This window comes from Mytilus galloprovincialis, chromosome 6 (genome assembly GCF_965363235.1).
Source record: "Mytilus galloprovincialis chromosome 6, xbMytGall1.hap1.1, whole genome shotgun sequence".
Taxonomy (NCBI): domain Eukaryota; kingdom Metazoa; phylum Mollusca; class Bivalvia; order Mytilida; family Mytilidae; genus Mytilus; species Mytilus galloprovincialis.
Window position 1 is genome coordinate 37,769,459 of NC_134843.1, and position 144,179 is coordinate 37,913,637.

The window sequence follows — 144,179 nt, forward strand, 5'->3', positions numbered from 1 at the left end:
GCCTACTGCCGGACTGAGTATTGTTTGAACCTGTGTGACCTCAGAATGTGTATTCCAGTTGCATTCCAATGACGATGACAATTGTCGATTTCAAAAACTTGAATGTGTATGATTGTGTTACAAAATCAACCATATCAATTTCAGCATGCATATTAAGTGTATGTCAAGTCTGAAGCGTATGACAGCTCGTACACTTCTGTTTCAAATTTGACAATGCTTTGTTATTTGTTTTTACTGTTGAAATTAGTTGTTATGTAAAAATAAATAATTATTCACCTTGAGCGATGTATTATTGTTGACCATTAGAGTTTTTTTTTTTAGCTCACCTGGCCCAAAGGGCCAAGTGAGCTTTTCCCATCACCTTTCGTCCATCGTCCGTCGTCCGTCGTCTGTCGTCGTTAACTTTTACAAAAATCTTCTCCTCTGAAACTACTGGGCCAAATTAAAGCAAACTTGGCCACAATCAGGTCAAGATCTATCTGCCCTGAAATTTTCAGATGAATCGAACAACCCGTTGTTGGGTTGCTGCCCCTAAATTGGTAATTTAAAGGAAATTTTACTGTTTTTGGTTATTATCTTGAATATTATTATAGATAGAAATAAACTGTGAACAGCAATAATGTTCAGCAAAGTAAGATTTACAAGTAAGTCAAATGACCGAAATGGTCAGTTGACCCCTTTAGGAGTTATTGCCCTTTATAGTCAATTTTTAACCATTTTTCGTAAATCTTAGTAATCTTTTACAAAAATCTTCTCCTCTGAAACTACTGGGCCAAATTAATCCAAACTTGGCCACAATCATCTTTGGGGTATCTTGTTTAAAAAAATGTGTCCGGTGACCCGGCCATTCAACCAAGATGGCCGCCATGGCTAAACATAGAACATAGGGGTAAAATGCAGTTTTTGGCTTATAACTCAAAAACCAAAGCATTTAGAGCAAATCTGACATTGAGTAAAATTGTTTATCAGATGAAGATCTATCTGCCCTGAAATTTTCAGATGAATCAGACAACCCGTTCAACATTGGGTTGCTGCCCCTAAATTGGTAATTTTAAGGAAATTTTACTGTTTTTGGTTATTATCTTGAATATTATTATAGATAGAGATAAACTGTAAACAGCAATAATGTTCAGCAAAGTAAGATTTACAAATGAGTCAACATGACCGAAATAGTCAGTTGACCCCTTTAGGCGTTATTGCCCTTTATAGTCAATTTTTAACCATTGTTCGTAAATCTTAGTAATCTTTTACAAAAATCTTCTCCTCTGAAACTACTGGACCAAATGAATCCAAACTTGGCCACAATCATTTTGGGGTATTTAGTTTAAAAAACGTGTCCGGTGACCTGGCCAACCAACCAAGATGGCCGCCATGGCTAAAAATAGAACATTGGGGTAAAATACAGTTTTTGGCTTATAACTCAAAAACCAAAGCATTTAGAGCAAATCTGACAAGAGTAAAATTGTTTATCAGATCAAGATCTATCTGCCCTGAAATTTTCAGATGAATCAGACAACCCGTTGTTGGGTTGCTGCCCCTAAATTGGTAATTTTAAGGATATTTTACTGTTTTGGGTTATTATCTTGAATATTATTATAGATAGAGATAAACTTTAAACAGCAATAATGTACAGCAAAGTCAGATTTACAAATAAGTCACATGACTGAAATAGTCAAATGACCCCCTAAGGAGTTATTGTCCTTTATAGTCAAGTTTTAACAATTTTCATAAAATTTGTCAATTTTTACTATCATTTTCCACTGAAACTACTGGGCCAAGTTCATTATAGATAGAGCTAACTGTAAGCAGCAAGAATGTTCAGTAAAGTAAGACGTACAAACACATCACCATCACCAAAACACAATTTTGTCATGAATCCATCTGCTTCCTTTGTTTAATATTCACATAGACCAAGGTGAGCGACACAGGCTCTTTAGAGCCTCTAGTTTTGCGAACTCGTCTTCAGCGTAATGTGTGATTTTGATATTACTACACGGGCCTCAAGGGATTACAAATCGGAAATAAATGCTAAATATGTTAGTTTTTGTGTCTTTCAAAACACAAACAATATACAGAATTAATTGCAGGATAAAGACAATAACTGTTTAGTGTCTTTAAATATCAGCTGTATTTGTACTGTGCTCGAAACAGGTGCAGTAGCTCGCATACACCTTGTTTCATAGCCTCGTACAAATACAGCTGATATTTAAAGACACTAAACAGTTATTGTCTATATAATCACAAAAAAACACAATGTGGTCTTGAAATATAGATTTTAGGTACTGACGTTTTTAATCATCTTAACAACGTGTTATAGTATTCTTTCATTTGCGTCTCTGTGAATTATTACTTATGCTGTTTAGTCTATTTTTGGCTATATCATTTGACGTGGCTCGGTACTTATGCATCCTGTCAATATGTTATTGCGCTATGGTAATAATTTTTTGTACTACTAGAACACACCCGTGATATCGCGGGTCCGTGGCTGAATTAAAGTATATAACTATGCGCAAGCCTTATTTTAGTATTAGTATTGTCATCTGATAAAGTCATGCCGATTATAAGATACACAGTTTTCTGTGCTTTCAAATCTTTCTGTTTGAACCCGTCGAACTGGAACTTATCAATTATTGGTAATATTAATTATTTGGAAAACAAAAGGTCCTGGAATGGAGTATTTTTTAATCAACAGCATTGTCCTATATTAGTTATAAATAAAGTTGAATTCTTTAATTCGCTGTTTTACGTCATGCCCGCTAACAAATTGAAAACTGTACCTATACGCCTTATTTTTAGTCCAGATTTTTAGTATACGTATTGTTATCTTAGAAAGTCTTACTGATTAAAATATTACAATAGGTAACAATTTGACAATTTAGTAGTGTCAACCCTGTGATTATGACCCGTGTATATAGCATATTAATCCTGAATATACCGTTTGTTGGTGCGCCTGTCAGATGCGGAACGTACATATAAGGTAATAGGTAACAGGTGAATATACTATTGGTATCGGTATCGGACTCGACCCGGAACTTCTTAGTTATTAACAATATTAATTACGTGGAAAACAAAAGGGCCTGGAGTGGTGTAATTTTTAATATACACCTTTGTACTTTATTAGTTATATCTAAAGTTGAATTCTTTGATTCGTCGTTTTCACGTGATGACGGCTGACAAATTGGACCTCATAATTTTAGTATTATAGATTGTACTGTGTTTTTGCTAATGCGCTTTGTCGATATTCCTTTTCTTTTATCTCTGAAGACATAATTGCCTAGTAATTTTTTTTTTAGTGATTAAGGTGATAACACAATGTTGACTGCTTTACTCCTATTTTTGACATTTTTACCTACTAGTATATTGTCTGTTTGTTTTTACACATCGTTGTAAATGTTATGGAATTTTTAGCGACTTTCATACAAGTGAGAGGTTTAGCTAGCTATAAAACCTGGTTTTATCCACAATTTTCTACATAAGAAAACGCCTGTTCCAAGTCGGGAATATGACAGTTGTTATCCAGTCGTTTAATGTGTTAGAGATTTTAACTAGTATGCCATTTACTGAAGGACTTGCCAATTAGAATTTTCCTCAGAGTTCGGTAGTTTTTGTAATTTTACTTTTCACTGTCATTACGTACCAGATCGACATACATAAAAAACATCTGCTTTACTCTTAGACTTGAGTAATTTATTTTACAAATTCCAATTGATTATTAAAAGCTGCAAAAATTAATATCAACATAGTAATTATAATATTAAAATAGTCTTCTACTTGAATTGTATATCAAAAATACATAACGACCAATCAAAATGAATCTTTTCCCAACTTACACACACTTTTAATACCATAAAGGCACCAATTATATTTCTAATTTTTCTTTACTATTTTGTAATGGATACTTGTACCACCAGTCAGAAAACTCATACAGTTTTTTTTCAAAATAGATTTGAGTTATGCCGCTTTGTCTGGCGAATATATAACTTACACTGACAAAAATGAAAACCACATAACTTTTCATTTGCGTAACCGCTACACCTATAACCACCTCAATATTTGTTAACACAACTTTTGAAGCTATTAGAATAGGGTACACACATTGATTAAAATTGGGCGTTGCTTCTCTTTGCGAGCTGCGTTCGAAAACTCCAATTTTAAAGCAAACACATTTCCACATCGGTTTTTAAAAATATAGTTGATTGCCTATACATACTCCTCTACTTGTCAAATTTTTTTTTTCACGTTGTCGAGGAGAGGAAATTCTTCCTTTCTTTTAAATAAAAAGTGGTTGTTTTTGTCGGCATTCCTTGTTACTACTTGTTAGTTTCGTATAGTCGTACTAATTTGGTGTGTTAGTTTTGCTGTTGCATGTGGTATATGTTATTGAAATTGAACGAAAACGAGAGCAGCTAAGACAGTGTTGGAAATCGTTAACATTATGTTATTTACTATATTAAAATAAACAAACATATCAACAAAGAAAAACAAAAAGGCATATAGACAAAGCACATATAAGCAATACGAAAGACAAGAATACAAACATTTATCATTGCGAAATAACACAACGACGGGATGTATAAGTACCGAGCCACGTTCAATGGATATGAAAAGGGAAAAAAAGACTAAACGGTAAAAGTAATAATTTACAAAAACAAGAAAACTATAACACTTTATTAAGATGGTAAACAACGTCAGTACCTAGCATTTATACTTCATGACCAATTTGTAAAGTTGATACGGAATAAGTATCAACAATGTCTTGGGTTCGCCAACTTTCTGCTTACACACACCTTAGGCGCTATAGTTTTGACGTTGAATTCCAATATACTAATCATAGATACATCAAATATGTTTTTGGGGCCTCGGAGGCCGAGTGGTCTAAGTACTGTGGGTGCACTCGACTCCAATCTTAATCTTGGTTGTCAGCTTCCCTTTCGAAGGTCGGTGGTTTCCTCTGGACACTCCGTCTTCCTCCACCAATAAAAACTGGTGGCCACGAAATAGTCCAAATGTTGAGCTTAAAGTGGAATTTAAACACCAACAATCAATCAAACACCGTACGTTTAAGTTTAAACTAAGTTAGAAGGTATAAATCTGCTGAATCTATAGTGAGCAAGAGTTGTGTCGCGTTGTAAACTGTTATAAGTTATAAGTGCTTATACATCTACATGCATTGATCTTCAAAATGATATTCGACTGTCACACTGCTTTGTAATGAAAACAAAAATGGTAGTCAGTGATACCTCAAAATGGAGTCTCGATGAAACCAGGATTAGATAGAAATAAAGGCAACAGTAGTATACCGCTGTTCAAAACTCATAAATCCATGGACAAACACTCAAATAAAGGAAAGTAGCCGACTGGTATTAACAAATGAGTCTGATCACAGACTACCACAAATTAAATCCTGCAAAAGGTTGTTTATATGTAGAGAATTAAAAACAATCCAGAACCTAAATTATTGTTTATGATAACCTTATGATAACATCGTTCGCGACCGAGAGTTAAAATCATTCCTCAGTAAAGGACCTAAATATCGTCCCCCGTCAACTATTAACTGGAATGAGTGTCGTAATATCATCAACGACTCACTCCGCGCCTACTGTTTGAAATGGGTAAAACGGGAAAAAGCTGACAAAAAATCTTTGGACTCTTTTTTTAATTCAGTAATGAAGATAGTTGATATTCGAATACAACATTTTAAAGAACATTTTACCCTCAACAAAAACTATAAAAACCCTATTTCGCGTATCAAAAATAAACTAACAGAACTAGCCAAGGAATTTGTTTTTGTCCCGGCTGATAAAGCTGCTAATAATATCATTATTGTTTGACGTAAATTTTATATAGAGGTTCTGCAAAAGGAAATCACGAATTCACCAACATTCCAACTGACTTCATTTTCAGAAAACGACATCTGTAACAAACATAAACTTTTAGCTACTTCTTTACAAGCAGAACCAAACACAATGAAAGTCCCAACTATGTACTGGCTTCCGAAGCTGCACAAAAAACCTTACAAATATAGATTTATTTCATCTTCCAGCCATTGTTCAACTACTAAATTGTCTGTTTTACTTACTAGTACACTTGGTACAATAAAAAACCTGATAATAAATTGTTCAAATAAGGCCTTTGAAAATAGTGGAATTAATTACTTTTGGAGTGTCAAAAACTCGTTGGAAGTACTTGATAAATTGCATGCATATATTGGTGATTTTGAATCTGTTCAAAGTTTTGATTTTTCTACCCTATATACCACTTTGCCTCATATTCTTATTAAGAAAAAATTCACATCCCTAATTAACTGGGCATTTAAAAAGTCGGAATGCGAGTACATATGTTCAAACTCTTTTAGATCATTTTTTAGTAGCAATAAACAAAAGAACTATGTCAATTGGACATGCTTTGATACTATTTATGCACTTGAATTTTTACTTGATAACATTTTTGTTCGCTTTGGAGATTCCGTATATCGTCAAGTTATTGGAATTCCAATGGGGACTAACTGTGCACCACTTATTGCGGACCTGTTTTTGTATTGTTATGAGTTACAATTTATGACTAAAATTAGCAAAGACCCATCAAAACAACATTTGATACAAAAATTTAACAATACTTTTAGATATTTGGATGATATATTGGCTCTAAATAATGACGACTTCAGTATGTATACTAAAGAAATTTATCCTGTAGAACTTACTTTAAATAAAGCTAATGATAACAATGACCACTGCCCTTTCCTCGATCTTGATATCTATATCATAAACGGGAAGCTTAATACAAAAATTTATGATAAAAGAGATGATTTTTCATTTCCTATTGTTAATTATCCATTTTTAGATGGTGACGTTCCCTTGTTACCATCTTATGGTGTTTATATATCTCAACTTGTACGATTCGCTCGTGTATGTAACAATGTATTATATTTTAGCGAGAGAAATTTATGTATTACTGAAAAATTATTACACCAGGGTTTTCGATATCACAAACTGATCAAAACATTTACTAAATTTTATCACCGGTATAAGGAAATAATTCGTAAATATACCTCAACATGCAGACATCTTATACGTTCAGGTATTTCACATCCAAAATTTTATGGAAATATTCTTTATAAAGCACAAAAATGTCAGTATTCTCCTCAGAAACTAACAAAACCTTTAAATAGACTTATTAAAAGGGGATATAGTTACGATACTGTTGTCAGGTCATTAAAGATTGCATATTTTGGCTTTAACATTGATTCACTGATAGGGTCTTTGCATCGGAACTTAACACATTTATTTCTAAAGAAACAGTTGTTGGCATGACACGGGTTATGTTCTTCTCATATATTTTATGATAGTATGATACTAAACCCCTAACGGGAGGGATTGTACCTGATATTCATATGATGAAGACATAATCTTTCAATCAGTTTAATTGAGGTCTGGAGCTGGCATGTCAGTTAACTGCTAGTAGTCTGTTGTTATTTATGTATTATTGTCATTTTATTTATTTTCTTTTGTTACATCTTTTGACATCAGACTCGGACTTCTCTTGAACTGAATTTTAATGTGCGTATTGTTATTGTTTTACTTTTCTACATTGGCTAGAGGTATAGGGGGAGGGTTGAGATCTCATAAACATGTTTAACCCCGCCGCAATTTTGCGCCTGTCCCAAGTCAGGAGCCTCTGGCCTTTGTTAGTCTTGTATGATTTTAAATTTTAGTTTCTTGTGTATAATTCGGAGTTTAGTATGACGTCCATTATCACTGTACTATTATGCATATTTTAGGGGCCAGCTGAAGGACACCTACGGGTGCGGGAATTCTCGCTACATTGAAGACCCATTGGTTGCCTTCGGCTGTTTGCTCTATGGTCGGGTGGTTGTCGCTTTGACATATTCACCATTTCCTTTCTCAATTTTATTTAAAAATAATTGTCATCATAGATGCATGTATACATGTAACAGGCTTATAATTGTGAACACCATGCGCGCCTTTTGTTCACATTAGCCTCGCCAGTGGCGCTTGACTCAAAGAGATAAAAGGCAAAATACAGAACTTAAGCTGAACAGCATTATTGACAAACTAAATTGCCAAAATACAGCTAACTCATAATTGTCACCCTCTAACAATGACAAATCGTGTTATGACATGACATTACAATACTTGTCAAAACGCCATTGAATATGCGTGATCAAGATGTAAATGCGAACTTTTGAATATGAACATTATACAATAAAACAGTCGCTTGTTTTGCTTCTTTCAGAACAATCAAACTAAGCACATATTGAGAACAACTGCCAGTGTGATTAAATTTACACAATATAACAATGCAGACATTGTTAAGGTCTGAACGAAATTAAGTGTATACCTATTAATAGAAAACGTCTTTTTCACAATCAAAATTGAAACGGTTCAATGTCTTGGAATTATTAAAATACTTTCTCCATCTTCTTCTTCTACTCCCTCTTCTTCCAGGTAAGGAACCGGAATCAAAACTGAATATTATTGGTTCCTCATTTCTTTTAGAACTTTGGTTGAAATGGTAATATATATCGAAAATTAAAGTGAACAGACAGTGATATCAGCTTCGCCGCTGCCCCTACAAACAAATTTACCAGGTAACAAATACAACCAATGCCCATTACGAGTGGCTGTCTTTGTTTCGTGAATGTCTGGTCTAGTGTAGTAAATATTTATAATAGGCATGTCCAAGTATGTAGTAAGAGGCATGTGCATTCATCATCAAATAATCTTGCTAATATTACAATGGATTTGTCCTGACCACAATCCGTACTTTTATCACACATAATTGTGAAGGGCTGTGATCTACATTTGAATGCTATTCAAAAGACTTGGGTCTGACTGCCTTCTTTACGATTTGAGTAGTTGGTCTGACTGCCTTCTTTACGATTTGAGTAGTTTTTTTTTGTTTTTTTTTTTCTTCCACATGAAAAACCTGTAGCAATTTCCCTGTCAGTTTTGAGTATTCATCACTTATACAAAGTTTTTAAAGTGATCTGTAATTGCAAATAGAAGATTGTGTTCAAATTATGCAAAAAGTATCTGGTCCTTGATGGTTATCTCATTCAAAGTGTTATTTGAACATGTCATGAAGGCAGAAATTGGTTTTGACTGATACAATTTTCAAGTGTGTTTTTGTGTGTCGGACTATGTCACTTTTTGCAGATGATCCAATATAAATATGGGAAATTACATATATAGGGTGACAAAGCATTGTTCGGCCCTCGATCACTTTCTTTGACCCATGTGGACTTGGAATTCAGTTTTTTCTTTAGTAGAAAATCCTGAATATTTCCAACGATTTAAGGGTTAAAAACTTTGTAAATATAATGATTTATTACTTATGTCATGATATTGATCAATATGATTATTGTAAACACAGAAGTGCTGACTACTGGACGACTCGATGATCTGGATAAATGTGCTTCTTACGATAACACGTTTATAAATGATCACAATTAAGGACAGGAGATAAAAACAAGTTGAAGAATTAGATACATGTAGTGTATAAAACGAGGAAATACACAAAGATTAAAGGTCACATTGCATATTAGATTAAAAAAGATTATCTTTGTTTATTGCTGCAAGATAGAATATTTCTTTTCTTCAATTTTATCATACTTCCGCACACAGGGGCGGATCCAGCCATTTTAAAAAGGGGGTGTCCCCAACCCAGAGTAAAGGGGGGGGTTCCAACTATATGCTCCCATTCAAATGCATTGATCGGCCAAAAAAAGGGGGTTCCAATCCCCGGAACCCCCCCCCCCCCCTGGATCCGCCACTGGCACACTATCAAGGGAAATACGTAAAACCGATATTGGTATGCATGAGGTTTTACATAATAGAGAAAAACAGGCCAAATTATACAGAATACAGAATATAAATTGAGGTTTATAATAAATTATAAGGAATAGATAGTAATGGATAAAAAACAGAGAAAACTATCTTAAAGATTGAAAAACACGGAAATAAAGACTCCATCCCATTTTATATCTAACAACATGGGATGTTATTTTTTATCGGTCTTGATGTCAACGTATATGTGGCCCACCTAATAGAAGATCCTCTGGAAAATTTATTATAAACAATACCGGTAGTATCTGTTCCTGTTCGAACAGATAATATATACCCCCTATTCCGTATGATAAGATAAGATAAGATATATTTTATTTCTAAAAGGGGACCCATAACAGGCATAATCATTACAGTGATTTTTTTTTCATCACACAATTGCAATAGACAATAAACAAAAATAAAAATAGAAATACGTTTGACAAAAAACATGAAATATAAATTGAGTTAATACTACATGTATAAATCACATTTCAAAACCTGTATGTTTAGTGATTATTGACCATGCACCAGAGGCAGCATCACATCATGAGTATTTTTCATTTTCTTTTATAAAAGCACACATTTCATACAAGATATCCTTGTTCTCATTACTTATTAACCAAAAAAAACTAGTCTTTAATTGTCAACTTTTAATGATAATTTTAATACTTTAGATGATAATCAAAAGTTAGTGTTTTTATTCTCGGATGTAAATATGATACGTGTGTGTGCCAAAACCTGTCATTTGATTTTAGAAATTTTATATATTGTAAATAGTATTTTATTTCGTATTGTGTATCATATCTATGCATTTTAATAGTCTCTTATAATTCTGTATAGAATGGCTCTCATTTTATTTAGTGTTATTTTACAATGTATAAAGATTGATTGTACTTGTTGAGAGATGAGACTTTAATAAAACATTGAATTGAATATCAAAATTAGTACAATATTTCCTAGCACAAAGTATTAATTTACTTCTCTCATTATTTAATGAGGTACAATTAAGAAGAAAATGTAACTCATCTTCAAACTTCAGAAGTTGAGCAACTGGAACAAGTTCTATCGTGTCGAGGAATACCCTGATACCTTCCCTTTTCAATCTATATGGAAACTGCTGAAACACGCAGCCTTGTCAGATTTTTTTCTAATATCAACATTGTGGATTACAGATAAATATTTTTTCACAGACAACATTATTTTTATAAAGTACATAAGAGCATAGTTTACTACCAACATGTATGTGTAATGACTGCGCCCATTCTTGTAAGAAACAATTATTTATAAACTTAATATTTTCATTTAGTATGTTTTGGTTATTCATTGGGTTAGCATCTACTTAATAATTTTTAATATCACATTGAAACTACCTGAAGGTTTTTTTGCATCAGATAACAATATTGATTCATGAAAAGCACTATCTAGCAGTGGAGATATAAACTGATTTGTTATTAACCTGTTATTGTATTTAACTTAAGCTTTTACAAACAAAAATTGTAATAATTGAGTCTTTCCACTTTTCTGTGGAAAGACTTATTGTTTTTCTTCTGATTATTTTTTTTTTCTTCCGCCAAATTTTGTTCTTGCGATAAATGTTTGTTTCGCAATATGTCGCTTAGATATTTCTCATATGGTATCGTATAGTTTATGCGCTTTTAAATTTTACCCTGCTAAGGCAAACCATTTCCTTTGTAAGAGTTATCTCCTTATTCACTGTTTATCATGTGTGTGCATCTCCTTCGTAACAAAAAAAGATAGCGACAAAATTCCTTTTACAAATTGTTCGTTACATCCTCAGGAATTTTTGGCTAATTTGGATCAAAGCGATTCAATGATATTTTATAGGAGTTATCTACCCCTACACAATAAATTTGTTGGTATGTGTTTTAAACTCATCAACTGTTAACCGTATAAGCCTGGGATATTTTTATTTGAGGCCCCTATGTCCTAACTTAGAAAATGAGGTCAAGGTCAAAGGTCAAAGTCAAGTTCTCAATTGTGACTTTTGCTTGTTTTTGCATTTTCTCAGACACTTTGAAAGATACATATGAAAGAACAAGTGCAAAATGTCTGCTTTATTGTAATGAAGATATGCTACATTTAGTCTTATACAATTTAATGGCATCTTATAGGAGTTAGTGCCCCTGAAATGTCTTGGTATGAGGTTATTTGAATATAACTTCAACTAACTTCATTATAAAGCCATTTGACCTTGTACAAAGGTTAGGTGACATATGACCTTGAAAAATGACTACCGGAAGTGACCTTGAGAAAACCGGAAATAGCCTTTTTTGCAAATTTTTCATATAAAAGTACTCAGAATCCATATATGTTGTCATATAGATACATAAACTGATTACTGAAGACTAAAAATGACTTCCAACAAACCGGAAGTGGCCAATTATCTCCCATTCTACATACAAAAGTATATAGAAACTATATATTTTTGGAATCAGTGTAAAAGAAGCTATCATATGAGACCGGAAGTGACATTCATTTCACCGGAAGTAGCATATTATCTCCCTTTTATCACTCATCAATACAATTAAACCATTATTTATCGCATCAGTATGAAGAAACTATCTTATCAAAATTTCTTTGATGTGGAAAGACTTTCAATCGTTCTCTGAAAAATTGGTTTTTAATTGTACATATTTTTGTGCGCACTTATTTTAAACAGATTTAGTGGAAGCTAAATGATTAATTTTTGATAATTAAGCCAGTCAGATCTTTATCTTTTGACATATATTTAGGATTTTTTCGTGTTTATGTATATAGCAAGAAAACCATGTGTCGTATATAACTTTGATATTGTAACATTAAATAAATTCTGATATACCATATAAAGACCATGGTTGAAAGACTTTTTCAACTGCCATATGACATAAATCCCAATTTATACCCCCTCTTTCCCAGTGCCAGTCTAAATGTCTAGTTCTGCATTCCGGTCTACCCACTAGATAAAACCTACGTACATGTAAGTTGTTTATAACTCGTCCTGAATATGCATAGTATAATTGTCTCTTTTTATACGTTAAACATTCAGTAAAACTTATCATAATTATTATTCTTTTCGCAAAAATAGCCCTTCTTATCCATTTTATAATTGAGAGAAGATATGAAATTTTCACTTTCTTGTGCATGGATATAGGACTGTGTACAATGTATTTATATCAGATCTGTGAAATGTATGTCTCAAATAATAAGTGTCAAATGTTCGGACTCCTTGGTGTTTTTCCATAAGATACAAGGTAAAATATTGTGCCCCATAACACATATTTATATTTTAACATAAGACTTAATAGCTCATAAAAGGTCATTTGACAAAATTTAAGCAGATTCTTGATTTTTTTCTTTTGATTTGAGACCCAAATAATACCAATGTAAATATAAGGTAAAAGTCAGAGTCAACCTTTTCCCGCCATTTTTTATAAATCAAATATCTTGAAAAGGAGCTCCATGACCTAGCTATCATTATTTTTAGATGATTTTCATCCCAACTAATACTCTTCAAGCTAAAAGTATCAATTTTGAATTCTTTGATTTATTTTATTTTACCTTAGATCACCTAAGTACATCCTTAAATTCGGCAAATTCAAATAAAGGCTGTTTGGTTTATACAAGATATCTCTCGTTTTATTTTATTTTCATAGTTAACAACACTATAGATACAGCCTGAAGTTAAAACTAAGAACTTCTATGCAGGAAATTATCCTGGTCGTCCTTCCATACATAGTTATTTCATGTAATAATACATAATATTGATAAAATAAAAATATGAAAGGGAAACAAACTATCAAACATGTCCTGTTTGAAATGTATTTTTATTTACATTATACAATACAAATTATTGATTTTGACTGGGAAGTTCAAAAAGTTGCTTTGTATTATAAACAATTTGTGTTAGATTACAAAACAGCTTCTCTGTTTGCCCAGTATCCAATATTGCTGCAATGAATTCAACGGTAAATAGAATATCACAGTGAATATCCAATAGATATTCTAGACCAATATTAACTAAGTCAACCGTTAAGATTCTAAATAAAACAAAATTAAATATTTGTTTTATTCTTGCAGACAAAAAAGTTTTAAAAGTAAATACAAGAAAGGGTAGATAGTTAAAATATATAATTATACCTACAAAAGGAGAATTATGGGAATTACCAAACTAGTCAAGGTAAACCAGGGGTTCCATATTTTTGAAAAGGCACCCATTTTTCCGAAGAGTATTAAGGAGATTTTGTATTACTGCCAAACAGACAAAAATTCTTCCGAAACCAAATGAAGTAAAAATAAGCAGTTATACTATTACATTTTTTATTGATGCGTTTGTGCTGAGTTTTCTTGCGTTTGTTTGTACTGTATTCCCGTCAAGTAGTGTTGTCTTTTTAGCGATATTTTTTAACATTGCCATGTTCAGGGGGTCGGGATAGCCATAAAACCATGTACAACTCACCAATTTTTCTTTGTATGTCCTTTACCAAGTCAGGAATATGGTAGTCTGTTTCTATGTATGCTGGCGTTTGTTTTTGTTGCACTTCAGTTTTTCTGGTGTTCCGTTGTTTTTCCTTTATAGTTAATGTGTTCCCTCGGATTAATGTTGTAACCTGGATTTGATTTCTTTCAACCGATATAAACAGCGTGAATTCTACTGTTGCCTTTATCTTAACTCACTTAAGTGTCACAGAGGTGATATATTTGTATATAACTAACGTCATTCAACAATAGTCGGCTATAAACAGGCCATGTATGAAATATGTGAAACAATTCAAACGAGAAAAAACGAATGGCCTAATAAATAAAACATTGTACGAAAAACATATATGACAGACATAAACCAACGAGAACCATTGGACTAAGGGTTAATTTTTTAAAGATTAGAGAAAAAAGGGGTGAAAATTATATGTTTACAGAATGACAGAACCCCCACCCCCCCCCCCCCCCCCCCCCATTCCAGACCCTCGTACATGGATGAGAGAATACGAATGGAAGGTGTTTAAATGTAAAACTCTTAATTCAAAATGCTTGAATTAAAATCAAAGTCATTTTAATGATTTCTTTGTTTAACAACTCAGGCAAATGTTACAAAAAGACAACTATACATGTAAAATTTAAACAAATATGTTTGTATATGCAATTGCAATGTGATGTCATTATGGTGCATTTTTTTCCAGATATTATTAAAACATGTTCAAGCGTACGAGGTGCTCGAGTAAAGAAAATTATCAGAATTTTTACATTTTCCCCTAGTTAAATCAATTTTGGCAATGCTTGAAGAAATGTTAAATTTTAAAAAAAATCGTCCGTCATTAACATGAAATATTTCCCACTGGTCGTTAGGCAAAAAAAAAAACTATCAATCAATTTTACAATCTCCTTCAATTAAATATATTAGTGTAATGTATCAGTGTATCTGATCAATTCTTTTACAAAGAAATAAAGATAAATAATTGGACTGATGGATGAATGTTTCCATATAACTGATTCCATAGTCCATTTTGTTTTATTGATTTCAAAGAACTAGCTAAAGTACTAGCCGAACACATGAAGCTATAGATGGGGTTTCATAATAGAGAATGATGGGGAAAATTGCAAAAAAGGACAAAAAAATACAAAGAAAAGTGAAAAATATGTAAAACAAATTAGGTATAGAGAATTAGGGGTGCTAATATATAAAGAATCGTATTCTAATAAGCACAATTTACAAAGAATAGAGACAAAATGCCATAAATAAATAAAGAACCAGAACCTCCACCTTGACCCCTCATGAATGACCTTTTTTCAAAACTCGGTCTATTGTGATTGTGAATTGTAACAATAGACGACATCGTCGATTCGGAACGGGTCTGATCGAGCCAACTACCATTTGTATTTATATATGTTACAGTGAATTTGTATAATCAGGGATTATGTAGAATCCCTGATTTTTCAGGGAATATGTAGAATCACTAAAATCATTAGTAATTATATATAATCCCTGAAAATGACCAGTGATTTTACATAATCACTGAACATTTTAATCATTATTCTACAAATTCCCTAATATAATTTCAGGGATTATGAATAATTTAAGGATCCTTTGTTTGATAAAAAAAAAATATAGACAAATTATCATTTTACTTTCATATTCTTTGCCAGATGAAATAATTTTGCAACAAGAGTTGATTTTTTTTTCGTACTACCGAAAATTTCACTCATTCGTATGTGATCATTTTAACCTTTCTTTAAATTAATTGAAATATTATTATTTTATAAGTTAATTAGTTTTGCAAATTATTGTGAATTTGCTGTTCATTAATCATAATAATGTTAGCAATTATATATATTTTTTTAAAGCACACATTTTTTGTATGTAAATCGTAAAAAAATACACAGTAAACATAAGCACGTTTCACTTTCGTGACAATGTATAATAAATGTATCTCGGGCAATGTGCAATATCAATATGCCCTTCAAATGTGTATTCTTCTACATAAAAGAAGATAACACACGACATCCACATTTATATTTAGGTCTTAATAGGAATCTAAATTCGGTACACATGTTATAAAGAAACAATGGCTAGCGTTAACGATTGTTTTGATCGATAGTGGTCTTCTATTCCAAGGTCATCACACTGTTCAAGCATTGGCTTAAAATCAGCTGTTTACATCTTCCGGTTTTATCTGAATCATAAGAAAGGTAAGACTGTATACTTGTTATTATTTAAGGTTAAAAGGAACCTGTCGATTTCTTTAGTAATACTTTTGGATTATTTACAAATGCATTAAATGGAGATAAGATATACTCAACGCTTAATTTGTATTGCGTTGTGTAGTATTCTTATTATGTGACAATGAAAAAGATATAATTATGTGTTCGGAACTTCCGCGTCCTATTTCCTTTTAGAAACAATTTTCTTATGTATTTTTCGAAATAGTGGTTACAAACTTTTTCGATATTTGAAAAACTGTATATCTTTAAATTAATTGATTTTTTAAATTTAATCATTTTTAAAAAACGTTGTAAACAAACACCACATCAATTCAGTGCTGAAAATAGAATCATTGAAAGGAATTCTTTGGATTACTTAGTTTCTATCTATTCTATTATAATTGATTTTTTTTTCATTTGCAAAGTAACAATAACATCCGTTTACATTTAATAAAAATTGATATATTGTGGGGATATATATGAATATGCGTTAAATGGTACAAGTAGATATGTGTATACACATGTGTGGATACAAACCAAGTGATACAAACAGATGTCCACTTTCATTACAGATTATCCCATTGATCAACATCATTTAATTCATGTTTCATTATCGGGTTTCGGGATCTTGATTGTAGTGTATTTACATACATTTACACTGCGGGCACTGTATTATACATCAAGTTTTTTCATGCCACTATTGTAACTATATGTACATTTACATAAATACCATGTATACGGTGTAAACTAGTATATCCATCGAAATAAATAAACGAAGCTAACTTGGCCACATTAATTTATCAGAAGTAAAGAAAGTTGTAAATTCAGTATTTTTCCCCAGCCAGATAAGATGTGTAAACACAGAGATGCATGTATTATACCCATCACTAGTAATAGAAAATGACATTCTGTACCTAATGCAAGTGCAACGCATATAGGTTAAAATATGATATATTGTAAAGTGCAGACAGTCATTTTTCAGTCAGGTTTTGTACATGATAATGCATTTATACTAATTAATATGAATCCAATGTGCAACGTAAGTTGTCAAATTGTAAAATACACAAATTGCATTGGATTTCCATAAACTTGGTCCCCAAATTAAGTTTTTCTTAATTGCTAGAAATAAGATTTAACTATATATATTTCAGGGGCGGATCCAGCCATTTTAAAAAAGGGGGGTCTCAACCCAGCGTAAAGGGGTGGGTTCCAACTATATGCTCCCATTCAAATGCATTGATCGTCCAAAAAAGGGGGTCCAAACCCTGGACCTCCCCCCCCCCGAAATTAATCCTGGAAATTTGACAAATCAGAGTAAAAATCCAAACAAGATTATAGTATTACTTTTGAAAAAACTTGTGAGATTGTCCATTGTACTTCTGACCGGTGTTGAACTTTGAAAAGGCGGTTAACCTGCATGGGCCATTATCACACTTATAACATATAATTTCACACTTAACCTCACACTTATAACATACAATTTCACACTTAACCTCTTGATTAATGGTATTAAGCCTACTTGTTTGCCTTTCAGTAGGAGACCTATCATAGATTGTCAAAGTGACTTCGTAAGTATTTAATTTTAGCTTATGTCGCATTAAAGCATGCTGATATATTTAATATAATCACAGCTGTCCTACAAGCAAAATCTATTAGATAAAAATCATTATCATTATAGATTTTTCATATATTTCAAACTGTGACAAATGTATTTCTTATTGTATTATTTAGTTTAAAAATTGAAAACATCGCATTGTTGCCTCAAAGACCACATAATTATATCCGTCGAACGACGAAAGGGGTACGTACTCTGCGGTTTAAACCTGAATAATTCTACGTCTGTCTTTTGTAAACAGGACAAGCGTACTTTCAGTATATGAAAAAAGTCAAGGCCATAGAGTGAAAAGAAACTTCGCATGGTTATTATTTACTCTTTGCAGGTACTTAACGGTCTTTGTTAAGATAAGATGTAAACACCTAACAGTTTATAAATTTAAAAGGTAAGTTAAATTTTGATTATTTTCTTTGTTTAATTTTTTTTTTCGAAATGCCGATAATTGTCAATGTGTTCACATTTGATATATATAACATGGTTTGGAGAATGAAATACTAAAGGGTATGAATTATAACACATTTCTGTTTTGTTTTTCCTAAAACTATGTAGTTTAAACCTTCGCGTGATAAAAAGAAAGACTGAATTTTAGTTGCGGATCCGGGGAGTGTGTGTGTGGGGGGGGGGGGGGGGGGTCCTTGTGGTTGTAAACCTCCTTTTTTTTGGAGACCAATGCATTTGAATTGTTGCATAATATATAGTTGGAATCCCCCCTTTATCCTGGGTTGTGAACCCCTTTTAAAAATGTATAAGCATACTTGGTTTGACTAATTTATGAGAACAAGGACATGATGAAAATATACGTCAATAGGACAGCAATTCTCTAAATATCAATCAAACCACAAAAAAAACCATCAAAACGACAAACAACAACAAATATAAGGACGACCTTCCTTATTTAGGACGGGCACCTGAGTACATGCATTTGTCGCGGATAAACTTTAAAATTTGTTTCTTTTTAAATATCACAACGTTTTTAATATATTTATAATACATTATCCTCTTTCAAAGGATTCTTTTTTTCGAATGTGACATACCGAATAAGACTTGCATGTATTACCGGCTTTGAAATAACATGAGCAATACGATGGGTGCCACATGTGGAGCACGATCTGCTTACCCTTTCGGAGCACCTGTGATCATCCAAAGTTTGTAATGGGGTTAGTCTTTATTTTTCCGTATTGTGTTTTGAGTACTATTGTTTGTCTATTGGTCTTGTTCCTTTTTAGCTGCGTTGTCTATTTATTTTCTATATACATATGAGTTTGATTGTCCCTCTAGTATTTTTTGCCCCTCTCCTGAATGTCCCTCTTGTATCTTCTTACCTCCCTCCGACTTTTCCAAACATACGGAACGGTGGATAAAGAGTGCTTAACACACTGCAAAATAAGCATAAAATGAGGAAAAACATGTTAAAAATATATATAGGCAATTTTTCCCAATTGCACTCAACAGTTTTAAATCTTACTGATAAACTTGTATTAAACAGTACAAATTAGTCATACTTTTATTATACTATATATAATAATAGTTTTAGTAGAAGTTATATGATCGAGCTACCTTTTAACCCTTTGTATTCAGTATAATCACAGTACATATATTATAAATCTGTTTAAACTGTGTTAAACTGTTTTTTCAAACTACTATCAGACGCAGATTTTTTTTTTTTTTTTTTAGTTACAGGAGCGACAAGTACATATATTTACAAAAAGTAACACATTAAATCTTAAAGATGTTTGCTAGAGGTTATAATGTATATAGTCTGCTGAATATCTGGTTTAAAATATTTGAATTGTGTAAAATTAATGTATTTACTTAAAAAGAACACATGATCCCAACATTAGGTACAGTCACAAAATATCACAAATTTCCTAGTTTTGAGATCTCTTCCTTAATTTTTAACCGGATTTTTGTGTCAAAAATGTCGGTTATTGATTTGGGGATGTACGGCGGGCGGGCGGGCGGGCGGCAACCAAATGTTGTCCGTGCATTTACTCATGAAGCGTTCAACCAAACCTTTTAAAATTTTAATATGTTGTTACTGACAACAAAATGGAGGTCAAGTTCAATAATGACGATTTTGACTTTTACCGTTCAGGAGTTACGGTTCTTGAAAGTTTAAAAAATGTTGTGTCCGTGCATTTACTCATGAACCGTTCAACCAAACCTTTTAAAATTTTAATATGTTGTTACTGACAACATAACGGAGGTCAAGTTCAATAATGACGATTTTGACTTTTACCGTTCAGGAGTTACGGTTCTTGAAAGTTTAAAAAATGTCGTGTCCGTGCATTTACTCACGAACCGTTCAACCAAACCTTTTAAAATTTTAATATGTTGTTACTGACAACATAACGGAGGTCAAGTTCAATAATGACGATTTTTACTTTTACCGTTCAGGAGTTACGGTTCTTGAAAGTTTAAAAAATGTTGTGTCCGTGCATTTACTCATGAACCGTTCAACCAAACCTTTTAAAATTTTAATATGTTGTTACTGACAACATAACGGAGGTCAAGTTCAATAATGACGATTTTGACTTTTACCGTTCAGGAGTTACGGTTCTTGAAAGTTTAAAAAATGTTGTGTCCGTGCATTTACTCACGAACCGTTCAACCAAACCTTTTAAAATTTTAATATGTTGTTACTGACAACAAAATGGAGGTCAAGTTCAATAATGACGATTTTGACTTTTACCGTTCAGGAGTTACGGTTCTTGAAAGTTTAAAAAATGTTGTGTCCGTGCATTTACTCATGAACCGTTCAACCAAACCTTTTAAAATTTTAATATGTTGTTACTGACAACATAACGGAGGTCAAGTTCAATAATAACGATTTTTACTTTTACCGTTCAGGAGTTACGGTTCTTGAAAGTTTAAAAAATGTCGTGTCCGTGCATTTACTCATGAACCAGTCAACCAAACCTTTTAAAATTTTAATATGTTGTTACTGACAACAAAATGGAGGTCAAGTTCAATAATGACGATTTTGACTTTTACCGTTCAGGAGTTACGGTTCTTGAAAGTTTAAAAAATGTTGTGTCCGTGCATTTACTCACGAACCGTTCAACCAAACCTTTTAAAATTTTAATATGTTGTTACTGACAACAAAATGGAGGTCAAGTTCAACAATGACGATTTTTACTTTTACCGTTCAGGAGTTATGGTTCTTGAAAGTTTAAAAAATGTTGTGTCCGTGCATTTACTCACGAACCGTTCAACCAAACCTTTTAAAATTTTAATATGTTGTTACTGACAACAAAATGGAGGTCAAGTTCAACAATGACGATTTTGACTTTTACCGTTCAGGAGTTACGGTTCTTGAAAGTTTAAATTTTTTTTAGATATTTTCAAAATCCTAGGTAGGTGGACTTAGTAATTTTTTCTTACTGTATGCATTAAGGGCACACAGTTTGTCCTGCTAGAGGGTCATTTTCTATCTAGTTTATATGTTGTTATTGTTGACAACATGGAAGTCAAGTTTGATATTGATAATCATAAATTTTACCTATTAGGAGTTTTGGTCCTTGCAATATTGATAAATGCCAGAACACAAATAAATGTTAAAGAATCCGGTTTACTGTCATTTTGACAGCTCTTGTTAAGAAATGTATTGCAAACAAATATGCTACTGTAAATTTAAATGATTAGATGGTTATTGTAAAACTATCATTTATTTACATCTCCGCTCCTAAAGCTGGATATACTTATTTGTCTCTGTCTGTCCGCTCGTTCTATCAAATATTACACTGTAGTGACCATACTGCTTCCATTTATCTTGTTAATCGCCTTATTCATAATCAATTAACATCGTTGGCTTTCAAATGTTCGGCTTTGAGCGTCCCTAACGAGGGTAAATCCAGAAATGAGCTTCGTTCATTGTTGAAGGTCGTACGGGGATCTATAAAGCTGTTAATTTCTGTGTCATTTTGGTCTCTTTTGGAGAGTTGTCTCATTAATTGGCAATCATCTTCTACTTCCTTTTCATATTCGGACGCATGAAATTTATACAGTATTATTTTCACATTTACGTTATTTGAATATATTCACAATTTCAACTCTTATTCGATAGATATAATTTATTTGAAGAAAAACAGTGACGTAAGTGGGATCAAATTACCGTCACATTTGTTTTATCTTATATGCAAAACAAAAACTAGGTGACTAAATTAAATCAAACTTCATAAATAAATAAATAAAAGTACAGTTACAATTATAATAAATTATAATAAATTTGACTGACAGTGACATTGGAATATAGCTACAGAAATTAAAACAGGAGTTACTTGAAAATACCTGCACAATTAGAGCATATACAATTGTTTATCTTGCTAAAATAATTTTGTAATTATCATTTAATTTGACACGAATCAAATATCGTATGTGTGTCTGACATTTGAGTGACCCTTTCAAAGTATACTACGTATAAGTATATATCAAGGTCCCGTTATCACTTGTCATATATACATTGTACATGTATTAGTGCTACCGCGCATACTGTGACATTAAATGTATATATATTATATACCGACCTGTATTCATGACAAATATCTTCTAAAACTTTGTTGACATTAAATTGGACATTTTGAAATACTTATAATCGAGATTTTAATGCGTGTAGATATATAAATTTACATTTTTGCGAATTTATGATAGTGCAATGACCGATAATAAATACGATATAAATTAAGACCAATTTCAATTTTACCTACATATTTATACTGAAGTAAACGTTGATTTACATGTAAAATTTACTTGAATTCAAACGCGAATCATATCTTTTAAGCTATCCGGACCATAAGAACCAGCTAGCGCTGTGCTAGCTTATGTCACCAACTTGCGCCCATCTTACACTTTTAACAAATCTGTTTTGAAACCAATGGACCAATCAGAAACAACTTTGACCTGCTTCATCCTGATGGAATCTACTCTAGAAATGGCCACCATATAAAGGCTTAAAATTGCATCGATTTGGTCAAATGAAAAGTCATAAAATACCCTATAAAATGTAATAAATAATTAAAATACCTCTTTGAAAAAAGAACTAAAATTAAATGTTTTTATAATCCAACGGCCTTCAAACATGTCACCCGTCGATTCTTTAATAAAAATTGGACCAGAAAAATGTGAATAAATAGCGCGAATGTTCCATTGCTACCAAACATCAAGTGTAATGATAAATTTAGGGTTTAATAATAGGGTGACCGCAAACAAACATGCATGGCTTTCAGTGATCTTGAAATTGATAATTGGACAAAATGAATTCTTATAAAATAATTGTTAGAAATAATACTAAAAATTCATCCCAATAAACCTTGGATTAAATGAAATATGCATGTACTGTCTTTAAGAATGTTAACTAACGTTCAACCTTTTAACATTGTCGCAATCGTTAACTAAAAAAGAAAATTGGATGTACCAAAATTGATTTAAAAAAAAAGATGTGAAAAATGTGATGTGAAAAATGTGATGTTCATGATGCATCAATTGCCTTAAAACTATGATTAAGTTGTACATTTATACTCTTTTTGTTTAAGATATATAGCTTTCAAAACTTGGTTGAATAGAGTTTCTACGATCTTCTGAATGGATCATGTTTCATTTTGAAACAAGAACATGAACCCTATTATAAATAGTCAATAGAATTTCTGGAAAAAATATGGTGGACCAACAGTGACTAAAATAAGTTTTAAGTGATCTTTATATTGATTATTAAGAAATGTGGTTGATAAATCCATTTGCTTTCAAACAAGGCTTCCACAGTTACTAAAAATAAAAATTACACAAAAACTTCAATGACAAAGCTGAGTCAGACGTTAAATTCTATATTATAGTGGCTCTCAATTTTGTACCTTAATGAATCATTTTTTCAGGAGAGCATGAACATGATTTACATATTAATGACATGGATATATACTTATCAGATATATTTCAGCGTATAAATGATTATGTGTTGTATTTGCAGGTCTTGATGAGATATAACACTAGCTTATCATGTGTATTCATTGTACGGTTTTAGAACGTGAATTAGTAGTTCAGTAAAGGTAAGAGTGTACTAAGTACTTAGATAAAAAAAAAAATGAAAACAACACGTTTAATAATTTCATGCGTCCGAAGCGCTTTTTCTGGATTTACCTTCATCATGAACTCTCAAAGCTACTATATATATTAATAGATAAGCTATTATATGAGCAGCGTCGGATAAAAATCTACCTTATGCAACTGCACGAATGCATGTACCAGTCATGTACATGTATAAGCCTTATGCAAGTGCATGTATGCATTTACATGTACATATAATTACATTAGATGTATGTTTCATTATGATACTTTATTCTGATTGGCCAACTGCACAGCACTTTTATTCCGTAAGCAATTGCATTGCTCAATAACACTTTTCATTCATGACAACACGTGGTCCCACAATAAAGTGCACAGGTGAATTAAATAAAACAATAATAAAATTCGTGTTTTCATGATCATAGCAAAAAAAAATGTAATAATAAGTATTGAATGCTTCTTTTTGCAACTTCATAGGGTTGTAAAAGCGTTGACCGTGCGCACATTTTTAGTATGAAGCGGTTCCGCGCTTCATACAAAATGTACTTCGGTCAACGCTTTTACACCCCAATGAAGTTACAAAAAGAAGCATTCAATTCTTAGAATGAAATTCAAAACAGTGTGGCTGTGGCCATTGATTGACACATTAAATTCATCCATTGACTGGGACAATTTAGGTGAACGTTTGTATGTAACGACCACTTCTCACTATGTACTTTTTAAAGACACTTAAACTATGGGGTCACCAAAGGTTCTCAACACCTTAATAAAGTAATTCGAAAAATTAATCAGAAATAACACGATGTTTTGATTTCTATCAATTATATAAATCAAAACATAAAGGTTATTCCTGATTATTTTTTCGAATTATTTTATAATTAAAGGCGTTAAGAAACCTTTGGTGACCCCACAGTTTAAATGTCTATCGTAGGTACGTCGTGAACAGTGGTCGTTACAGACAAACGTTCACGTAAATTGTCCCAGTCAATGGATGAATTTAATGTGTCAATGAATGGCCACAGCCACACTGTTTTGAATTTCATTCTAAATATAAGACTTTGATTGATTTTGGGACATTCAAATACCAAATAAAAAATGAATTTTGGTTTATTTGGATTCTTCTTTAAAAAAAGCCCTCAATGTTCAAATAGTTATAGATTTTCCGTAGAGATTTTTTTAGTCCGAAATATGTTAACAGATGTATTGATATACATTTGCATAACTTAAAGGTTAAATTCTAATATGCGACACAGCTTATACATGTACATGTATATTGGTATGTAAATAATCAAGAGGTACATAAGAACGGGACTGTTCGTATAGATAAGATATCTTCTCTCCATGATGTTATAATCGTACTGGGTTTCTGTTCCAATGGCGAATACCCCACATATGTTATTCATTGTGTGCTCCCAACATAATGGGGTGCTAATTGGATAAACCTTGAATATTGTTTTAATTCTAGCTTTCATTATCATGACCTTTAACATAGCCAAGTTCGGAATAACTGTAGCTTAAAACTATTTGAACACGTACTGTATTGTAACACTGAAGTGATAAATACCGTTTATACCAATTGAGCCAAATTTTTAATGTATATTTTAACATAAAAGAAGGGGTAGCAAACGTCATTTAGTCACTGAACGAAGGAAAACGGCCCCGTATCTGATTAAACAGATTGTGACTTTTTTTTACCTCCATATGTGAATTTCTAATGTTGTAAAACTATATATATAGAGACGTTCAATGGACTTTTAACCGGACGCAAACTGACGTTGTGAACTTATGGATGACCATATGTGACTTTTCTATGCAATAGTTTATTGATTTAGTTAATGTTCAACCTGCGTCTTGTGTTGTGTTTCACTTTCCTTATGCTTATATATACAAATCTACCACTAGTTTCTAATTTTGGCAATTATACATGTTGTTTCTTCTATGACTAAAATTGGATCCAAAATTAACCTGTTTGTTCGTAAAGCCTGTAACACAGTCCATAGCACTAACAAAATGTATACCAAGTTTACAGACATTTTTCGAAAGTATGGTTTCATATAAGAATTTTTCATATTTTACTCTATTATCTGTATTTAAAACAACTGTAACTTTGATACTGGCATGATTTATAACAAACCTTTCTAAAATTGTACATGATAAATGATTATGAAACTTAGGATCCAATTCCCTCAGGCAAAGTTGACTTTAGAGGGATTTGGCTATCAATTTAAGTCTTTGGTCTTATATTATATAGTTCTCAAACTGTCATATACACCATTGACTTCCAGATAGTCGTCTTTGTGATAAAGTGAAATCAAGAAAATTGTTTCTTATGTTAAAAAAAAGCATTGTTTACAACAAAGGTTTCAGAAGAACTCCTGTTATGAGGAACACATATATTCGTGGACAATGTGTCTGTATATTTTAATATATATATATATATATATATGTATGTGTTTGTGCTTCAATGCATCTGTGATTTCATGTCCTTTGATATAGGAAAGATTTATACCTTGAATTCAAATTAAAAGAGCAAGTTTTAATTAATAATCTCTTTTACCTGGACTTAAATTTATTTCTATAACAAAGACTATTCCTTGAATGCCAACACATTTTCAGTTGTTATAAGAGAAAGATATTTAAGTAGATGCAAGAATGTAGGCCTCCAAGGACTAAACTTTTGTATCCTTTGGGGCCGTTTACTTTCTCACAAAACAGATATTCATAATTTTATAGATATTTCTGTATGCAGGTGTAAAATCCGTGAATAGTCGTTTAGTATTGTATAAACTCTTGCGTAATATTTAAAATGTCTATGTTGGTAGATGCAGCTGATTCTTTACATTATTTGTAGTTTCTTAAATGATTTTTATATCAATACATTTGTAGTAATATCATAAAAGTTGTTCCTTTCTTAGGTCAATATGCCTGAGTCGCGGACAGAAGAGGAAGACACAGAATGTGATTCAGACGTACCCCTACCCCCAGATGGTGGATGGGGCTGGGTTGTGACTTTTTCGTCTTTTATGATTAGTTTCCTGGTTGATGGAGTATGTTTTACATTTGGTTTGTTCCTTCCATACTTTTTGGATCATTTTGGTGGCAGCAAAGGAAAAACAGCACTACTTGGATCCGTGATGAACGGAATGTACCTATCATTTGGTGAGATTTTGTTCATTTCCATTATGGATACGTATTTATCTTTCTATTAATAGAATAAATGAATTAGTTGCGGTATTGTAAGTTTTTGATTTCACTGTTAACTTATACTAACAGGACAATCGACATGCTTGCGACCTTAATCCTCCATTGTATATCAAAATATCATGAATCCTATTCCGCTGGTATAAACAACGTACATGTAGCTTGCTTAAAATAGATTGAGAAGAGATGCTAGGTCAACTCGGCATAACCTCTGTCAGTATCTTTGTGGTTCACGTTATTAATAAGACTACGAACATAATTTCTGCACCATTTATCAAAAGATGTGTCAAAATCTGTACAAAGGATATGATGAAGTAGATATTACAAATGTATCAAGGCTATTGTACAAAAGAAAATGAACAAACTGTTTTATTAAATGTATAAAATTTTATTGTTTATAGGAATTATTTTAGAATATAATATGCTATATTTTCATGTTTAAACCTATCGAAATACAAGTGGATCTATAGATCAGGAAAAAGTAAAGAAAGTTTCAGAAGAACTCATATATATATATATATATATATCCCGCTGAGGGACGGACAAAAATTTGTCAGTAGAAAATCTAACTCTAACACTGTTTGGTGTAATTTTCAGACTTATATAAACATTTGCATTAACCTTGTATCTATATCACTCTTAGATCCAGTGGACATGTATATTGTATGGTTTGTCACTTGTTTAGACTTGTTTGTATGATATACTTATTTCTAGTGACTGTATAATGAAATGAATCATGATCCTATATGATATATAAAAATTGTTGAGTTAGATTGCTGATAAATAATAAATACATTGTGTATGAAAATAATAATATAACATCTACACACGCTTAAAAAACACGTGTCTCATGTCTATCTCTAGATTCACCTTCCGTGACAAGGTAACACTACGACTATTGAAGTTATTTTTTTATATAGCGGATGTGGTCGAGTGGTCTAGAGCGCTGGACATGAGGCTAAGCGATTGGTGCTGTAGTGTATCAAAGGTGTGAGTTCGAATCCTGCTGAGGGACGGACAAAAATTTGTCAGTAGAAAATCTAACTCTAACACTGTTTGGTGTAATTTTCAGACTTATATATATATATTTATCTATATATGTAAATCGGTTACTAGGCAATGAATAATACATTGGAGGTTATGTTATCTGTGTTATTCAAAGATGTTGGATAAATGTCAACAACACTGAAATTTGAAACTTGACCAACAAAATCATTATGTAGTTTTAATAGCAATGCGGTATGGGATTCGCTCATTGTTGAAGGGCCGGTAATGTGACCTATAGTGGATATCATCTACGTAGTTTGGTTTCTTGTAGAAAGTTGTCTAAATGGCAATCATACCACATCTCTTTGTAAAAAATGTTTATATCAAAACTTGACAACACCAACAAAACGACATCTACATAAAGTAAAGCTTAAAAAACGCAAAATCATCAGCAAAAGATCAACGAATCTATACAGAATAAAACACTTGAAGAAAAAGTTTTGGAAGTTTGAATTGATATGTTACTGTGTATATAAATGCTGGCTGTCCACTTAACCTCTAAATATCAAAGTTTAGCCTGAATAATGCATTAGCCCGAACACTGTGGTATATGTTTAAATGTATGAATATGAAATTATTGAGTCCGGCTGTTTAGATAGAGCCTTGATATTCCGGCTGTTTAGATACAGCCTTGATATTTTGAAATGTAGAAAGGGTGTAAAAGTTTCCACTTTCTCATTCCATGAGAATTTCAAATTCTTATATTTGATTTCAGGTCCAATTTCAAGTGCATTTGTAAAGAAATTTGGAGCACGTAAAGTAGCTGTATTTGGTAGTTTTATGGCAGCTGCTGGTTTGTTTCTGTGTACGTTTTCTACAAACTTAGATTTGATGATTTTCCTGTATGGCGGTATTGCAGGTAAGTGTTACATGTATAAGATTTCGAGACATATATCCGACATCCAAATCGTTTCAATATTTAACCCTGGCGTGATCGATCATATGTCGCTATTGTCTGATACATGTATCATATGCATTTTTCTTTTTTTAAGGTGGTACCTAACACTACAGGGAGATAACTCTGTAAAGTTAATACTTTGACAAAATTTTAGGAAAAGTAAACGAGCCAAATTAATTTTAGTGAAAGTGTTGGGTACCACCTTAATTTTCCATATCTTGAAAGTAGCATGCTGTTTTGTTTCAGTTTACTTAATATTATCAGAAGCGCATCATCACGAATTATTGCATTGTATTGATATACAGGTGTGAACTATAGATTTTCTGAATAAAATATTGCATATCTTATATCAGCAGAATTAGCGATAAACTCCATTTCCACGTAATCATGCATACATGTATTTCTAATTCGTGATTTGAACAGAGCATTTATTTATTTTCTTACTTTTTTATTGACAATAAAAGAGTAAATATATGGAAATATAAATGATAAATGGTTTTCAAGACAACACATGATATAATAAGGGTATGTGGATGGACAGTTTATGCATTACCCTTTGAGGAGAATGATGCAACATAGACCGTAATTGTAGAAATCTCTTTTTTGGTTCCCTACCGACGAAGTCGAAAGGGACTTTAGATTTACACTCTGTCCATCCGGAAAATTAGTGTTCTAATTGCAATTTATCAATAATTGTTTTTCATATGTTGATTAAACTTTTGAGAACATTATATTTTAGCATGTTTTAGGAAATAAGGTTGCAACTTTTTTGAATTTAGAACTATCAAAATAACAGAAAGTTGTATTTTGTTGGTACTAAATCCAATCTTCAAAATTAATACAAAATCCACAACTGTACAAAGTCATGTATTTATAAAGTTTGATATTAATGCAAGCATTTTTCTTGTAGGAGGAGGTTTTGGTCTAGCTTACTTGCCTGCTATCATTATGGTAGGATATTACTTTGAGAAAAGACGGGCTTTTGCTACTGGTATCGCCGTGTGTGGTTCTGGAATAGGTGGTTTTGTCTTTGCTCCTTTATGTGTTTTTCTAATCAACGAATATGCTTGGCAGGGAGCTTTATGGGTAATTTCCGGTATTGTTTTAAATGGTGTAATATTTTGTTGTTTTTACCGACCTTTACCAAAACGACGTCGAACAATACCAAAGGAAACGAGTGAAACAAACGGCAAATGTGCAAATGGACACATGGATCCGCTATTACAAACGATTAAAATAGACCTTGAAGTGGAAAATCCAATTTACAGGTGTAAATCACAAGAAATTAAAGTAGGTCAGAATGGTGATCTAGGTAACAATGTATGTCGTTTAGCAAGGAGTCAAGACATATGTGGTGCACAAAAACTACATGTACATCACAGACATGTAGATACATTAAATCCATTAGCTAGAAAAGATATATTCTATAGTGGTAGTTTACATCACATTCCAGAATACACCGAGTCTAAAAATGAATGTGAATATGTGAAGAAAATGACAATCAAAGATGAAGAAAAGACGAAAGAATCAAATTCTTGTGTTCAATTTTTAAAATCTATACTGTTATCATTTGACTTTTCTTTGCTGAAGAGTCCAACATTTGTAGTTTATGGGATTTCATGTTTTCTGTGTATGTTTGGTAAGTATCATAATGATTTGAGTGTACTATGTAAAAGAAAGAAAACAACACCATCAGCTAATTCGTATTTAATTCATTACAATTCCAATACCATGCATGTGTCACTTGTAATCAATTTTCTAAATGGTTAACATTTACTAAATTAGGCGAACACATTGATAGAGTTTAAACGCGCGAAATCACAAAATCGAAGTAAATGACGTTGAACTTTGTAAAACGAAAAGAAAACAAATGTAATTTAGTACAAACGAGTCAAAGGCACGACCGGTGGAAACATCTTTTGCAATGAAAAATAAAGTACATGTATCACAAAAAATCACAGTAAATCAAAGCAAAGGCAACACGCATCCAACAAAAAACTTGTAGAAAAATCATGGGCTTTGAAAGAGTGGACATTTCTGAGATCTCAGGTACTTCGAAAAAGTGGACAGTTCTGAGAACTCAGTTTTTTTCGAAAGAGTGGACAGTTCTATGTCGTGTTGCTCAAGTCAAGTAAGCATGTGTTACGTCACTTTCGGGGACAGTCTGTCACAAATAAACTTCATAAAATGATTCCTGAATTGAGGGTACTAATGAAAACATCTATATCATCTGTGACACATACAATCATGACTGTTCGAACAGATAAATTTCTATCACTAAGTATTTGTGTCCAATAGCTACCCTGTAAGAAGCAACACTTAAACTTGAGCTATTCTTTTTTATTCAAAGCATGAACTTTCAAACCTCTCATAGAAAAATAAACTTACTCTTATTCCTATATAACCCCTTCTATAACGTTTTTAAATTCTACCTATGGTCATGTCAAAGGATTTTAAATCAAACTTTTATCAATTGTATCTACCTTATAGCCGTTAGTATTTTTTCGAAAGATGTTATTTATGATAACAATAGTATATGTATGTACATTGTATTAATGCTCTGAGTAAAAATGTACTATGCAAATAATTGAAATCCTCACTGTCATGATTAATATCTTAAATTTATTGTAACACCTATTTTGAATATTTGCAGGCTTCTTTATTCCATTTAACTTTCTACCAGATTATGCTAAAGAGGTAGGACTATCGTCGGGAGAACAGGCCCTGTTAATATCTTTAATAGGTATTGCAAACACTGTAGCTCGATTAGCTGTAGGGTTTATCTCTGATAGACCATGGGCAGATTGTCTCCTTATCAACAACATGGCTTTAATCTTAGCCGGTGGAACAACTGCATTTGTGCCATTTTATAGGATATATGGAGTTTTAATCACGTATTCCATTTTGTTTGGCTCTGGAATTGGTAAATATATACTAATGATGGTTATTAATGAATTGTCGACGCATGAAATACATTAAAAAATTGATAGTCTTTAATAAATTGTCGAAGTATGAAATATAATATTGAATAATCAGAAATTCAAAGATATATAATTTCTTCGGATGTATAATCATACCAGATACCAGAATGACTCATTTTGATTAAAATAGCAAGCGATTACGAAATTAATCAAGATTTTCGTTCAAAATAACCCTACGCATTATTAATACGTTGTTATATGCACAGCTGGGATATATTATAGTTCGTATAATAGTCACAGACGCACAGAGAGCATCTGCTGCATTGTATTTGCCCAATCGTTGTCTACCAATTGTTCGGTAATTATTCGACAAATATTATTGTGTAGATATTCTACAAAATTATTTGTAAAAAGATATCTGTTCGACATAACCAGTACAAAATTTCAGGTTTTTAAACGTAATGCTTTTTTTCGGTAAAGCTGAAAAAGGTTTGATGAATACATCTAAAGTATACACTATAGTTTTCAATAAGCCAGATGTGTTTATTGTCTTTATTTATCATTTCTGGCTATTTTATACCTATCCTCTCCTTGTCATTATGTCATTTACAACATATTTCACTGCATAAACTGTATATGTTTAGTTACTGGTACTTAAATGTCAATGTTTAAACAAAATTTGTAATATGCAATTTGGTTTGATAATTTAAGTTTATATGTCTTGTATGCAAGTAAGGTAACTGTATAAAACTATTGTTTAGTCTTTAAGAAAGACAATATCAAATATAGAAAAAAATCTCAGTCCAAAGACATTTTTAGCGCAGAATACAGTCTCCAACAACAAAACAGTGTCTTACACTGTGTAACTGAGGAAACAGAATCCAAAGCCCTAAATTGACTATAATCAACGACATTATTTTTTACATTCAACAACAATTTTACAAGAAGATAGACATAACTTCATAAGATAAAACATTTGTTTCGTGTTTATTTATAAATAGTATTAGAAGGACTGCCTATGAGACGCATATCCACCAAAGACCAAAGATAGAAGTCTAACACTCCAAATAACCGTACGGCCTCCATCAAGGAGAAACATGTATATGCCCATTAGGGAGCTACCATTTGATTTTTATGGGGGGGGCTAGGATGAAATTTGAAAAAAATAGGCAGGACAGGAGTTTTGAGTAAAAAAAAAGGCAGGATGAGACACTTTGCAAAAAAAAAATGCAGGATGACAATTTAGGTAAAAAAAGTCAGGATAAACTTATAAAAAAAAAGGCAGGACCGAATAGAGTGAAAAATAAAAAGGCAGGACAGAGATTTCAACTAAAAAAAAATGCAGGACAAAATTTTTCATCCTAGCCCCCCCCCCCCCCCCCCCCCCCATAAAAATCAAATGGTAGCTCCCTTAATGACTAATGTAAAACATTTCAAACGAGAAAACTAACAAATGTGTTTTATTGTAGCTGCATTTGTATCATTACGTTCCATTATAATGGTAGAACTAATGGGAATAGAAAAGTTATCAAGTTCGTTCGGTTTGGTTGTCTTGTGTCAAGGCTTATCGTCATTCCTTGGTCCACCGGTCACAGGCAAGTATCATATAAGAGGGTTTGAATGGGGCTTACAGAGAATATATACGTTTATTTTCTCTATCATAGAGATTTGGTGAAAATGAAATATATAAATTAGAAATTAATTACTGATTCAAGTTAATACAAGAAAACATTCATGAGCACTGTCAATAAAAGCGACAACGGACACATCTGCTATCGGTTGACTCTGCAGATGTTTTCCTCAAATCTTCGGGAAACAATTTTAATTCGTCATTTTCTAATTCATATGACGTATTGCATGAGAGAGTTGTTGTTGTGAGTTCATTTGCCGAAAGACTGTCCATAAAAAATTGAACTGAATGCGACCGACGTTAATTATGCCCTACCATAGATCATCTCTTTTGTCTTGTATAAAATCACAGGATACCAGTTAGTGTTTAACGATATTCAAGAAGAACTTGTCACATTTGTCACAAAGTAAATGTTCATCTTCATAACGTACCATAGAACATAAGGCAATAACATACTTGGCGGAGAAACGAAGTTCATGAAACTGTTCAGCAATTGTCCGTGGTTTATGTGTTTTGATTGCAGAATGAATATATCTAAACATATAAAAGTCATTAGCGCATTAAATTCGGTATAGCCACCAGGTTTCATCAGTTGCTTTTATATACTGATTTACAATAAGTCACCAAAGTTTTTTTGATGGGAAACAACCAGTATTTGCAAAATAACGAATCGAGAAAAATGCCCTAAAAAGTAAAAGAATAAATAAATAAAGAACCTCCAACCTAGGCCATCATATAGTGAAGTAATATCATATAAAAATAAGATGTGGTATGATTGCCAATGAGACAACTCTTCATCAGAGACCAAAACCCATACCGTGATGTGATTTCATGTACATCTTCTTGTATGACCATTATACACTGAATTTGTAGACGTATCCTATAATCGTAAATAGTTATTTTCTGATATCTACAATGTATTTTGGATGTATTTCCATCTAATACATGTATCAATCTACGCGATCGGAAATTAAAAGTAAATGTTTTTAGACATATTTGTTATGTAGCAAATGATTTTTATTTTTCTTCCATAATTTAACTACATATGAATATGCATACAATATAGCTACATGTTTAGAATTTTTAAAAAATCAGTCTTACATATTCAGGTGACCTTTGACCCCTCTGTTGAAAGGCCGAAAGTGGTCAGAAAACATTAAAATTTAATTTTAATTTTTTTAAAGCATGGTATGCGAACAACAAAACACTCATGTGCCTATTTTAAATGAATATAATACATGTTTTTGGGCAAGTATCTTATTGAATAAAATTCTTAACAATTTTCTGTTATATTTTAGGATCATTTGCAGACAAATCTGGAGATTACAGTATAACATTTTACATGGCTGGTGTTTCTCTTGCACTGGCTGGCATTATATGTATACCACTGCGTCGAATCTCTGCGTGGGAAAAAAACAAAAATAAACAAAAACTTGCACAAGAATTTGTGAATCAGAATGGAAAAAGTTGTGAAGAAAAGATTCTGCTTGAAAAAAGTTGATGGAAGTAAAGAAAAGTGAAAGCTAGTCAAATTAAATCGGTGCATTTATATGTTTCTACAGTGGGTTCTGGTGAAAGGAATTTTCAATCGACAAGATATTAAAATTGTTTTAAATTTTACATTTCCATCTGTACATTGTCATTTTGAATACTCAATTAAAAAAAAGAAGACAAAAACAGAATGTGTTTTCTTGAAGAAGATCAAATCTAATATAACAAGCCGACAGACATTATATACTTATTTCTTTGTAAAAAGTAGTGTTGTGTGTGTAACATACGTGTGTAAAAGGTGAAAAAGTCAAAGTGTTTTAATTCTACTGCAAGATGAAAGAGTCACTAAAGATTGTATGTACTCTGAAAGATCTTTGGAATATTTCAAGCATTCACAGCTCATTCACAACTACCCTTATATAGGTCGCTTTACAATAACTTTGAAGCCCGGCACTGATTGCTGATAAAATGGATGTTAGTAATTTAGAAGAAGTTCCATGAAGCACTTTGACGATCCAGCAACATCAATATTGTTGTCAGTAAAGACACTGGCATATATATCTAATGCAGTTAACTTGTTCTTCATCTTTAATTTTTGCTAATATTTCAAAGGAACATAGAACAGATCTATGATTAACTAGATTTCCCTCTTAAGGATGTACTTAGGTGAGGTTTTGGAATTTGTGTAAAATGTTCGGACTCCTTGGTATTTTTCCATACAATACAATGTAAAATATTTTTCCCCATAACACCCATTTATTTTTTCATATAAGACTTAATAGCTCATGAAAGGTCATTTACTAAAATTTTAGAAGATTCTTGATTTTCTTTCTTCTGTTTTGAGACACAAATAATACCAATGCAAATATAAGGTAAACGTCCGAGTCAGCCTTTTCCCGCCATATTTTAAATCTCAAATATCTCGAAAAGGAGGTCCATGACCTATCAATATTTTTAGCTTATCTTTATCCTTAATTGATGTTCTACCAGTTTATAGTATCAATTTTAATTTCTTAATTTCTTAATTTTTACCTAATCTCACCTAAGTACATCCTTAATAAGTGTCCTAGGTGTATATTTCGAGTTTTCAGGTGAATTGTCAATTCCTAATATCCATCGAAAGGTTGGCAAAGCATCGTGTATCAAAGAAAAACTCACGTGTGGATGTTCTTGAACTTGCGCTTCTACAATGTCGTCCGCGATGAGAACATGTGTTTTTTCCCCATGACAATGATGTCCATGCCTTACCAAAAACTATAGGCGGGTCTTAGTGAAGCGATGATAAATTTTGGTCATCTGTTCATCACTGGATATTCACATAAAAGAGTAATTAATAAATTATCCATAACAAATTGGTAACTTTTCAGACTTTCCAAATTTTGATTGTTTACATGTTCCAAGTTGGGATATTAGGACCATGTGTTATTCGTTTTTTTATTATACCCAAAGATCTTTTAGAGTACATACAATATAAGACTCTTTCATTAAAACATTTGACTTTTCTACACTTTACACAAGTATACCCCATTCCAAACTAAAAGACTAATTAAAAGAGTTGGTATTGCTTTGTTTAAAAAAAAGAATGTCCAACGTAGATACAAGTAGCATGTATAAGGGAGGAATAAATCCTACCTTGTAAAGTATCACACTGATTCATACAAAAAAATTCTCTGAAACTGACATATCAAGATGCTTGATTTCTTGATTGACAGCATATTTGTTACGTTTGGAGGACGTGTTTTTCAACACACTGTCGACATTACAATGGAAACCAATTGTGCCCCTGTTCTTGCCGACTTGTTTCTTAATTATTATGAGGCTGACTTCATACAGGAACTTCTTAGGATGAATAATAAGAAGTTAGCATTATCCTTTAACTTTACTTTCCACTATAAAGATGATGTTCTCTCACTAAATAATTCAAAATTTGGTGACTATGTTGAACGCATCTATCCCATCGAGCCATAAAAGCGGGAAGTTTGGCATGCCATAAAACCAGGTTCAACCACCATTTTTTTTTATCAAAATGTCCTGTACCAAGTCAGGAAATTGGCCATTGTTATATTATAGTTTGTTTCTGTGTGTGTTACATTTTAATGTTGTGTTTATGTTGTGTCGTAGTTCTCCTCTTATATTTGATGTGTTTCCCTCAGTTTTAGTTTGTAACCCGGATTTGTTTTTGTCTCAATCGATTTATGAATTTCGAACAGCGATATACTACTGTTGTCTTTCTTTCTCCATCAAACTAGAGATAAAGAATACAACCGATACAGTTAAATCTGCCTAATATCTTGACTAATATCATATTCCCGGGCTTGTATTTCCTATCAAGATTTCCTTGATAGAGGGTTGCTGCTCACAAGGAAGCTATTAAACCAACAGTTCCAAATGGTGAAGCTGAAATCATCCCTTCGTAAATTTTACGGACGCCATCACGAGTTGGTTGACCGTTATGGAATAACCGTTTCACAGATGATGTCGGATATGTTTCTTCCGTCGTTACTACAATCCCATTCCCTTTTCATGAATGTGACCTACCGAATTAGACTATTTATCGGATTTGTAATAACATGAGCAACACGACGGGTGCCACATGTGGAACAAGATCTGCTTATATATATTTACCCTTCCGGAGGACCTGAGATCACCCCCTGTTTTTGGTGGGGTTCGTGTTGCTCAGTCTTTAATCTTCTATGTTGTTTCTTGTGTACTATTATTTGTCTGTTTGTCTCTTTCATTTTTAGCCATGGCGTTGTCAGTTTATTTTCGATTTATGAATTTGACTGTTCCTCTGGCATCTTTCGCCCTAATTGCAAGGGCGTCTGTTATTTATTTTTAGGGAGTCTGCGTTAATTGGTTGTTGTAATCTGTTGTACTGTCGAATATATTAGTGATGTTTTTGTTGTATTCCGATAAAACACAGTAACAGTGATATATTATAACACTAGTATTTTAGACTCAATAAATCCAATAATGTCGTCCTCTTAATTGGTTTCACTTGATTCAAGTCTAAAGATTCATCAAGTGAGTCCAACAATGCATCCTTTATCTAATTACAACATCAACAACTCAAACATTTAACGAATGGAAAACATTTGTCATATTCCCGACTTGGCACAGGCATTTCCTTTTAAAGAAAATGGTTGATTAAACCTGGTTTTAAAGCTAGCTTACAAACTTGGCAGAAAGTTCAATAACTTTATTACCGGTACCTTCTTCAAAAAACCCATCTCCTAAGAGATTCTTTACATATTCGTATTCAGAGTAAATACCATAGAGGAACCTATTGTTTATTGCAAAATCCCGACATTATAAAATGTTTAGTTTAAACAAATTATTTATATAGATTAGGAAACAAATTATTACAACTTACATGAATCTCTTTCCTCTTTGCTGGTGCGACTGCTGCTTTGTAGTGGCATTAACCTGCTCGTTTCCGATATCTACAAGTGTGTCCTTTATATGCAAGATGTATTGCTCTCTCTCTCTTAAAACGGGTCAGCCGTTTATCGTCCCCTTCCGACAGACTACCATCGTTTCTTAAAAGAACATACTCTCAAATGGTGTCAAAGTTACAATGTCAAGGGGATAGATGGACACATTCTATTTAGGTCTGTCCTTGTCCTATTGGTATAATTTAGTGTGGCTGGTTTCTCTATCCTATATTTTCAGGTTCACTAGGATACAATTGTAGAATATTTACCGTAGGAGGTTCCTAGAACTCCCACAACCTTGATTGCATCGTCAACATCCCCTTGCGTAAATCCAGAATTCCTCCACAAATGATGTTTAATTTGTTTCGTTATGAAAAATGGGCGTAAACAACTATCATGCCTTTGTCGGAATTCTCATATATTCTGATATAAATTCTCCTTTTTAGAAGGAAGGAGTATTGTGTCTTTATCTAAATCAAGGATTGCTTCCCATCAGGAACAGATGCATGGTAAAGTAAACGAGTGGGCCACATAATAGCTGAATGTAACGACATTCTGATGATGCCTGGAGCGCACGCTTTTGAATGACAGGGATCAACGCGCTGATATGGAGGTATTATTAACGTATAGAGCCTCACACACACAAATCAGTCCAGGTCATTTACTAGTTCAATGAACTAAAACTTTTAAAGTCCCATATCTTTGCAAAAAATGAAAAATCAAGATCGATACAGTACGGTGAACAATCTGAGAAAAGTTTTATGACATATGGTCTCAGAAGAGTGGCGTTCACATCGTATCATTATACTACAAGAGGGAAAACACAGTCAAAGTTCGATAACTAACGTTAAAATGAGGATGTCTAACAATATACTTTTCAGAAATGAAATCTCAAATTTCAAACTGATACATGTACCTCATCACTGCTTACTGTATTATGAAGTTTGTCGCTATACCGTATGTTAATATGAATAAAACGACAAAATCAAAGTATGCCTTCATTTGTGGTTTAATTGTGCATAGCTCTGATCAATGTCTTATAAGCTGATACAAAATATCGCTTACATGTAAATATGTAATACGGGTTTTTTTTAGTGATTAAGATTATAACACAATGTTGACTACTGTACCCTTATTTTTGACATTTTACCTATTATGTCTGTTTGTTTTGTTCACGCATCGTTGTCAATATAATGGAATTTGATGCGACTGTCATACAAGTGAGGGGTTTAGCTAATCCAGGTTCAATCCACCATTTTCTACATAAGAAAATGCATTTACCTCGTCAGGAATATGACAATTGTTATATATCCATTCGTTTGATGTGTTTGAGCTTTTGATGTTGTCATTTCATTAGGGACTTTCCGTTTTGAATTTTCCTCGGAGTTCAGTATTTTTGTGATTTTACTTTTTGAGATTTGACCAGTTTTGCAAGTTATTTTATATGATGCATAATATTTCTCGACTTTTGACTTTAAATGTCGACATTTTTTTCCACTTTAATTGCAATAGAATTTTTTTAATTCAATAAATAATTATGTTTCTAAAGTCTGTTCCTCTTCTGTTTGTTTCTGTTCAGTTTTACATCTGTTACCGAGACGTAGTGATAGACTGGTTACACAACCGCACAGATAGTATGAGGCAACCAGTAAAAACGTGTAGAAGTAAGATCCAGATGTATCATAAATGAAACCTTCAACATAAAAATAATATACGATCAATATTCTTGTATCATATAATATTATATAGCGGATACGTTTTAATGCGTATCACTTTTGAATGGACATAAATAAGAGCGATACGGTGGAATAACATCAAGTGTGACCGATGATTTGTACTATTCACGTTCTTGGTGTGACCACACAACACGAGTACACTAAGAAAAAAGACAATATGTTAGTCTGAAAATGATTTGTAATGTTGTTAGGCTTGATACTTCTAGCTTTTAGTAACTACAAGTACTCGTAAGATTGGTACTTCGTGTATTGATTTTTTTGTATTACTTGTTTGTGATGAGTAAAGGTATTTCCAACTGATATTGAGAGGGTTTTTGTTTATGTTGTGCTGTTTCACAACTGTCCATGGTTAGAGGAGGATTGAACACTTATAAAAAAGTTTAACCTATCTATATATGCCTGTAGTTAGTAAAGAAAAGGTTTGTTTTGAAAACGACGACGGACGTTAATTGATAGCAACATGGACCTTTAGTCAATGAGATGAAAACAGATTTGATTGTATGTAATTAATAAATCAAATTGAAAAATAACAAATCAATGGATTAATCCTTAAAATTTTTTATATCCCCCCTTAATTGTTAAGTTTATTTTCAAATATCCGTTATTTGACGTGGTTTGGTTCTTACATCCCGTAATTGTGTTATTATGCTAAAAGTATGGTCATTTTTTGTATTCTTGTCCGTTTTTGCTATTATTCTGCTTTCTCTAAATGCTTTTTTATTTTTCTTTGTTGACATATTTGTTTGTTTTACTAGTAATTAAGATTAAAACACACTTTTGACTGCTGTACCCTTATTTTTGACATTTTAACACCTATTGTACTGTTTGTTTTGTTCATACATTGTTGTCATGATAAAGGAATTGTATGCTACTGTCATACATGTGAGAGGTTTACCTAGCTACATTTATACTATAAAACAAGGTTTAATGATATAAATCCATAATTTCTTCATAGGAAAATGCCTGTACCAAGTCGGGAACATGTCGGATACTATCCATTCGTTTGATATGTTTGAGCTTTTGACTTTGCCATTTGATTAGGGGCTTTCCGTTTTGAATTTTCCTCGGAGTTCTGTATTATTTGTTATTTTTCTTATATCTATACAAGTTATAACTAAACAGAAAGATCACAAGTACAAATCCCTTCTGTTTGCTCATGACATTATATTGCCTAAATAGATTACGTTTATACCATATCATTAAATATTGGCTGGGAATGGAATCATATCGTTCGGTTGTAGGTACTAATTATCTTACCCGCTAACGGTGGTACTGGTATACACGATATTCCCTGGAAAAATGATACCCATCCATACGCATGAGACAGATAATCTATTCCTACAAAGTCAACGATCACAATAGTTCTCATTCCCGTGAAAGTTCCTACAAATCAAAAACATAACGTGACCAACAATTTTTTTATGACATATACAATTGAATTGACAAAATCACATTTAATAGTTGCAACAAGTAAATAAAGATCAGTAATGGCGATATAAGCTGGAGGTATATAAAAATGTCTTCTGAACTGTGTAAATTTGACCGAAAGAACCTTAGGGTATGAACATACGCAATTATTTCCGTACTGTGAGGGAATTTCAGTATTTTCAAATCATGAATATAACGGGAAGCTAAAATATAATAAAAAATACATAATTAAGGAAACCATTTAGTTTTATATTGTAGCGTTGTCTGTGGAAGTGAGATCTTTGAAGTCTATTCCATCAAATAAACGATACTCGCCATTCGTTTGTTTTCTATTAGTTACATCTCAACGTTTTTCGTCCTATAGGAAATTCGGTGTTACATGATTTTTTTATGATCATTGCAAATATTATAGCTGATTTGGGATCAGATAGTGAAATATTTTATACCAAACCTGTATTGTATTTAAAAGTCTTGAGATAAATGCACTTACCCACACAGAATCCTGAAATTATTGAATATACTGCTATCTGCCAGAAACTTATACAAAACGGAAGTAGAAATGTTCCTATAGTTATAACAACAAATGCTGTGAAATATAGCGTAATACTCCTGATGTGAAGGAAATCTATTATAAATCCTGTAAATATCCGTCCTAATGTATTAGTTACTCCTATGAAAGACACTAGTAAGGCATTTTCTGTTCCTGGAATCCCTTTTGAAGAAGCGAAATCTGGGATGTAAAGAGTACATATGTACTGAACTGAAACAAAGCAGAAACAGACGTAGTATTAAATACAATTTTGATACTTTGTCTATATCAAGAACTGATTATTGAAATTACAGAACTACTTGTACACTACTAAAGTAAGTATCTTTTCATATAAACAAGATCAATACATGTGGGGGAAAATCCAAAAACATGAAAGATATGAAATAACAAATACTATTGGAATAGGGAATTTCCTTTAAGTATCGAAATACCGTGTTAAATGATTCTTTTATTTGTCTTTGTAAAAGAGGGACGAAAGATACCAGAGGGACAGTCAAACTCATAAATCGAAAATAAACTGACAACGTCATGGCTAAAAATGAAAAGGACAAACAGACAAACAACAGCACACATGGCACAACACAGAAAACTAAGGAATAAACAACACGAACCCCACCAAAAACTAGGGGTGATCTCAGGTGCTCCGGAAAGGTAAGCAGATCCTGCTCCACATGTGGCACCCGTCGTGTTGCTTATGTTATAACAAATCCGGTAAATAGTCTAATTCTGTAAATTATTACGTTGACTGTTTACTGATCTATTTTGTAATATGCATTTGACATGGCACGGTACTTATGTATACATCCCGTATTTGGGTTATGGTAAATTTGTATATTCTTGTCTTTTGTTTTTGCTAGTGCGTTTTATTTGTTTGTCTTTTTAGTGATTAATTATATAATATAACGTTGTCTGTTGTACTCATATTTTTGACGTTTTGTTCTCATATCGTTGTCCATTTTAAGCGACTGTCATACAAGTGAGAGGTTTAGCTCGCTATAAAACCATTCCACCACGTTCTACATAAGAAAAAGCTTGTACCAAGTCATAAATATTACCGCAGTTATTCGTTTGAGCTTTTGATTTTGCCATTTTATAAGGCACTTCCGTTTTGAATTTTTCTTGGGAGTTCGGTATTTTTGTTAATTTGGTTTTTTTTTCTTCATAAATGTACAAATGAACCATTCAAGTCATATGCCTGTGTTTCAATGACACTTCAGATTTTTTTCCCCAATAGAAGGTAATATCGTAAGACGGTGAAAATGAATTAAAAGAGATTTCGGGTTTAAATAATTAAATGCGGTAGCAGGCTGACATAATAAATCTAGTTAGGACGTATGAAGATACGTGCGATAAAAACTTTATAGGAAAACATATGTATATTTTCATGCAAATATAATTTTGATTCATTTCTAAGGAGAGCACTGCAAAATTCAAAATCCAAGATTATGAAGTAGTCTAAGATGTTAAAAATTGTACCTGACCAAAACACCATAGTAAACAATACTACGATAAAAGAAGGCTGCTTCAATACGTGGAAGTTATCTTCATAATGCCTTATATTTACACAACGAGACTTTTCTTTCTCTGGTTCACTATATGATAGGTTCTGTTTAGATTGTATTTGTTCGCATGAAATTTGCATGAAGCCACTACTGTATATATCGTTTCTAGATAAACCGTTCAACAAAAATTTATCAGTAATTTTCACACAATCCATGCTATTGGATTTTGCTGCTGGTTCTTCGTATTGAAGACCGTTGCCATTTATATGTTGTAAAGAATGGTAATTATTTTCAGATAAAAGTTTTCTTTTTAGTGGAAAGATGAATTCGTCACGTGTTTCTGTGAACACCTTTGTATTGGTATTTTCATTTTCGGGTTCACGAACAGCCAGTGGTCTAAACATCGCTCCACTTACAGCACAGTTAAGGTAAATAGCTGCTATCAACAAAACAGTCCCTCGCCAGTCAAGCACTTGCAAAATGATTTCTGTAACGAATGGATATACAAACATTCCAAAACCAGCTCCACTCATGGCTAATCCCGTTGCCATTGCGCGTCTGTTGTTGAAATATCTGCCTACAGCAACGATTGCTGTCATAAATGTCACACCCATACTTATGCCTGTAAAACATTTTAATCAAAGTTAAATGTATATAGCATTAATTTTGTTAACGAGGTGAATATGCATTAACTTTCTGTTTTCAAAACATATATTTTTAGCATATATATCAATAAGAAGATGTGGTATAACGGCCTATGAGACAACATTACACATGAGACAAAATGCCATAGAAATTAACGTTTGAAGGTCGCCAGACATCCTACAACAATGAGCAAAGACTATAACGCCAAGTCAGATAAAAAGACCTCGAAATGACAAATGTTAAACCATTCAAAGGAGAAAACTAACGGCCTTATTTGTGTACAAATTATAATGAAAACGAAAAACATATACGATATACAGCAACAAACGAAAACTTCTGAATGACATACACAAACAATTTGGAGTGGTTAAACTAGTTTACATCCTCTCCCCTACCTTGGCCATTGGTGTTGCGGCACAAAAATAAGAACTTTAAAAGCCAGTTGAAAAGGGATAAACTCATCTGATCAATACAAAACAGAATTGTATCTAACAAAAACACAGGGCGGACGTAGCAGGGTACTTATACATCCCCATTACAAAAAAAAAGACATTAAGGGTATACGATACAGTTACATGGGAGGTAATGACGTTGCTAGCGTAAATTGTTATTTTCGCGACGTCAAACTATATGACTTATCGGGAAAAGATTCAGTTTTCGACTGATTTTCATCATTCAAACTTATTTAACTTCAAAACGAGTTCATGGACCCCTCTTTTTCAAAATACCATTTGGTTTGATTACGCGAGAAGATTAGGAAAAAGTAAACAGTGCAATTTTTTTTAATTTGATAAATATACAGCAAAAAAATTATGTTTTTTTCTATATTCATGAACATTAATTTTGATAAATATGAGTTATTTCTGAATAAAAAATGTATGAATTTTTAGGATACTTATAAAATACAGAAATTACAAATTATTTAACAAAAAAACAATTTGTGTTTATCTTTTAAAACAAAAAGTTATGTCTTTCTTTCGAACGGGAAAAAATAGTCTATATGGAAATTTTTATCAAAATGTAAATACGGGATCAAAACTGTATCGTATGCCCTTAAGCACAGATCTAAGAGTACTAGCAGTGACTGACATTTAGTTCAAAGTCAAAAACAATTAATAAATAGTCATTCATCTAAGACTAATAAATTAGAATGAAATTCAAAACAGTGTGGCTGTGGCCATTGATTAACACATTAAATTCATCCATTCACTGGGACAATTTACGTGAACGTTTGTCTATAACGACCACTGTTCACGACTTACCTACGATAGACATTTAAACTATGGGGTCACCAAAGGTTTCTTAGCGCCTTTAATTATAAAATAATTCGAAAAATAAATCAGGAATAACCTTTATGTTTTGATTTATATAATTGATTTAAATCAAAACATCGTGTTATTTCTGATTAATTTTTCGAATTACTTTATTAAGGTGTTGAGAACCTTTGATGACCCCATAGTTTAAGTGTCTTTAAAAAGTACATAGTGAGCAGTGGTCGTTACATACAAACGTTCACCTAAATTGTCCCAGTCAATGGATGAATTTAATGTGTCAATCAATGGCCACAACCACACTGTTTTGAATTTCATTCTAATCAGTACACATTCAGTATCAAATGGATTTAGTTGTCTGCTGTTTAGTCGGGTTGTTGTCTCTTTGAAACATTTCCCATTTCCATTTTCAATATTTTATAAGTGTAAATTTTTGTTACATACATATATATGTGACCAGCCAGGACATATCCAGGCTAATGGTAGTAGAACGTCATTGTGAGAAAAAACGCCGTTAACTATATGTGACTAGCCACTTCCAGGCTTAGGAGGGTACATTGTCTAACATTTGCTTTTTGTATATTTATCTATATAATATTCCGAAACAAAACTCTGTCATGTTATTATTACATATTTGTTGTAATAGCAATGAAACGAGTCATTTCGAATACCGGTATGAAAATGAGACTGTTCTATGACGACTTTTATTTATTGAAGGCACTAATATATAAAATACAAAATTATTGGCTCTTAGTAATGTTCAATAGCGTATTTCAAGGAATAAAATGTCAAAGAATTAAATTTACTACAATACAAACAATTCTTAGCTCTATTTTAGAACATGTAATTTAAACTTGTTGAAACGAAGTTAGTTTAAAATTTGTCACAGTAAGCTTTAAGAATTCCTTTTTTATTAAATTTGTCTTTTAATTTAAATTTATCATGTATGTCTCTAAACATAGTATGCGACGCGTAACAGTTTAGAAATTATTATAAATTAAGGAATGTATCTCCCTCATGCAAAGCTCTCATTCCTTTCACGGATTTGGCTATACTTTTTGGACCTTTTGGATTATAGCTCTTCATCTTTTATATAAGCTTTGGATTTCAAATATTTTGGCCACGAGCATCACTGAAGAGACATGTATTGTCGAAATGCGCATCTGGTGCAAGAAAATTGGTAACGTTAATTTTATTACTACCACTGGGTCGATGCCTCTGCTGGTGGACTATTAGTCCCCGAGGGTATCACCACCCCAGTAGCCAGTACTTCGGTACTGGCATGAAAATACGGATGTTTTGTGTTATTAAAATTTACTGTTACAAAATGATAGAAATTATTATAAATTAAGGAATGTATCTCCCTCATGCAAAGCTCTCATTCCTTTCACGGATTTGGCTATACTTTTTGGACCTTTTGGATTATAGCTCTTCATCTTTTATATAAGCTTTGGATTTCAAATATTTCGGCCACGAGCATCACTGAAGAGACATGTATTGTCGAAATGCGCATCTGGTGCAAGAAAATTGGTAACGTTAATTTTATTACAAGTCTTGGTGTTCTCATATATGCATTTGATACGGTGCATTTATTTTGGATATATTTAAGACTCTATTTATGAAAGAAAATCTAAGTTTATAAGTAGGTGTTCTCTTACATGCATTTGAAACGGTGCATTTGTTATGGATATATTTCAGACTCCATTTATGAAAGAAAATCCATAGTGCAGAGAATTTTGATTTTTTTTTTGTATCAATTTAAAATGTAGATTCAAATATGTTTCACTTCAAACGAAAAAGTAAAACTTCTTCAATGATGTATAGTTCGGCGTCCGCAAAAAAGAATCCAAGGAAAGTGTTTATCTCTTCTTCACAAATACGTATTTTCATTGAATCTCGATATTTATCATGTTTATAATTTTTCTAACAATGACGTTCTACCTCCATAAGCCTGGAAATGTCATGGCGGGTCACATATGCCTACTTTGGTTAAGCTTATATTTCTGCCTAAATTAGAACTAAATGGGTTCTAAGACTGGCATGTTGCAATAGCACATACAGAAAATACATTTTCAATTTTTTTAGTGTACCGTGTACGTAAAATGAATCCAAAAACGTATAAACGCACATCGGTAACATAAATGACATACAACGGTACCAAATTCACTGCATCCGATGCGCGCTTCTACAAACAATGTATCGTCAGTTATTTTCATGCAATAATAATTGGAAATCTTAAACTTTGACGAAACAGAAAAGGGACTTCAAGTATAGGTCAACGAAGACAAGAAATCAAAGCTTTGCATGAATGAGTTGCATTTAATTTAATCCTGGTATCTATGATGAGCTTATTTACAACCACTGGGTCGGTGCCACTGCTGGTGGATTTTTAATCCTCGAGGGTATCACCAGCCCAGTAGTCAATACAGTCAGCACTTCTGTGCTGACATGAATTGTCATTGATATGGTTATATTTATAAATTAACTGTTTACAAATCGTTTGAATTTTTGAAATCATACTAAGGCTTTTCTTCCTCAGGAAAAGCTGTCTTTGGCAAAACGTTTAGTAATTTTGGTCCTCAATGCTCTTCCACGTCGTACTTTATTTGGCCTTTTAAACTTTGTTGGATTTAAGCGTCACTGATGAGTTTTGTTTGTGAAAGAAACGCGTTTTTTTTTTGTGGACGAAACGCGCGTCTGGCGTAAAAACAAAATTTAATCCTGGTATCTATGATGAGTTTATCTTGAATTCCGAACGATTTTTTTAAGTTTATCACTGCAAATTCTATAAAAAAGGTTATGCTGACTTTTACAGACGCCATCACGAGTTGGTTCCCCTGTTTTACAGATAACGAAGGCCAATTGTTGTAACCAATATTTCGTCCTCTTTTCCTCGAGGGTTACCTGACTAATTAGACTTATCACCGGGTTTGTATAACAATGGAAGCACGATGGCTGCCACATGTGGAACAGGATCTGACCGATCCGGAGCATTTGGGTTCACTCCAGATTTGGCGGGGTTCTTATTGTTCCTTCTTAACATTTCTATCTTGTGTTTTGTATATTTTTTAACGTTTATCAAAACACAGTCCGTTTGTGTTCGACTTGCATGTACGAGTTTGAATATCCCTTTGATAACTGGCGTCTCTTTTAATGTATTGTTTAAGTTTTTATTATTATAATAAAATAATGAAGTTAATAGTACCTCCCAAAATTCCATAAGCTATGATAAGAACTGTAATGTTTGGAGAAAATGCAGAGACTGTAAATGCGAAGAATCCTATAACAGCACCGGTGATTGTTACTTGTCGTAAGGAAAATCTTTCCAGAAACATACCAACTATTGGTCCTGAAAAAAGGAAATGTTTATATTAGGACAAATATATTTGGATACTCGATACGTTGAATCATTGCTTGGAAAAAAGTAAAATCACAAAACTACTGAACTCCCGAAGAAAATTTAAAACGGAAAGACCCTAACCGATCTTATCAAATGGCAAAAAACACACCAAACGAATGGATAACACCTGTTACATTACGTTATGAAGGAAATATTCCATATTTGTTTTTCGGTTATTGTTTTGTACATATAACCTGGTCGTTGTTTTTCTCGTTTGAATTGTTATCATTTGTCCTTTCGGAGCCTTTTATAGCTTGTTATGCAGTATGGGTTTTGCTCATTGTTAAAGGTCATGCGGTAATATATAGTTGCTTTCCTTCTACGTCAGTTTGTGGAGAGTTGTCTCATTTGCAATTATATCACATCTTTTTATTTTATAAACATGTAGCTTGTTATTGAATAGGTATATGAAGGCTTATTGTTAAATATCAACATATATATTTCTTTAAAAAAATGGCAAGATTGCCTGGATAAAACTTCAAAATAGTAAGCTGTGTATTATAACATATCCATAGAACCACAATAATTTAAAACTACAAGTCTACAATTGTCTCGAAATGATTACACGAAATCAAAACCAATAAAACAATGAAAATAATTATATCACTTAAAGTAATAATCAATGGATAACCTATAAATAAAGTTTTATTTACTGGATAATCATTACGATATACACAAACATACCTATGAGGTAGCATACTCCAAATGACAGCGAGGCTACCCATGTAGTACTGGACTTTGATGCTTGAAATTCTTCTTGAATTGGTTTAATTAGAACTCCAAACGCAGCCGTCGTTCCCTCTACTATGAACGCTACAATGAAGGTCCCAAGACAGACCATCCAGCCCCATCCCCCGTCAGGTCCGATTTCGTATTTCTTCATGCTTTTATTTTGTCAGCTACTTATCCGTACTAATCACATTTCTTTCAAGTATTTACCATCCTGTTATATTGAAATACTAGCTTATGAACCATGACGTGAGACATATAAATCCAAGTGTTTTATTAATTTTCCTCTCGCGTGATAACTTAATGATTTAAAATTCATTTATGTTTGTGTGTACTGCTGCATCCATCAAAAATCATCCAACTGTATCTATACACTTTGAATTATTGATATGAATATTTAAATATGATATTAACCTGACATAGACTTATTTAAAAAAAAACCAAAAGATGTGTTGGTTGATATATAGACGGATGTACATATATTTGTGTAACACGGGTTGTACATGTATAAATATGCAGACGGAAAATACTTAAATTTCATTGTAGAATACACTACAGTATGTACTATATGACTTCGCATTCTTTTTAAATTAAGTCTTAATACTGCTATTTTTCAATTTTCATTCTAATTTACGTTGAGTTCGGGTGGCATATTGACAGTATTACCCGCAAGTATAAATATTAGAAAAAGACAATATCAGATAACAAACAAACATCGAAAATAATGTGCCCGACGTAAGTTGTTATACAACTACTATGTATATTGATTAATAAATAGAACTTTAAGCTATGTATACATTGATTGACAGATATTTAACGTCCAATGGCAAATATTTGATGCACGTTCAGGACGGAAACAAATTAACATTAAATACAATTGGTAGATCATTTTATAGAGGCCGTCTCAGACCAACGTCTGGATAATTTTGGAATGACTCTAGAAATGATTATATAGTGTATAGACATTATAGATACATATATCTTACCTAGGAACAGGCCACCTTCAAACCTTGAAAAGTCATGGTTTTCAACGTACAGAGAGCGTTGGTAAAAAAAAACAAAAAAACTAAACTACCACTTGATTGTTTATAATGTAACTAGATGTTGAAACATTGGACGATATTTGCTTCTTTAAAAACAAACAAAATAAAAATATTTCACTGAATTGCTACAACTTATATAAAAAAAATAAAAATTCAAGAACATTTAAATACAGAAAAATACCATTAAATTATTATAAATGACTTCCCGACAGGCTCTCTAAGTATACAAAAGCGGCGTGACCGTATCCGTCTTTAAGTTTATAAGTAAATTAAAAATTTAATGAATCTTATACTTGTTAGCTTATATATTGTCTTAAAATTAGGAAAGTTTTTACAAATGCACTTACTCGCGGGCAAGTGCTACCTACCTTCTCGTCCTCTATCTATCGACTCAGTTATGTTGAGAGAGACATAATAAAAATAGAACTATAAGTTACAATTGTAGAAAAATAAAATCACTTGGCTTTTATTTACAAACCTTTTGTAAAAATATCAGCAATAATTTGCACTATTTGTTTAACCGGGGTCTCTTTACATGTATGGTTAATAATAAATCTTTATAAACTATGTGTATATTTTTACCTGCAGTTGACCACAAAATGCAATAGCTGACCTTGTCCATATTTTAAATTTCAATTGTCCTTCAACTCTAAGTCCATCCATATTTATGGATTATAATGTTTTTATTATATTGCATTTTCTTTTTATTACTAGTATTCTCAACTTGACTTGGAACATATTCTCTCAAAACTGTTTATGATATAGGTGGTAGGCATGCTCTATTTATTTGCCATGATTTGGTGACAATTTCATAAAGAGGTATATAAATATTCTTAGTATTACTTTTTCATCGACGATATTCATCTGTATATTCATGAATTACTTTTTCATCAATCATATTCATCTTTTTATTCATGTAGTGTGTTTTTAAAAGAAAAAATATATAAATGTACCACTTTTAAAAAAGGGATGATCGTAATTCAAATTAAAGCATCAAATTAATAAAATTGTTGACTTTGACCAGATTTGACGCTGTTTATTTCTAGACCATTGTAACAGTGGCAACCATGTTTCAGGTCATCGACCATATTCATCTGTATACCAATACATATAACAACCCCCACATCAGTCGGACAGCTCGCTTTACACGAACACGCACACTATCAAGCGGCACTGAGCTGTGTATACATGTACTTGTAGGTGTGTCATTATCAAAAAAAGTGCAAATTTCGACGAGGTAACATTTTGAAAAATGATGTCATTGTTTAAAACATTTTATATGTGTTCCGCTATTCTATAGTATGGTAGCAACGATATTCAGAAATATGCAATGGGGAAAATGAAGAGTTCCTTCAATTTTGACAATTTTAGGTCATGCTTTGATAGAATCGTGTCAATGGTGTTACCATTTTAAGCATACATTTAGCTACTAAATATTATTGTTTAACATCAAACAACTGTTCCAATTTGTTGTTTAGGTTAAAATTACGACTGATTGACATTATATATATATAGCTGTGCATTCTATTCAAAAATAATTTCAGAATACATTGTCGTAAAAAAGTTGGCTGTACAAATCATGGCCGTTGTAAATACTTAAATATGCACTTAAAAATGAATATATGTGAACAAAGGTGTCAGTATTCACCTTAAAAACTAACAAAACGTTTGAATAGACTTATTAAGAAGGGATATAGTTACGATACTGTAAGGATTGTGCCTGATGTTCATATGATGAAATCATAATCTTTCAGTCAGTTTAATTGAAGTCTGGAGCTGGCATGTCAGTTAACTGCTAGTAGTCTGTTGTTATTTATGTATTATTGTCATTTTGTTTATTTTCTTTGGTTACATCTTCTGACATCAGACTCGGACTTCTCTTGGACTGAATTTTAATGTGCGTATTGTTATGCGTTTACTTTTCTACATTGGCTAGAGGTATAGGGGGAGGGTTGAGATCTCACAAACATGCTTAACCCCGCCGCATTTTTGCGCCTGTCCCAAGTCAGGAGCCTCTGGCCTTTGTTAGTCTTGTATTATTTTAATTTTAGTTTCTTGTGTACAATTTGGAAATTAGTATGGCGTTCATTATCACTGAACTAGTATATATTTGTTTAGGGGCCAGCTCAAGGACGCCTCCGGGTGCGGGAATTTCTCGCTACATTGAAGACCTGTTGGTGACCTTCTGCTGTTGTTTTTTTTGTTTTTTTTTTTTTGCTTTTTTTTTTCTATGGTCGGGTTGTTGTCTCTCCTTGGCAAATTCCCCATTTCCATTCTCAATTTTATGTGTATGATTAGATGATAATAATATACCTAATCCTTCGTACACGACCTAAACACACTTATATTTATGAATGAAAATTAAAAAAATGTCGCATTTTTATATAGTAACACCACTGACCCTTCAGGAACTCCAATGACACAAAAGTATCACCATTGACATCACATTTCAAATTTACCTTTATTAAGTTCTGAACACAGAGCCAAGAACACCGAGCAAAAGAAAAAGATAAAAAAAAATTATTAGGCTAAAATATCTCAAATTATATAACATAACATCAATAACTAAAAATGTCAATAGTGTTACTAAATAGTGTCATTGGTGTTACCAGCATACATCAGTTTGTGAAAACTTTGTATATGTAATACATGATATTGTTAAAACATTGTTAAATAAGTATTGTTTTTCGTAAATAATATGATGTTTCGCTTGTTAAGCATGAAAGAAACACAAAACAATGCTGATTGTCATGATATATTCAGTGGTGTTACTAAACTGGTCAATGGTGTTATTTTATCAAAATGGTCTCACCATTGACAGTAACACCAATGATTTAAGGTGTATTTTAAGATTTAGTTACGAAATAAGTGCTCCATTCCCCTATTCTATATGTTGTTCCTGGTGCATGTTTCTATAATCAATATATTTCATAATTCAAAGTTCAGGAAATGTTTTCAAAAAAAGATTTGTATAAGGGTACACCATGGACACTATTTTCAATTATGATATAGCTTTTACTTACTTTTAAGATTTTTGCACTAAATTTTCAACATAATTGTTTGTTTTTTTTTTTGCAAAACATGCTTACAGGTCATATTGCTAAGGGAGAAACTGTTGTAAATGCCCAAATCTTGCGAAAGATAACTCTTGTCCTACTAATTTGTCCTTTGGTTACACCATTGACTTAAAAAATGTAACATTTCCTTTTGGTGAAATTTTTTATTACAAAACCAACATACACCTCCTAAATCATTAAAACAAATGTTTGTATGTATCAAAATGCAATAAAAAGTGATAAATCTAAAAACAAATCATATGAATAATAGTCCTATTTCAAGTCTGAAAGGATTTATAGTAAAACATAACCGTTAATTCTGGCTATCTCCAAGGGTTTAAGAAAACATTAAGGATGTTTTTATAACATTTCATACTGTAAACTGTATATTGGGTATCACAAAACATTCATATCTAACATATGCAAGTGTTATTTTGATATATTTTCATGTCTGTGATTTAAAAAGACCCAATAACATAGTTTTGCATGTTTTTTTGATAATGACCCAGGTGTACATGTTATTTTCTTATAGAATTAAAAACAAAATTGCGTTACCATTTGGAATATATGACAACTTTTGCTGATTATCAATAATTCATTTTGTACAAGAACATATAATACAATACAATATTTTAGTAATGTAAAATTATACTTACTATATATAGTTTATATACATTCAATATGTCTCTCAAATTGCCTTCAGACAAAACACACTACATGAATTATAGGGAGTTAAACATAATATACATACTGATATGTTGTTGAAATTTTGTTACCTTTCAGTTTGTTGCGAATAAATATATGTGTTGATACTATTATTACCGGGTAAAATGGCGTTCCGTCTATACGGAAATCAAGAAGGAATATTTCGCTCCTTAAACTTTTATATTAACAGTCCGGCACGACCGAACAACAAACTCCAAAACTAAATGTAATGTTACATGTTTATTGGAATGTATAATGTTATACAAGTGGTGAGACTTTAATAAAATATTGAATCTGAATCTGCAAACAATAACAATATATATAAGCACAAGCAATTAAAGGATTAAGCAGATTAACAGATACCAAATAAAAATAACAGTTTGATTCAAAGAGTAATTAGTGTTCGAAACGTATTTGTAAGTTATTGTCCAAATTGTCACAGAGAATGAATAATTAAATTAATAGAGTAAATGCATTTAAGTCCTTTGTCCAAGATTATGACACTTAATCCGTGTAAAACACTTTTTTCTAAATTTACGACAATGTCCAGACTAATAAAATAAATGCTAAATCTAGTAAATATAATACATTAAAACGATTGATTTAATAAAATGTTGTTTAAAGTCCAAAAAGTCTGGTCATACTATACAAAGTTTTTTTTTTTTTAAAACATACTATACAAAGTTTGAAAATGCATGTTTTACACTTCGTAAATTTAAATTTGATAAAAAAAAAAAATACATAAGCGCTGGTATTTTACTTTTATGTTGATACTGAGTTGATTAAATACGCATTGTCATTAAGCTTTTTTTTGGTATAATAAATAGATTTCAATTAAAAGACATTTTTTTTCTTTATCAATACGATAAAAGTTATATACTTGATATTTGTTTAGATTTTGAAGTCTAATCTTTATGTTGGTCTGGTGAAGTTAGTTGAGTTCTTTCTTCCTCCAAGAGATTCTTGACCTCTGTTGTTATGATCTAAAATTATCTTTACTGTTAAGATGGACCTATTTCGTTAAATTGGTTATTTTTCTTGTTGAGCTTCCATTTCATTGTGTCTTTTCTTTCGAAAACAATAGGACCTTCCATTATTTTGTGGCCCTGGCTGCAGACATATAATAAAATTTGTTCAATCAATGCACCAGTATGCATGACGACACATTCCTTTGAATTTGCAAAACGTTTGACGCATTTTTTTTAATTTGACATTAATATTCTTGATGTTGTTAAGGTAATTGGAAATTTTACAGATTCTAAAGTCAATTATGAACTCTTCACATACCATATCACATTTAAAAAATATGTTATAAAATTGGTATATTTTGATTATGTTGGTGTTTCCATGGTAACGATAGCCAACTCCATAATTCCAATACAGATATCATATGCATTGACCCATAACATGTATAATAACCATCAAATTGTTTGATATAATTTTATTTAAGAAAATACAGCTTTCCCTAGTTTTCATGGCAATGACAGCCATTATGAAATCCCTAATTACTGTCGGTACCTAAACACATCACAGGCAACATTTTTATTAAGCTGAATCTTTTAACAAAAGAATTTGAAACTTGATTTTTTTATTCATCTTTTGACTTTCCTTGGTAACTGTGGCCATCTTGCATATTCCAATGTCATCTGCACAACTTCACACGAAGGAAACTTTTTCATTAGCAAACACCTCGGATAAAGGGTCCTCAAACGTTTGCGCGATATTACACTACCACATCCACTATGAAGAGAGTGCTTACGCAGTACAATTACTTGTTGTATTGTACGGCATTGAGGTCAATTGCTGTAAATCAAAAAAAGATGTGATGATTTCCAATGAGAGAACTCTCCACAAGAGACCAATTTACACAGAAATTAACAATTATAGATCATTGTATGGCCTTCAACAATGAGCAATTCCCATACCGTATAGCTTAAAGGCCTCGAAATGACAAATGTCAAACAATTTAATCGAGAAAATTAACAGCCTAATGTGTGTACAAAATAATTACCGAAAAACAAATATGTAACACACGACAACTACTGAATTACAGGCTCTTGGCTTGGGAGAGGCCAAAACATAATCTGACGGGGTTATTAAACATGTTAAACCAGTTTGAAGGTGCCAACCCTCCCCTAACCGGGATCAGTTGTGCAACAGTGCAACATAAGAACGTTAACAAACTATAAATATCAGTTGAAAAAGACTCAACACGATCAGATGGATCCAAATAGAAATACATGTGTACCTAAAGTGGATGTGAACGCGTACGTGTGCACCAAAAAAACAAAAAGACATGAACTTGATTAAGTACTGCCCTTACCGAAAAAAAGCCCTGCGGCATAAGTTTGCAGCAAACATTGCCGCAAGCTTGCAGCAAATGTTTGCTTCAAACTTGCCGCAACCATTTTACCATGCAAATGAAGTTTGCGGCAAGCTTGCGGCAAACATAATTATGCAAATTAGATTTGCGGCAATTGTTTGTTGCAAACTTGCAGGAACTACACATATACTTATGTCATGTGTGAAGACACATTCAATTTATCTCTTTTAAAAATTACACAGCAACATTTTTAAAAAGTCAATTCCTGTCTTTATACAAACTGTCATTGGAAGAATTCTTGCAAAGATTTAAGGAAATACATACTAGTATACATGCATTTGAGTTTTGAAAAAGGGGCAGGAGTCATTCTCAAATGACATAATATACCTGTATTAAAAAACGAACAAGGTAAAATCTCAAATATGTATTGAGACTAGGTAATAATTGCATTACAGAATTTAACTTAATCTTAATAAACATGATCATGATGGTGCAGTACATCAGTTACAAATTCAAACTTATAATGGCTTAAGTTTTTCAATAACACATACATGTATATATATACATGTAGTTGCTTACTTAGATGATAACATTAATTATTTCATTAAAACATGAATATCTATGAATCATTTGTACTTACAAAATTTCATACTGATTATCCCATATTATTGAACCAAAATGCCTCCTTGATCTCTTATATATGTGAAATGCATTTCCAAACACAACCAACTTGACCTAGCCACAATTTCAAATTGTTAGCATCCAGGAAGTGCCAACTGGGCATGCCCAGTCAATATTGTGTAATTCCTGCAATGTTCTGGCAAACATATAGAATGGTCAAAGTTTTCTGCAATCTTGCGGCAAACATATAGAATGGTCAAAGTTTTCTGCAATCTTGCGGCAAACATTCTTTATTATTTTAAACTTTCTGGCAATCTTACGGTAAACATTGATGTTTCTGCAAACTTGCCGCAAGCTTGCAGCAATGTTTGCCGGAAGTTTGCAGCTAGCGGCAAACATCTGCAAACAATTTTTTCTGTGTTCCTGCAAACTTTTTGTTTGCTGCAAGCTTGCAGCAAGTTTGCGGCAAACAATTCAGTTTCATAAGGGTGATCTGTGAGTACTCGCACTTACTGACAAGTTCAAGGCCAATACTAACTAATGCAAAACAAATCATGTATTAAAAAGTGAAATATCAGTCGGTACACAACTTACATCCAATGGATATAGCGTAAAGATGTCAAACTAACTAAAATATTAAGAAATGTGTAGTACAGTGAAAGTACATAATTTAGTTTGGTTTTTAATTTACTGTTAACAAAATCAATATTTACACCAATAATTGCAGGTGTGTACAAAAATACAAAATTACATTACCATTTGGAATACGGGTATTAGAAAACGTTTTGCTTGAATGATTATCAAATTCATTTGTACTGCACATATACAACTAGGTTGTATAATTCTACATACTTTTTATGTTGTATAATTCTACTTACTATTCATAGCTTAATATATATTTCAAATAGCCTTCATACACATTACATTTACGTGAATTCTAGCAAGTTAACCAAAATATAAAACGTTTAAAATACCGATACTGTTCAGTACACCTGAACGAACATATTCTATATGCATGATCAGATTGCCAAGGAGCATATATTGATGCGCTTATAAAAATATCATTCGGCGGGTCAACAAACAAATACAAAACACAGGAAATAGTATTACGTTTTCATGCGAGCCAACTACTCATCGGAGATTAAAAGACACGAATGCATAAACAAATAGGAACGACGTTAAAAATATAGTAAAGTTAATAACGTATGTCAATTTTATATGCTATAAAAGCACAAAAATGACAAAATGTGAAACTTTTGAAGAGAGAACACTTAGAAGCTTGTCGAAAACCAATAAACGAGAAACAGTTGGGGCAAATATAACAAGCAACAATCACTTGATTACAGCATAATAAACGTATAAACCAACACACTACACATTGAATAATATGTATATGATTGTCAATGTAAACAATGCTTCTAAATAATATAACAAATTCTTAAATATAAAGTCATGCATTCCTGTATGATTTCATAATTTCCTTTAGATTTAAGTTAATAGACTAATTTAGGTATATTTTCAAACAGTATTTTTTATGTAATGAATTCAGTATTTTTTCAGGTCAGACCATTTGGTACACATAAACATAATTAAGAAGAACCAATGCAAGTTTAACTATAGTCTTTTATATTTTTTCAGTATATTTTGTTGTTACTTGTAACATTTAACAGTAATTTAATTTTGGATGTTACATGTCTTCTGATTGGCTGACGTTATTTTGTTATTAGCCCATAGCCATAATTTAGTCATGTGACCGTGACGTCATCAACGTTTTTTCATGGTTTTCTACGGTTTAAAATGGAATTTAGAATTAAATTATAAGAAATGGCTGTAATATTTTTTCTGTCTATTCGAAATAACATAACAAATGTGGTGCACACTATAAAATAACCCGCTACGTTCAGTGTGCACCAAATTTTTTATGTTATTTCGAATAGAAAAAATATTAAGTCATTCCTTAAACATCATAAACAAGAATGTGTCCATAGTACACAGATGCCCCACTCGCACTATCATTTTCTATGTTCAGTGGACCGTGAAAATTGGGATCAAAACTTTAATTTGGAATTAAAATTAGAAAAATCATATCATATGGAACATGTGTACTAAGTTTCAAAATGATGTAACTTTAACTTCATCAAAAACTACCTTGACCAAAAACTTTAACCTGAACTTCGCACTATCATTTTCTATGTTCAGTGGACCATGAAATTGGGGTCAAAACTATAATTTGGCATTAAAATAAGAAAGATCATATCATGGGGAACATGTGTACTAAGTTTCAAGTTGATTGGACTTCAACTTCTTCAAAACCAACCTTGACCAAAAACTTTAACCTGAAGCGAACGGACGCACAGACGGACGGACGAACGGAGGCACAGACCAGAAAACATAATGCCCCTCTACTATCGTAGGTGGGGCATAAAAATTTGGTGCACACTGAATAACGCGCGTTTGTACGTAGACGAAGTGGCAAACATTATTCATTTTAAATATTGTCTACGATTTTATAGTAAGTCTGAGCAATTGATACACCATTTTTTTGTTCAGGTAAACGGGGACAATGAACAATTGGAAGATTATGTACAGGAAAAAACTTTTATCAAAGCTGGTTTCCAACCCCCAGAACACCATGAATCAAAAAAGTAAAAATCCAGGAAAAAAAGGGTTCCTATATAGGAATGGGGAGTGCAACGACATGGAAACTGTTTGGGTATTAAGATTATCACAATAAAGAAAAACCTCATCAAAATTGAGAAAAAGCTCATCATAATAGAGTAAAACCTCATCATAATAAAGAAAACCCTCATCATAATAGAGAAAAAAACTCAGCATAATAGAGAAAAGCCTCATTACAATAAAGAAAAACATGATCATAATAAAGAAAAACCTCATCATGAAAAAACGGAAGTATCACAAGGCAGTTACGGCGTTCCATAATATGACATAGAAATAAACAACTATAGTTCCCCATATATCCATATACAATGAGTTAAATCAATTCAATTTTTTTAACTTATTCTGACACCTGACACGGACTTCTTTTGAACTGAGTTTTAATGTGCGTATTGTTGTGTTTGTTTTTTCTACATTGGTTAGAGGTTTAGGGGAGGGTTGAGGTCTCAAAAACATGTTTAACCCCGCCTCATTTTTGCGCCTGTCCAAAGTCAGGAGCCTCTGGCATCTGTTAGTCTTGTATGATTTTTAATTTTAATTTCTTGTGTATATTTCGGAGTTTAGTATGACGTCCATTACCACTGAACTAGTATATATTTTTGTTTAGGGGCCAGCTGAAGCACGCCTTTCGATGGGGGAGTTACTCGCTGCATTGAAGACCCAATGGTGGCCTTCGGCTGTTGTCTGTTCTTTGGTCGGGTTGTTGTCTTTTAGAAACATTTCCCATTTCCATTCTTAATTTTATTGGCCGATAAAAATCAGGCAATGCACTACGAAGCCTACCAGACGGACATGTAGAGGCAACAGTAGTAAGTCATAAAAAAATTCATAAATCGATTGAAAAAAAAAAATAATCCAGGTTACAAACTAAAAGTGAGGAAAACACATCAAATATAAGAGGAGACCAACGACACAACAAAAACACAACACACACAGAAAAGAACTATAATATAACAATGGCCATTTTCCTGACTTGGTACAGGACAATTTAAGAAAAAAATGGTGGGTTGAACCTGGTTTTATGGCTACTGTAGTAAGTCATAAACAAAGGCAACAGTAGTATACCGCTGTTCGAAATTCAAAAATCGATTGAAAAAAACTAATCCAGATTACAAACTAAAAGTGAGGGAAACACATCAAATATAAGAGGAGACCATCGACACAACAGAAACACAACATGCAAAGCTCTAATTCCTTGTCCAGCGTTGGTTTTACTTTTTGTATTATTTGGTTTAATAAAGTTTTTAGATTTTCTAATATTTTGGCCTCGAGCAACACTGAAGAGACCATAATTGTCGAAATGCATGTCTGGTGCAGTCAAAATTGGCACCGTTAAGTTTTTTTTTACATTTTGTCGGCCAAAGCCGAGGTGATAGCGTTCCCGAAGGGGAATTATTTTGACAATTTAATCCAAACAATTAACTTCATCACAACATAAATTTCCTTTTTTGTAAGGAATTAAATGATACGAATTTACTTTGTAAAAAGTAAATTAACAAAAAAAAAAACGAACTCCAGGTAAAATTCTACATGGAAAGTACCTAAGCAAATGGCAAAATCAAAAGCTCAAACATTTTAAACAAATGAATAACAACTGTCAGATTACTTACTGGTAACAGGCATTATCATGTGAAGAAAATGGTGTCTTATACCTGGTTTGATAGCTTTCTTGACCTCTAAAGTGTACGACAGTTGTATAAAATTCAATTACATATTGACAACAACGTGCGAACAAATCAAACAGACATAATGGGTAAAAGTGTCAAAATACAGCAACAATGTTTTGATTTTGATCACAATAAAAAAAAAATAATAATTATGTCAATAAAGAAAAAAAAAGACATGTGGACAAAGCACATTGACAATGCATTGTACGAGATAAAAATTTAAAAAAAATTACCACAGCACAATAACGGAATGTATAAGTTAGTTTAGTTTAAACATATTTATTTATAGTGGATTGGGAAACAAGTTTTGCAACTTATATTATTCCCTTTCCACTTTGCGGGTGCGAGTGCTGCCTTGTAGCGGCATTAGTCTGCTCTTTTTCGAAATAAGTACACCTAACCACATCAAATGGGTAATAATTTAATATATAGACAAAAAAAAGAATACTGCACTATTCTATGAAGAGGGGCAAAAGATACCAGAGGGACTAATAGATCGAAAATAAACTGACAAAACCATGGCTAAAAAAGAAAAGACAAACAGAATCTAATAGAACACCAAACACAACACAGAAAACTTAACACTAAGCAACACGAACCTTACCAAAAACTTGGAGTGGTATGTAAACAACAGTAACATCACAAACAATATTTACTGAACTGCGAGGAAAATTCAAAACGGAAAGTCCGTAATCAAATGGCAAATTCAAATGATAAAACACATGAACAACAACTATCATATTGGTACAGGCATTTTCAAATGTAGAAAACAACAAGTTCTTGGTTTCTTCTGGTGATTTTTTTAGAGAAAGGAAGAGACATGCTTTGAAATTTGTTCATCAACTTTCCGCTCAAAACTAGTGCATATGAAATTATTTTATTCAGATCATGTAAAAAAAATGTATGTATTTCAAGATTATCGTCAGATTGTGTGTTTGGGTACGCCAAACAATTTCGTATTGTGCATGCTTTTGTAGTGGAAATAATGCCTTCAAAAATGCATTCGAAATAGCACGAAACCCCTAAGTATGGAGATATAATCCCAATAACACGCTATATAATAACCTTTGATTTCCTTAGCCATTTTGAGTGCCATTTACGTAAAGCTGGTTAGAAATTGTGAGTTTGCTTATGTATTTGTTATTGCTTTCTTCCCTGAGTTTTGAGATAGAAAAATAGCCGTTTTGAGTTCGCATTTCAATGTTTTTTCCTCAATTTTTTCCACGGTGGATGGTACTTGAGTACCAACACGCAATTGTCGCGGAAACGCTTGTTTCGTGTAACTGCTGTGCAGACTCGTACTGCTAAAAGTAAAATCACTATAAAATATTGAACTCCGAGGCAAATTCGAAACAGAAAATCCATAATCGAATGGCTAAGTTAAAAGCTCACACACTGACAGATCTAACGAAAAGATAACCCCGTCATATTCCTAAAATGGTACAGGAATTTTCTTATGATTACATTTCATAACTCATAAATTTTAAAAGCTTTCTCTCGATTTAATGATAAATAGTTATGGTAATATCCTAGTAGATTCTACCAAAAAAAATAGAAGAAATGTAGCTAATTCATAGATTTACTGTTTGCAATAGCATTAATTGTTCTAAATAATAAGGATGTTCTTATCCCAAGCATAAAAACTTAGCCGTATTTGACACAACCTTTTTCAACTTTTGATCTTCAGTGCTGTACAACTTTGTACTTTTTTCGCTTTCGATCTTTTATATCTGGGCGTCACTGGTGAGTCTTGTGTGGACGAGGCGCGTTTTTTGCGTATTAAATTTTAAACCTGATGCTTTTTGTTATTCATTAATCATGTGTTTCTTTGTCTAATACGATCTCCTATTTATTTGTATTGTAGTCCTGTTATATTATGTTGTCATTTCAATGTTATATTTAACATTGCCATTAAAGTGCGAGGTTTGGCATGCCACAAAACCAGGTTCAACCCACCATTTTTTCCTTTAAAAATGTCCTGTACCAAGTCAGGAATATGGCCATTGTTATATTATAGTTCGTTTCTGTGTGTGTTACAATTTAACGTTGCGTCGTTTGTTTTCTCTAATTTTTGAGTGTAAATTGACATTGCGATAAGACGTGTCACGGTACTTGTCTATCCCTAATTCATGTATTTGATTTTGATGTTATATTTGTTATTCTCGTGGGATTTTGTCTGATGCTTGGTCCGTTTCTGTGTGTGTTACATTGTAGTGTTGTGTCGTTGTTATCCTCTTATATTTATGCGTTTCCCTCAGTTTTAGTTTGTTACCCCGATTTTGTTTTTTGTCCATGGATTTATGAGTTTGAACAGCGGTATACTACTGTTGCCTTTAATTATAACAACTAATTGGGAATTTTAGAGGAGTTAAAATTATTATTTCATAACGTCACAAATGTCTTCAAATACAATGCAGGTATTTATATAAAGGCAACAGTAGTATACCGCTGTTCGAAATTCATAAATCGATAGAGAAAAAGCAAATCCGGGTTACAAACTAAAATTGAGGGAAACGCATCAAATATAAGAGAACTACGACACAACAGAACCATAACACAAAATGTAACACACAAGAAACGAACTATAATATAATAATGGCCATTTTCCTGACTTGGTACAGCGCATTTTAAGAAAAAAAATGGTGGGTTGAACCTGGTTTTGTGGCAAGCCATACCTCCTGCTTTAATGACAATGTTTATAATAACATTAAAATGAAAACATTACATGACAAGACTACAATGCAAACAAATGGGAGAAAATATAGGACAGAGAAACACACACGAATAAAAGCCAACTAAAGGTACCAGGTTAAAAAATTAGATAGGGTTCGACTTGGTTGAGAAATAAATATTACTTCAAGATGCAAAGGCCACATTCTAAAGGTAGCATCAGTTTAAAGAGATGAAAAATTAATCTGTTGATGTTTAACTTGTCTGTTGTGAATATTGCCATTTTTTTAAACTGAGTAAGAGTTCGTGCAGGGAAAAATATACCCCCTAGTAAAGTATTTCTAGAAATAATGGCATCTGTTCATTTGGCAGTAAAAAAATAACATTGCAAGTGTTGGTAAATAAATTCGCATCCACATCTGATGATGAACGTAATTTTTTTATCTACTGGACAGATTGTGTTCATGCATGAAATAATTTTCCCTGGACGTCAAACCAATGAAAGAGTCAAAATTAGAATAACAAAAATATCGAACTCCGAGAAAATTTGAAAATAAAAAGGCCAAAATCAGAAGCTCAAACACATCACACGAATGGATAAAATCTGTCATATTCTTGACATGGTAAAGGCATTTTCTGATATATAAGATGGAAGATTGAACCTGGTTTTAACCTAGCTAAATCTCTCATTGTATAAAAGTCTCTCAAAACTTCATTTTATTATCAACAATGTATGAACAAAACAAAAACCCAAAATCAAGGGAACAGTAGTCGACATAATGTTATAATCGTAATTAATATAGAAATCAAAGAAATATGTAAACAAAGAAATACAAAAAGGCGTATAAACAAAGCATACAAGCAAACATTGAAGACAAGAATAACCAAAGCACAATGAATGGGATGTATAAGTACCAAACCACGTCAAATAGATAACATCAAAAACAAAAGTAACAGTTATCAAATATTAGGTAAAATACCTAAAAACCGAGCTCCGAGGTAAATTCAACATGGAAAGTCCCGATTCAAATGGACACATTAAAAGGTAAAAATATCAAAAATAGGGATACAGCATTCGACATCGTGTTACAACTGTAATCACTATTAAAACAAACCAATATATCAACAAAGAAACGCAAATGTGATGTATAAGTACCGAGCCACGTCAAATAAACATTACCAAAAAAATAACTAATCAGTAACAATAATTGCTCTCAAAGTAAAGAATATTGTAAAACGTAATTCAAATGAGAAACAACGAACGTCGGCACCCAGAATCTACACTTCAAGACCATCGTGTATTATTTGTGAAGTTGACATCGAACATTTATCAACAAGGACTTAGGATCTTCCTATGAACTTTTTTTTTGTAAAAGGACGAGACGTTCATTGATATACCCCTAGTTCGTCAACTTTCTGATAGGACACAGCTGGTAACGTTTTACAAAGTCTGAGTTGCGATGCAAGCTCCTGGATATCGAATAAGTTAGGAAATGTATATACCATATGCAGGAGAGTTGCTATATTGCAATTAAGGTGGGGGATATTTAAAATTTGAAAATAAACGAACACTATTACACGTAAGATGATAAACAATGTCAGAAACAAGAAACTATAATTCAAGACCATCGTCTATTATTTTGTGAAGTTAATACGGAATATTGTTTAAACAAGGTCTTGGTATATTCCAGAAATTCCGATAAACGTTTTTATGAGAATAAGGGCGGGACGTTCTAAAACATCACCCTGGTTCATCAAGTTTTTACTCGGACACTGTTGACATTTTATAAAGTTTGAGTAGAATTAAGCTGCAAGCTTTTGAATAGTTCGTACCGAACTAGTTGAGAAATGTATGCGCCGTATGCAGTTAAAAATGGTATATTGCTACTGAAGTGGCGGAAAATGATAATAATAATATTAAAAATCGTCTCGTATGTCATAGATTTTGGTACTTGGATGACCGCTTATGCCAATTTCAAGGTATAAGTCTAGAAATGAGGTAGAGAAAGCTGTGTCTGTCTTCTTTAATTTCTTGTTCTGAAGGATGTTTAAGTTTGGATTGTTAATGAAAAGAACACCATCAATATAACTGAATGTGCAATTAAATGATCTGGATATCTGACTAAAATTAGAGGAGATCGACAAGGAGAGGCACACAGTTCCTTCCTATAGAAATGACGGCAATTTATTGAAAATTCTACCTCTAAATTCAACAAATATGATTAAATCAGAAACTCCAGCTTACTGATTATTTGTTCCTCTGTGTAGTATGTTTTACCTTTTTTGTTCACTATTAACAAAATTTTTCCAATTTCACATAGGAAATGGTGGTATAAAGGGTTGAAAAATCATAAGTTTTGACAGATCTTATTTCAGAGACAGATCGAGTTAATTATTCATACGTTCTTTCGATGTTTTTTTAGAATCCACATATGGATACCACCACTAGTATTTCTGAAGACAATCTTTCACTGCGGACATATTTTTTAGTCAATCTAATGAACAATTCGTTCTCCGAGCATGCAGATGAAACGGCAATGTACTGTTTGTACTGAATTTTGTGAAGCTTAGGTATCCAATACAAACAAGATAAGTCATTTGATTTGCTATTCATTGAATCATCGTAGGACTTGTGATTCGCAAAAATCTCATCCTTGTCAAATGATATTATGTAGTGCGTCTTTCTATGTTGTGATGTTACACTATTGTTACAGGTAAGGGTGAAGGTTGGTTCCTATTAAAACGTTTAAACCCGCTGCATTTGTTTGCACCTGTCTTAAGTAGGGAACCTATGGTCAGTGGTTGTCGTTTGTTGATGTGGTTTATAAGTGTTTCTCGTTTTTTATATTATATTGTTACAGGTAAGGGTGAAGGTCGGTATCTATTAAAACTTTTAAACCCGCTGCATTTGTTTGCACCTGTCCTAAGTAGGGAACCTGTGTTCAGTGGTCGTTTGTTGATGTGGTTCATAAGTGTTTCTCGTTTTTTATATAGAATAGAATGTTGGTTTTCTTGTTTGAATTGTTTTGCACTAATCATTTTTGGAGCCTGTTATAGCTTGCTGTTCGGTGTAAGCCAAGACCGTACTTTGACCTATAATGGTTTACTTTTATAAATTGTTACTTGGATGGAGAGTTGTCTCATTGGTACTCATACCATATTTATTGTATGAGGAGGGATTAGCTGAGTGCTCATTTGTTCCTATTTCTCTCCTAAGACATTTCCTACTTAAAGTTTAAAGTCGGAAGAGCATAAGTTAGGGAACAATTAAGATAGAAATATTTCTAGGTAATGGAGCTTCTTTTCGATAATATCTGATTTTTAAAAAATGGCGGGATAAGGCTAACTCAGACTTATACCTTATATCTGCATTCATTTTGGGGAACCAAATCGAAAGAAAAAAAATAAAGAATATGCTAAAATTTTGGTAAATGACATTTAATGAGCTTTTGAAGTCTCAGATCAAAGAAAAATGGGTGTTATGGGGCAAAATAATTTACCATGTATTGAAGGGCACAAACTATGGAGTCCGAACATTTGATACAAATTCCTAAACCTCGCACAAGTACATCCTTAAACACTAGAATTCATTAAAAAACCAACTAATTATTCAAATATAGATATTTTATATATTAAAATAAGTGTTACGTAGCTTGTTTATTGAAATGATGATTTACATTAAATTACACTTCATATATCACAAATGCATGGATGTTACATAGTGTCTCTTCCACAATCAGGAAATGCACTTTTTACCTGAACATGTCTAACTTAATGATGATAATTCTTACCGAGTTAGCTCCCGTAGTTTGTACTACATAGATACGATAATCTATATTTTCAAGTTACTTGTAATGTCGAGTACGAACAGACAACAAACACAAAACCGCTGCCTTTATGCATGTATTATATGTTCTTGGGAGTTTGTTGAAAATATCGCTGCATTATTGTTTTCCAATTGGCATCGTAAAAATATCGGCTTATTTATTTAGTCATACATATTGCATAAAGAGTATCTATAGCTGAACATTCTAAACATAATCGTATGTGTAATGATTCTCGTTAATACAAATGATGATATCAAACATTTACATAAGCTATCTGATATTTTTACGTTATACAAAGTAAACATTCCAACATTTTACCACATATGCTGTATTTCTCTGTGTTTTAATATGAACAAATTATGTTTCTAGTTGTTTTTAACTGCCCTATATAGTACAACCATTCTTTCTGAATAATGTGGTAATAGCCTAAGAAATATATAATGTGTTTAGTTCAAGAGATCAGTTTGCGTGTCCAAGCTGTTGGCGCCCTATTCACTGTAAAATCGTACAACGTCCTTTAACGTCACTGGGGTCCTTCGTCTTAAACACTTTCATAAAAGGTAATTACAGATGCTGTCTCTTTCAGTCTATACTTTTCCATTTTGTTTGCCAATTTCATCAGCTTCCAGAATAACTTCAACTTTAGTTTCTGTAATGTCTTTGTGGTGATGTATGAACAACAGAATAGCACACATTATGGCTCCTATTATATAAAAACAACCTGTCATCAGGAATGGATAGACATATGATCCCGTCATGTCATATATAAAACCTAAAATTTTAAATGTTAACTGGTTAATATTATAGCAACTTATTCAAATATTTGAGTAATTACGTGTGACTTATATAGTTACTTACTTCTACTCATTTTGGTCTTTGGTGGAGAATTGTCACATTGACAATCATGCCACATCTTTTAAATTGAGATACAGTTTGTAAAATGGTAGCGCCAGTTACCCCGGAATTTATTTCAAACTAGGTTTGATTTTTTTTATTGTACTACAAACCACTTGACTATAATGTATACTTAGATTTTGTCAACTTTATGACGTATTTCAAATCATGTAACAAATTTTATATGCCATAAGATGGCTCAAAAAATCAATTTGGTCAGTTTTGGGTATGGTTAATTCGATCGTTTTGCAATATTAATGTTTTGTGGAACATGCTCCACATCTTGTCATAACCAGAATATTATCTCACTTTTTGATACAAAGAACATATAAATAAGATGCTCTTAAACAAAACGTTATTGATGTGTATTGCCCCTTTGATATTTAAAAGTTGATGTCCTTTTGAGTACAGTATATATGTATGTGTCATGTAAGTTGTCATTAATCACAAGACTTGTATTCTAAACTTATCATCAAATTGGACTTTGTCGTTGTCATTCTTATTAGAAATTTCAAAGTTCAATCGAAATATTATACACGTAAGACTTAAATGTCAGAGAACCGTGCAGAATCAAAGCTTACGTCTAATTATGATTAGTGTAGATACAATTCATTTCAATATGATTAAAAAATAGTTAAAATTTCAATCTCAAAATCGGAACTATAAAATTATAACTATTATGTAATTTTTAATCAATCGATTGTATTATTAATTTACTATCTTTAAGCTGTAAAATGCTCTGTATAAAGTTAACTCATAAAAATGCTGAACTCTGATGAAAATTCAAAATTGAAAGTCCTTAATCAAATGGCAAAATCAAAAGCTCAAATGCATGAAACGAATGGAATAACAAAATTAATGTCATTTTCTTTTGTAGAAATTGGTGGATTTAAGACAGTCGCATAAAATTCCATTACACTGACAACGATGTATAAAATGAACAAACAGACATGATAGGTAAAAATGACAAAATAGAGGTACAAAATAAAGGCAACAGTAGTATACCGCTGTTCAAAACTCATAAATCCATGGACAAAAAACAAAATCGGGGTAACAAACTACAACAGTCAACATTATAATCTTCTTAGAACTACTTGGACAACTCGACACCAAGTGCCCCTAGAAACCATGCCCGATGTTGTTTCTATTGTTTTACTACCATCAATAATTACCTGCTAAAGGTGGATCGATAATAAAAGTAAATCCTTGGAAAAATGCAATGATTCCAAATGCTACTGTCAGTTGATCAATTCCAAGAATATCAGCAATCAGGATTGTACGTAGGCACACTACTGTACCTGGAATATTTAATAATAATATAACAAACGAAATTCTTGTCATCAAAATCTCTTATATTTTAATTATGATTTAACCTAAATTTCAAGTTTAAAGGAGTCGGTCATATATTTTTTATTTCATTATTTAGTTTATATAAGACATGCTTGCCACATAACATTTATTTGCTTTCATTATACGTGTTTCGTCAAGAAAATGTACTGAGTAAGCTTATGTTTTTTCTTCCTATTTTTCACATATTTCAATACTTATATGCCTAGACAAAGTGCTAACATGATTGGACAACATTCGTCGATATACTCGTTTCATCCTCCTCCCTCCACTCCATAACTGGCTAACCTATACAAGTTACTCTTGAAATCATTTTTTAATTGGATATAGTGGTTTTGGCCACCAGGGATATTCATTGAAATTAATATGTAAGTTTCCTTCCTTTTTTTTTACATGTTCAGCAATTATCATGTTTTTATGAATAGTTGTCTTTCTTGTCATCGAGATTAGCAGGCATATATTTAAAAAAAAAACGGTTAAAGGATACGAACGTGTTATTTTTCCTGCTCAAATAGGATACTGTCTTTTTTTATCTGTGATACATTATTTAACAGCAGGATATTGCGAACTTGATAATCTGGTCTTAAATATGTTATCATTCGTTTAATTTTTCGGTATCACATGAACATGTCTTTATTTATAGAAGTAGTTTAATAAGAATTGTCATTAGTGACTTTATCGTTATACATATAAAGAAAAATATGCAATCAAGACACCCTTTAGCTAATACACGGTAATGAAAACATCTTCAAGGAAAATACTAGTGCATAAATGTCCCTACTACAAACAGCAACCCCTAGACCGTCTAGATGCCAAAACTGGTTGACACTTTGGTTCCGCGGGTACCATCAGCCAGTGTTAACGTGAAAACCCATTGCATTTTGATACGGTAATTTTCGTTTTTAAAATCTTGAACTCTTTGAAAGAAATTATTATTTTCTACCCCAGGCATAGATGAACTTAAGTGTATTTAGCACAACTTTTCGAATATTCGAGTTGCAATGTTCTTCAAATTCGTGTTTTTTAACATTCGGGTGCCACTGATGAGCCTTGTATAGACGAAACGTGCGTCTATCGTGACATAAGCTGCTAGGTTTTCACAAACAAATATTACGTATATTATAAATTTAACGAATAATCTGTATTGTAGTAAAAACCGTATTTTACTATTAAGCGTCGAAAATTATATTCTACGAATACATGCATCGCTTGCGTCATCACTCAAATGGAAGTACAATGTATGAACGATAAACATGCTTTCAACAACATATTTAACATGTATAAATATTATTGTGTCTCTGCATGCATGTTTTTTTGTGTTCTGGCGTTTCATTCAAAGCTAAGAAGTGTTTAATTTAAACATTTCGCCACTAGGTCTATAATGATAACTTTCAAAAAGCCTCGGGAACAGGCACACGTTTTACAATCTCATGATTTTCAGGATGAATTACCTCTTTATCTGTCCGCGAAACTTACCCCTACCTATCCACCCCTGTTTCTGGTGACCTAGGTAGCGAACCTGATAAAAAAATAAAACATAGTTGCGAAAATACTGATTTCTTACCCGTGTCATGCAACATGGAAAGAAAGAGAGAAAATGCATTATAAGAAAGAAAAGAGAATAAAGAAATCGGATGGAAGATTTAAATAGATTCACAAAATGGCAATTTCGGGTAACAATGTGATAAATCAACCACCATACATTCAATTTTACTGTTTCTTAATTTTATAACACCGATAAAATAAGTTATCATGGTTGAAACAATCAGTTTATAGAGGTAATGTTTTTGCAATCGAAAAATTTTACTACGACTAATGGATAGTAATAAAAATCTGAAAATACATGAAATTTAAAGAACATGTCTGAATTGCATCATGTTAGGCAAAATAGCAAAGCGGTTTTTTAAATGCACTTCAGTCTAAACATTCAAACCATATTACTTTACAAGAAATACGATTCTGGTTTTTACTTTTCTTATTTCAACCATGCATTTCTATGCTTATTATATTTAAATCAAACCCTAAATAAAAAAAAGTATACTAATTTCTTTACATCATTTCCTGGAAATATACATGTATCTTTAAAAGTCTAAGGTATGATAAGGCCACCTTTAAGGACCGTTGAATTCGAAATTCATAAATGTATTATAAATCTACCAAATGAAATCCTTCAAATGTTCATAAAACATAAGTCTGTGGGACATCAGTGTTTATAATTTTTCGAATGTTGCCTAACATATTGGAATTAGAGCTTCGACTTCTAATATTTAGTGCAAAAACTGCCAAAATACTCCCATTTTGAGATCTTGTCATTAATATTTAGATATGGGTAACAGATTTCCCTAAAAGATATTTTGCTACAAAAAAGATTTACCCTGAAAGAAATTTAGCTACAAATATATTTTACAAAGATGTGTTAATGTGTGTAAATATTTTTTGGGTAAAGCTGTTCCTTATATAAATTCTATTCACAAACTATGTGTGAAATGACCTTTTAAAACGGTCAAATACGTCAATTTTGACAAGTTTATGACTTCACAATATAGTGACATCACAGGTGACCTTCTATAGTAAAGTGTCCAGACCATATAAACCCCTTATGAAAAAAAATTAGTTTAGACAGACAATTTAAGTGACCATATAATGGCTCTTTTCATATCTCCTAGCTTTCAAACAAAGAGCAGTGAAGGCCTCCGTTATCGCTAACTTTATACATAGGAGGTCCCATATTGAATGTATCTTTGACTTGCACGAATAATTTCTAAAAATATAAAATATGGAGATGTGGTATGATTGTCAATGAGACAACTATACATGTTTTATTTGGTTAGACATATAAATAATAGCCCAAGTGATTTAAATGTTTCATTTATCACTTTATGTGATTATGTTTTTACCAATTGCACATACATGTATATCCCAAACATGCATTATCAAATTTAAAATGGCAATATTATTTACTTTTATAAAATAATTTTACTTGACTCATTACATTTATTTTTTCTCAAAAATATACTTTATCGTTCCGATCATGCTATCGACTCAATCTGAACAAAAACCTGTTGGAAAGTATGATGATATTGGTTTGACAATTGCAGTCTATTTCACGCTACATAAAAACTGTTTCGTTCAATCAGCGTTAATGACAAATAGCAAACTTGTTCAATTGAATAATTGTTCTCGAAATCTTTAGTTTTATTTGGTGCAGGACATAAAACTTGAAGACTTTCCAAGGCTACGGACGTAAAGTTATGAAAATGGTTCACATGAATCTTAAATGCAGATGAGAGTAGTACTAGTAGAATTTAACCTGCAAACATTTAATACATAAACCCTTAAATGTAGCCTACATACACTTATAAAGAGTTATGCCGGTTTGCAGGCGTGAAAGAAAACTGAATTGATCTGATGTGTGTTGTATATTGCAAAACAGTAGTGATTTTTTTATTAGTTGTAAAGTCACTGAGAAGGATTGTTTGAAGGATACAATTGATACAATAAAATACGTTCCTGATGAAGGTAAATCTAAACAAGAGCTTCGAGCGCATGACATTTATAAAGTGTTGTTTTCATTTTTTTTTTATATTGCTAATTTATTGAGTTTGTGAGAAAAAAAAACATAAATATAAACACTTTAAATAGGCCTTTTAGTGCTTGGTATACCTTCTATTTAGTATTTTTTTCCATCTTTACAAACATTCTTAATGTTTAATAATGAAAGAAGACTATACTTGATAGAAGAATAAATGCAATATATTTTGATTTTAGTGAAACCTACCCATACATATTCCGAATCCAACAGCACATGTCGCTAGTAAAGGAAAACTGTCACACCAAGGTAATGCAATGTTGGTTATCGCCCCTAGGCACAATGCTCCAAGGTAGAGGTGGATACTTCGTACATGGAAGAAATCTACTGTAAATCCCGCCAGAATCCTGACAACGGTATTGGTTACACCAATGATTGATATCAACATGGCGGCATGATATCGTGGGATACCCTTTGAAACAACCATGTCTGGTATATAAGTCATAGTAATAGATTGTGCTGAAGAAAATGAATTAAAACAAATGTATTTATTGTGTGTCTCTTTGTTCAAAAAAAAAATTTTTTTTTATTATTAATACCTTGCAAATGTTGAAGAGATTTGGAAAGTTGAATATTAAAAGGATCGTTTGAATAACAATTAATCGGTCCCGACATTTTGCAAAACATAAACATTCTATTTAAATTGAAAGTGAGGTAACAGAAACGTATCAAATTAAATAAGAAGGGACTTGTGTGTTGTTGGTTTTTTTTTATCTGATTGCATTATTTACTTCTCCCGAGCGTCCCTGACATCATTGTCATTTTGACCAAGTTTTTTTTTTATCTAATTCGTTTATTCTATTTGTATAGAAACTTATCTCATGTCCATGAACTATGTTTACCGACATTTACCCAAATTAAAATATTTTCGTTGTGCCCGTTTCTTTGCGATGTCGGAAGTAGAAAAATGTTCAACGCACATTGTTTGCCATCCGTTCTGTTTTAGTATATTTCAGCTTATTGCTATCTTAAGGTGTTAAACAAAATAATTATCTAAAGCAGTCACATCATTACTACCTACAATGCCAATTTATATAACGAAAAATTGGTCATTATATGTAAAGTTAAATGCGTTTAACGTTAGGGGTACCCGAATTGCACATATTTTGACAGTTTTTTTCGCCTACGTGTTTTTATGAACCAGACAAAAGTTTTCATTCTGTGACGGTAGCATGACGAAGTTTCCGTAGATTTTACTTTTCCCAGTGCGTGCTTCATCTGTTGATTTATACTGTGAACGTAAAAGTTTTGTAAATATTTAAGTATATTTACCTATTTGAAAGCCCTGCATAATATCAAATAAAAAAAAAATAACAAATTGTTTAATCCCTATGAAAATTTGCAAGTTTTTGTTGCTATTTTTGCTAAACTGAGGTGCAATTTAAGTACTGTACGTTATGCATACATGTATAAAATTGAGAATGGAAATGGGGAATGTGTCAAAGAGACAACAACCCGACCATAGAAAAAACAACAGCAGAAGGTCACCAACAGGTCTTCGATGTAGCGAGAAATTCCCGCACCCGGAGGCGTCCTTCAGCTGCCCCCTAAACAAATATATACTAGATCAGTGATAATGAACGCCATACTAATTTCCAAATTGTACACAAGAAACTAAAATTAAAATAATACAAGACTATAATAATTTTAGATCTACCGTGTAAACTTCATCAAGTAACCTCATGTCCAACACTTTTGAAATCAAAATAAATAAATTGTTTGGGAGCATGAAAGCCAAAGAAGGCTTTAAAATTCAGAACTATACATGGTCAACTTAGCACTATTGAAATGCAAGTACACTCAACAATGGAAATAGGTTGAGCATTTCCTAAAATCTTGATGACTAAATTTCAACAACGTTACATATTGGTTTATCAGCTTCATTTAAGAATTACATAGAAATATTTACACTTGCATATTAGTTCACGACGGGTTAAAATTGGCCCAAATAATTTGGTGTTTTCTTAATCAGGCAAAAGTTCTATAATTTTACATAGAAATAGTTGTGACATAACTATCATTCCAAAATAACTTATTTTTGGAACGACGCATTATAAATGACGATCGAAGCAATGACCCCTCAAGTATGCATTATTTGTGTTGTAACGTCAATTTTAGTCAATTTGATCCGTTTTTAACATAATTTACTTTGGGCGCCACCCCTAATGCAGATTTTTTTTGTGTCAAGAGATTTAATATTATCATTGGCAACTTTTGGCTACAGAACATTTGAATCCTAGGTTGCAGCCAAATGTTTCCCCAAGCTTTTGGGTGAGAAAAATGCACAAAATCATCATTTTTTTACGATTTATTTAAAATTTGCAGATTTTGAAGCAAAGAATATACTTTATGTGTTTAACCTAGTAGTAAAGGCTTCTGAAATAGATCCATTTAAGAACCAAAGTATGGCCATTTTTAATATTTTATGATAAAATTGTATTTCAAGGCCATATTTGACCTAAAGTTAACCTTGTCCAAAGGCCTTTACTGAAAGTCAAACAATTACTCGAAAATATTTGCATCATAATGTATTAAAATCATTTGACATTATAATTATAACGTGATTGTTGTATATCATCAGAAGGTTATTCAAAAACCGATCTAGTGTTATTCGGAGCACATTGAGCTAAATACCCAACAATATATTTACATAAAAATAAGGAGTATACTTACAAGTCCACATAACCATGCAACATAACAAAAGAGTAAATCGCAGTTGCCTAAACATCTGTATACAGCTTAGAAACAATGAATCTTTGTTTTCTTTTGCCTTCTCCGTTTCATCTTTTAAGCCGTTTTCGAACTTGCAGTCGTACGAAGGTAAAAAGTTGACACTTCCGGAGTAAAACACGTCGCTGCGTAACCTTGGTGATAGAAAAAAATGATATTCTGTTTTCCCGACATCAGTGGGTTTTATCGAGTTTAAATGTTGTTCACTGAAAAATTGTCTTTTATCAATATTGTCATTTTTATTTGTGTCAAGAAATGACTTTAGTTCTTCACCAATCCCTGAGGTTGAGTTATAAATTTTAGTTGGTGAAAAAGAGTCTTCGTTCTTGCATCTGAAAGATAACATAGATCGTCTTTCATCGGAATCGGAAACAGAGTTTTCCTCTAAACATTTACAAGCAGAACTATCTATGTTTCGTCTCGTTAATGGTCTGAATAAAGCTCCACACACTACAGCGTTCAGACACAAAGCAGCTATGATTAATAATGTGTTTCTCCAATCATACATGTCCAATAATAATTGGGTGAGATATGGGTAAACAATCACGCCTAAACCACTTCCGCTCATTGCTATGCCTGTTGCTATGGCTCTTCTTTGAGTGAAATAGAGTCCAACCGCTACTATTGACGAAAGAAAGAAAAAACATATTCCAATTCCTGAAAATGAAATGTAAGATTTACAGTGAACTGTACTGTTAACAGAATTATCATAATTAGCCATAAATAGAATCTAAAGGACCATGTATACTTTTATTGTTCATACACCATAATGAAAACAACGTCACTTCATTGGTTAAATTTCAAAAGTTGGGATGTTGTAAGCCAATCACAGCGTTATGGTGTAAGCTTAGGGAAATGTTACCGAAATACATTAGATTCTAAAAGGACGAATTCAAGTTACACATTCTACTACGCAAAGACAAATAAAATTCTTCATTTGCGATGAAATATTTGAAAAATGTTTATGAAAAAAGGTACTTTCTGTCGTATACACCTGTTAGGTTATATTCTAAAATCTTTTTCTCGGCAAAAAGATGCTCGACGAAATTGTTGAATGTATATCTGTACTGTATCTGCAATTGATATAAGTTCACACTGTACATACTACTCACCACAAATAACGCCATATGTGAAAATAAGAACAGTCAGATTCGGTGAGAAAGCACCCGCCACTGTGCCAAGAAAAGCTATAACGCCTCCTGCTATCGCAACAGTTCTAACTGAGTACTTAACAATGAGAAAACTTACAACTGGACCTATAGTAAAAATAATATCCATATATATATATTTAGTAGATATAGAAAAACATTTTCAAAGAATTAATAGTTGTAACAAGTTCAGAAAATTTAAAGAGATACATATAAGACACTTGTAAATATACTCGACCTTTGTTTGTTCTATTTTTTCATATAGCTACTATTAAACATTAAAAAAATGCGCGAAAACGGGATATTTTTATTCGTTTTGCTCCTTCTAAAGTTTCCGGTTTGTGTTTAGTGGACTTTTCGACGTTTTCGACAATGTAAAAACAAAGAATGAATTGTTTTTCTCCATTACAGGTTTTCTTTTCAGGTTCCTCTAATGTTATCTGTCCTCCTTATAATGCACTGTCCCTGGTTTAATTTCTTATTGCTTTTTGTGCTATCATACTGCAACAATATATACGTAAAACAGACATCTTTAAAATGTATGACAAAACTGATTAAAGATGTCTGGCTTATAATTTGGTACGACAGGCGCGCGTTCGGTGACATAAAACTCATTAGTTGTGCACGAATTAAAAACGTCTGAACTTTTCAATTAACCTTTGAACTTCAATCATTCTCTCTTTGAAATTAATGTTGGTTACGCTTCAAATGCAACCAAGTTCAACCCCGGCTTGAAGTGAGATTCGGCCAGTTCTATTGTTTATTTTCCTATTCCATGTTTAATGTATTTTGCTGTTTAGGAGATGGTATTTGTCTGTTTTCTTTGAAACGACTAGGAATTGTTGCTATTGAGTTCCATTCCATATCATGCCATTTGGTTTTGATTGGTTGCCGTATGATGTACTTACGATTCGATTGGCTAGAATTGATATAGACTTTGGGACACGATTTAAAACTACAGTAAGCGTGGTGAAGATCCAATCAGCAACTATTGCTTTATGTTGACGTAATTTAAGACACTGCGCTTATGACACTTTCAAGAAATTTAAACTTTTTTACATTTTTCCTGCTATCTGACTTGTACTCACCCATCATCATGCTTAGTCCAAGTTGGGATGAGCTCACCCATGCTGTAGCTGCTTTTGTTTCACCAAAATATTTTAAAAATGCCATCATCTGCACTCCCGATGAAAACATAGTTCCATCGGCAATAAAATTGGCAAAAAATGTTCCAATACAAACAATCCATCCCCATCCTCCGTCTGGGGCTAAATCTGTATTGTCTTTATTATTTCTAGCGCCAGATTTTGCCATTCGTTTTACTCTGTTAAACTCATATTATGTCCAAACTAAATGAGAAATAAAAGTTTAATAGCGACCTTATTGTACTTTGTACGCAATGCATACTTGAATAGTATAATAGATTCCGGACTTGCGACATAACTAATACAAACGTTCTACTTAACGGATGTATCAAGAAAATGATGCATAATGAACATGATTCAAATTGGATTATCCTTCTTTCTCCCAAAGAATATGTGTTTGATGGTCAGTGGCAAATATAACATGTACGAGAACATGTTACTGTGATATGAATAGGACTCTTACGCTTCACTAGACCGACACGCCTCGGCTTTTTGATTTGTTTGAACTGCTAAATAAAGGCAACAGTAGTTTACCGCTGTTCGAAATTCATAAATCGATTGAGAAAAAAAAAACAAATCGAGTTACAAACTAAAACTGAGGGAAACGCATCATATATTAGAGGAAAACTACGACACAAAAGAAACACAATATTAAAATGTAACACACACAGAAACGAACTATAACATAACAATGGCCATTTTCCTGGCTTAATTGGTACAGGACATTTTAAGAAAAAAATTGTGGGTTGAACCTGGTTTTGTGGCATGCCAAACCTCCCGCTTTAGTGGCAATGTTAAATATAACAGTCAGCAGGAAGTTATTCGTCCTGTTAGGACACAATTAAATTTTGACTACAAACCGACAGACTCAAGTTTTGTTTTATTCCTAAATGCCACGTTCTGGATGAGCATGCAGCAACTATCATTTTTTAAGTCTTCGGCTCGGAGAGCAAAATTCAATCACTCTTAAACAATTCAAATTGTCTGAACACACAAAAAAAAAATCACCTGATGTATAAATATAGTTATTCAAGTATTTACTAGCTTTTATAAAAAGAAGTTCCGTGTATTTATAAGCTGTATGAAGTTATTGAACTTTTGTAAGTACAGTAGTTCAGGATTTACAGAAATTGCAAATGAGGACATTAAAATGAAGGTCAGATCAGTTCAAACGATGCATTTAAGATGAAATCTGCACTAATAAATAATGGAATGAGCAGATAAATAGAGTTATGAGATCAGACAAATGTAATTATGAAGGTGGCCTGCATAAAAATAGTTTTCTTTTAATGTAACTTGTTAAACGTTGAACAACATAATATCATAAAGATTTGAAAACAAAATAATAAAATAACAAATAAAGAAGTTGGAAGTATCGGTCATAAATTAACAAAAATCGGAAATGCAGATAATCCTTTAAATCTTGTAACTGGTTACAAACACTGAAAACAAAACTCGGCAGCCCGGATAACTGTTACTATGTCTTTAAGTGTCAAAAAGCATGTTAAATATGACACTGGCATGTAAAGTCTTGTTGAGTACATCCAAAAAAACCAATGCTATTATTTGCAGATCATTTATAAAATGGATGAAAATGGTGCAGTAGCATTAAGCGTGTTCCTACCCGTTAAAAGATGAGATGAAAACCCAACAGCCCAATGGTGTAGTGGTTAGTGCATCGGACTACTAACACAAAGGTTCCTGGTTCGATTCCCGTTCGGGATGAAAATTTCAGGAACTCAATTTTCGGCTCTCCCTTGCCACCATTTGCGAGTATGGTCTTGAGCAAACGATGATAGTCCGTCGGAAGGGGACGATAAATGGCTGACACGTGTTAAGAAAGAGCCATATCTCTTGCACGTTAAAGACACCCTTGTAGATTTCGAAAAAGAGTAGGCTAATGTCGTTACAAGGCAGCATTCGCACCCGCAAAGTGGAAAAGGATTAATATAAGTTGCAAAACGTGTTTCCCAATCCACTATAAATAAATATGTTTAAACTAACCAATATAATTATGATAAATCTTAGACACCATTTGCCGGTAAAAGCTATTAAGAATCGTACTTACTGTATGTTTATATATACGTTTATCCTTTCTCATGTACTATATTCGTGTTAAGTCGGATTACATTTGTTGACTTACACAGTTGGATGAGATACAGCTGACAGATAGTAGTAACCTAAAAATGAGAAAGAAAAAAATATTAATTTATCGGTATGTGAGCATAGTTTTTATGACCCCGATCTGAACTCCATGGTAATATTTATTCTAAACTGATTTTTTTAGATTTAGGTATTGACGATATGCTTACTTATGTTTTATAGTAAAACGTTAATGTTTAATACCTACAAACGAAATTCGATTAAATTAAATTAAGAATTCATAGATAGTTGATTCAAAATTTCGCCATATCCAAAAATAATGTCTATCGAATAAGTTTTAATTAATGAGATGAAATGGTATGTAATGTTAATAAACAAAAACTAACGTTGACACCTTTTTTGCAAGACTACATGACTCAGTGGCGGACCCAGAAATTTTCATAAGTGGGGGCCCACTGACTGATCTAAGAGGGGGCCCACTTCAGTCACGCTTCAATGATTCCCTAAATAAGCAACCAAATTTTTTCCCAAAAAGGGGGGGGGCGGGCCCCCTTGCCCCCCCCCCCTAAATCCGCCTATGCATGTTAATATATTAGTTTAAGGTAAATACTTACAAAGATAACCCTCAGACTGTTTTGATATACGATCTTTAAGCAGTAACTGTTTATAACTTCTTATTTATATATTAGTATATGTCACATGTCTAGGTGACTTTAAACTCATTTCTTAGACGTCATATATCAGATTTCTTCAATTCAAAATTAAATTAGAAGTGCATATCATAGAATTTAAAAAGCATCACTTGTGCATGCCTACGAGTTTTATGTAGGAGAGAGTTTGAATGCACTTATGAGTTGAGTAACTAAGCATGCGCATTGTATGTAGTTACATTAAATAATACCGCATGCAAACTACTCTCAATGTTTATACACATACAAACAGACAGGGGTGGGCGTTTGAAAAGATCCCTTTAAATTCCAATAATCAAAAAGTGCAGAGATATAAATGTACAATATTAGGGCAATGTAAGAAAAATATAAACTGTTTTTATATGAGGCTGAGAAACTGGGGAAGAGCGAGGTTCTACCGAGCCCTTCCCTAGTTTTGCGCCAAATACACAAAAAAATTATATTTTTCTGACATTTACCTAATATTGTTTTTATACGGCAACTAAAATTAATATTTTGATAGCTATTTAAATTGTAAAACTAATTTCAAACTTATTTTCACCCTTAACGAACCCCGCATAGTGGGATAAAGTATAAATATAAATAGTATAGTTTGGTGTTTAGAGAGCATTTCATTTCGATCTATTAATTTATTCCGTCATCGAAAAGTGCGTTCAACCTGAGGCTACTATACTGTGTTATAGTAGTCTCAGGTTCAACTTACATTATGATATGATTATATAATAAAAGTAGTTGTAGCACGGCATACAAAATAACGTTGATAAATATGTTTGACCGCAAGCGTATTTGGTTCACGTTGGTGATATAGTAAGGGAATATCTTAATTTATAGCAAAGCAGGTGAACTTAACAGCAAAAGTAGTTACTGGTTGGTTGGGTTTTGGGTAGGGTGAACCCATGGTAGCTGAATAAGATAGGAATATCCAAAACATATTATTAAATATCAAATATATATATCTTTTAAACGAGATTTGGATTATTAGTTCTGCAAAATTACAAAATGTGTCCACTGACAGTCAATGAACATTAATATCTGTATACTAGTATATAACTTTTGAGATATTTGAAAAAAATACCGAGGATGGCACTGGTCCCAACCCAAGGTTTAACATCCCAAAAAAGTGATCATGATTGGTGTGTCAAACCTATAGCAAAGGCAATCCAAGCAAGGGGAAAGAGGTGGAAGTGTATGAACAGTTTTACATGTGCAGAAATTGATCGCATCAATCTTTCATGAAGCACATAAAATAAGAAACATTATATAAATTGTAATTGAAATATGAGCAAGCCTTGTAACGTCATTCTTTTACCCCGAATAAGGATAACGAGGGCCAGGGTTACCTCAGTACACTCGCAAGATATATTCCGCGTTGTTCTCTTGAGTGTGTTATGTATAAACATGCGCCCATGTAATTTTTAATGAATGCGGCGTTTCCAGTTCTTAGAGAGTGCTACTATCTCTCTAAACGATGACACGAATGAGCTAACACATAATACCAATAATCAAATATCACATAATTTTTCATGTTTTTATGTAAAAATAAAAAATTCTACTCTCAATTCCAATTTAATTCTTAGTTCTGAACATAACATGACAAAGTATACGATATAATGCATGAAGTACGTGTAGCTCTAATCCATCACTAGGGTATTCGGTATTGTGTCAACTAAGGTATTTGCGATGAATACTACGACTGCACTGGTAGCACTGATGAAGCTTTACTATCCAAAAGCTAGGCCACGGTGACTGAATTCCACGTCTATATATATATTCGTGTATGTGTAATGATATAATCAGCGAACAGCAACATCCTTAGTGTAACACAAAGTATAATTTGGTGTGAACGACCTGTCATTCAAGTATGTCCTTCATAAGTTCCCAGTAGACGGCTTTTCATATATCTGTATCCTTATTTCGAGACACTAATGATAGATAATTCTTTAACGTCCATATAAGAATACAAACCCTGCTTTATTTCAAACGGGATAGCACTTCCTATTTTTAACGGAGATGTTGTAAACCGAGCCCAGAAATTTAGAGACAATACGGTGTAAACTAATCGATCCTTTAAAGTCAACTTATTCTAAAATGTTACCAATTAAAAACTGTAATTAGATCTTCAAATATTGTTTTTATTGTTATAAATATTGACTTCGTTATCAGTAAATTAAAACCAAACTAATATTATTTTCATAAACATATATATATATGCACATTCACGGTTCTACAAACTGTCGATATCTACATATTTTGACATTGCACAAGTTCATGTTTTTTCTCTGACTGTTAATGAAGTCTTTACGCTAAATCCATTGGATGTTGGATTTGTACTGATTGAAACTTTAGTCTTAGATACATGATTTTTGTATGAGTTGTTATTGGCTTTGAACTAGCTGTCAGTAACTGCGGGTATCGATATGATGAGCTAAGTCCTTTTCTACTGATTTTTATAGTTTGTTCATATGTTGTGCTGTTACACCACTGTCTTAGATTAGGGAGAGTGTTGGGCATCCGCTAACATGTTTAATCCCGCCACAGTATATGTGTGCCTATCTCAAGTTTGAAGCCTGTAACTCAGTGGTTGTCGTGTGTTGCTGTATATATCAGATTTGTATATCTTTCATTGTTTTGTACACAAATTAGGCCGTTTGTTTTCTCGATTAAATTATTTTTCATTTTTGTCATTTCGGGGCCTTTTTATGCGGTATGGGGTTTTCTCTCTGTTGAAGGACTAACGGTGACCTATAGTTGTTAACTTCTATGTCATTTGGTCTCTGGTTGAGAATTGTCTCATTAATATTGACAATGATACCACAACGTCTTATTTTTAAATTCGTACTTGACTCTTTTAAAATTTAAAAAATGATTATAGTGCATATATGGTTCCCCGGTACAATTTTGAATTCGTCTATCATCTACACATTCTATACAATTGTATTGCATTTTCTGGTAGACATTGATTATTCACAAAATAATACAAAAGCCTAACAAGAAAAAAAGGGAAATTTAATAAATTTATCAGTTATTTTTATTTGAAGGGTTACACTTGAGTAAAAAGGGAGACTGATTTAATTATTATTTAGGGATCCATATTAAAAGGGGACAAACAACTTTATTCTTAGAAAAACCGCTTTATTTTAGTTTCGTAAAAATCTACAATATGATTATCTACTTTGTTAGTTGGAGCCTCATTCTTTCCACAAATATACCGTTAAAAATAGATCTGAACTATTTGAGGATTCATTTGTAGTCTTCTTTATATATAATCGCAAAACTGGACACTGGGTCAATTATAGCTGACAAGTTTCTGTTTAAACATATAACATACACATAGATAAACTTTGCTGATACGTGTAGACTGTAAATATAGTATATAAAATAACCAGATGCTCAGCAGGGCGCAGCTCTATACGACCGCAGAGGTTGAACCCTGAACGCTTGGAGCAAGTATGGACACAACATTCAAGCTGAATTCAGCTCTAGTTTGGATTGTGATTAAATAGTTGACACAGCATAGGTTTCTGACACAGAATGAATGTGGTCTAATGAACGTAAACATTTTTTTGCTTTTGAGCAATTCACTTTGCTGTTGAATATTAATCCTCTCAATAAAAAAAGTTTGAAGAAATTTTCTTTCTATTTCTGAAATCTGAAAAATTGAACACCCCCCCCCCTTTTTTTTCATCTCCCCCTTTCTCTTATTCCAAAAATGATCTCAATTCAAATTTCTAATGGAGTTTGCAACAATAACTTCTCATTTAAATATATCATAAAATATTAAAATATAAAATATCATGGTTGAAACTAATTTTAATTAATAGTAACTTCTAAAAAAGTAAATGGGGAATGTGTCCAAAGGGACACAGATGATGCCCCCACTAGCATGTAACGTTAAAAAGGGACATAACTCAAGAACTGTAAAAGTGAAGCTGCCAAAAATTGAACTTGAACTGAGTTTAGAGATACTAAGAATTATATAAATATTTCATTAAATTTAGTTAAGAGAACAGAAACGAAAAAAAGTCCTCAATTTTTCCACTTGTAAAGAGGCATAACCCTAGAATGGTAATCAAAGTGCTTGTAATCACTGAATGGAAAAAATTGTTTTAATTTATCAGTTTGAAGTAAAAGTGAATATTGCATTGTATATTGTATATAGCATTGATTTAAGTTGATTCAACTACTGTTCTGGACAAAGAAAGATAACTCCAATATTCAAAGAATAATAATCATGGCTAAAAATAAACAAAAAAGCTTCATCAGCAACATTTTATACTGGCAAATTTCCAATGAAGTTCATTAAACTAAAGTTATTGGCAAATTTCCAATGAACATAATTTAAAGCAGTTTATGTGAGATAAACAAAAAAGGCTCCATTCTACTATTTAGTCAGCCATCAGTCCTACCCTGATATACCCTATCTTTTTCGGGTAATTAATACTGATAGCGTTTGACATTTTTAGCCGAACAGATTTATCAATTTTACATAATTTGAATTATTGTATGCTGGTTCATATTCTGGACGCCAGTCTTTGCTCCTTTATTATATTATTCACTAACAAAAAACATTTATGAAGCTAAGAAATGGAAAGCACAAAGGTGTCAGTATTCACCTCAAAAACTAACAAAACCTTTGAATAGACTTATTAAGAAGGGATATAGTTACGATACTGTTGTCAGGTCATTAAAGATTGCATATTTTGGCGTTAATATTGATTCACTTATAGTGTCTTTGCATCGGAACTAAACACATTTATTCAAAAACTAGTTTTTGGCATGACACGGGTTATATTCTTCTCATATATGTTACGATGGTATGATACTAAACCCCTAACGGGAAGGATTGTGCCTGATGTTCATATGATGAAATCATAATCTCCCAGTCAGTTTAATTGAAGTCTGGAGCTGGCATGTCAGTTAACTGCTAGTAGTCTGTTGTTATTTATGTATTATTGTCATTTTGTTTATTTTCTTTGGTTACATCTTCTGACATCAGACTCGGACTTCTCTTGAACTGAATTTTAATGTGCGTATTGTTATGCGTTTACTTTTCTACATTGGCTAGAGGTATAGGGGGGGGGGGGGGGTTGAGATCTCACAAACATGTTTAACCCCGCCGCATTTTTGCGCCTGTCCCAAGTCAGGAGCCTCTGGCCTCTGTTAGTCTTGTATTATTTTAATTTTAGTTTCTTGTGTACAATTTGGAAACTAGTATGGCGTTCATTATCACTGAACTAGTGTATATTTGTTTGGGGGCCAGCTGAGGGACGCCTCCGGGTGCGGGAATTTTTCGCTACATTTAAGACCTGTTGGTGACCTTCTGCTGTTGTTTTTTTTTTTTCTATGGTAGGGTTGTTGTCTCTTTGGCACATTCCCCATTTCCATTCTCAATTTTATTCATCAGCAACATTTTATACTGGCAAATTTCAAATGAAGTTCATTAAACCAAAGTTATTGGCAAATTTCCAATGGAATTTATTAATAATAAAGTTTTTGGCACATTTCCAATATACATAATTTAAAAGCAGTTTAGGTGAGATATTCAATAAAGTTTCAATTACCAACCTTACACTGATTTAAAATTATGCTTTGTACTTAAGTAATTGTCCATTAACCTGGAAACCCTTTTCCACCCTTTTTTGCACCTTATTCCTTAACGGTTTGAGTCATAACTCCCAAAGACAATTCTTACCATCCCTTTGTGGTATTCCAATATCCAAAATCTAAATACATGGTTAGATTCAGTATATCAAAGAACCTCAAGAATTCAATTTTTGTTAAAATCAAACTAAGTTTAATTTTGGACCCTTTGGACCTTAATGTAGACCAATTTGAAAACGGGGCCAAAAGTTAAGAATCTAAATGCATGCTGGTTAGATTCGGAATATCAAAGAACCCCCATAGTTCAATTTTTGATGAAATCAAACAAAGTTTAACGTTTTACCCTTTTGGCCCCTAATTCTCAAACTGTTGGAACCAAAACTCCCAAAATTAATCCCAACCTTCCTTTTGTGGTCATAAACCTTGTGTTTAAATTTCATAAATTTCTATTTACTTATACTACAGTTATTGTGCGAAAACCAAAAAAAATGCTTATTTTGGACCCTTTTCAGCCCTAATTCCTAAACTGTTGGTACCAAAACTCCCAAAATCAATCAAAACCTTCCTTTTGTAGTCATAAACCTTGTGTTAAATTTTCATAGATTTCTATTTACTTATACTAGAGCTATTGTGTGAAAACCAAGAAAAATGCTTATTTGACCCTTTTTTGGCCCCTAATTCTTAAACTGTTGGGACCAAAACTTCCAAAATCAATCCCAACCTTCCTTTTGTTGTCATAAACCTTGTGTTTAAATTTCATAGATTTCTATTAACTGTTACTAAAGTTATAGTGCGAAAACTAAATGTCTTCGGACGACGACGATGACGACGACGCCAACGTCATACCAATATACGACCGCAAAATAAAAAGATGTGGTATGAAGTCTTGTTGAAAGGTTTCATCTTTATTTCTTTTCTAGTTCAGCCTATTTATTTAACTGTTTGTGTATTTATCATAATTGATTCAGTTGCAAAATCTTTATTTTATTTAGGTTGCATGAAACGAAGTATTTTTGTACTTTACTTTTTTTAAATTCTGTACTTTACTTTTTTAAATGCTCTTTAAAGTACAGTAATTGCGTCTTGCGATTATCGTAGATATACTTGAACGTATAGGGAATTTAATATATTAACTTTCAAATTTGGGTCACTGAAGATAATGTGAAAAACAAAATCGCAGATTTAAATGGTATATAGTGTCATATGGAGATAATAAGATAAATAATGGATATATATGATTTAATTTAAATAAATAGTTCGTCCGTAAAGATATCTTTAAATGCATGCATCGAATATATATACTGTACGTGGGTTTATAATTTAAGTTTATATAATAAAAAAATCCAACAAGATGTGAGATGGTTGCCAATGAAACAACTAACCACAAAGAATAACGGACTAGGATGTTAACCTCGTTCTACTTTCAACAATGCTAAAAACTATGGATGGATTACAAGCACCTGCATGGCTTGAGACGGACACATGCAGAATTAGGGTTAAACATGGCCAAGATAGATCACTATGTCTTTATAACAGGAACGAGGGTGGTTTTTAATGACCTGGACTACCCATGCACGGTCGGTATATTAGGGATATGAATTGGAGAGAGAAAGACTTTTTTTCAAAAAGTATAGGAAAAGTATCAACCTTTAGGTTTTCTCCTAGCCTTAAATCAAATAAATTTAAAATACCGTGAATTTAAAAAAAAAAAGGAACACCTTCTTGCACGACACCCCTCTTACGATGAGTATTTTCATATTGACATCAGAGGCAGTTTTAGGGGGCAGGGGGCACGGACCCCCTTTAGTGGGAAACATTTGGTTGATTATTTGGGGATTCACTGAAGCATGACTGAAGCGGGCCTCTGGATCAGCCACTGGACATAAAGAAAGTTTATTTCAAAATAACTACTTGTGGTATACTAGCGCTGTTAAAAGGAACATGTCTTACCCTTTTTCATATGATTCACTTCTAATGTTCACAAGAGACTATTAATTCGAACAATTTGTCACCTCTTTACAGGAACACAATTCTGAAAATAAGTTAACATACTTCGGACTTGTATGATATATATAAAAGTCCAAGGTCAGTGACTGACAACTGATTTGGGATCTTGTTATCAACCTGTAATGCTCACGTTTAAAGTGTTTATCTCATTACACATTTATTGTTTGAACAAAAAGGTTGATGTACTGTTATATATACGTAAAAAAAATGAGAGGCAAATATCCAGTAGGACATGGAGGCTTTACATGCGACATTGATATCATTCAAATGACTCCAAACATGTGATTATGGAATAATGTTGTCTAAAGGTTCATGCACTCTGATAATGACATTTAATGCATCAAAACAAAAATATTGGAGGGACGGGCTTGTGAGTGGTCTTTAGAATAAATCTAGTTCGAGCAAATGCTTCACAACGGTTAAATTGATAGTAAAGACAAAATATGGATTCATGGAAACCACTTCTAACTAGCTGTTAATCAAAATACCCTGATATAATTTTGAGGATTCGACATAATAGTTATCAAAGGTACTTGGAATATAATTTAGAACGCAAGACGAGCGTTTCGGCTAAATACGACTTATCAGTGACGCTCATATCAAAATATTTATTAAGCCAAATAAGTAAAATTTAAAGAACATTGAGGATACAAAATTCCAAAAAGTTGTGCCAAATACGGCTTAAGGTAATCTATGCCTGGAATAAGAAAATCCTTAGTTTTTCGAAAAACTCAAAGTTTTGTAAACAGGAAATTTATAAAAAATGTGTTTTGTATCGTTTACATCCATTTTATTGGGCGGGGCGGAAACAAGCTTCATATAGTAACGGTAAATTTTCTATAGTAAAAACAAGCTTGGTAAAATACTTTGCTCCATTCGTTTGATGTGTTTGAGCTTTTGATTTTGCTTGTGATTAGGGACTTTCTTTTTTGAATTTTCCTCGGACTTCAGTACTTTTGTGATTTTTCTTTCAATATGCAATTCTTTTTGAAACTAAGCAACAAATAATATGGCATAAATAACAATGATTCTATAAGGGACACGAAAATAAATAAATCCACAGTAATAGTCCATTTGCAAATTACCGATTTAAGGTATTTAATTTTGTAATTACACAATTTTTAAACAAATTACGTCCCTTTGTCAATCGTAGACTGGTTCCGTACCGGACAGAATTGTTTTTTTTCCAATGCAAAGCTAACCCGAATAATTCAGTCTTAATATTCCGCTGATCTACGAAGGCGTGTGGGAGAAAATCGGACACGGAAAGGGCTTGAATTATTCGAGTTAGTGCAAAGCATGATCAGTTAAAAGTGATGTATCGGCGGTTTAACTAGTTTTTCATGAAAAATAACTTCTGGTGACAAAAGTATTTAGCTAAACAACAAATTATTGTATTTAAAAGATTTGAAATTTCAAAAGACCCAATGCTAAATAAATCAGTTCTTTTCATAAAAGTACATAATATTCTCCAAAGTAGGCCCATTTTTGGACATTTTGTCAAAATATGGTAAATGTTCAATTTTTAGACCTAAAAGCTTTAGAAAAACATTGGCCACCACCTGCGATCCAAAATGTTTTGAAGCCAAAAGATTCGAATTTTGATACAGAATTCATCAATATAAAGACTTTTTGGATCGTGGATGGGGCCAAGGTTAATTATTCCAATAACAATTAAAATTGTGGAAAATTTTGACCAAAATTGACAAAAAATATAAATAATGTATATTTCAGGGGTCATAGTTTCATAAATTTAAAAGGAAGGTGCCAATAAAATATATTTTTATATTGATAGTATTGTCACAAGTATTTCTATGCAAAATTTGTAATTTATTGGCCCGATTTTAAAAACGTCAAAAATTTAGGGCCAATTTCAACCCTTCGTGAATCTTCTCCTTTGCTCTTTTCCCACTGTTAATAAAAATGTATGTCCCTCTTAAGGGAGACAACAAAAAAAGGATCTCTTATAACAGGGTCAATTACGGGAATTGGCAAATGGACTATTGATGATGCTATTCATTACCTTCGTCATTTACTGGTTAAAGAGAGATAACTCTATATTTCTTAAGATCAGATGTAAATCAGAAAACGATTTTGCCTTGGCAAAATGAAATTCCATGATTATTTCTCATCTTTTCCGCAACACTTGATGAGATGAATTTTAACAAAGTATTCAATTGCAGTAAAAGTTTAACATTTTTTTATTATTTTTTTTTTGGGGGGGGGGGGGGTGTCAACGTTCAATCCCATAAGAATAAAAAAAATATTTATCACTTCAAATATTTGTAATTTGTTTGGTTTTTTTTTTTTGTTTGTTTTTTTTTTTTATTTCAATTTGGGTTTTTTTTTTTTTTTTTTGCTCATTTGATTTACGGTCAGCCGCAAATACTTCATGCATGATCAGGACGATGCATTCATTATAAAAAAAAATCGTAATTTTGTCTTACCAGTTTTGATTAACACATGCGTCTTCTGTGCCTTCTGCTCTCAGAATGATTTTGGTTAGCGCCATGTATAAGTACTATTACTTATAAACACAAAACGTATACGCAAAATTAATTGACCTTGACATGTTAGAAAGTTACAATACACGGAACTTGTGCTAATTAGTGGATGAACATTTCATGTAAATTATTTATAAAAACTGGAAAGTTTCCACGTGCAGAGAGTAGCGTGCACGTAATTACCCCAGTACGTTCTTTTCTGGTTGTCAATAGTGTGCCAGATGAAAAAGTACTATGGGAACTTTTGATTTTTGATTCCGGAAAGTATTCAAGGAAATAATTACCAAAATGACTGAAAGGAGGTGTGGGGTTTACACAAATGAGACAGCAGCGAAAAGGTTTAATTTTAGAAATGATTGATTGATTGATTGATTGATTGATTGATTGATTGATTGATTGATTGATTGAATGATTGATTGATTTATTAGTGTTTTAATGTCACTTTCAATACTATTGTGTTATTTCATGGGAAATAGTTTTTATTTCTTTATTTTTTATTTACCGTAATAAATGCTTACCAGTATCGCATAAACACTTAATTGTTATATTCAGATATATAGTTGGTTTTTTTTTTCTCCCAGAGACAAGTGCCTAAGCAGTAACACTTAACATTTATTATAATAGTGATATACTTGTATATGTAATGTACAAGTCTGTTTTGCTAACATCAATCCCTTTGTACACATGTACGTTATAGATACAGCAAGCTGGATTGGAGTTGATTAGAATCAGAGACATATAAAACAAGAAATTGGCAACTCGGCGAAATTATATGTATTATATGTCTCTGTTAGGATGAATATTAGGATAACTAATTTAAAAGTTCGCCATAATTGGCAACCATATTCTGCCATTACTTGGTAAGACAAATTTGTTTTCTTGCAGTTTGCAGAGTTTCTTCCAATGAACTTAAAGTTTATATTCACAATTGCGATATGTTCTTTACACTTACACTATCAATTTCCGCCTTGAGGTTTCAATATATAGCAATATTTTGTATTACTACTGTAAAATGTTTCTGATAGCCAGTTTTCACTCTGTTGACTTAATTCGTAACATACATGCAGTGGCGGACCCAAGGAGGATCTCCGGGGGATATTACCCTCTTTATTGTGGACGATCATTGCTTTGAATTGGAATATATGGTTCGACCCTCCCTTTTATCCTTCGTTGGACCCCCTTTAAGTCACAAGTTTTGACTGTCAACAGTTTTGTAAACCTTTTTTAACATTTTATTTATATCTCACTCTCAAGGATTTAACTTTCATTTCGCTTTTAAGAAGACCGACCTCAAAAGTTTTGATTGGTGTTTCATCTGTCAAGCCGAAAAGGAGAGCACATATATATATATATATATATATAATCTTGCAGTATATGAAATGTGTGCTCGAAATTTTGAAGGTACTAAATTCGTACAATACATTTTTATTTTCAGATAAGTACCCGTATTGATGAAATTTATAGTTTATTTTAATCTTATGAACTTAAATATCTTTATAATTTTGAATCATTGCCTGCATGTTGATCGTAGAAATAGAAGCAAAAATATCTACTACATGAATTCTTTGTTTTACACACTATGCATTAATAATTTTATCTCAAAACGGATTTGAATGGTCGTTAAAACCTTTAAAACGAAGTCAGCACAATACAACTTTAAACATCAGCTATGTTGGTAAAATTTAAATAATCTAGCTTTCAACAACAAGAAACATTTTGTGGATAGAAAATATATATAGTTTATCACTCTAATTTCGACTATTATAAAAGTAGAAAGGGGCAACATATATAATGCATGCAATATAAACTTAATTTAAAAAATCAAAAACTTAAAAAAATGTTTTAAAAGTTGTAGATCCTTTCAATCAAAACATCAATTTCTTAGAAACTTAAGAGTTGTGACTTATAACGGTTTGTTAAAAATTGAAAACAACACGCTTAATAATTTCGTTCTTCCGAAGCGCTTTTCTGGATTTACCTTCATCAGGAACGCTCAAAGCCAAACATTTGAAATCCAAAGATGAATAAGTACCGAAAATCGTTGAAGAGCTATATGTCAAAAGTACCTAAAATAAAAAGCCAAATTCATCTAAAGCTAAATTTGCCTGAGGGAGTTGAAACCTGAGTTTCAAATTAATTTGAACATTTATAAACTGACACTTTTAGTAAAGTTTGGTAAATCATGTCAGTACCAAAGCACTGACTACTGAGCTGATGATGCCCTCGGGGACTGATGGTCCATCAGCAGAGGTATCGACCCAGTGATGTAAAAATTTGAAAACAACACGTTCAATAATTTCGTGCGTCCGAAGCGCTTTTTTTAAAATTATTTATATGAAACTTTACAAACAAATTCTGATAAAATCTATATATCTTCAGCTACCACTTTATTCCCTCGTTTGACCAACTTTTACCGGGACCAAATATTTTCCGGAGTTGTACGAGTTATAATACTTGGCGTAAAGAGTTATATTGACGATATATAGATAGGGCCGAAAGATTTTAAATAATTTACAAGAAAATGATATAAAATAACAAGAATGTGTCCATAGTACACGGATGCCCCACTATCATTTTACATGTTCACTGAACCGTGAAATTGGGGTCAATACTTTAATTTGGCATTAAAATTAGAAAGATCATATCATAGTTAACATGTGTACTAAGTTTCAAGTTGATTGGACTTCAACTTCATCAAAAACTACCTTGACCAAAAACTTTAACCTGAGCTTCACACTATCTTCTTCTTTGTTCAGTGGACCATGAAATTGGGGTCAATACTTTAATTTGACATTAAAATTAGAAAGATCATATCATAGGGAACATGTGTACTAAGTTTCAAATTGATTGGACTTCAACTTCATCAAAAACTACCTCGACCAAAAACTTTAAACTGAAGCGGGACGAACGAACGGACGAACGGAGGCACAGACCAGAAAACATAATGCCCCTCTACTATCGTAGGTGGGGCATAAAAATTAGAGCTAATAGAAGTAAAATGGGCACTGCATATACACTTACCTCAAAAAAGTTTTGTATTATCCAAGAACTTCTATTTCTTCATTAACCTACAAATTAAAAAAAAAGGTTATTATTATCTTTTAAATAGCATAGCACCAAAAGGAACACTCATACATTATACATATAACTATACTTAGTTTTGTGATATCAATATACATTACAATGCGTTTTAATTGTTTGAATAATTAAAACGTATTAAGACATTAACCTTTTGAAAAAGCTGTATTATCAGTTTCCTTGAAATATTGAACTAGAGAAAAGAAACAAACAATGTCCTGTCATTTGTCCTGAAAGTTTTACCTTACAGTTTTATACTTTTAACGTGAAGGACATTTTTTGTAAAAATAAATATCTTTTACCTGTCCAGTTCTTTTTCAATAAACTTTTATATCCATTGAAGTAAAAGACTTAGTACTTTACTAGAACACACCCGTGATATCGCGGGTCCGTGACTGAATTAAAGTATATAACTATGCGCAAGCCTTATTTTAGTATTAGTACTGTCATCTGATAAAGTCATGCCGATTATAAGATACACAATTTTCTCTGCTTTCAAATCTTTCTGTTTGAACCCGTCGAACTGGAACTTATCAATTATTGGTAATATTAATTATTTGGAAAACAAAAGGTCTTGGAATGGAGTATTTTTTAATCAACAGCATTGTCCTATATTAGTTATAAATAAAGTTGAATTCTTTGATTCGCTGTTTTACGTCATGCACGCTAACAAATTGAAACTTATTTTTAGTCCAGATTTTTAGTATTCGTATTGTTATCTTAGAAAGTCTTACGGATTAAAATACTACAATAGGTAACAATTTGACAATTTAGTAGTGTTAACTCTGTGATTATGACCCGTGTATATAGCATATTAATCCTGAATACACCGTTTGGTGGTGCGCCTGTCAGATGCGGAACGTACAGATAAGGCAATAGGTAACAGGTGATTATACTATTGGTATCGGTATCGGACTCAACCCGGAACTTCCCAATTATTGGCAATATTAATTACGTGGAAAACAAAAGGGCCTGGAGTGGTGTAATTTTTAATCTACACCTTTGTACTATATTAGTTGTATATAAAGTCGAATTCTTTGATTCGTCGTTTTTACGTGATGACGGCTGACAAATTGGACCTCGTAATTTTAGTATTATAGATATGTATATATTATTTTGGGGCCCTTTATAGCTTGTTGTTCGGTGTGAGCCAAGGCTCCGTGTTGAAGACCGTACATTGACCTATTATGGTTTACATAAAATTAATTGTAATTTAGATGGAGAGTTGTCTCATTGGCACTCATATCACATCTTCCTATATCTATATGTATATTTTTACGGAGTTACAAAAAAATCTGGTACTTTACTTTACTGGTACGAGACTGGAACTGCAAAATTAGGATAAGTACATTGTCAAGTACAACAGTTAGAATGTACTTAATCAGTACATTATTATGTATGTGCTGTGTCAACCAGTAAAGTTATTATACTAAAACGTGAATCTGTAAAACTAGTTTTGCACAATTCAAGGTTGCACAAAACTTTATTCAAATTTGAAAAAAAAACTTACATTTAAATTAATTTAGTTTTACGCATCCAACATATTGATTACCTCACAGGAAAATAAGAAGTACTGATAAGTCATTTGAAACTTTATTTTAAATAACTCAATATTAATTTTCTTTTAGAAATATACTCAAGAACTCATAAAACGCAACATATGTATATTATATTGATTTATGTTGGGTTGAGTTTGACTTTCAGTCAATGAAAATATCAACAACTTTAATGTTAAAATACATTTTCTGACCCTCTGAATGAAAAGATTGAAAATGCCAACTTTTTCATCAGGAACAAATCATCGAATACTTTTAAACTCGTCCAATGCTCCAGTCTGTATAGGGCTCACTGCATGAGGGTAAGGGTGTGATTAATAGAATAGAAAAAAAAATTGAGCCAACTCTCCAAAAAAAATATATAAAGGATACAGAATAATAATAAAATACAGCCGAGCACAGCGAAGCGAAAAACAATTTTACGATCTAATGCAAAAAAATAATAAAGCGTGAGAAACTTGTTTTTTATTGTTTTTTTTTTTTTTGCGTTTAAAGAGATCGGATTCGCCAGCTACGTCTTAACAAGTTTCATCCCTAGGACTCCGGATTTTATAAAATAATCACTTAAAAGGGGCCATTCAAAACATCTAACATCAACTCCAAATTTCTCCAAATAAAATACATAAAAGACAACAAATTTAAGAAATGGCACAAGACAACCATTGACGAAGTCGCTGTAATAGAACGGATGAGTCATGAATATGTTACGGGATTTTTTTTCTATCTTAAACCTCCCCCTTTAACTTTGAACTATCTGCATTTCCGATTTTTGTTAATTTATGACTGATACTTCCAACTTCTTTATTTGTTGTTTTATTATTATGTTTTCAAATCTTTATGATATTATGTTGTTCAACGTTTAACAAGTTACGTTAAAAGAGCACTATATTTATGCAGGCCACCTTCACAACATTCGTCTGATCTCATAACTCTATTTATCTGCACATTCCATTATTTATTAGTATAATAAAGAAGATGTGGTATGATTGCCAATGAAACAACTGTCCACAAGAGACCAAAATGACACAGACATTAACAATTATAGGTCACCGTACGGCCTTCAACAATGAGAAAAGCCCATACCGCATAGTGAGCTATATAAGTTTTAGTCATTTTACGGAAACGAAAGAAAACACGATAAAATTGTTATAGCAATTACTGTAGACTTACAATTGTGTATACAAAACTTGCACTATTCTCTAAAATAAGTGTAAAAAAAGATTTTTTTTCAAATAAACATTATTAATTTACTGAGATGTACTTACCAAAATAGATATATATACTTAGTAAAACCAACACATAAATAGTGGCACAGTCAAAAAAGAAATATCAATAATATCTGTGTGTTGTTATTCTAGTTGTTCATTATACAATATTATAGTGAAAAACCACATCAATCCAGATCGAGCTGGAAAGGTCCTTCTCTTCACTGAAACCGCTCATGTGCAGCTTCTGATGTCGCTTACATACTTATATTTGCCACGGTTACAAAAAGTTCAAATACATTCAAGGGTCAATTCATTACATCGATGTCTAGGTACGGAAAGTTAAATTCCTTGATTGATTGAAATCTATCTATATATATATTTGCGAGTAAATAAATTTATTCAAGAGGACTGGATTGTTTTCATGCTCGGGTACTTTTGAAAATTCGATTGTGTTGTCGACCTTCTATGTTTTATATGGTGTTCCTCGCATCAAGCATATCTGGCCTTGCAGTCATAAAACTTTCGAGTCAGTTTTTTGTACTCGTACTCGAAAATTAACCAATCAAAATGCTGGATTTCATGTTTAGAGCATGATTTTTGTGCTCCAAGCACTGAGCAAACCCCATTTTTTATTTAGATTCTATCTCCTATCCATGCCGTTCATTAAATAGCGATGACGATCAGTGTTTATCAGACAGCTTGAATTGAAATTACGTTATTAGTTTTGGTCGTGTCTCCTGAATGTTGTTTCAGAAAGACACGTTGAACGCCTGGAATAATAAGGATTTTTCATCTTTTCTTTAAAGTATTTAAATAAATCATTCAATTTACTGATTCGTACTAGTGCCGTCAACCTATTTTAGTGCTATCTTACACCAAATCTAAAAACTGATGTTCAAGTTATTTGTATTTGTACACTCATTATTTTGTTTGATGTACTTAGATCAAGTAGATATAAATCGCATCATAAAGATTACATTATTTTTTCACGGATTGAAAGTAAATGCCATCCATGAAACTGATATTCCACGACAAGCGTGTTTGCTTCGTTCTTCTTTGTATAAATCAAATTGCGTTGTTTATTATTTCTTATGTTACAAGATTTTACACCCGAAGTCGTTTAGTTAAAGTTTGTTTTACTTACAACTGTACGTAGTGTCTAGTGAAATGAGATACTGCACAACTCTCGAAAATCCATCATCTTTTCTTAAGTTTTTTATTGCTGGAGGCTTCTTCTTTCATTGTAATCGAATTTTAAGTTTCTATTTATATGTATACATTTGAATAAGTATGTGCTTTTTCCTACTCTCGTGTAACATGTTTACTAAGTTTCAAGTTGATTGGACTTCAACTTCATCAAAAACTACCTCGACCAAAAACTTTAACCTGAAGCGGGACGGACGGACGAACGGACGCACAGACCAGAAAACATAATGCCCATAAATGGGGCATAAAAAAGTGAGATCAAACTTTACAAACAAATAGTTACTTCCAGTGACGCAAAACTTATAGGGTCAAAATTTGTAAGTTGTCCAAAGACCCGGTATATCTGAAATTGAATACGAAAAAAATCGTATCATACATGCATATATATAGCCTTTGAATATTTTTGGAATAAAATTATTTTTTTAATAAAATTTAAAAAATGCTATTTAGCGCTGCTGTGTTCTTTTGAAACAAACTTAAAAATACCAAAGGATGTCCCAAATACATTAATTAGTGAATTAATTTGAAACGGAGAGACAATACATCATAGCTTTAATTTTGGTCAATCAAAATTCTTCTCATATATTCAACATTTTAAAATAAATACTCTGTATTTGAAACCAGTCAAGACTTTTCTTCTTTTTTTTCTGTTGTTCTTTTTTATTGTTGCCTATTTATCTAGATTCTTTATATTTGTTTCCCCTATATTCTGCTCATTGATTTCTTATCTGTAACCCCCATCCATACCCTCATACATGTACATTACAAGACGGTCAGTTCATGCATTTTAAGAGCAAAAACACGAGCGTTCAGTATAAACAACTGGACTTGCATGCTACTTGATTTGTGAATAATATTATGTATCTTGCATTGTTGTAAAGTTCTCGGTCTGGTTGTTTACATGTAAGTATTTCTTTTAATTGTTCATGTGTAATAACTGCTGTTTTTTTTTCTGATGATTAATGTGTTGATATTTGGTTCATAAATTGTCCTTGAAACAGATGATTAAATCTAGGAACTCTGCTTTGTTATTGTTTTTTCAGCTTTTCTAGAGAGGACGAATCTTATGGTGCGACAAGGTATACTCAAACAAAGTGAAACATATTTTTTTTTATGATAAACAAGAGATGACAACAACTATATTTATAGTATAATTTTCATCATTTAAATGACTTTTTTATTTGTGTCTTGTATATAGTTTAAGGTAAATATGGTAAAAGGTAAGTATTGTTATTACAATTTCTGTACGACCGTCATCCTTTGTGATCTTACTCTGGTATTCGGACAGCTTCAATCGAAAAAGTGAACAAAAACCTATAAGCCAGCTGTAACTTCATTAATTTTCTTAAGTACTCTATGTTATGTTCGCATCAAGAGACACTGACTTGATCATTCCGGTATTTTTCTTATTAAAAAGCAATTTTTGGTCACAGTACATGAACTCAGAAAACGTCACCAACATTGTAAATAAAGTCTTAGTACTATATATTAAAACATTTTTTATCATTTGTATGTCGTTGTCTTGATATGTTTTTGATATTAAGTATATATAAATAGTCCCAACTAATAATATAAAAGGTTTTTTTTTCAGTATTCGGACAAAACTCAAAAGTGCTTTGAGCAGATGTCATGAAATTTTGATGACTATTTTGTATCTTTTAAAATAACCTCCCTTTAACTCTTTTATAAATATCCGAAAAAGCGACGGGCGTATCATGCGCTCACGGCGCAGCTGTTTCTTTCGTTTAAGTCATGATTTTTTCCGTCTCTCTTCGATTTGTGAGTTTTCATTAACTATTTGGAATCTTACTACTCATTTCTCTTAATGTCTGTGGCGAATTCACATTCGCAGAAAAATCAGGCAGCCATTCAGAGGCACCGTTAAAGAGGATTATATCATTAGTTAGGTGGTGTGAAACAACCCAAACCTACAATTATGTGAACTCACCCGAATTGTTTGTCAGTCTTCTAAACAAGAAATCAAATCAAAACAGCAACGTAAAATTGCAATGGCAATAAAATAGTATTGAGTTGTACACTTAGAGAAGGTTGTGATACCTACACGCTGATTGTAAAAATAAATAGTATCATGTACTATAAGTCAATGATTTGTAGGAGAATTTCTGTCATTGTAAATATATCTGTATTCCTTTGTTTATAAGAGTAGAAAAGAATATTTTGATTTGATAAATGCATGTGCATGTCATTATTTCTGACTAAATGTTGTCGTTTTGTAATATGGAGAAATTGACGTTGATGGGAAATGATTAAATGTTTCTGTAATTTTTTTTTTTTGCTTAATGTCCAGTGGCAAATATTTTATGCATGTTAAGGAAAAGAACAATGTACAATAGATACAATAGAGAGGTCTTAAAATCATGGTTTTCCGCGATGTTGTAGGGAAATTTCAACTGGTAAATGAGGGAACATACATTTGAATCTTACTACTACAGGTGTAACAGGACACCTACGGTCCCTCAAAGGTTTATTACAAGAGTTCTTAAAGTGCATATACATGTAGTGTGTTAACCTATCTACACGAGGCATCCCCATTCTGACCAGACGTCACTGCGTATTTATACATCCCGCACAGATAAATGAGGGACAAAAGACACAAGAGGGACCGTCAAACTCATGGATTGAAACAAGACACAACATGGAAAACTAAAGATAAAGCAACACGAACCCCACCCAAAACTTGAGGTGATCTCAGGTGCTCCTAAGTGGTAAGCAGATCCTGCTGCATATGTGGCACCAATATGTGGCAATATGCTATTACCAATCCGGTAAATAGTCTAATTCGGTAGGTCACATTCGTGAAAAGGGAAGGGTATTGTAATAACGACATAAGGAACATGTATGTACTTCCAATTTTTAAAGGGTTTACTTCCGGTTGGAAAAAGAAGGTGATCAAATTTCTATTCCCCAAATCTTAGGGTTTAGCGGTGAATACAGCTTGGCATACCAAATGTTTTATCTAAATGTATTTTTGTTATTTTTATCAATTGGTTGCTACTTCGTTGGCGTAAAGGCAACATCTCTTTTTATCATGTTTCATATAGAAAAAAGACGGCTCAATGAAAAGAGGATCGACCACTGTGAGAATTGGGATGACTTTTCTCTTTTATTATTATTAAGCTTTCTTTATTTTCTTGGTTTACACTTGTGGTTTTATACTTTACATTAATTGTGGTTGTTGCTTTCATTCCTTCGTGTTGTTTGTCCGAATCTGTCATATACTTGACCCATTTTTTTCTTCTTCACAAAACATGTGAAGACTTTGGCAATTTATATAGATTTTCGAACGGTGTTGGTGCTTGTCGATCATTTAAGTAGTTTTTAACTGATGTTCGTTCTGTTCATTTTTAGAAATAAGCCGAACTCTACAATGACTGCAGCTTTGAAATGACTTTTTAGAACTTCTGATGTTTTGATGTGAGAATTTTACCAGTTTAATGTAAGCATGCCTTTCCGACGCCTCTGAAATAACTCTAAATGTTTCAATTCACTATGTTTTATACCTTCATTGTTGTCTGTAGTTTATTGTAACTGCATGGGGATCTTGTATTTTAAGTTTTTTATGGGGAAGGGTTTCTCCGTCTTTTTTTTTGTAAGGTTTGTTTAGAAGGATAAGGCTGGCAGTTTTTATTTTTATTTTAGAGGAGAGTTCGTTGTATGTCGGTCTACTTTAAGAGCTACTATGCATAAACAAAGCTTTGAGACTTATTGGTCTGGCTAATTCTTCTGTTTCTCATTCACGATTTTTTTCTCTCACATGGCAGTTCTCATGAGCTGCTAGTCAGATGTACTTAACGTGCGTTAGACTTATATTCCTTGACAGTACTGGCATTGCCTAGTTTCTAACAGTATCAAAACAGTTGCATTTTTTTCTACTTTTAAAAGCTATACTAGGTATACCTATAATAAAAGGTAGCGACGTGTTTTTTCCCTTCCCCATTGTCGTTTAACGGTTTTACTACACGTGAAGGTTCGAGATTTTATTTGATTAAATACATAAAAAAAAATGTATTTGTATATTTTATGTATTGTGTACATTATAAGAAGAGAATATAATATAACTATACGATTGAAATTTAAAACATTGTCATTTTTCCATTAGTGCGGAAACATATATACATGTAATATTAAAGACTAAAACCGTGCGTTTTCGTACTAACAAATAAATGTGTGTATGTAAACTCTAGATTATATTTCATTGTTGCATTATTTCAAATTATTCATATACTTAACAGCATAAATAACGCACCCCATCTTACGTGCACCATATATAATAGTAGTTTCACAATGTCTTGTTTTTGCTACAAATTTGGCACCTTTTTTATATTTTTGTTTGTTTAAATGTGTTTATTGAGACTAAAAAAAATATATATATATTCTAACAGAATTTGGTGTTCTTGACTTCAGAAATATTACAAAATTTTTACTTATTTCATTTATTTCATTTATTTAAAAAAAAAATATGCATGCAATATAGATATTTTTACTCCTAAGAAATTGATAGAGGTGGTGCACTTCTTTATTTATTGAGTTTAGATATTTAAAGTACTTTATGCATTTAAAATTTACATCTGCGTATCAGTATTTCAATTATGATGGATAAGTGAAATGCAGATTATCACGTGATTCCTCTCCATTAAAAAAAAAAAAAAAAACAGAAATGACAATATGAAATGGTAACATGACTTTAGATATTAAACAGAAAGGTGAAGGTGAGCCATATCTAAACAGCTTTAATTTCATAAACAGTCACGAGTTTTGTATTAGACGACGTTCATTTGGTAATAGTTTAATCATTCTTGTAATGTATCTATTCGAATGAATTTTGTCGCAAAAAGTTAAAATGATGACTGGTTTTCACTTATAAAGTAAAGGTATTGGATTAAGATTACATAATGAAAGTCTATGTTCTGTAGTATGAAAAGACGGTCAATAATAAACTTAATCTTACCACATCTTCTTTTGATATTTAATCTATTCAGAAGCGTAGATAGAAGTGGATGGATAAGTGGGGTAGGATTGCAAAAAAATACGAAAAATTGTTAAATTTGACACTAAAGGGCAATAACTCTTTATGGGGTCAATTGACCATTTTGGTCATCTTGACTTATTTGTAGATCTACTTTGCTGAACATAATTGCTGTTTATAGTTATATCTAGAATAATAATCAAGATAGTATGACCAAAAACCGACAAAAATTCCTTAAATTATTAATTCAGGGGCAGCAACCCAATAAAGAGTTGTCTGATGAGTCTGAAAATTTCGGGCAGATAGTTCTTAACCTGATAAACATGTTAACCAATTTACAAATTTGCTCTAAATGCTAATTAGTTTCAGAGATATAAGCCCAAAACTACATTTTAACCATACGCCATATTAGCCTATTTTCGGCCATAGTCGTCATAGCGGCCATAGCTAGGTAGTCGGACACATTTTTCAAGGGAAAACGGTAGTATTGCATTTTCCCAGCATTAGGTTGGCCTTTTGTGTACCCAAGACAGGTGAAGGAAGTCAACTTAGGAGCGCTGTGATTGGATGTAAGGGTACAATATATTTTTTTACTTATCTATGAATAACTGCAGTGTGTAAATTTACAATATACATTTTAAAACCTATTGAAATATTTTCTAGAAAATTATTCGAAAAGGCTTCCAAAATTTCATAAATTTGGTGCAAAATGACGGTGGGCATGGATAACATAAACAAGCTCCGTTGGAAATTGGTCATGATACTATTTGGCTTCAATTTTTAGAATACAGTAATGAAGTACTAACACCACACATAACTGTTTTATCCAGGTTTTTATTATAAAAACTGGTAAATTTAGAAAATGTTAGTATTGTCGCCTATGGCAGAATAAATATAGTACCGTTTTCCCTCTGAAAACTAAATACCCCTATGATGATAGTGACTAAGTTAAGAAAATCAACAACGGCATACTTTTTATTTCCTTTTCGTAAAAACATATTTATATATCATGTATATATAATATAATGTACTAGGTAAAATTAGCTAAGAAATTTCAAGCTGTTGCAGATTGATTTGTGTCAGCCACTGACCCAATTTTATATACATATGACAATGATGTTAGAGTCACATGTTAGCATTGTCAAGTAAATACCTTTATTTATAAACAATCTTCTCCATGAGTTATTGCATGTTTTTTTTCTGTGGACTAGTTGACATCACAAGTTATAGTGACTGTCATTTATTATATTTTTATAAACATCATAATTTTATGTACAAGAAGTTGCTTTTGATAATGTTATCAACGCAACCAAATTTGTATTATTCAATATGCTTTTTGACGCTCATTTTTATATAAATTGCTATTTGATGCTCATTTTTATATAAATTGCTATTTGACGCTAATTTATATATATATTTTCATAAAAGTAAAGATCTGAAACCTATTTCGCAAAAAAAATCATCGGGAAAACATTTTTGAACAATCTAATAAAATAGACATTTGAACGATCTAATCAAAATAGACAAGCACAAACAACAACAAATTACCAATCACGTGAACTCAAATTTCAATAACATACTGAAAAGGGTACTTTTGCCATATCAAAAACAATCATGGGTTTTGTATGAAACTGTTCGATCCGTATATAATAGCTTTGAAGTTACAATTGGACATCAAGAACAATGGTACATTATATCAGGTTTGTCAAAGAGTTCAAATGCATCGCAAAGCTATCGTTCTTGTCGACTTGGGTGCCCTAAACTTTTTCTACTTCTTTGACCAATTTCACATTTCTCCCGTGAAAAACTTAAGTTGAAACATGTCTAGTTATTGGACTATCATGTATAGCGTTTACAAAAGTGACGGGTCGTTATCCTTTTGTTATTATTAAAAAATGTGTATTGGATTTCAGTCAATATAAGTATATGTGATCAATATCGACTTCCAAACATAAATATAATGGGACGAACCTTTAAGAACCTTCTGCAGTTGGGTGGTTGGTGAGATGGGGAGTCAATAAGATTACCAGCCCAAAAGTTTTCAAGAATTATAAAGAGCGATTATTTGTCATTTATTCTGAGGCTAAAAATAACTTTTCAATACATTTTTTTTATTATTATCAATATAATATATTTATAATTTCTGACTGCCTTTGGGAGATTTTCTATGTCTGCCCAGTCCATTTATTTCAAAATACGCGTGTCCCCCTCCTTATAATAACTACACGTTCCTTACATGTTCACATTAATTTTACTTACTTTCTGTTTTCATTTTCTTTGTTATTATATTTATCCGTGAAATAGATGTTTGTATTATGATACTCATGGTGTATCGAGCAGTACTGAACTGATACATGTAAACAGTAGCACGTGATAACTATAAATAGGTCAGGATGTCAACAAAACATTTCAACGTTTTGAATTATTTACATTAATATACTTGACTTTTTGAAATGTTTTAAATAAATTACCTTGAAGTGTTTATAAAAGGCAATTAAACTTAATTATTCTTATATTTGGAAGTGCAGTAAACATTAGGACACGAACCCCCTGTACGTGTCACAGGCACTTGTTTCTATCCATTGGAAGACCCACTGACTGATAGTGTCACGTGTGCTTATGTTTAGTAAGAAGGGGGGCATTGTAAATGAGACAGAAAGAAAAGGGATTGGAAATAGAGAAAGGAGGGGATGGATGGGAGAAAGAAGACCAAAGAAGAATATGAGGAAACAAATAAACAAAATATTTAAACATGATCTAAATGACGAAAAGTGACTTACATATACATATGTATAGTATAATGTAACAGTATGTGGAAAAGACGAGTTATTTGAACCAGAAGAAGCTACTTTCTAGTCATTTGAGAGATCCAGGCGAGGCTGAATTGTATAATTAGGCGATCACATGTACAAAATTTCTGATGCGTCTCACACCTAATTCGAATTCGATTCGTATTAACTAATTCGAATTAGTTTAATTCGCATTCAAAACGTTATATATAAATACATCCGAACGTAAATTCTTTTTTCAAGTTACGAATTGCAATGCGCGTCAAAATAATCCAAAATCGTTAAATACTGTCCGAACAACATTACCTTTTATTCGCATTTTCAATTAATTATATAAAATTTAATTCGAATTACAATTTAGAAAGTGTCGAATTAAAACGAATTAACTAATTCGTATTAATGAAAACGCATTTTATTGCTAATTCGAATTGAAAAAAAAAAAATGAAGAGCACGTGAACGTGATTATCGAATTCGATCCGCATTTTATTCGAATCCAATTCGTATTAAAGGTACGTGTGAACGAAGAATATTTTTTGTTTAATTTTTACATTAAGAGATATAGTGGGAGAAAGGAGAAGGGGTGGAAAGAAGAAGAATGGGTGAGAGGCTGTGAAAAGGGAAAAGATTGGACTTGTCCTCTCCAAATTCTATATAGTTCATTCTGAAGGACCAGGCAAAAATAGAAAGCTATTAAATTAAGAGTTCCAATTGCAGCCTTCAAAGTATTATGGACACCTATAAGCGTTTGTTGACCGCTATCGAATTTATGTTTCACTGATTACGGCGAATATGTTCCTATTGTCGTAACCACAGTTTCGTTTTTTTTTTATTCCTCATTGTTCCTCGAGTGTGGCATCACCAAAACAGAATTATCATCGAGTTTATATTTACATAAGTAACACGACAGGTGTCACATGTAAAATAGGATCCGCTTTTATATGTACACCTGAACCTCACCTCAGTTTTAGTGGGGTTTGTATTGCTCAGTCTTTCGTTTTTTTTTTGTTTGGTTTTTTTTGTGATTTGTATACTGTTGTTAAACTTTGTTTTTTGTTGTTTTTCGTGTTCTTGTCATGGCTTTTTCAGTTTGTCATCTTCTCATGAGTTTTAATGAACTTTCTGTATCTTCATTCTCTGTTTTTTTAGTGAACCCATGATTAAAAACGTCCGTCAAATCTTTTTTAAGAAACCAACCAATCAGTAACGAATTGTTATTTATATATCTACAGCCAGCCAATGAATATTCAAACCGAAACTGTTTTGATGTTGATAAAATATTATTCATCTGATTATCATAAGACGTACATTTTACGATTTTTAATTTAGTATCTACACATGACCATGTCTGCTTCGGGTGTCTTTTTATTGTGTTGCATTGTTTGGAGTGTTTTGTGCTGTATTCGTGGCTTTGCTGAAATTTCTGTTCCTTTTCACAAGCATGTGTTGTCAAATGATAGTACCCCATTTTTTCCAATTGTCAAACCTCTGTACAAGGAACCATTTTGAAGCTTCAGATTTTGTCGCTGCTTGGTGTATGTTTGACAGTGTCATTATATTGATCTTTCAAAGATCAGGTTTGCGTCAAACAATAAAGAGGTGTGATACAATGGCCAATGAGACAACTTACCTATCTGACACCAAAGAACGATGATGTTAACAATAATAAGGAGGTGTGATACAATGACCAATGAGACAACTTACCTATCTGACACCAAAGAACGATGATGTTAACAATAAGGAGGTGTGATACAATGGTCAATGAGACAACTTACCTATCTGGCACCAAAGAAGGATGATGTTAACAATAAGGAGGTGTGATACAATGGCCAATGAGACAACTTACCTATCTGACACCAAAGAACGATGATGTTAACAACAATAAGGAGGTGTGATACAATGGCCAATGAGACAACTTACCTATCTGGCAACAAAGAACGATGATGTTAACAACAATAAGGAGGTGTGATACAATGACCAATGAGACAACTTACCTATCTGACACCAAAGAACGATGATGTTAACAATAAGGAGGTGTGATACAATGACCAATGAGACAACTTACCTATCTGACACCAAAGAACGATGATGTTAACAATAAGGAGGTGTGCTACAATGGCCAATGAGACAACTTACCTATCTGGCACCAAAGAACGATGATGTTAACAACAATAAGGAGGTGTGAAACAATGGCCAATGAGACAACTTACCTATCTGGCACCAAAGAACGATGATGTTAACAACAATAAGGAGGTGTGATACAATGGCCAATGAGACAACTTATTAGTGGCGGATTCAGAAATTTTCATAAGTGGGGGCCCACTGACTGACCTAAGATGGGGCCCGCTCCAGTCACGCTTCAGTGATTCCCTATATGAGCAACCATATTTTTTTCCCAAAAAGGGGGGGCCGGGCCCCCTGCCCCCTAAATCCGCCTCTGCTTACCTATCAGACACCAAAGTACAATGGTGTTAACAACAATAAGGAGGTGTGATACAATGGCCAATGAGACAACTTACCTATCTGACACCAAAGAACGATGATGTTAACAACAATAAGGAGGTGTGATACAATGGGCAATGAGACAGCTTACCAATCTGACACCAAAGAAGGATGATGTTAACAATAAGGAGGTGTGATACAATGGTCAATGAGACAACTTACCTATCTGACACCAAAGAACGATGATGTTAACAATAAGGAGGTGTGATACAATGGCCAATGAGACAACTTACCAATCTGACACCAAAGAAGGATGATGTTAACAATAAGGAGGTGTGATACAATGACCAATGAGACAACTTACCTATCTGACACCAAAGAAGGATGATGTTAACAATAAGGAGGTGTGATACAATGGTCAATGAGACAACTTACCTATCTGACACCAAAGAACGATGATGTTAACAATAATAAGGAGGTGTGATACAATGACCAATGAGACAACTTACCTATCTGACACCAAAGAACAATGATGTTAACAATAAGGAGGTGTGATACAATGACCAATGAGACAACTTACCTATCTGACACCAAAGAAGGATGATGTTAACAATAAGGAGGTGTGATACAATGGTCAATGAGACAACTTACCTATCTGACACCAAAGAACGATGATGTTAACAATAAGGAGGTGTGATACAATGGCCAATGAGACAACTTACCTATCTGACACCAAAGAAGGATGATGTTAACAATAAGGAGGTGTGATACAATGGTCAATGAGACAACTTACCTATCTGACACCAAAGAACGATGATGTTAACAATAATAAGGAGGTGTGATACAATGACCAATGAGACAACTTACCTATCTGACACCAAAGAACGATGATGTTAACAATAAGGAGGTGTGATACAATGACAAATGAGACAACTTACCTATCTGACACCAAAGAAGGATGATGTTAACAATAAGGAGGTGTGATACAATGGTCAATGAGACAACTTACCTATCTGACACCAAAGAACGATGATGTTAACAACAATAAGGAGGTGTGATACAATGGCCAATGAGACAACTTACCAATCTGACACCAAAGAAGGATGATGTTAACAATAAGGAGATGTGATACAATGACCAATGAGACAACTTACCTATCTGACACCAAAGAAGGATGATGTTAACAATAAGGAGGTGTGATACAATGGTCAATGAGACAACTTACCTATCTGACACCAAAGAACGATGATGTTAACAATAATAAGGAGGTGTGATACAATGACCAATCAGACAACTTACCTATCTGACACCAAAGAACGATGATGTTAACAATAAGGAGGTGTGATACAATGACCAATGAGACAACTTACCTATCTGACACCAAAGAAGGATGATGTTAACAATAAGGAGGTGTGATACAATGGTCAATGAGACAACTTACCTATCTGACACCAAAGAACGATGATGTTAACAATAAGGAGGTGTGATACAATGGCCAATGAGACAACTTACCTATCTGACACCAAAGAAGGATGATGTTAACAATAAGGAGGTGTGATACAATGGCCAATGAGACAACTTACCTATCTGACACCAAAGAACGATGATGTTAACAATAATAAGGAGGTGTGATACAATGACCAATGAGACAACTTACCTATCTGACACCAAAGAAGGATGATGTTAACAATAATAAGGAGGTGTGATACAATGACCAATGAGACAACTTACCTATCTGACACCAAAGAAGGATGATGTTAACAATAAGGAGGTGTGATACAATGGTCAATGAGACAACTTACCTATCTGACACCAAAGAATGATGATGTTAACAATAATAAGGAGGTGTGATACAATGGTCAATGACACAACTTATCTATCTGACACCAAAGAACGATGATGTTAACAATAAGGAGGTGTGATACAATGGCCAATGAGACAACTTACCTATCGCACACCAAAGAAGGATGATGTTAACAATAAGGAGGTGTGATACAATGGTCAATGACACAACTTATCTATCTGACACCAAAGAACGATGATGTTAACAATAAGGAGGTGTGATACAATGGCCAATGAGACAACTTACCTATCGCACACCAAAGAACGATGATGTTAACAACAATAAGGAGGTGTGATACAATGGTCAATGAGACAACTTACCTATCTGACACTAAAGAACGATGATGTTAACAACAATAAGGAGGTGTGCTACAATGACCAATGAGAAAACTTACCTATCTGACACCAAAGAGCGATGATGTTAACAATAAGGAGGTGTGATACAATGGCCAATGAGACAACTTACCTATCTGACACCAAAGAACGATGATGTTAACAATAATAAGGAGGTGTGATACAATGACCAATGAGACAACTTACCTATCTGACACCAAAGAACGATGATGTTAACAATAAGGAGGTGTGATACAATGACCAATGAGACAACTTACCTATCTGACACCAAAGAACGATGATGTTAACAATAAGGAGGTGTGCTACAATGGCCAATGAGACAACTTACCTATCTGGCACCAAAGAACGATGATGTTAACAACAATAAGGAGGTGTGAAACAATGGCCAATGAGACAACTTACCTATCTGGCACCAAAGAACGATGATGTTAACAACAATAAGGAGGTGTGATACAATGGCCAATGAGACAACTTATTAGTGGCGGATTCAGAAATTTTCATAAGTGGGGGCCCACTGACTGACCTAAGATGGGGCCCGCTCCAGTCACGCTTCAGTGATTCCCTATATGAGCAACCATATTTTTTTCCCAAAAAGGGGGGGGCCGGGCCCCCTGCCCCCTAAATCTGCCTCTGCTTACCTATCAGACACCAAAGTACAATGGTGTTAACAACAATAAGGAGGTGTGATACAATGGCCAATGAGACAACTTACCTATCTGACACCAAAGAACGATGATGTTAACAACAATAAGGAGGTGTGATACAATGGGCAATGAGACAGCTTACCAATCTGACACCAAAGAAGGATGATGTTAACAATAAGGAGGTGTGATACAATGGTCAATGAGACAACTTACCTATCTGACACCAAAGAACGATGATGTTAACAATAAGGAGGTGTGATACAATGGCCAATGAGACAACTTACCAATCTGACACCAAAGAAGGATGATGTTAACAATAAGGAGGTGTGATACAATGACCAATGAGACAACTTACCTATCTGACACCAAAGAAGGATGATGTTAACAATAAGGAGGTGTGATACAATGGTCAATGAGACAACTTACCTATCTGACACCAAAGAACGATGATGTTAACAATAATAAGGAGGTGTGATACAATGACCAATGAGACAACTTACCTATCTGACACCAAAGAACAATGATGTTAACAATAAGGAGGTGTGATACAATGACCAATGAGACAACTTACCTATCTGACACCAAAGAAGGATGATGTTAACAATAAGGAGGTGTGATACAATGGTCAATGAGACAACTTACCTATCTGACACCAAAGAACGATGATGTTAACAATAAGGAGGTGTGATACAATGGCCAATAAGACAACTTACCTATCTGACACCAAAGAAGGATGATGTTAACAATAAGGAGGTGTGATACAATGGTCAATGAGACAACTTACCTATCTGACACCAAAGAACGATGATGTTAACAATAATAAGGAGGTGTGATACAATGACCAATGAGACAACTTACCTATCTGACACCAAAGAACGATGATGTTAACAATAAGGAGGTGTGATACAATGACAAATGAGACAACTTACCTATCTGACACCAAAGAAGGATGATGTTAACAATAAGGAGGTGTGATACAATGGTCAATGAGACAACTTACCTATCTGACACCAAAGAACGATGATGTTAACAACAATAAGGAGGTGTGATACAATGGCCAATGAGACAACTTACCAATATGACACCAAAGAAGGATGATGTTAACAATAAGGAGATGTGATACAATGACCAATGAGACAACTTACCTATCTGACACCAAAGAAGGATGATGTTAACAATAAGGAGGTGTGATACAATGGTCAATGAGACAACTTACCTATCTGACACCAAAGAACGATGATGTTAACAATAATAAGGAGGTGTGATACAATGACCAATGAGACAACTTACCTATCTGACACCAAAGAACGATGATGTTAACAATAAGGAGGTGTGATACAATGACCAATGAGACAACTTACCTATCTGACACCAAAGAAGGATGATGTTAACAATAAGGAGGTGTGATACAATGGTCAATGAGACAACTTACCTATCTGACACCAAAGAACGATGATGTTAACAATAAGGAGGTGTGATACAATGGCCAATGAGACAACTTACCTATCTGACACCAAAGAAGGATGATGTTAACAATAAGGAGGTGTGATACAATGGCCAATGAGACAACTTACCTATCTGACACCAAAGAACGATGATGTTAACAATAATAAGGAGGTGTGATACAATGACCAATGAGACAACTTACCTATCTGACACCAAAGAAGGATGATGTTAACAATAATAAGGAGGTGTGATACAATGACCAATGAGACAACTTACCTATCTGACACCAAAGAAGGATGATGTTAACAATAAGGAGGTGTGATACAATGGTCAATGAGACAACTTACCTATCTGACACCAAAGAATGATGATGTTAACAATAATAAGGAGGTGTGATACAATGGTCAATGACACAACTTATCTATCTGACACCAAAGAACGATGATGTTAACAATAAGGAGGTGTGATACAATGGCCAATGAGACAACTTACCTATCGCACACCAAAGAAGGATGATGTTAACAATAAGGAGGTGTGATACAATGGTCAATGACACAACTTATCTATCTGACACCAAAGAACGATGATGTTAACAATAAGGAGGTGTGATACAATGGCCAATGAGACAACTTACCTATCGCACACCAAAGAACGATGATGTTAACAACAATAAGGAGGTGTGATACAATGGTCAATGAGACAACTTACCTATCTGACACTAAAGAACGATGATGTTAACAACAATAAGGAGGTGTGCTACAATGACCAATGAGAAAACTTACCTATCTGACACCAAAGAGCGATGATGTTAACAATAAGGAGGTGTGATACAATGGCCAATGAGACAACTTACCTATCTGACACCAAAGAACGATGATGTTAACAATAATAAGGAGGTGTGATACAATGACCAATGAGACAACTTACCTATCTGACACCAAAGAACGATGATGCTAACAATAAGGAGGTGTGATACAATGACCAATGAGACAACTTACCTATCTGACACCAAAGAACGATGATGTTAACAATAAGGAGGTGTGATACAATGGCCAATGAGACAACTTACCTATCTGGCACCAAAGAACGATGATGTTAACAACAATAAGGAGGTGTGAAACAATGGCCAATGAGACAACTTACCTATCTGGCACCAAAGAACGATGATGTTAACAACAATAAGGAGGTGTGATACAATGGCCAATGAAACAACTTATTAGTGGCGGATCCAGAAATTTTCATAAGTGGGGGCCCACTGACTGACCTAAGATGGGGCCCGCTCCAGTCACGCTTCAGTGATTCCCTATATGAGCAACCATATTTTTTTCCCAAAAAGGGGGGGCCGGGCCCCCTGCCCCCCTAAATCCGCCTCTGCTTACCTATCTGACACCAAAGAACAATGGTGTTAACAACAATAAGGAGGTGTGATACAATGGCCAATGAGACAACTTACCTATCTGACACCAAAGAACGATGATGTTAACAACAATAAGGAGGTGTGATACAATGGGCAATGAGACAACTTACCTATCTGACACCAGAACGATGATGTTAACAACAATAAGAAGGTGTGATACAATGACCAATGAGACAACTTACCTATCTGACACCAAAGAAGGATGATGTTAACAATAATAAGGAGGTGTGATACAATGACCAATGAGACAACTTACCTATCTGACACCAAAGAAGGATGATGTTAACAATAAGGAGGTGTGATACAATGGTCAATGAGACAACTTACCTATCTGACACCAAAGAATGATGATGTTAACAATAATAAGGAGGTGTGATACAATGGTCAATGACACAACTTATCTATCTGACACCAAAGAACGATGATGTTAACAATAAGGAGGTGTGATACAATGGCCAATGAGACAACTTACCTATCGCACCCCAAAGAAGGATGATGTTAACAATAAGGAGGTGTGATACAATGGTCAATGACACAACTTATCTATCTGACACCAAAGAACGATGATGTTAACAATAAGGAGGTGTGATACAATGGCCAATGAGACAACTTACCTATCGCTTACCAAAGAACGATGATGTTAACAACAATAAGGAGGTGTGATACAATGGTCAATGAGACAACTTACCTATCTGACACTAAAGAACGATGATGTTAACAACAATAAGGAGGTGTGCTACAATGACCAATGAGAAAACTTACCTATCTGACACCAAAGAGCGATGATGTTAACAATAAGGAGGTGTGATACAATGGCCAATGAGACAACTTACCTATCTGACACCAAAGAACGATGATGTTAACAATAATAAGGAGGTGTGATACAATGACCAATGAGACAACTTACCTATCTGACACCAAAGAACGATGATGTTAACAATAAGGAGGTGTGATACAATGACCAATGAGACAACTTACCTATCTGACACCAAAGAACGATAATGTTAACAATAAGGAGGTGTGCTACAATGGCCAATGAGACAACTTACCTATCTGGCACCAAAGAACGATGATGTTAACAACAATAAGGAGGTGTGAAACAATGGCCAATGAGACAACTTACCTATCTGGCACCAAAGAACGATGATGTTAACAACAATAAGGAGGTGTGATACAATGGCCAATGAGACAACTTATTAGTGGCGGATTCAGAAATTTTCATAAGTGGGGGCCCACTGACTGACCTAAGATGGGGCCCGCTCCAGTCACGCTTCAGTGATTCCCTATATGAGCAACCATATTTTTTTCCCAAAAAGGGGGGGCCGGGCCCCCTGCCCCCTAAATCCGCCTCTGCTTACCTATCAGACACCAAAGTACAATGGTGTTAACAACAATAAGGAGGTGTGATACAATTGCCAATGAGACAACTTACCTATCTGACACCAAAGAACGATGATGTTAACAACAATAAGGAGGTGTGATACAATGGGCAATGAGACAGCTTACCAATCTGACACCAAAGAAGGATGATGTTAACAATAAGGAGGTGTGATACAATGGTCAATGAGACAACTTACCTATCTGACACCAAAGAACGATGATGTTAACAATAAGGAGGTGTGATACAATGGCCAATGAGACAACTTACCAATCTGACACCAAAGAAGGATGATGTTAACAATAAGGAGGTGTGATACAATGACCAATGAGACAACTTACCTATCTGACACCAAAGAAGGATGATGTTAACAATAAGGAGGTGTGATACAATGGTCAATGAGACAACTTACCTATCTGACACCAAAGAACGATGATGTTAACAATAATAAGGAGGTGTGATACAATGACCAATGTGACAACTTACCTATCTGACACCAAAGAACAATGATGTTAACAATAAGGAGGTGTGATACAATGACCAATGAGACAACTTACCTATCTGACACCAAAGAATGATGATGTTAACAATAAGGAGGTGTGATACAATGGTCAATGAGACAACTTACCTATCTGACACCAAAGAACGATGATGTTAACAATAAGGAGGTGTGATACAATGGCCAATGAGACAACTTACCTATCTGACACCAAAGAAGGATGATGTTAACAATAAGGAGGTGTGATACAATGGTCAATGAGACAACTTACCTATCTGACACCAAAGAACGATGATGTTAACAATAATAAGGAGGTGTGATACAATGACCAATGAGACAACTTACCTATCTGACACCAAAGAACGATGATGTTAACAATAAGGAGGTGTGATACAATGACAAATGAGACAACTTACCTATCTGACACCAAAGAAGGATGATGTTAACAATAAGGAGGTGTGATACAATGGTCAATGAGACAACTTACCTATCTGACACCAAAGAACGATGATGTTAACAACAATAAGGAGGTGTGATACAATGGCCAATGAGACAACTTACCAATCTGACACCAAAGAAGGATGATGTTAACAATAAGGAGATGTGATACAATGACCAATGAGACAACTTACCTATCTGACACCAAAGAAGGATGATGTTAACAATAAGGAGGTGTGATACAATGGTCAATGAGACAACTTACCTATCTGACACCAAACAACGATGATGTTAACAATAATAAGGAGGTGTGATACAATGACCAATGAGACAACTTACCTATCTGACACCAAAGAACGATGATGTTAACAATAAGGAGGTGTGATACAATGACCAATGAGACAACTTACCTATCTGACACCAAAGAAGGATGATGTTAACAATAAGGAGGTGTAATACAATGGTCAATGAGACAACTTACCTATCTGACACCAAAGAACGATGATGTTAACAATAAGGAGGTGTGATACAATGGCCAATGAGACAACTTACCTATCTGACACCAAAGAACGATGATGTTAACAATAAGGAGGTGTGATACAATGGCCAATGAGACAACTTACCTATCTGACACCAAAGAACGATGATGTTAACAATAATAAGGAGGTGTGATACAATGACCAATGAGACAACTTACCTATCTGACACCAAAGAAGGATGATGTTAACAATAATAAGGAGGTGTGATACAATGACCAATGAGACAACTTACCTATCTGACACCAAAGAAGGATGATGTTAACAATAAGGAGGTGTGATACAATGGTCAATGAGACAACTTACCTATCTGACACCAAAGAATGATGATGTTAACAATAATAAGGAGGTGTGATACAATGGTCAATGACACAACTTATCTATCTGACACCAAAGAACGATGATGTTAACAATAAGGAGGTGTGATACAATGGCCAATGAGACAACTTACCTATCGCACACCAAAGAAGGATGATGTTAACAATAAGGAGGTGTGATACAATGGTCAATGACACAACTTATCTATCTGACACCAAAGAACGATGATGTTAACAATAAGGAGGTGTGATACAATGGCCAATGAGACAACTTACCTATCGCACACCAAAGAACGATGATGTTAACAACAATAAGGAGGTGTGATACAATGGTCAATGAGACAACTTACCTATCTGACACTAAAGAACGATGATGTTAACAACAATAAGGAGGTGTGCTACAATGACCAATGAGAAAACTTACCTATCTGACACCAAAGAGCGATGATGTTAACAATAAGGAGGTGTGATACAATGGCCAATGAGACAACTTACCTATCTGACACCAAAGAACGATGATGTTAACAATAATAAGGAGGTGTGATACAATGACCAATGAGACAACTTACCTATCTGACACCAAAGAACGATGATGTTAACAATAAGGAGGTGTGATACAATGACCAATGAGACAACTTACCTATCTGACACCAAAGAACGATGATGTTAACAATAAGGAGGTGTGCTACAATGGCCAATGAGACAACTTACCTATCTGGCACCAAAGAACGATGATGTTAACAACAATAAGGAGGTGTGAAACAATGGCCAATGAGACAACTTACCTATCTGGCACCAAAGAACGATGACGTTAACAACAATAAGGAGGTGTGATACAATGGCCAATGAGACAACTTATTAGTGGCGGATTCAGAAATTTTCATAAGTGGGGGCCCACTGACTGACCTAAGATGGGGCCCGCTCCAGTCACGCTTCAGTGATTCCCTATATGAGCAACCATATTTTTTTCCCAAAAAGGGGGGGCCGGGCCCCCTGCCCCCTAAATCCGCCTCTGCTTACCTATCAGACACCAAAGTACAATGGTGTTAACAACAATAAGGAGGTGTGATACAATGGCCAATGAGACAACTTACCTATCTGACACCAAAGAACGATGATGTTAACAACAATAAGGAGGTGTGATACAATGGGCAATGAGACAGCTTACCAATCTGACACCAAAGAAGGATGATGTTAACAATAAGGAGGTGTGATACAATGGTCAATGAGACAACTTACCTATCTGACACCAAAGAACGATGATGTTAACAATAAGGAGGTGTGATACAATGGCCAATGAGACAACTTACCAATCTGACACCAAAGAAGGATGATGTTAACAATAAGGAGGTGTGATACAATGACCAATGAGACAACTTACCTATCTGACACCAAAGAAGGATGATGTTAACAATAAGGAGGTGTGATACAATGGTCAATGAGACAACTTACCTATCTGACACCAAAGAACGATGATGTTAACAATAATAAGGAGGTGTGATACAATGACCAATGTGACAACTTACCTATCTGACACCAAAGAACAATGATGTTAACAATAAGGAGGTGTGATACAATGACCAATGAGACAACTTACCTATCTGACACCAAAGAAGGATGATGTTAACAATAAGGAGGTGTGATACAATGGTAAATGAGACAACTTACCTATCTGACACCAAAGAACGATGATGTTAACAATAAGGAGGTGTGATACAATGGCCAATGAGACAACTTACCTATCTGACACCAAAGAAGGATGATGTTAACAATAAGGAGGTGTGATACAATGGTCAATGAGACAACTTACCTATCTGACACCAAAGAACGATGATGTTAACAATAATAAGGAGGTGTGATACAATGACCAATGAGACAACTTACCTATCTGACACCAAAGAACGATGATGTTAACAATAAGGAGGTGTGATACAATGACAAATGAGACAACTTACCTATCTGACACCAAAGAAGGATGATGTTAACAATAAGGAGGTGTGATACAATGGTCAATGAGACAACTTACCTATCTGACACCAAAGAACGATGATGTTAACAACAATAAGGAGGTGTGATACAATGGCCAATGAGACAACTTACCAATCTGACACCAAAGAAGGATGATGTTAACAATAAGGAGATGTGATACAATGACCAATGAGACAACTTACCTATCTGACACCAAAGAAGGATGATGTTAACAATAAGGAGGTGTGATACAATGGTCAATGAGACAACTTACCTATCTGACACCAAAGAACGATGATGTTAACAATAATAAGGAGGTGTGATACAATGACCAATGAGACAACTTACCTATCTGACACCAAAGAACGATGATGTTAACAATAAGGAGGTGTGATACAATGACCAATGAGACAACTTACCTATCTGACACCAAAGAAGGATGATGTTAACAATAAGGAGGTGTGATACAATGGTCAATGAGACAACTTACCTATCTGACACCAAAGAACGATGATGTTAACAATAAGGAGGTGTGATACAATGGCCAATGAGACAACTTACCTATCTGACACCAAAGAAGGATGATGTTAACAATAAGGAGGTGTGATACAATGGCCAATGAGACAACTTACCTATCTGACACCAAAGAACGATGATGTTAACAATAATAAGGAGGTGTGATACAATGACCAATGAGACAACTTACCTATCTGACACCAAAGAAGGATGATGTTAACAATAATAAGGAGGTGTGATACAATGACCAATGAGACAACTTACCTATCTGACACCAAAGAAGGATGATGTTAACAATAAGGAGGTGTGATACAATGGTCAATGAGACAACTTACCTATCTGACACCAAAGAACGATGATGTTAACAATAAGGAGGTGTGATACAATGGCCAATGAGACAACTTACCTATCTGACACCAAAGAAGGATGATGTTAACAATAAGGAGGTGTGATACAATGGCCAATGAGACAACTTACCTATCTGACACCAAAGAAGGATGATGTTAACAATAAGGAGGTGTGATACAATGGCCAATGAGACAACTTACCTATCTGACACCAAAGAACGATGATGTTAACAATAATAAGGAGGTGTGATACAATGACCAATGAGACAACTTACCTATCTGACACCAAAGAAGGATGATGTTAACAATAATAAGGAGGTGTGATACAATGACCAATGAGACAACTTACCTATCTGACACCAAAGAACGATGATGTTAACAATAAGGAGGTGTGATACAATGACAAATGAGACAACTTACCTATCTGACACCAAAGAAGGATGATGTTAACAATAAGGAGGTGTGATACAATGGTCAATGAGACAACTTACCTATCTGACACCAAAGAACGATGATGTTAACAACAATAAGGAGGTGTGATACAATGGCCAATGAGACAACTTACCAATCTGACACCAAAGAAGGATGATGTTAACAATAAGGAGATGTGATACAATGACCAATGAGACAACTTACCTATCTGACACCAAAGAAGGATGATGTTAACAATAAGGAGGTGTGATACAATGGTCAATGAGACAACTTACCTATCTGACACCAAAGAACGATGATGTTAACAATAATAAGGAGGTGTGATACAATGACCAATGAGACAACTTACCTATCTGACACCAAAGAACGATGATGTTAACAATAAGGAGGTGTGATACAATGACCAATGAGACAACTTACCTATCTGACACCAAAGAAGGATGATGTTAACAATAAGGAGGTGTGATACAATGGTCAATGAGACAACTTACCTATCTGACACCAAAGAACGATGATGTTAACAATAAGGAGGTGTGATACAATGGCCAATGAGACAACTTACCTATCTGACACCAAAGAAGGATGATGTTAACAATAAGGAGGTGTGATACAATGGCCAATGAGACAACTTACCTATCTGACACCAAAGAACGATGATGTTAACAATAATAAGGAGGTGTGATACAATGACCAATGAGACAACTTACCTATCTGACACCAAAGAAGGATGATGTTAACAATAATAAGGAGGTGTGATACAATGACCAATGAGACAACTTACCTATCTGACACCAAAGAAGGATGATGTTAACAATAAGGAGGTGTGATACAATGGTCAATGAGACAACTTACCTATCTGACACCAAAGAATGATGATGTTAACAATAATAAGGAGGTGTGATACAATGGTCAATGACACAACTTATCTATCTGACACCAAAGAACGATGATGTTAACAATAAGGAGGTGTGATACAATGGCCAATGAGACAACTTACCTATCGCACACCAAAGAAGGATGATGTTAACAATAAGGAGGTGTGATACAATGGTCAATGACACAACTTATCTATCTGACACCAAAGAACGATGATGTTAACAATAAGGAGGTGTGATACAATGGCCAATGAGACAACTTACCTATCGCACACCAAAGAACGATGATGTTAACAACAATAAGGAGGTGTGATACAATGGTCAATGAGACAACTTACCTATCTGACACTAAAGAACGATGATGTTAACAACAATAAGGAGGTGTGCTACAATGACCAATGAGAAAACTTACCTATCTGACACCAAAGAGCGATGATGTTAACAATAAGGAGGTGTGATACAATGGCCAATGAGACAACTTACCTATCTGACACCAAAGAACGATGATGTTAACAATAATAAGGAGGTGTGATACAATGACCAATGAGACAACTTACCTATCTGACACCAAAGAACGATGATGTTAACAATAAGGAGGTGTGATACAATGACCAATGAGACAACTTACCTATCTGACACCAAAGAACGATGATGTTAACAATAAGGAGGTGAGCTACAATGGCCAATGAGACAACTTACCTATCTGGCACCAAAGAACGATGATGTTAACAACAATAAGGAGGTGTGAAACAATGGCCAATGAGACAACTTACCTATCTGGCACCAAAGAACGATGATGTTAACAACAATAAGGAGGTGTGATACAATGGCCAATGAGACAACTTATTAGTGGCGGATTCAGAAATTTTCATAAGTGGGGGCCCACTGACTGACCTAAGATGGGGCCCGCTCCAGTCACGCTTCAGTGATTCCCTATATGAGCAACCATATTTTTTTCCCAAAAAGGGGGGGCCGGGCCCCCTGCCCCCTAAATCCGCCTCTGCTTACCTATCAGACACCAAAGTACAATGGTGTTAACAACAATAAGGAGGTGTGATACAATGGCCAATGAGACAACTTACCTATCTGACACCAAAGAACGATGATGTTAACAACAATAAGGAGGTGTGATACAATGGGCAATGAGACAGCTTACCAATCTGACACCAAAGAAGGATGATGTTAACAATAAGGAGGTGTGATACAATGGTCAATGAGACAACTTACCTATCTGACACCAAAGAACGATGATGTTAACAATAAGGAGGTGTGATACAATGGCCAATGAGACAACTTACCAATCTGACACCAAAGAAGGATGATGTTAACAATAAGGAGGTGTGATACAATGACCAATGAGACAACTTACCTATCTGACACCAAAGAAGGATGATGTTAACAATAAGGAGGTGTGATACAATGGTCAATGAGACAACTTACCTATCTGACACCAAAGAACGATGATGTTAACAATAATAAGGAGGTGTGATACAATGACCAATGAGACAACTTACCTATCTGACACCAAAGAACAATGATGTTAACAATAAGGAGGTGTGATACAATGACCAATGAGACAACTTACCTATCTGACACCAAAGAAGGATGATGTTAACAATAAGGAGGTGTGATACAATGGTCAATGAGACAACTTACCTATCTGACACCAAAGAACGATGATGTTAACAATAAGGAGGTGTGATACAATGGCCAATGAGACAACTTACCTATCTGACACCAAAGAAGGATGATGTTAACAATAAGGAGGTGTGATACAATGGTCAATGAGACAACTTACCTATCTGACACCAAAGAACGATGATGTTAACAATAATAAGGAGGTGTGATACAATGACCAATGAGACAACTTACCTATCTGACACCAAAGAACGATGATGTTAACAATAAGGAGGTGTGATACAATGACAAATGAGACAACTTACCTATCTGACACCAAAGAAGGATGATGTTAACAATAAGGAGGTGTGATACAATGGTCAATGAGACAACTTACCTATCTGACACCAAAGAACGATGATGTTAACAACAATAAGGAGGTGTGATACAATGGCCAATGAGACAACTTACCAATCTGACACCAAAGAAGGATGATGTTAACAATAAGGAGATGTGATACAATGACCAATGAGACAACTTACCTATCTGACACCAAAGAAGGATGATGTTAACAATAAGGAGGTGTGATACAATGGTCAATGAGACAACTTACCTATCTGACACCAAAGAACGATGATGTTAACAATAATAAGGAGGTGTGATACAATGACCAATGAGACAACTTACCTATCTGACACCAAAGAACGATGATGTTAACAATAAGGAGGTGTGATACAATGACCAATGAGACAACTTACCTATCTGACACCAAAGAAGGATGATGTTAACAATAAGGAGGTGTGATACAATGGTCAATGAGACAACTTACCTATCTGACACCAAAGAACGATGATGTTAACAATAAGGAGGTGTGATACAATGGCCAATGAGACAACTTACCTATCTGACACCAAAGAAGGATGATGTTAACAATAAGGAGGTGTGATACAATGGCCAATGAGACAACTTACCTATCTGACACCAAAGAACGATGATGTTAACAATAATAAGGAGGTGTGATACAATGACCAATGAGACAACTTACCTATCTGACACCAAAGAAGGATGATGTTAACAATAATAAGGAGGTGTGATACAATGACCAATGAGACAACTTACCTATCTGACACCAAAGAAGGATGATGTTAACAATAAGGAGGTGTGATACAATGGTCAATGAGACAACTTACCTATCTGACACCAAAGAATGATGATGTTAACAATAATAAGGAGGTGTGATACAATGGTCAATGACACAACTTATCTATCTGACACCAAAGAACGATGATGTTAACAATAAGGAGGTGTCATACAATGGCCAATGAGACAACTTACCTATCGCACACCAAAGAAGGATGATGTTAACAATAAGGAGGTGTGATACAATGGTCAATGACACAACTTATCTATCTGACACCAAAGAACGATGATGTTAACAATAAGGAGGTGTGATACAATGGCCAATGAGACAACTTACCTATCGCACACCAAAGAACGATGATGTTAACAACAATAAGGAGGTGTGATACAATGGTCAATGAGACAACTTACCTATCTGACACTAAAGAACGATGATGTTAACAACAATAAGGAGGTGTGCTACAATGACCAATGAGAAAACTTACCTATCTGACACCAAAGAGCGATGATGTTAACAATAAGGAGGTGTGATACAATGGCCAATGAGACAACTTACCTATCTGACACCAAAGAACGATGATGTTAACAATAATAAGGAGGTGTGATACAATGACCAATGAGACAACTTACCTATCTGACACCAAAGAACGATGATGTTAACAATAAGGAGGTGTGATACAATGACCAATGAGACAACTTACCTATCTGACACCAAAGAACGATGATGTTAACAATAAGGAGGTGTGATACAATGGCCAATGAGACAACTTACCTATCTGGCACCAAAGAACGATGATGTTAACAACAATAAGGAGGTGCGAAACAATGGCCAATGAGACAACTTACCTATCTGGCACCAAAGAACGATGATGTTAACAACAATAAGGAGGTGTGATACAATGGCCAATGAAACAACTTATTAGTGGCGGATCCAGAAATTTTCATAAGTAGGGGCCCACTGACTGACCTAAGATGGGGCCCGCTCCAGTCACGCTTCAGTGATTCCCTATATGAGCAACCATATTTTTTTCCCAAAAAGGGGGGGGGGCCGGGCCCCCTGCCCCCCTAAATCCGCCTCTGCTTACCTATCTGACACCAAAGAACAATGGTGTTAACAACAATAAGGAGGTGTGATACAATGGCCAATGAGACAACTTACCTATCTGACACCAAAGAACGATGATGTTAACAACAATAAGGAGGTGTGATACAATGGGCAATGAGACAACTTACCTATCTGACACCAGAACGATGATGTTAACAACAATAAGAAGGTGTGATACAATGACCAATGAGACAACTTACCTATCTGACACCAAAGAAGGATGATGTTAACAATAATAAGGAGGTGTGATACAATGACCAATGAGACAACTTACCTATCTGACACCAAAGAAGGATGATGTTAACAATAAGGAGGTGTGATACAATGGTCAATGAGACAACTTACCTATCTGACACCAAAGAATGATGATGTTAACAATAATAAGGAGGTGTGATACAATGGTCAATGACACAACTTATCTATCTGACACCAAAGAACGATGATGTTAACAATAAGGAGGTGTGATACAATGGCCAATGAGACAACTTACCTATCGCACACCAAAGAAGGATGATGTTAACAATAAGGAGGTGTGATACAATGGTCAATGACACAACTTATCTATCTGACACCAAAGAACGATGATGTTAACAATAAGGAGGTGTGATACAATGGCCAATGAGACAACTTACCTATCGCACACCAAAGAACGATGATGTTAACAACAATAAGGAGGTGTGATACAATGGTCAATGAGACAACTTACCTATCTGACACTAAAGAACGATGATGTTAACAACAATAAGGAGGTGTGCTACAATGACCAATGAGAAAACTTACCTATCTGACACCAAAGAGCGATGATGTTAACAATAAGGAGGTGTGATACAATGGCCAATGAGACAACTTACCTATCTGACACCAAAGAACGATGATGTTAACAATAATAAGGAGGTGTGATACAATGACCAATGAGACAACTTACCTATCTGACACCAAAGAACGATGATGTTAACAATAAGGAGGTGTGATACAATGACCAATGAGACAACTTACCTATCTGACACCAAAGAACGATGATGTTAACAATAAGGAGGTGTGCTACAATGGCCAATGAGACAACTTACCTATCTGGCACCAAAGAACGATGATGTTAACAACAATAAGGAGGTGTGAAACAATGGCCAATGAGACAACTTACCTATCTGGCACCAAAGAACGATGATGTTAACAACAATAAGGAGGTGTGATACAATGGCCAATGAGACAACTTATTAGTGGCGGATTCAGAAATTTTCATAAGTGGGGGCCCACTGACTGACCTAAGATGGGGCCCGCTCCAGTCACGCTTCAGTGATTCCCTATATGAGCAACCATATTTTTTTCCCAAAAAGGGGGGGCCGGGCCCCCTGCCCCCTAAATCCGCCTCTGCTTACCTATCAGACACCAAAGTACAATGGTGTTAACAACAATAAGGAGGTGTGATACAATGGCCAATGAGACAACTTACCTATCTGACACCAAAGAACGATGATGTTAACAACAATAAGGAGGTGTGATACAATGGGCAATGAGACAGCTTACCAATCTGACACCAAAGAAGGATGATGTTAACAATAAGGAGGTGTGATACAATGGTCAATGAGACAACTTACCTATCTGACACCATAGAACGATGATGTTAACAATAAGGAGGTGTGATACAATGGCCAATGAGACAACTTACCAATCTGACACCAAAGAAGGATGATGTTAACAATAAGGAGGTGTGATACAATGACCAATGAGACAACTTACCTATCTGACACCAAAGAAGGATGATGTTAACAATAAGGAGGTGTGATACAATGGTCAATGAGACAACTTACCTATCTGACACCAAAGAACGATGATGTTAACAATAATAAGGAGGTGTGATACAATGACCAATGAGACAACTTACCTATCTGACACCAAAGAACAATGATGTTAACAATAAGGAGGTGTGATATAATGACCAATGAGACAACTTACCTATCTGACACCAAAGAAGGATGATGTTAACAATAAGGAGGTGTGATACAATGGTCAATGAGACAACTTACCTATCTGACACCAAAGAACGATGATGTTAACAATAAGGAGGTGTGATACAATGGCCAATGAGACAACTTACCTATCTGACACCAAAGAAGGATGATGTTAACAATAAGGAGGTGTGATACAATGGTCAATGAGACAACTTACCTATCTGACACCAAAGAACGATGATGTTAACAATAATAAGGAGGTGTGATACAATGACCAATGAGACAACTTACCTATCTGACACCAAAGAACGATGATGTTAACAATAAGGAGGTGTGATACAATGACAAATGAGACAACTTACCTATCTGACACCAAAGAAGGATGATGTTAACAATAAGGAGGTGTGATACAATGGTCAATGAGACAACTTACCTATCTGACACCAAAGAACGATGATGTTAACAACAATAAGGAGGTGTGATACAATGGCCAATGAGACAACTTACCAATCTGACACCAAAGAAGGATGATGTTAACAATAAGGAGATGTGATACAATGACCAATGAGACAACTTACCTATCTGACACCAAAGAAGGATGATGTTAACAATAAGGAGGTGTGATACAATGGTCAATGAGACAACTTACCTATCTGACACCAAAGAACGATGATGTTAACAATAATAAGGAGGTGTGATACAATGACCAATGAGACAACTTACCTATCTGACACCAAAGAACGATGATGTTAACAATAAGGAGGTGTCATACAATGACCAATGAGACAACTTACCTATCTGACACCAAAGAAGGATGATGTTAACAATAAGGAGGTGTGATACAATGGTCAATGAGACAACTTACCTATCTGACACCAAAGAACGATGATGTTAACAATAAGGAGGTGTGATACAATGGCCAATGAGACAACTTACCTATCTGACACCAAAGAAGGATGATGTTAACAATAAGGAGGTGTGATACAATGGCCAATGAGACAACTTACCTATCTGACACCAAAGAACGATGATGTTAACAATAATAAGGAGGTGTGATACAATGACCAATGAGACAACTTACCTATCTGACACCAAAGAAGGATGATGTTAACAATAATAAGGAGGTGTGATACAATGACCAATGAGACAACTTACCTATCTGACACCAAAGAAGGATGATGTTAACAATAAGGAGGTGTGATACAATGGTCAATGAGACAACTTACCTATCTGACACCAAAGAATGATGATGTTAACAATAATAAGGAGGTGTGATACAATGGTCAATGACACAACTTATCTATCTGACACCAAAGAACGATGATGTTAACAATAAGGAGGTGTGATACAATGGCCAATGAGACAACTTACCTATCGCACACCAAAGAAGGATGATGTTAACAATAAGGAGGTGTGATACAATGGTCAATGACACAACTTATCTATCTGACACCAAAGAACGATGATGTTAACAATAAGGAGGTGTGATACAATGGCCAATGAGACAACTTACCTATCGCACACCAAAGAACGATGATGTTAACAACAATAAGGAGGTGTGATACAATGGTCAATGAGACAACTTACCTATCTGACACTAAAGAACGATGATGTTAACAACAATAAGGAGGTGTGCTACAATGACCAATGAGAAAACTTACCTATCTGACACCAAAGAGCGATGATGTTAACAATAAGGAGGTGTGATACAATGGCCAATGAGACAACTTACCTATCTGACACCAAAGAACGATGATGTTAACAATAATAAGGAGGTGTGATACAATGACCAATGAGACAACTTACCTATCTGACACCAAAGAACGATGATGTTAACAATAAGGAGGTGTGATACAATGACCAATGAGACAACTTACCTATCTGACACCAAAGAACGATGATGTTAACAATAAGGAGGTGTGCTACAATGGCCAATGAGACAACTTACCTATCTGGCACCAAAGAACGATGATGTTAACAACAATAAGGAGGTGTGAAACAATGGCCAATGAGACAACTTACCTATCTGGCACCAAAGAACGATGATGTTAACAACAATAAGGAGGTGTGATACAATGGCCAATGAGACAACTTATTAGTGGCGGATTCAGAAATTTTCATAAGTGGGGGCCCACTGACTGACCTAAGATGGGGCCCGCTCCAGTCACGCTTCAGTGATTCCCTATATGAGCAACCATATTTTTTTCCCAAAAAGGGGGGGCCGGGCCCCCTGCCCCCTAAATCCGCCTCTGCTTACCTATCAGACACCAAAGTACAATGGTGTTAACAACAATAAGGAGGTGTGATACAATGGCCAATGAGACAACTTACCTATCTGACACCAAAGAACGATGATGTTAACAACAATAAGGAGGTGTGATACAATGGGCAATGAGACAGCTTACCAATCTGACACCAAAGAAGGATGATGTTAACAATAAGGAGGTGTGATACAATGGTCAATGAGACAACTTACCTATCTGACACCAAAGAACGATGATGTTAACAATAAGGAGGTGTGATACAATGGCCAATGAGACAACTTACCAATCTGACACCAAAGAAGGATGATGTTAACAATAAGGAGGTGTGATACAATGACCAATGAGACAACTTACCTATCTGACACCAAAGAAGGATGATGTTAACAATAAGGAGGTGTGATACAATGGTCAATGAGACAACTTACCTATCTGACACCAAAGAACGATGATGTTAACAATAATAAGGAGGTGTGATACAATGACCAATGAGACAACTTACCTATCTGACACCAAAGAACAATGATGTTAACAATAAGGAGGTGTGATACAATGACCAATGAGACAACTTACCTATCTGACACCAAAGAAGGATGATGTTAACAATAAGGAGGTGTGATACAATGGTCAATGAGACAACTTACCTATCTGACACCAAAGAACGATGATGTTAACAATAAGGAGGTGTGATACAATGGCCAATGAGACAACTTACCTATCTGACACCAAAGAAGGATGATGTTAACAATAAGGAGGTGTGATACAATGGTCAATGAGACAACTTACCTATCTGACACCAAAGAACGATGATGTTAACAATAATAAGGAGGTGTGATACAATGACCAATGAGACAACTTACCTATCTGACACCAAAGAACGATGATGTTAACAATAAGGAGGTGTGATACAATGACAAATGAGACAACTTACCTATCTGACACCAAAGAAGGATGATGTTAACAATAAGGAGGTGTGATACAATGGTCAATGAGACAACTTACCTATCTGACACCAAAGAACGATGATGTTAACAACAATAAGGAGGTGTGATACAATGGCCAATGAGACAACTTACCAATCTGACACCAAAGAAGGATGATGTTAACAATAAGGAGATGTGATACAATGACCAATGAGACAACTTACCTATCTGACACCAAAGAAGGATGATGTTAACAATAAGGAGGTGTGATACAATGGTCAATGAGACAACTTACCTATCTGACACCAAAGAACGATGATGTTAACAATAATAAGGAGGTGTGATACAATGACCAATGAGACAACTTACCTATCTGACACCAAAGAACGATGATGTTAACAATAAGGAGGTGTGATACAATGACCAATGAGACAACTTACCTATCTGACACCAAAGAAGGATGATGTTAACAATAAGGAGGTGTGATACAATGGTCAATGAGACAACTTACCTATCTGACACCAAAGAACGATGATGTTAACAATAAGGAGGTGTGATACAATGGCCAATGAGACAACTTACCTATCTGACACCAAAGAAGGATGATGTTAACAATAAGGAGGTGTGATACAATGGCCAATGAGACAACTTACCTATCTGACACCAAAGAACGATGATGTTAACAATAATAAGGAGGTGTGATACAATGACCAATGAGACAACTTACCTATCTGACACCAAAGAAGGATGATGTTAACAATAATAAGGAGGTGTGATACAATGACCAATGAGACAACTTACCTATCTGACACCAAAGAAGGATGATGTTAACAATAAGGAGGTGTGATACAATGGTCAATGAGACAACTTACCTATCTGACACCAAAGAATGATGATGTTAACAATAATAAGGAGGTGTGATACAATGGTCAATGACACAACTTATCTATCTGACACCAAAGAACGATGATGTTAACAATAAGGAGGTGTGATACAATGGCCAATGAGACAACTTACCTATCGCACACCAAAGAAGGATGATGTTAACAATAAGGAGGTGTGATACAATGGTCAATGACACAACTTATCTATCTGACACCAAAGAACGATGATGTTAACAATAAGGAGGTGTGATACAATGGCCAATGAGACAACTTACCTATCGCACACCAAAGAACGATGATGTTAACAACAATAAGGAGGTGTGATACAATGGTCAATGAGACAACTTACCTATCTGACACTAAAGAACGATGATGTTAACAACAATAAGGAGGTGTGCTACAATGACCAATGAGAAAACTTACCTATCTGACACCAAAGAGCGATGATGTTAACAATAAGGAGGTGTGATACAATGGCCAATGAGACAACTTACCTATCTGACACCAAAGAACGATGATGTTAACAATAATAAGGAGGTGTGATACAATGACCAATGAGACAACTTACCTATCTGACACCAAAGAACGATGATGTTAACAATAAGGAGGTGTGATACAATGACCAATGAGACAACTTACCTATCTGACACCAAAGAACGATGATGTTAACAATAAGGAGGTGTGATACAATGGCCAATGAGACAACTTACCTATCTGGCACCAAAGAACGATGATGTTAACAACAATAAGGAGGTGTGAAACAATGGCCAATGAGACAACTTACCTATCTGGCACCAAAGAACGATCATGTTAACAACAATAAGGAGGTGTGATACAATGGCCAATGAAACAACTTATTAGTGGCGGATCCAGAAATTTTCATAAGTAGGGGCCCACTGACTGACCTAAGATGGGGCCCGCTCCAGTCACGCTTCAGTGATTCCCTATATGAGCAACCATATTTTTTTCCCAAAAAGGGGGGGGGGCCGGGCCCCCTGCCCCCCTAAATCCGCCTCTGCTTACCTATCTGACACCAAAGAACAATGGTGTTAACAACAATAAGGAGGTGTGATACAATGGCCAATGAGACAACTTACCTATCTGACACCAAAGAACGATGATGTTAACAACAATAAGGAGGTGTGATACAATGGGCAATGAGACAACTTACCTATCTGACACCAGAACGATGATGTTAACAACAATAAGAAGGTGTGATACAATGACCAATGAGACAACTTACCTATCTGACACCAAAGAAGGATGATGTTAACAATAATAAGGAGGTGTGATACAATGACCAATGAGACAACTTACCTATCTGACACCAAAGAAGGATGATGTTAACAATAAGGAGGTGTGATACAATGGTCAATGAGACAACTTACCTATCTGACACCAAAGAATGATGATGTTAACAATAATAAGGAGGTGTGATACAATGGTCAATGACACAACTTATCTATCTGACACCAAAGAACGATGATGTTAACAATAAGGAGGTGTGATACAATGGCCAATGAGACAACTTACCTATCGCACACCAAAGAAGGATGATGTTAACAATAAGGAGGTGTGATACAATGGTCAATGACACAACTTATCTATCTGACACCAAAGAACGATGATGTTAACAATAAGGAGGTGTGATACAATGGCCAATGAGACAACTTACCTATCGCACACCAAAGAACGATGATGTTAACAACAATAAGGAGGTGTGATACAATGGTCAATGAGACAACTTACCTATCTGACACTAAAGAACGATGATGTTAACAACAATAAGGAGGTGTGCTACAATGACCAATGAGAAAACTTACCTATCTGACACCAAAGAGCGATGATGTTAACAATAAGGAGGTGTGATACAATGGCCAATGAGACAACTTACCTATCTGACACCAAAGAACGATGATGTTAACAATAATAAGGAGGTGTGATACAATGACCAATGAGACAACTTACCTATCTGACACCAAAGAACGATGATGTTAACAATAAGGAGGTGTGATACAATGACCAATGAGACAACTTACCTATCTGACACCAAAGAAGGATGATGTTAACAATAAGGAGGTGTGATACAATGGTCAATGAGACAACTTACCTATCTGACACCAAAGAACGATGATGTTAACAATAATAAGGAGGTGTGATACAATGACCAATGAGACAACTTACCTATCTGACACCAAAGAACGATGATGTTAACAATAAGGAGGTGTGATACAATGACCAATGAGACAACTTACCTATCTGACACCAAAGAAGGATGATGTTAACAATAAGGAGGTGTGATACAATGGTCAATGAGACAACTTACCTATCTGACACCAAAGAACGATGATGTTAACAATAAGGAGGTGTGATACAATGGCCAATGAGACAACTTACCTATCTGACACCAAAGAAGGATGATGTTAACAATAAGGAGGTGTGATACAATGGCCAATGAGACAACTTACCTATCTGACACCAAAGAACGATGATGTTAACAATAATAAGGAGGTGTGATACAATGACCAATGAGACAACTTACCTATCTGACACCAAAGAAGGATGATGTTAACAATAATAAGGAGGTGTGATACAATGACCAATGAGACAACTTACCTATCTGACACCAAAGAAGGATGATGTTAACAATAAGGAGGTGTGATACAATGGTCAATGAGACAACTTACCTATCTGACACCAAAGAATGATGATGTTAACAATAATAAGGAGGTGTGATACAATGGTCAATGACACAACTTATCTATCTGACACCAAAGAACGATGATGTTAACAATAAGGAGGTGTGATACAATGGCCAATGAGACAACTTACCTATCGCACACCAAAGAAGGATGATGTTAACAATAAGGAGGTGTGATACAATGGTCAATGACACAACTTATCTATCTGACACCAAAGAACGATGATGTTAACAATAAGGAGGTGTGATACAATGGCCAATGAGACAACTTACCTATCGCACACCAAAGAACGATGATGTTAACAACAATAAGGAGGTGTGATACAATGGTCAATGAGACAACTTACCTATCTGACACTAAAGAACGATGATGTTAACAACAATAAGGAGGTGTGCTACAATGACCAATGAGAAAACTTACCTATCTGACACCAAAGAGCGATGATGTTAACAATAAGGAGGTGTGATACAATGGCCAATGAGACAACTTACCTATCTGACACCAAAGAACGATGATGTTAACAATAATAAGGAGGTGTGATACAATGACCAATGAGACAACTTACCTATCTGACACCAAAGAACGATGATGTTAACAATAAGGAGGTGTGATACAATGACCAATGAGACAACTTACCTATCTGACACCAAAGAACGATGATGTTAACAATAAGGAGGTGTGCTACAATGGCCAATGAGACAACTTACCTATCTGGCACCAAAGAACGATGATGTTAACAACAATAAGGAGGTGTGAAACAATGGCCAATGAGACAACTTACCTATCTGGCACCAAAGAACGATGATGTTAACAACAATAAGGAGGTGTGATACAATGGCCAATGAGACAACTTATTAGTGGCGGATTCAGAAATTTTCATAAGTGGGGGCCCACTGACTGACCTAAGATGGGGCCCGCTCCAGTCACGCTTCAGTGATTCCCTATATGAGCAACCATATTTTTTTCCCAAAAAGGGGGGGCCGGGCCCCCTGCCCCCTAAATCCGCCTCTGCTTACCTATCAGACACCAAAGTACAATGGTGTTAACAACAATAAGGAGGTGTGATACAATGGCCAATGAGACAACTTACCTATCTGACACCAAAGAACGATGATGTTAACAACAATAAGGAGGTGTGATACAATGGGCAATGAGACAGCTTACCAATCTGACACCAAAGAAGGATGATGTTAACAATAAGGAGGTGTGATACAATGGTCAATGAGACAACTTACCTATCTGACACCAAAGAACGATGATGTTAACAATAAGGAGGTGTGATACAATGGCCAATGAGACAACTTACCAATCTGACACCAAAGAAGGATGATGTTAACAATAAGGAGGTGTGATACAATGACCAATGAGACAACTTACCTATCTGACACCAAAGAAGGATGATGTTAACAATAAGGAGGTGTGATACAATGGTCAATGAGACAACTTCCCTATCTGACACCAAAGAACGATGATGTTAACAATAATAAGGAGGTGTGATACAATGACCAATGAGACAACTTACCTATCTGACACCAAAGAACAATGATGTTAACAATAAGGAGGTGTGATACAATGACCAATGAGACAACTTACCTATCTGACACCAAAGAAGGATGATGTTAACAATAAGGAGGTGTGATACAATGGTCAATGAGACAACTTACCTATCTGACACCAAAGAACGATGATGTTAACAATAAGGAGGTGTGATACAATGGCCAATGAGACAACTTACCTATCTGACACCAAAGAAGGATGATGTTAACAATAAGGAGGTGTGATACAATGGTCAATGAGACAACTTACCTATCTGACACCAAAGAACGATGATGTTAACAATAATAAGGAGGTGTGATACAATGACCAATGAGACAACTTACCTATCTGACACCAAAGAACGATGATGTTAACAATAAGGAGGTGTGATACAATGACAAATGAGACAACTTACCTATCTGACACCAAAGAAGGATGATGTTAACAATAAGGAGGTGTGATACAATGGTCAATGAGACAACTTACCTATCTGACACCAAAGAACGATGATGTTAACAACAATAAGGAGGTGTGATACAATGGCCAATGAGACAACTTACCAATCTGACACCAAAGAAGGATGATGTTAACAATAAGGAGATGTGATACAATGACCAATGAGACAACTTACCTATCTGACACCAAAGAAGGATGATGTTAACAATAAGGAGGTGTGATACAATGGTCAATGAGACAACTTACCTATCTGACACCAAAGAACGATGATGTTAACAATAATAAGGAGGTGTGATACAATGACCAATGAGACAACTTACCTATCTGACACCAAAGAACGATGATGTTAACAATAAGGAGGTGTGATACAATGACCAATGAGACAACTTACCTATCTGACACCAAAGAAGGATGATGTTAACAATAAGGAGGTGTGATACAATGGTCAATGAGACAACTTACCTATCTGACACCAAAGAACGATGATGTTAACAATAAGGAGGTGTGATACAATGGCCAATGAGACAACTTACCTATCTGACACCAAAGAAGGATGATGTTAACAATAAGGAGGTGTGATACAATGGCCAATGAGACAACTTACCTATCTGACACCAAAGAACGATGATGTTAACAATAATAAGGAGGTGTGATACAATGACCAATGAGACAACTTACCTATCTGACACCAAAGAAGGATGATGTTAACAATAATAAGGAGGTGTGATACAATGACCAATGAGACAACTTACCTATCTGACACCAAAGAAGGATGATGTTAACAATAAGGAGGTGTGATACAATGGTCAATGAGACAACTTACCTATCTGACACCAAAGAATGATGATGTTAACAATAATAAGGAGGTGTGATACAATGGTCAATGACACAACTTATCTATCTGACACCAAAGAACGATGATGTTAACAATAAGGAGGTGTGATACAATGGCCAATGAGACAACTTACCTATCGCACACCAAAGAAGGATGATGTTAACAATAAGGAGGTGTGATACAATGGTCAATGACACAACTTATCTATCTGACACCAAAGAACGATGATGTTAACAATAAGGAGGTGTGATACAATGGCCAATGAGACAACTTACCTATCGCACACCAAAGAACGATGATGTTAACAACAATAAGGAGGTGTGATACAATGGTCAATGAGACAACTTACCTATCTGACACTAAAGAACGATGATGTTAACAACAATAAGGAGGTGTGCTACAATGACCAATGAGAAAACTTACCTATCTGACACCAAAGAGCGATGATGTTAACAATAAGGAGGTGTGATACAATGGCCAATGAGACAACTTACCTATCTGACACCAAAGAACGATGATGTTAACAATAATAAGGAGGTGTGATACAATGACCAATGAGACAACTTACCTATCTGACACCAAAGAACGATGATGTTAACAATAAGGAGGTGTGATACAATGACCAATGAGACAACTTACCTATCTGACACCAAAGAACGATGATGTTAACAATAAGGAGGTGTGATACAATGGCCAATGAGACAACTTACCTATCTGGCACCAAAGAACGATGATGTTAACAACAATAAGGAGGTGTGAAACAATGGCCAATGAGACAACTTACCTATCTGGCACCAAAGAACGATCATGTTAACAACAATAAGGAGGTGTGATACAATGGCCAATGAAACAACTTATTAGTGGCGGATCCAGAAATTTTCATAAGTAGGGGCCCACTGACTGACCTAAGATGGGGCCCGCTCCAGTCACGCTTCAGTGATTCCCTATATGAGCAACCATATTTTTTTCCCAAAAAGGGGGGGGGGCCGGGCCCCCTGCCCCCCTAAATCCGCCTCTGCTTACCTATCTGACACCAAAGAACAATGGTGTTAACAACAATAAGGAGGTGTGATACAATGGCCAATGAGACAACTTACCTATCTGACACCAAAGAACGATGATGTTAACAACAATAAGGAGGTGTGATACAATGGGCAATGAGACAACTTACCTATCTGACACCAGAACGATGATGTTAACAACAATAAGAAGGTGTGATACAATGACCAATGAGACAACTTACCTATCTGACACCAAAGAAGGATGATGTTAACAATAATAAGGAGGTGTGATACAATGACCAATGAGACAACTTACCTATCTGACACCAAAGAAGGATGATGTTAACAATAAGGAGGTGTGATACAATGGTCAATGAGACAACTTACCTATCTGACACCAAAGAATGATGATGTTAACAATAATAAGGAGGTGTGATACAATGGTCAATGACACAACTTATCTATCTGACACCAAAGAACGATGATGTTAACAATAAGGAGGTGTGATACAATGGCCAATGAGACAACTTACCTATCGCACACCAAAGAAGGATGATGTTAACAATAAGGAGGTGTGATACAATGGTCAATGACACAACTTATCTATCTGACACCAAAGAACGATGATGTTAACAATAAGGAGGTGTGATACAATGGCCAATGAGACAACTTACCTATCGCACACCAAAGAACGATGATGTTAACAACAATAAGGAGGTGTGATACAATGGTCAATGAGACAACTTACCTATCTGACACTAAAGAACGATGATGTTAACAACAATAAGGAGGTGTGCTACAATGACCAATGAGAAAACTTACCTATCTGACACCAAAGAGCGATGATGTTAACAATAAGGAGGTGTGATACAATGGCCAATGAGACAACTTACCTATCTGACACCAAAGAACGATGATGTTAACAATAATAAGGAGGTGTGATACAATGACCAATGAGACAACTTACCTATCTGACACCAAAGAACGATGATGTTAACAATAAGGAGGTGTGATACAATGACCAATGAGACAACTTACCTATCTGACACCAAAGAACGATGATGTTAACAATAAGGAGGTGTGCTACAATGGCCAATGAGACAACTTACCTATCTGGCACCAAAGAACGATGATGTTAACAACAATAAGGAGGTGTGAAACAATGGCCAATGAGACAACTTACCTATCTGGCACCAAAGAACGATGATGTTAACAACAATAAGGAGGTGTGATACAATGGCCAATGAGACAACTTATTAGTGGCGGATTCAGAAATTTTCATAAGTGGGGGCCCACTGACTGACCTAAGATGGGGCCCGCTCCAGTCACGCTTCAGTGATTCCCTATATGAGCAACCATATTTTTTTCTCAAAAAGGTGGGGCCGGGCCCCCTGCCCCCTAAATCCGCCTCTGCTTACCTATCAGACACCAAAGTACAATGGTGTTAACAACAATAAGGAGGTGTGATACAATGGCCAATGAGACAACTTACCTATCTGACACCAAAGAACGATGATGTTAACAACAATAAGGAGGTGTGATACAATGGGCAATGAGACAGCTTACCAATCTGACACCAAAGAAGGATGATGTTAACAATAAGGAGGTGTGATACAATGGTCAATGAGACAACTTACCTATCTGACACCATAGAACGATGATGTTAACAATAAGGAGGTGTGATACAATGGCCAATGAGACAACTTACCAATCTGACACCAAAGAAGGATGATGTTAACAATAAGGAGGTGTGATACAATGACCAATGAGACAACTTACCTATCTGACACCAAAGAAGGATGATGTTAACAATAAGGAGGTGTGATACAATGGTCAATGAGACAACTTACCTATCTGACACCAAAGAACGATGATGTTAACAATAATAAGGAGGTGTGATACAATGACCAATGAGACAACTTACCTATCTGACACCAAAGAACAATGATGTTAACAATAAGGAGGTGTGATACAATGACCAATGAGACAACTTACCTATCTGACACCAAAGAAGGATGATGTTAACAATAAGGAGGTGTGATACAATGGTCAATGAGACAACTTACCTATCTGACACCAAAGAACGATGATGTTAACAATAAGGAGGTGTGATACAATGGCCAATGAGACAACTTACCTATCTGACACCAAAGAAGGATGATGTTAACAATAAGGAGGTGTGATACAATGGTCAATGAGACAACTTACCTATCTGACACCAAAGAACGATGATGTTAACAATAATAAGGAGGTGTGATACAATGACCAATGAGACAACTTACCTATCTGACACCAAAGAACGATGATGTTAACAATAAGGAGGTGTGATACAATGACAAATGAGACAACTTACCTATCTGACACCAAAGAAGGATGATGTTAACAATAAGGAGGTGTGATACAATGGTCAATGAGACAACTTACCTATCTGACACCAAAGAACGATGATGTTAACAACAATAAGGAGGTGTGATACAATGGCCAATGAGACAACTTACCAATCTGACACCAAAGAAGGATGATGTTAACAATAAGGAGATGTGATACAATGACCAATGAGACAACTTACCTATCTGACACCAAAGAAGGATGATGTTAACAATAAGGAGGTGTGATACAATGGTCAATGAGACAACTTACCTATCTGACACCAAAGAACGATGATGTTAACAATAATAAGGAGGTGTGATACAATGACCAATGAGACAACTTACCTATCTGACACCAAAGAACGATGATGTTAACAATAAGGAGGTGTGATACAATGACCAATGAGACAACTTACCTATCTGACACCAAAGAAGGATGATGTTAACAATAAGGAGGTGTGATACAATGGTCAATGAGACAACTTACCTATCTGACACCAAAGAACGATGATGTTAACAATAAGGAGGTGTGATACAATGGCCAATGAGACAACTTACCTATCTGACACCAAAGAAGGATGATGTTAACAATAAGGAGGTGTGATACAATGGCCAATGAGACAACTTACCTATCTGACACCAAAGAACGATGATGTTAACAATAATAAGGAGGTGTGATACAATGACCAATGAGACAACTTACCTATCTGACACCAAAGAAGGATGATGTTAACAATAATAAGGAGGTGTGATACAATGACCAATGAGACAACTTACCTATCTGACACCAAAGAAGGATGATGTTAACAATAAGGAGGTGTGATACAATGGTCAATGAGACAACTTACCTATCTGACACCAAAGAATGATGATGTTAACAATAATAAGGAGGTGTGATACAATGGTCAATGACACAACTTATCTATCTGACACCAAAGAACGATGATGTTAACAATAAGGAGGTGTGATACAATGGCCAATGAGACAACTTACCTATCGCACACCAAAGAAGGATGATGTTAACAATAAGGAGGTGTGATACAATGGTCAATGACACAACTTATCTATCTGACACCAAAGAACGATGATGTTAACAATAAGGAGGTGTGATACAATGGCCAATGAGACAACTTACCTATCGCACACCAAAGAACGATGATGTTAACAACAATAAGGAGGTGTGATACAATGGTCAATGAGACAACTTACCTATCTGACACTAAAGAACGATGATGTTAACAACAATAAGGAGGTGTGCTACAATGACCAATGAGAAAACTTACCTATCTGACACCAAAGAGCGATGATGTTAACAATAAGGAGGTGTGATACAATGGCCAATGAGACAACTTACCTATCTGACACCAAAGAACGATGATGTTAACAATAATAAGGAGGTGTGATACAATGACCAATGAGACAACTTACCTATCTGACACCAAAGAACGATGATGTTAACAATAAGGAGGTGTGATACAATGACCAATGAGACAACTTACCTATCTGACACCAAAGAACGATGATGTTAACAATAAGGAGGTGTGCTACAATGGCCAATGAGACAACTTACCTATCTGGCACCAAAGAACGATGATGTTAACAACAATAAGGAGGTGTGAAACAATGGCCAATGAGACAACTTACCTATCTGGCACCAAAGAACGATGATGTTAACAACAATAAGGAGGTGTGATACAATGGCCAATGAGACAACTTATTAGTGGCGGATTCAGAAATTTTCATAAGTGGGGGCCCACTGACTGACCTAAGATGGGGCCCGCTCCAGTCACGCTTCAGTGATTCCCTATATGAGCAACCATATTTTTTTCCCAAAAAGGGGGGGCCGGGCCCCCTGCCCCCTAAATCCGCCTCTGCTTACCTATCAGACACCAAAGTACAATGGTGTTAACAACAATAAGGAGTAGTGATACAATGGCCAATGAGACAACTTACCTATCTGACACCAAAGAACGATGATGTTAACAACAATAAGGAGGTGTGATACAATGGGCAATGAGACAGCTTACCAATCTGACACCAAAGAAGGATGATGTTAACAATAAGGAGGTGTGATACAATGGTCAATGAGACAACTTACCTATCTGACACCAAAGAACGATGATGTTAACAATAAGGAGGTGTGATACAATGGCCAATGAGACAACTTACCAATCTGACACCAAAGAAGGATGATGTTAACAATAAGGAGGTGTGATACAATGACCAATGAGACAACTTACCTATCTGACACCAAAGAAGGATGATGTTAACAATAAGGAGGTGTGATACAATGGTCAATGAGACAACTTACCTATCTGACACCAAAGAACGATGATGTTAACAATAATAAGGAGGTGTGATACAATGACCAATGTGACAACTTACCTATCTGACACCAAAGAACAATGATGTTAACAATAAGGAGGTGTGATACAATGACCAATGAGACAACTTACCTATCTGACACCAAAGAAGGATGATGTTAACAATAAGGAGGTGTGATACAATGGTCAATGAGACAACTTACCTATCTGACACCAAAGAACGATGATGTTAACAATAAGGAGGTGTGATACAATGGCCAATGAGACAACTTACCTATCTGACACCAAAGAAGGATGATGTTAACAATAAGGAGGTGTGATACAATGGTCAATGAGACAACTTACCTATCTGACACCAAAGAACGATGA

General features: G+C 34.0%; 3 protein-coding genes across 21 annotated transcripts; 1 reads left to right on the plus strand and 2 right to left on the minus strand.

Annotated features, from left to right (window-relative positions):
• Positions 1-16,292: 16,292 nt before the first annotated feature.
• LOC143079521 (monocarboxylate transporter 9-like) lies at positions 16,293-35,975 on the plus strand. 5 transcript variants are annotated; one of them, XM_076254905.1, is made up of 9 exons: positions 16,293-16,526; positions 18,395-18,538; positions 24,113-24,191; positions 27,108-27,366; positions 29,171-29,314; positions 30,264-30,992; positions 32,007-32,276; positions 33,744-33,869; positions 35,203-35,975. In XM_076254905.1, exons 4-9 carry the CDS (start codon positions 27,129-27,131, stop codon positions 35,403-35,405), a joined length of 1,710 nt encoding a protein of 569 aa, XP_076111020.1. In that variant the 5' UTR covers positions 16,293-16,526; positions 18,395-18,538; positions 24,113-24,191; positions 27,108-27,128; the 3' UTR covers positions 35,406-35,975. The 5 variants fall into 5 exon arrangements, with proteins under 5 accessions (XP_076111020.1, XP_076111021.1, XP_076111017.1 ...); XM_076254902.1 differs by having other exon boundaries at positions 16,294-16,526; positions 27,123-27,366; XM_076254903.1 differs by having other exon boundaries at positions 16,294-16,526; positions 18,479-18,538; positions 27,123-27,366.
• A 4,338-nt stretch (positions 35,976-40,313) lies between these two features.
• Positions 40,314-62,176, minus strand: LOC143079525 (monocarboxylate transporter 14-like). 9 transcript variants are annotated; one of them, XM_076254918.1, is made up of 7 exons: positions 62,125-62,176; positions 50,046-50,304; positions 49,167-49,310; positions 44,020-44,667; positions 42,484-42,753; positions 41,823-41,948; positions 40,314-40,522 (listed from the first exon to the last, which is right to left on the minus strand). In XM_076254918.1, the coding sequence occupies exons 2-7, from the start codon at positions 50,242-50,244 to the stop codon at positions 40,365-40,367; spliced, it is 1,545 nt and encodes a 514-aa protein (XP_076111033.1). In that variant the 5' UTR covers positions 50,245-50,304; positions 62,125-62,176; the 3' UTR covers positions 40,314-40,364. The 9 variants fall into 9 exon arrangements, 8 of the variants coding, with proteins under 8 accessions (XP_076111033.1, XP_076111035.1, XP_076111034.1 ...); XM_076254920.1 differs by lacking the exon at positions 62,125-62,176 and adding an exon at positions 58,717-58,806; XM_076254919.1 differs by lacking the exon at positions 62,125-62,176 and adding an exon at positions 57,858-58,239.
• Positions 62,177-68,457: 6,281 nt separating this feature from the next.
• Positions 68,458-98,667, minus strand: LOC143079522 (monocarboxylate transporter 12-like). Of its 7 annotated transcripts, none has more exons than XM_076254910.1 (9): positions 98,335-98,663; positions 95,457-95,503; positions 81,600-81,711; positions 79,475-79,735; positions 78,351-78,494; positions 77,182-77,895; positions 74,698-74,967; positions 70,745-70,870; positions 68,458-69,381 (listed from the first exon to the last, which is right to left on the minus strand). In XM_076254910.1, exons 4-9 carry the CDS (start codon positions 79,698-79,700, stop codon positions 69,266-69,268), a joined length of 1,596 nt encoding a protein of 531 aa, XP_076111025.1. In that variant the 5' UTR covers positions 79,701-79,735; positions 81,600-81,711; positions 95,457-95,503; positions 98,335-98,663; the 3' UTR covers positions 68,458-69,265. The 7 variants fall into 7 exon arrangements, with proteins under 7 accessions (XP_076111025.1, XP_076111022.1, XP_076111026.1 ...); XM_076254907.1 differs by having other exon boundaries at positions 68,458-69,450; positions 98,335-98,512; XM_076254912.1 differs by lacking the exon at positions 68,458-69,381 and adding an exon at positions 72,371-72,438 and having other exon boundaries at positions 70,743-70,870; positions 98,335-98,667.
• Between the last annotated feature and the right edge of the window lie 45,512 nt (positions 98,668-144,179).

Bases quoted from the DNA above. Each gene is read 5' to 3' on its own strand.
- LOC143079521 (XM_076254905.1), top strand. From the start codon at position 27,129: ATGCCTGAGTCGCGGACAGAAGAGGAAGACACAGAATGTGATTCAGAC. The intron at 27,367-29,170 runs GTGAGATTTTGT...ATTTGATTTCAG, and splicing joins CGGAATGTACCTATCATTTG to GTCCAATTTCAAGTGCATTT. The intron at 33,870-35,202 runs GCAAGTATCATA...GTTATATTTTAG, and splicing joins CCTTGGTCCACCGGTCACAG to GATCATTTGCAGACAAATCT.
- LOC143079525 (XM_076254918.1), bottom strand. From the start codon at position 50,244: ATGAAGAAATACGAAATCGGACCTGACGGGGGATGGGGCTGGATGGTC. The intron at 44,668-49,166 runs GTACTATTAACT...AATGTTTTACAG, and splicing joins AGCTTATGGAATTTTGGGAG to GCATAAGTATGGGTGTGACA. The intron at 42,754-44,019 runs GTACAATTTTTA...GCTTTGTTTCAG, and splicing joins TACTATGGTGTTTTGGTCAG to TTCAGTACATATGTACTCTT.
- LOC143079522 (XM_076254907.1), bottom strand. From the start codon at position 79,700: ATGGCAAAATCTGGCGCTAGAAATAATAAAGACAATACAGATTTAGCC. The intron at 77,896-78,350 runs GTGAGTAGTATG...TTTCATTTTCAG, and splicing joins CACATATGGCGTTATTTGTG to GAATTGGAATATGTTTTTTC. The intron at 69,451-70,744 runs GTAATTATTGAT...TTAAAATTTTAG, and splicing joins TATCGATCCACCTTTAGCAG to GTTTTATATATGACATGACG.